This window comes from Poecile atricapillus, chromosome W (assembly GCF_030490865.1).
Source record: "Poecile atricapillus isolate bPoeAtr1 chromosome W, bPoeAtr1.hap1, whole genome shotgun sequence".
NCBI classification, from domain to species: domain Eukaryota; kingdom Metazoa; phylum Chordata; class Aves; order Passeriformes; family Paridae; genus Poecile; species Poecile atricapillus.
Window position 1 is genome coordinate 18,917,113 of NC_081288.1, and position 136,655 is coordinate 19,053,767.

The 136,655-nt window shown below is 39.7% G+C and overlaps 1 protein-coding gene across 1 annotated transcript; it reads left to right on the forward strand.

The window, feature by feature from the left end:
* The first annotated feature begins 4,850 nt into the window (after positions 1–4,850).
* Positions 4,851–115,289, forward strand: LOC131591767 (diacylglycerol kinase iota). Its single transcript, XM_058862807.1, has 30 exons — positions 4,851–4,883; positions 7,291–7,347; positions 8,027–8,092; positions 13,818–13,889; positions 14,208–14,324; positions 20,231–20,317; positions 21,541–21,636; positions 23,450–23,532; positions 24,844–24,904; positions 27,980–28,093; positions 28,623–28,760; positions 29,908–29,986; positions 33,841–33,896; positions 34,762–34,824; positions 35,054–35,127; positions 36,467–36,578; positions 39,485–39,684; positions 50,571–50,671; positions 60,810–60,889; positions 62,781–62,825; positions 65,669–65,738; positions 68,164–68,204; positions 69,799–69,926; positions 70,481–70,606; positions 88,799–88,824; positions 103,141–103,178; positions 104,715–104,835; positions 112,259–112,295; positions 114,174–114,273; positions 115,173–115,289. Exons 1-30 carry the CDS (start codon positions 4,866–4,868, stop codon positions 115,287–115,289), a joined length of 2,523 nt encoding a protein of 840 aa, XP_058718790.1. The 5' UTR covers positions 4,851–4,865.
* The last annotated feature ends 21,366 nt before the right edge of the window (positions 115,290–136,655 follow it).

Here is a 136,655-nt window from a genome sequence, read left to right on the forward strand (position 1 = left end):
GGACTTCCTTTGACTATATCATCTTGATTTTCATAAGTGGCAAGAGAATGTCTCATGATATAAATGACAGACCCCTGTCAAATTTAAATGATGAAGTTCAAATAATTCCTTTGATCTTATCGAGACAAATTAACTGGCAAGGAAGGATTTTTGAGGGAAGGCATTTCATCTTGGGCAGTCTCAGCTCTTTGCTCTGATTCAGGATGAAAGATTTTCCTGGAGTCAATTTTCTGGAATTGAAATTGTGAGTTTTCACACACAGTGTTGTGGAATTCTCTGTGGCAGTAGGTGCCTGAAGGTGTGCCACTCATACCGGATCAGTTTATTTACATTTTTATTATCTAGTTGTGTTAGGACTCTATAATAACATGAACTACAAGGTCATCCTTGTAGACTAATTTTATTTACACGGTGATGTAAAGTTAGATATGTATGTGTCTGATACAATCTGGAACAATAGAGAACAAACAGTCTAAACCAGGTTATGGAAATAGGTCACTTTATCTTTAGAAATCCTGATGACAAGTTATGTGGACCTGGACCAAATGAAGGGGTGGTTAATCTATTTTTTAATATAATTTTTATTCCTTGTTAAAAATTCTGTCCCAGGAGCCGTGTGCTTTCTTACTTAGCTTTCAGAGTTGGTCTTTCCCAAGAACCTTTTATATCCTATGAGATTTACCTCTGAGTTATGCTGTTGTTTGCACTATTTTATCAGCAGAGAACCTGCTCAGGTCAGGTAGTCTTTGGTGAGTTTGTATCCTGCTGCTGAAGGGAAAATAGCTGCAATAGAAGGACACACATGAGAGACACAGTTTACAATCTGAACAACGTACCCTCTAAAAAAGTCCTGAAGAATTTCTTCAGGTAGCGCAAGCTCTTCAAAATTATTTGGCAGTATAAAAGTGTTGAAAATCCTCACTTAAACTGTTGTGCTCTGCTGTGCTCTGTTGAGCATTTCTGATGAAGTAAAAGACCTGCAGACAGGTAGACCTCCCACCAGAAAAGAGCCTATCTGATCTTATCTTTTTGTTTTACTGGAAATGAGCACCATGGTTGTGGTAGGCACCATGAACAGCCTTGCATAGGTCCTGGCTATTGTGGATGTGCTCCAGGAAGCAAAGGATTTTCCTGTTTCTGCTTTTCTTCATTACCTAAGAAGTCAGCATGGCAAGAGAAGCTATCTCATTTCATCACTTTGAAACTGACAGTGGTATTTTAAATAAGTTATTTTATCCAAGGTGGCTATTTTGGAGCATCCTGCTGTCGGACGCCATCTGTTTGGTGAGCGTCATCGTTTGTGACTTCTGCAGTGTGGGAACCAAATGTCAGACTGTCAATGCATTTTCTATCATGCTCTAATTCTGGCTGAACAGAATTCCTATTTATTCACTTTGCTCAAGTAGTGTACAGTAGACTTCTAGGCTTTTTAGTCACAGAAGGATTACAGGCAAGTGAAACCCATAGTTTATCTACAATTGAGTTTCCCCAGAACAAGAATTTTCATAGAATTGAGGTGCAAATTTGGTCAAATGAGACAAAGTTAGATGTTAGCCTGTTGATCACTCCTAATTGTCAGTGTGCTAGGTAGATTTTTTTTGAGAGCATTCTCAGATGAATGTGTTGTTTTTTCATGTGTACAGTTAAAGTCTAAGTCTCTCCTGGCAATGTAATGTTTTGTTGAGTTATTCACAAACAGTGTTGACCCAGCTATTTCAAAGAAAGTATTTTCCCTTGTCTAGTTCATCCCATCATCCTAAAGCTATAGTCAGCATGTTGTTTTTCACTCCTGTGCCCGGTTCTCAAATTTTTGGTTTCTCCCATTGGAGGTTTATTAGTTCAGGTTTTGTTTCATCTCTCTGGATTTTCTGTTTCTTTAAACTTCTGAGTACATCTCATATTTATGAAATTTCAATTCCCTGTTAAACTATGCAGCATGTAGGAAGAACATCAGCAAAGTTTAACTGAAGTGTATTCAAAAATACTTTGGTTTTGACTGGTGACACATAATTGTATTTTCAACGTCTTTTAAGCTGGGGTGGTCAGCCAGGGTAATGGTGTTACATGCTATGGCTTTGTGTTGTAGAAAACCAAAGCAAGACTTGGTGGTAGTAGTTTTTTGTTTGTCTTTTTTTAGTTTATTTTAATTTTCTAAATTTATGTTGAAAATCAGATTTTTTTCCCCCCTATACTCACATGTCTGAATTTCACAAAACAGATTAACAACTATTTCTTTTTCCCAGGAAAATGCTGTGAATGGAGAGCATCTGTGGCTAGAGACAAATGTTTCTGGGGACCTCTGCTACCTGGGGGAGGAAAGCTGCCAAGTCAAATTCTCAGTGAGTTATTTTCGGATTTCTTTTTCTCTTTCTGAGGTAACAAGCCTGGCTTCAGACTGATGCAGTGCTCAGTCGCTTGAGAGCTTGAATTGTTTGCCTGTGTTCCAAAAGGAGAGCAAAAAGGGCAAAAGTCTGCTGGTAAAGACTTCATTGCTTCAGGAAAAAAGCCCAAACCAGTTTCGATTGACCCAGGTTATTTACACAGTCAGAATGTATGGAATGAACAGCTTTACTAACAAGGTAAGGGGAAAAAAAGGTAGACTACTGAGATGTTTCAGGAATATTAAAAAACACTAGTCTATTTTACATGAAAATATAAGCAAATATATCACCTGTTGCAGCCTCTGAAAGGAAGGTATGATCAAATTTCTGCAATTTTAATCACTGCAAGGGTTTGAACTGAATTTTCCAAACTCTTGAATGCACTCACCAGCAATGAGTGCAGTCATATTTGAGTGTTTTCCTTCTCCTGTTTAGGAATAGTCAAGGTTAGCTTTCTTCTATTGAAGCTTTTCTGCTGTCTATGGAAATGTTTCTTTGGACTGATTTCAGATACATGAGTATCAGTTCTTTGACTATTGCACTTCCAGTCTATTTCATTACCTCTTTTTGCCAAGTGTTTCAGATAAATTGCTTCATCAAAAGAGAAGAAAATACCCAAGCCCCTCTAACTTTGGTATTTTGGAAGACTGGGAAGAGAGTGGGGATCCTGTCTTCACATCCTTGATTTGAAAGAATGCTCTAATGGAGTCTCCTAGCCCTTGGACTGTAATGGTTAAAGGGAAATCCTCTTCTCTGGGCTGTTCGTGGTTACCATCTGACTCTTAGAGATACTGTCTTTCTGCTTTTATTACCACCCTCCTCAATGCACCCCCACCAATCACCTTCAGAGCATTTAATTGAAATCAAAGCATTTTGTTTCACCAATCAGTGAATCTGACATCAGTGAAACTGCCCCCAGTTTTCAGGGCAATGTGATCCAAAATACTAGTGCTTTCCATAGCACAAATTTAATATCCATCTCATGAAACTTTTCCAGTAAATTGGTTACATTATGGTATAGAGCATTAAGACCAAGCCTGAGAAACCCATGCCTCCTTCAGAGTGCTGAGGCTAAGCCCCAACAGCTGCTGATTGTGTGGTAACACTCGAAGGAAGGGTCACTGTCACTGGGTGTTTGCTGTGCACTTACATTGGTCCTGAGGCACTGAGGTCTGGCAAAGATTTTTTTGGCTGGTCTGACCCAGTGTGATGGTTCCTGTGTTCTCAGCAGAAGTTTGCCTTTCTAAAACTGAACAAATTCTTCCTTATGATTTAGTGCATTGAAAGTAGTATGTTGCATATTGTTTTCACAGAGATAAAAAGCATACTTGGTAAACACAGTGATAAAAAACCTATTTTAAGTTATCAAGTCACAAAACATGTGAAAACCTAGTCTGCTGTACAATGCCATGGTTCTTTAGGTGAAACAGAGCACCATGTATATGTCAACATGTACAGTTAGGCTGCATCTAGATAATTGCAAGAATTAATAAAATTATAATAATTATTCCATAATGTGAGCTGAAGCTGTGTTCCCTGTTTCTTTCATGAGTGTATTTAAAACATGCTGAAAATTATAAAGAAATAATTTATTAGAGATTTAAATAGACATGAATAAATTGAATGTAAAAAATCTGAAGCAAAGAAATCTCAATTTACTGTGTGTTTATAAATCTTCTGTCCCTCAAGCATTAGTCTGTAAGTTAAATTTCTATGAAAATTAATTCCATCTGGTTAATTAAATTGAGTTTATGGACGTAAAGTAAGTAAATACATTCTCTCTTCTGGATGTATTCTCTTGCTTTTGATATGCCTTGGCCCAGGGGATTCAATGAAAATTATTTCAAAAGCCCTACTGAAATTAATAAAACTAACCAGCATAATTAAGAATTTTGTCCCTGCTGTAGTGCTTCATGAGCATTTAACAGCATTCTCTGAGAATTTTATCATTCTCTGTAAAATGACCCAAGTATTTTTCTGCAAGGCAATGGTCAGGCCCATCAAATTAAATATTTTATGATAAGCATGAAACGACCTCTTGCAAACTGATCCAAGTTCTCCGATTTGCACATGCAGTTTTTCTCCCCTTTGCTCATCATCTTTGTAGGATGCTCAGTTTTAGAGTGATGCTCTGCTGTGTTAACCTGATCCCCTAGTTAAAGGGAGGCATTCACTTCTACTTCACAAGCTGGAGTGCTGTGGCTGTTTTTTTTTCGCTAAGTTCAGGTTTTAAACAGAAGAACTTCAGATCTTTTACATTTATTTATTAATTTATTTTGTACACAACTGAGAGCACCAAAGGAAGAGGACAAAAAAAAAAAAAAGTGTTGCATAGGGAGAGAAACATCTCCTGTTTTTCAGCTGACTTTGTTTTCCTCCTGGGAATAGCTCACCTCCACACACACGCGTGTCCCTCTCCTGTTGCAGAAGTCTGCCCTGCGGAGGAAGTGTGCTGCCTGCAAGATCGTGGTCCACAACGCCTGCATGGAGCAGTTAGAGAAGGTGAGACATTGCCATCTTCTGGAGCCTGACATGGCCAACACACTTTTAATTCTTCTAGTGAGGTTTCAGCCTATGCCAAATTACATTTTCACAGCTGTTTTAACAACGTACTTGTGAACAAAACTTGGCTTTAAATTCTACCTTTTTTTTTTAAAAATATATTTCTTCAAACCCTGTGAACCATAAATAAAATCTCAAACCAACAAAATCCAAAACCACGCAAAGAACAAAAACTACAGAATGCCTTCACACTTTTAAGGCTTAAAAAATAAATTGCCTCTGCTTCTAGATTAAAAATTGAAGGTAGAAAATGGACTATCCTGTCACATACAAAATTGGCCTTTTACAATTCCCCAACTAAAGCCAGCATAATTCATTGTATGACAGCTATACTTATGAGCAGTGCAGCATAAGATGCTAGTGTGAACTTCCCCCCTGTATTTACTAGACTATACTGTTTTCTCTTAAAAATTTCTGAATTTGAGTTTTTGTCTGTAAAATGGAAAACATCAATCCTTTCCTGTATACTACCATTCTGTGAGCTTCTGTGAGCATCTGTCCTGCTCCTCATTTTCTCAAGTATCCTTGATCACACCCAGGCACGTACAGAATATCTATCACTGACTTCAGTCTTCCCCTCAGAGACTTGTCTTCATTATGCCTAACTGGAAATGTGCTAGAGAAATCTCTTCCCCACACTTTTCATTCCTGGTGGGATATGTGCAAAGAAATATGTGTGGGAATTTCCCCATTTTTTTTTCATTAGCGCTTCATTTTCACTCCTTTATGTTTAGCAATGTTGTTCTTCATAAAAGAAGCTGATGAATAACAAATTTATAGCATCAACCCTATAAGGAAAGGGCTTTTTCCTTTCCAAGTACTTGGACTCATGTTGACAAATCCCACAGTGATTGCCATTATACCAAGTTGGAGAGGTACCATTTCCACCCCCGATGCTTTTATCCACAGTGAAATTAACAGTAGCACATGCTTTCAGCACAAAATGTTACCAGTGAATTTTTCATGACTTCCTTCATCACCAGCAGCGCCGACTTCCCATAGCCCAGTGAGTTGGTGGCATTGCCAGCCAGAGAAAATGAGCACTTAGATAAAACCCAGCTTCTCTGTGCTCTTTTGGAGACCAGGAAATCCACTTCTTGGCAGAGGGCTGTTATAAAGTCTATAAAGTTTAAAACTAGTACATAAGTCTTCTGCTTGGCCCTCTCTGAAAAGGTGCACATTTTAAGCAAAATAAATATAAACTGGGTCATTCTAGCCTGCCATGACTGAGCAGTGAAACAAATTTCAAATCCAGGTGAAGAGCAATGGAAGAAGAATAATATTACAATGCTTTTTATTTCTTTATACATACTAGGTATTTTGCTTACTTTTTTTTGTCTGTGCCTTTAAAAAAAAAATTATTTTCCTCCTTATTCTTATTTTTCTCTTAGCGCTATTACTTTGAAGGCAAAGTATTATATGAGGGAAGAACTAATTTATTTGGGGAGGGTTGTATTTAAATTTGGAGAAACTTGGTCATGCTACCTTTAACAAAAGCATAGCTGTGCCTTATTTAAAATGTTTAATTCTTTGAAGGGTAGTCAGCTCAAACCTGAATTTATTTCATTTGGTACATCCATGCTTCACATATAGTTTAGACTTTTTGCAGGCCTCTCACTTCTTCAGTGTCTTTTTTAGTGTCAACATCTGTCTATCCTTGTTTCTATTGTTTTCCTTTTCTCACAACTTTTATTTTTTTCTCATAGGACTGCCTTCTTGTTTATTAAATGCTTTTTTTTCTTTTCACCTTCTTTGAAATGTTTTCCATTCATGAGAGCTCCTGTTGTCCTCTGTGGAGTGGCAACACCACTGCTTGAGGCAATAAAATGCTCCCCAAATGATTTCTGGTTGAGGAGGTGGATGAAAACGTCTTTATCTAAGGAAAAGGCAGAAATCTATGAGAATTTGCATGGTTCTTTATGTAAATGTCAATTTCTCTCCAGATTTTGTTTGTGAAGACATAAAGATAATTGTGCAAAAAGAGTGAAATTTCCAGTACCTACTAACTTTGGAGACCTAAGCTGAAATGTGCACTTGTTTGCAAATGTTCTTCAGAAAAACAAAACAGATAAAGTGTTTTCCTTCTAGAAGAAGGAGGCAATATTGAACTCAGTAGGCAGCAATAGCATTATTGAAGATGGGGGCTCTGTAGAGGTCCAGCAAGGAGGATTAATATGGCATATGAAAAGAGATTTTTCTGACATATAGGGAAGTTACTTTTTTTCACCTAGTGAAGCTAGTATTTTAATAGATAATAAATACTTTGGAAGTCAGGCCTAGATAAAAATATCGGAATAAATTTTCTTTCAGCTCACTTGCAGTTCTAACAGTTTTATTTCAATGCCAGATTAATTTTCGCTGCAAACCGACTTTCCGAGAAGGAGGCTCCAGATCTCCAAGAGAAGTAAGTAATGGACAAATGACGATTACTTTTCATTCAACATGTGTGCTGATCCCCCTGGTGTGCAGCTGCAGTAGTGCTTTTAGATTGACAGGAGTCTTAGAGAGAGAATTGGTTCCCAGTGGAACATGTTCCCCTCTCCAGAATAAATGTAAAATGAATTCTAGCTGAAGCACTACTGCTTACATTGACAGAAACCATTTCACTTTCTGTTGTCTTTTTCCCATTCTTTCAGTTATTCTGTCTTTTTCCTTTTTTTACATTTTTTTGTAGCATTTTTTTTAGCTAGTATTTTTGGATTTTTTTTGGCTTTTAAAAAACCTATTTCGCCCTCCTTTCACTTGCTCTCTCTTCGTCTTTTTTTTTTTTTTCCCTCTAGATGTATGTTCAGTTCCCTCTGAAACATAAAATCAAACATTTAAAATTCTGAAGACTGAGGAAGTAGTTCTGGCCTCATTTCAACATGGATAAAGAAAACACCACCTTGTCCTTATTCCTCATACAGTTTTGGTGGTTTTTGAGGCTTCCTGCAGTGCCTCCTGCACATTTTGCTCCAGGAATTACTCTGTTGGCTGAAGGGACTTTTTCTTTGGTGTCTGTTAACAAATTTCACATAGATGGTACCACTGAGTGCAAGGTGCCAATACTTCCTATAATGCATCTTTTATGTCCTTGTTTGCAGAACTTTGTGCGGCATCACTGGGTGCACCGGCGGAGGCAGGAGGGCAAATGTAAGCAGTGTGGAAAGGTAAGATTTCCAGCACAGCACAAGCACGACACAGGACACTTAGGAATTCAGGGTAGCCAGTAGGTCCTTCTAGTCACTGCAATTTTTTCTCTCACAAACACTTGGCCTCTTTTAATAGCTAATGACAAGCCTGAGATGTTGAGCATTACAGTCCTGATTCCCATGTGGGAAGAGAAAGGCAGCTGCATCTGCAGGAATGAGCACACCATTTGTCCTGGGAGGTTGTGGTGTACTGGCTGCTGAAAATGAGGAGGAGGAAAGCTGTGACTCCTTGAGCCTTTTTAATTGCTAAGCTAACCCTGTACCAATATGATGGTCTTGCAGTACTGTCCTCTGTGCCAAAATTATGATGCCCTATTTTTTAGGCTCCTGGAAAAGAAAGGCTGTTGCTTTCTTTATGCCCCAGCAGACTCTAAGATTTGTGAGACTGCTTTGTGCTTCCTCTGCTTCATATATTGTAAAAGTTTATTTCTAAAAAGTTATAAAAAGAGGGAAGAAGTACTTTAGATACTGAAGGTCTCTCTTCTGAAATATGATGAGCCTCTGAAATATATTGGGAGATATTTAAAAATAAAATTTACAGGGATTTAATTTCATTTTTTTAGCACTATATTATACTTTTGCCTCCCTCTTTACAACTAGTAAGAAAGTCCATGTCTCGTCTCCATGGCACAGCACTTCAGTCAGAGGAAAATGAGATTTGTATCTGTATACTCATGCAGATTGTCAGCTACCAGCTGCAACAGGACATGCAATAAAAATATAATGCCCTTTTATAGCAAGTACCATGGGAATAGTGCAGCAAGACAGTTTACACACAGCATTCTTAGGGTATGACTTTGCCATCCTTCTCTGCCTTCTTGGCCTGGGTCTCTCCTACAGGCATTTGGAGTTGATTTTGCAGTGAGAGTACTTACTAGGTATCATATCAAAACTTGTGCTGGGTATGTTCCCATGGGCAGCCTTGGTTGATATAAGTCTTCAAATCCTACCATCAAGCAGAGAATATAGAACAGTTCAGAGAAAATATCAGTTTTCCCCTTTAATAAGAAATATTAGGTTAAGGACAACATGAGTATGTTCTAGTAGAGTTGTTCTTTGCCAGGAAACAAAGAATTAGAAAAAATATAACAAAAACAAATCAGTTATATTTATTGGCGAAGGAGACTCCTATTACAGCAAAATGCATGTGCTGTGGTATAACATTTAAAAAACCTCCAAGTAAGAACCACCTTTATTATTCTAAAACTCAAATTGATGAATTTCACTACATCTTATCTTGCAAGAAAAGGGAAACTATCATTGAAATAGAATGACAGTAAATTTAAAGCAATAAAAAAAAGTATTAATCATGGAATACTGAAGGATTCTGGTAGATCTTGTTGTATAATAGTCCTACCCCATGCCTGGAATGGGATGGTTAAGTATTTTAATGATCATTAATTACAGTTCACATAAAGAAAGTTTTCAGGAAATACCCATCTCATGCTTCAAATCATAAGCAAGTAGACAGGAATTAATGCACTCCATATCCTTAGCATAGCCTCGTGGCTTTATATTGTGCCATTATGTGCCATGGCTGACACCTCCTGAAAAACTGAGAACACAGGGGTCAGTTAATGTTCCACCTTAGGTCAGAAGTGCAGTTTGAGTTCTCCTTGTTGTCATCACTTACAATGGTTCACATGTGGGACATTCTTGTAACAAATGAACTGAATTCCCCTTAGATTAAACATAATTGAAAGTTCACTCTGCAGTTACTGGTGAGAATTCAGTCCGCAGGACCGGATTACAACTAATGCAAAGTAAAATTTCCTGAAAATACTTGTGTGTAATCTCTTGAGTACTAACAGAGCCTGTGCTACCCTGTTACACTTAACTTGCTAGTGCAAGTGCAGCTTATGTAAACTCATCTAGGCTTTAGCTTTTTACTCTTCTTCCCAAGGGTGATTTCACTGACTTACTGCTGAAGTATTATATAGAGAAATTGGTGCCAGGGAAAGGGGCCTGGAATGTGCAGTGTAACCAAGCAATCTAGTTCTGTCTTTGTCTCATGAATTTCCAGATATTGTGCCTTTATAATTAACAGTCTATGTTCATCTCTTTCCTGTGGTCTTGCCTTGTTGAACCTTGAGTTCATGTAAAGTTGTAGCATTTACAGCATCCTTTAGCAAGAAATTCCTGAACTTAACTACATGCTATGAGAAGAGCTACATTTGACTATTTCAAACCTCTCACACATTAGGTTTTTTCCTAATACTTCATAGCTATTGTGTTTGAAGGGATGGCAATTAAGCGTTCCCATGGCATCCCACACCATTCATGATGTTTAATAATTCTTTTCTTTCTCTTGAAGGCGTGGAAAAAAAAGACATTTTCATAGCTGTTAGCTGTTTGTTACCTGGGGTCATCAGAGCAATCAGGATAATTTTTTAATCTTTCTGCAATATGACATAAAGATTCTCAGACCATGTGGTCTAGCATCCATTTAATAACTATATGCAGTAATAGAAGCTTAAGGATGAATGAAAAGGAATCTTCTTCTTGTATGCTTCCAGTTAGGAGTGGCTGAGGGGTTTTCTGAGACTGAGAACACATTTTGGACTGTAATGCTAAACAAACACTATTTCTTTAATCTTCTGTGGTGTCCAGAGTGGGGTATCTTCCATACAGATGCAGTATGTCTACATAGTCTCTGCCACTGGTCCCTTTAAAGGCCTGTGGATTGGTACAGAGCTGAATGTAAAGTTAAAACTGAAATTTCTAGAGTTTGAAAGGCCATAGTTCTTTGTTGTTTTAACAGAGATCACCATCCAAGTGCTTCTGTTGCAGTCTGAATTTGAGTTGTAATAATACCTGACCCTCCTACAGTTGTGTTGCATTAGGGTATCTCTAAGAGCGCTAAAAAAAGAAAATCTTTCGTAGGAAAATTCTTGCAAAAAATATTATTAGTAGCCCTAACACTGGTGTGAAAATAGTCTTCAATAATGAATACTTCTGAGAATATAAAAAATCCAGAACTAGTAATCCCTATGTGCTGTTTTTGCTGCACAGGTGTCTATGTTAATTTGTACTTTAATCCAGGCTATTCAGACAGGTTGAGTTATCAACACAAGCTGGCTTTGCGGACATTCAGGTGCTCTTTTCCTAAAAGTACATTTTTTCTGGTGTGTGCAACTGCAAGAGCAGCTCACAACATGGGGTTTCATGTGTTGTGGAGGGATTTGCTACTGGACAATCAGTGCTAATCATATACTGTTAGGCTGATGTTCTCAAAAAGGTGAAATTCATTTTCTATCTCAAAATTTCTAATTTGGTGCAGAAGACCTCTTTGCATGATTGAAGACATCTGAAATTCAGTGTTCTTTCTCTCTCAGAGAAGGCAGAAAATATAATTTCTAGTGAAATATGGAGGGTTCCTATGTTTCAGTCCAGTAGTCCCTGTAAAATCTCACTGTGTCTTACAGTGCATGGTTTATTTTATCAATTTTATAAATTGTTTTATTTGTAAAGCTAGCTTTCAAATAAATGCTATCTTACCTGAAACTTGTATCCTTAGGAAGAATCAGCTCACATTTGTAAAGCAATTTGAGGAAGGAAAGTGGTGGTTTATTGCTACTTATCATTAATATGTTTTTATTGCTGTATCATTTTCTCTAATGACTCCCTAAAAGCCAAATGACTTAGTAAATAAATGAAAAACAATCCATCCAGAACCAGACAAGCTGCTCAGTCCATATGTTTAAAATGCACAGCTGATGGGTTGTGGAATTAATGTAGTGAATTTAGGCTTTTATTAGTGGAGATTTGGGAGAGAAGAGTTTTCCCCCGGATGTTACAGAACAGAAAAAACCAAAACACTTTGTGCCCACGAGGGACTGAAATAATTATTTTTTATTTTAATGCACTTTGGAACAAGGAGGAGTGAGATTTGTGAGAAACGTTGTGAAGCACTAGAGTAAGCAGATGAAAGAGTGTTTTGTCCCATGTCAGACCTCTGTTCCAGCACTTGTATCACAGTTGCTGTCACTCTTGTTCTTATGCTCTCACTGAATGACAGACAAGGTGTGCCTAGCCAGAAGTGTCTGGCCAGCTGGTATTTGTTAATCCACTTCACTACTCTCCATTTCTAAACCTGAATATGCCAAATCACCATTGTTATGAAGAATCTACTATTTGAATTTCTCTGAATATAAACCTTGAGGCATTAGGGGAAGTATTGAAACAAAACCCAAAAAAATCTAGCCAGAGGTGACACAATCCTTTTCAAGAGTTGGTCTTGGTGATGAGGCTCATGTGGCAAACTGGTTTGAGTGCATGCTTGGGACACCTGTCTGTGGAGCTGCAAGATGTGCTTCTGCATTCTGGGCAGGCAGGTGGACTCCTCCTCTTCTGAGTATCAGTGTAATTGTCCTCAGCCACCCTGTTTAGACAGATTGTAGCTCGATCCATTGCTTAAGAAGACCAAGTCATCTCTGCATGGTTTTTTTTTGTTGTTGTTTATTTAATTCTCCTTCTTGGTGTGCTCGACCTTGTCATTTCACTGAGCAGTAATAGGGCTCATTTGTCCTGCAGGATAAGAAGGACTTTAATCAGAAGCAGTGAGGCAATGACCTGTTAGATGTTACTAAATCAGTTTAGAACTTTTTTTGCATTGGATCTTTGGCATTGTCCAGCATGTAGGAGATTTAGGTATTACTCAGCTTGTTGAAAACAAAACTGGCTTGCAAATTCATCACTTGGTAGAGAGATTGAATTAGAAAATTCTGGATGGTAATGGGCTACTTACAGAGGTAGAGCGGATTGATGAGTAAAGGATCCAACCAGCTGAAAATCTGAAAATCTAAGTAGTAAAGACAATTGTGACAAACTGTTCACTGAAATTGTGGACTTTCCATCTCTCCAGCCATCAACCCAAATAAATTTTTTTCTGTGACTAAAATAAGATTTAATTCAGCTCAAAATTACAGACTATATCTTATTGTTTTTTGCCTGTGTTAGATGCCGAAGGATATATATGACCCAATTGTCTTTTCCAGCCTTAGAATTTACAGCACAGTCATATTGCATTCTACAGAAAGAAGCTCCTCTTTAGGAGAATAAATTTTCTAGTTGGGGTGGGCTTTTCTATCTTTAAAAATGCAAAGAAATATTTTATTTTAATTGTGTGATCTGAATCAGACCATACTGGGTTTTTTTTGGAATTTACTGGAAAGATTTTAACCTGAGTCAGTTCAATAAAACTATAAACTTAATGACTTCATTTCCCTGTCAGAATATTCCCAGAGAGACATTGTAGTTAATTTTGTTCTGTCGTAAAAAATGGTAATTCTACTCTATAGTAAAAAAAAAGGGAAATTCAAATTCTTGTTTATATTTGGAACAAAAAAGGCTGCAATGACAGAATACTTTGTTCAACAGAAAATCTTAAACTTTCATGTCTGTAGAAATCCATTAAAAACTAAAATAGTAATTTCTTCTCTATTTCTCCCATTGTTTTTAACTAAAAAAAAATTAAGGGAAAGCATAAAATTTTGCATAAATCCTTTTAAAAGGATTGTGTGAATATATCACAGTGGAAGAACCTTCTCTGTTTACCTCCTGTAATTGTTTTATCCCCCAAAAATCTGCTTGCCTAGCACACTCACCGGGCTAGAGTTAGAGGTATATATTTTCTTATAGTCAAGAGGAATTTAATCCTATTTTTTCCTCCTGGTTATTCTAGGGCTTTCAGCAGAAATTTTCCTTCCATAGTAAAGAGATTGTGGCCATCAGTTGCTCCTGGTGCAAGCTAGCGGTAAGTGGAAAATACTTCAGGAGACTGTGATCTGGGTTTAACTAGGTGTGATTTGGGTTTTTTTTTTGGTTTGGTGCTTTTGTTTGTCTTGATTTGTTTTTGTTTGTGGATTTTGGCTTTTTTTTTCCTGAGAAGGCATGGCTTAGGAAGATAATCTTTAGTTACATGTCCTGAATCTCCATGCTTTGAAGGACTTGAAGATGGTGGAGTTGGGAATATTGTTCCAGTTTTTGTACCATCACCTTCTTCTTCTTCTCCAGGCTTCCCCTTTGTCTTTTTTGTCCTCTTTCTTGACTCTACTCTTTCCCTCTCTTCCAGTTTCATAACAAAGTCACCTGTTTCATGCTACATCACATTGAGGAGCCATGTTCCCTGGGGGCCCATGCTGCTGTCATTGTGCCTCCTACCTGGATCATTAAGGTGAAGAAACCTCAGGTAACTGCATGCTGATGTCTGTTTCTGAAGCTGTCTGGCTGTCCAGGGCCTGTCTGGCTGTGCAGGGCCAGCCTGGCTTCTCTGCTTGGTCCTCCTTCACCAAGGCATGCTTGTTCTACCCTGTCTCTATCCCTGAAATCCAGCATACATCCATGGTGGTTATGAACCTATATCCTCTTTCCCCTCCATCAAGTCCTTCAGTAAATTTCCCTCTTTGGGATGATTAGCAACAAACATGACTTGTTCTGAGCTAATTCAGCTCAGAGTTGTTCCCGTGAGTTCAGCAAGCATACTGCAAGTCATCCCCTGTGTGGTAGGCAGTCAAGAATGTTCCATTAAATAGAGCTGAGCAAATACGGGGAAAAACTGCACAAACATTCACTTCAGTAAGAATTGGCTGTGTCTGGACTGGCATCCCTCTCAATTTGCCTTTAATGGACGTGTAAAGAATCAGATCTTACACCAGTGCTTGTGCAGTCAGCAGTAAACCCACATGCTCATTGAGTTGTATGTAACAAGAATTGGACTTCAAAGCTTTTGTGATGGATGTGGTAGGTCTTGGAGAGGGTAATTCACTGCTGAGCACAACAGGGAAAAAAGACATCCAAAAGCTGGCCAAAAATTAAAAGGAGGTTCACATTGTGCGAGAATAATTTTTAATTTGAAAGTTTGTTTTTACTCCAAGTTGAGCTGAAAGAAACAAACACTGAACACTGAACATATCAGAGAGTCAGAAATGATGGTTAAATTTTTATTTCAGAATAATATTCTTTATTTCAGTCCATTCTTGGGAAGTGACCTGGGCTTTTTGACTCTGCTTCCTGGCTGTCAGGAGGAAGCTAAGAAGTTCAGGCTGTAGCCAAGGCACTAAGACAAAAGCCCATGAAACCAGGAAAAGACCTGAGGCCTAAATAGTGACTTTAGTTCTAATTTAGGGATGTGACAGATTTGGGCATGAGTAGGATGTTGGTTGTTAAAGACAAGGGGCAGAGGGAAGGGGAAATATATAGATAGAGTAACCAAAAAGTCAGCCAAAGAGGACTCTATTTCTCCTTTAGCTCAAGAGACCCAAGATTCCTAGCCACTTCCATTCTGAGAAAAAAGACTTTTTGCCATTTGAAGATTTCCCCCACACTCTTCTTTCTCTGTTTTACTCAGTCTCCTCCAGAAAAATACTTCTTTTTCTTCTACTGAGGAAAATGTTTGAGTCCTTGGCAGAGACTTAATATCCTTGGCTAATTTTCAGCAGCTGTGTAGTATTTGACCAATGTATTCATATTTAACCCTACTAAAAGAAGCTTTTCATCAATCATTTTAATTTTTATTTTAATTTTTAGTAAAAAAGAAAAAAGCCACAAAAAATCCCATCAAAAACCAAAAAAAAAAAACCAAATCAAACAAACCCTGATGTGTCATTTTCTTTTGATTTGAGCAGGGTACCTCTCTTACAACATTTGTAGAGGATTTTCTTTCTTGACTTTTTTTTTTTTTTTTTGGGAAATCTTCAAATTAAAGAAGAGACCTAATCTAGGTAATTATAATTTATGGGAAAAAATCTTCTAAATAACAACTTAAAATATTAAACTAAAATAAAGTATCTGTTAGCTTTGTGCACCTGATTCATGAGCACAGAGAAAGTACTTCATTATTAACTTGCCATCACATCTCTAGTCCTTAAAATTCATGGTCAGTAGCATGCAAAACCTTATCTTGAGTAGCTGAAGCATTAAATAGATCAAAATTGTATTTAACACAGACAATGGATGCATTTTCATGAAGCTTCCCAATAGTAGCTATTTGAGTTATGGGAAATGCATCCTTATTACTTCAGAAAATAGTGTTGTATCTTTTGGATGTGTCTTCTGGCAGGATTTTTGGCAGAAGTTTTGTTTCCTTATTTACTGTTTTCTCAGGAAATATTTTTCCTCTCCTGCTGTTTCTGGCCAGCTCTATTTCTATGTATTATGACCCTCTTCAGCGTATAGAAATGTTTGGTAAACACTATGAAATATTCACATCACTTGATCCAGAAAGTACAAACACAATATTTACAAGTCTTTGTAATTTCACATTAAAAAAATGAATGTGTAACCAACAATCTGTTTTTCCCATATTCCACAGTCAGAATAAATATGGCTAGAAGCTTTTTGGGTATAAAATATTTCCTCAGCTCTAATTAACTACTTACATTGGTCACAGACAACTCCTGAACTGAATTCCCTGCTCATATAAAATTGATTTTAGTGGTGCCTGCATCCTGTTTGTTTGTGGTTTCTTTTAAGTAAATAAGATGGCATTTTGTAGCAAAACCTTGCCCTGTTTTATAATTTATTTTTTGATTGCCACAAATATGGTTTTCCATGCTTATTTTGTACAACGTGGGTCACCACCTTTCAAATATTAGTCTTGCACAAAGACCGCACTCTGTGTCTTGTAACCAACAATGTTCTGCTAGTAAAGAATCATAGAGTAATTGGTTAAGAAAAAATTTAAGTGACAACTTATGGTCTAAAATGGGGAGCTTTTGCTTCTTGTAAGCAATTGATTGCAAGATGAAGAATATTCAGAATGGTTCAGTTTTGGAATTGGTGGTAGCCCTGTGTGTAATGACCCTGTTACATGAATGGAAAACTCCCAATACCTCTTCCATGTTATCTGTAATGTGAGCCACTTCTGTAGCTTTTCTACTGATTTCCAGTATTTCTGTATTGTTACCAGTGCTTTGATACCAGCTCTGTTTTTTCTGGGGTTCAAAACAATTCCATTTCCCAGTTTGTGAAGCAGGTCACCCTTGTTGACTGGTGAAATTTTGTTATAGGTGAGGTTTGGTAGCCAAAGTGGTGTTAGCTCTGGCAGTGGAGTTGCCATATGCTTGTGTTGTGGGAAAAAAGTAGATGATAAAGAGGATCTGACTGATGGATTTACTGATTTAATCTGTCTTCTGTTTGGGAAGACAAAGGCAGTAATTGTAAAATTCCTGTTTTTCTGTTCAAGGTGAGTAAACTTGGTGTTTTCTTCTCCTCTGAGGACTGTGAACTAGCTCTAGTGAATACTTACATTTCTGGGCTTATTTCTTTATTTCCTCAATTGCTGAGTGGAGCTGGCTTGTCTGATAGTGAACAACCAGAAGATGGTCAATATTGACCTTCCCAGATGCTGTTCATTGTTTAAGTAATTTGAAAATCAGTGCACTAAAAGCCTTTGAAAACTGAGGATGAAATGTTGTAAAGGTTAGAAGGTTTGATTGGATTTGTCTGAGATAGTCCATAGCTTTTACACCATCTACCACCACAGAAGAAGGACTCCATCCGTCTAAGCTTTCTGAGAGCTATACTGACCATTCAATAATACGAAAAATCTCTTTTTGAAGATGGACAAACTGACATCCACAAAACAGAGTTTTCCTCTCTAGAGGGAAGTTAGGATTTACTTATGGTGCCCCTTTAAAGGTATGCTTTGCTATTAGGTACCTTGTTGAATAACATATATTTACAAAATACTCTTTACTTGTTCTGTGAACAAGATATTATGTATGCATTTCTTCACTTCAGTGTGCAAAGACTGCTGATACTCTTTGGCTGTTACTCTTCTGCATGTTTGCAAAGAAACCCTGTGTATGTCTAAGCGGCTTTTTGCGGTTCATCTGCTAGGGACACATGGATGCATTTACTGTAGCAAAGCTTTAGGTACTGTTAACACCATGGGTGTAGGCATGTTTAAAAAAATTAAAAAAAAAAAAGAGGAGATGAAATAACATTGTTGAGATGCAGCATTTAGTGCCTTTTTGAGTATGGAAATTAAAATGGTTATAATCATGAATGGAGGCTTAGCCTTAAACTGTTTCTTTATTATACCTGTATGCATTTTCCCACCCCACTGTTAGGTACATTATAGTGAGATTTAATGACAACTATTTTTAAGCATTCTTTAAACTATTCTGTTATAATAAGGTTTTATTAAATAATTATTTAATAATTTATTTAATTTATATAATTATGAATTGTCTTTACCCTTGATATGCGTGTGAGCTTTCAGCACACTGCTAACAAGAGCATGGATACGCTAGATCTCCTCTCTCTGACCTGTGTTTTGCCCCAGTCCAGGGAGAATCCTTCAGAGAATGCCTGAGGAACTGGGCTAAGGCCACCATGGGAGGCAGCTTTGAATGTAATGCCCCCATGACTTTCTGTTGACATTAAGACTTTTGCCTGCAGTCAATATAACTACTGAGGCAAGGCAACGCAAGACCTTGCAGATGGGATTGCTGATGCACTTGGTAGTCAGGTTTATCATGCTTTCAGGTTCACTTTGTATCAGAGTAGGGAAGATTACGAACCTGTGAACACTTCTTTAGGTGGTTTCTCAAAATATGGTCTAAAAGGGCAAATTCATGAAATTGCTCTACAGAGTTATCTTGTCTTCAATATTTTCAGTAAGCAATAAGGCATGACTATTTCCTTCTCCAGGAATGCTGAGAGCTTAAGACCCTGTACTCTATGGCAGGCTTTTCTTGTCTACATGATAGAGGACAATGCCTTTAGGTATTTCAGTTAGATAGCTGTTAGTTTTTCTTCTCAGGGATGTGGAAGCATTAACTCGTGTTATGGTGAGTCATTCTCAAGGCCTGAAATTCTGAAAGTGGTTGATGTGTATTAAACAAAACTTAGTAGCTATTCCTGTTGCTGTTGGACAGCAAGCAGGATTAAGAATAAGCATCATTTTTTATAGATTTGATGATCTCTGCTTGTTGGCTTTTATTAGTGGTACACTTCTGATCAAGGTCAGGACAGAAATGAGCTTTCAGATGAGCTGAGTGAATCTTGCTTTCTCTCTTATGTCCAGGAAAAAAAAAAAATAAATTAATGAACTTTCTTCTAACGCCTCATGCTACTTTGTTTCCTTGTGATGGTTAGACTAGAAGTTGAAATACTGCAAAAATATTTGGAGTACTTCCCATAAGACAAAATTTAAATTATGGAAATGGTTAGGGTTTCCTGCAGGTATAACTTCAATTAGTGAATTAAAAGAAATAAAAAAATATAATAAAATTCCCCCTTTTTGGACTGGTCTTATCACACCAGAAGACCTTTTTACTCAGTGTCACTGAGGAGATTGTCATCTCTCTGGAGAACAGCCTTGACATAGGTTCTATTTTAATAGGTTTTGCAAAAATACCAGCACCGGTACATTTTTTTTTCTATGTAGCTAAGAGATGCTGTTATTTTAAAACACAACAAAAATCACCCCACAAACACCTTCTTTACTTAAATCCTTAAAAATTAACAATTCAGTTTGTTCCTTAGCAGATGATTACACAAGTTTCTTGCTAGGCTGGAACTGACTCTACAGTGCCAGCATCATATGCCATGGTGGCCTACGTTATGTTGAGTCATAATGGTTGCCAGAGCTAAAACTTGTTGTTTTCTTTCCTTAAAAAAAAAAAAAAAAGCAAACAAAAAAACATGAAAAATATCTTATTTATCATGTTTTTTTATTACATCTTTATGCAGGTGGTCTCCATACCAGGAGACGAGCCTGATTGGGCAGGAGACTGGAGCCCCGAAGGGGAAACGGGCGTCTCCTACCCCTATTGGGAGGGTTGGCAGGTACAACATGTGGTGTTATGTGAGTCTATGGGAGCATCTGATCTTTTTTCCCCCCTCACAGCGTGGGAAAGTTTCCAGTTCCAAAGCACCAGTCTGGTCTCCGTGTGTGGCTTTCTCCATAAACGGTGGTGTGGAAGTGTAAAGCATGCAGCGCATGTAATTTAAATCTCGAGCATGTGCCAGATACTCTTATCATTCTCCAAGTGGACATGCATGGAAGAGCTTCGTAAGGGGCTCTGTCTGGGCCTGTCTTCTAAATTTTGTTTTGCTTTTCATGTATTCTTTTTTCTTTTGATGTAGAACTCCTTAAAGACTTCAACAAGACGAAAGAAGAGAACGTCCTTTAAAAGAAAAACCAGCAAAAGAGGAAACGAAGTAGGTATTCAAGTGCTTTGGAAATCACGCTCCTTTTGTTTAAATGTCTAAACACAGAATTAAAAGTTTTTTTTCCTTTTTTTCACTGAAGTGTTTAATGTATTTTTCCCCCTGGGAAATTCCATGATATTGAATTTGTTGTTAGAAGAGACAAAACTTGTATGAAAAGTTTTATTTTCTGGGTTGATTTTTTTCAAGAAACAATGTACCAGACTCCAGAAGGACCAGCACCCTAATGAAAGAGTATTCCCTTGGTATGTAAGAAACTCAGCTCACACCCTTTTTTCCACTAAGCAGAACAGTGTGTGAAACTGAGGTTGTGAAACCCATGGTGAGTGCATTGATGCAAGGCTGTGGTCTAGATGTGACCCATTGTAGAATATCTTCTTCAGGGGATCTTGTATTAAAATTGGACCACAGAGAGAGAAAGCAGTTTATTGATCTATTGGTTTATTTACCATGTGTCTTATAGAAGACCTTGTTTCCAGATCCTTTCTAGTGGATTAATTATATAGACAAACATCCTCATGGGAGAGGTGGAGGTGGACTCACCTGCATAGCCAGGGCTCTCAGACTCAAGTCCTTTATTGCATGGTGGGAGAACTGCAGACCTGAAAGATGGGAAGACCTGAAAGACCTCTGGAGATCCCAAAAAATGGAATCTCTGTCTGTTAGAGTCCAGGAGAGTGCCCTCATTACTGGGCTCTCGGGTGTCTTGCAGGGGCTAGGGAGTAGGGAGGCAAAAAGTTTTCTTAGTGATGTGTCATGTTGGATCTGTGGCATTTGTTCAAAGGTGGAAAGGCAGCAAGGCCAAGAATTTGAAAGCAGATTATTTGCAAATAAGTGCTTATGCAACTTCTCTGTTAGATGAAATTAATGGAATAAGTAACATCCCATTCTGTTTTCCTTTGGAAAAAACATCTGTATTAGTAATAACACTGCATCTGACACAGTATTTGTGTTGTGTGAATAATTGCAGGGAATAGGTCAGAAATAATCTCGAAAGAATTTTGAAATAGTTGTGTGCTACCCTGAAATGATATTTTCCCCCTCCTATTTTATTTTGTTATCTCAGCTGGATAAATTACTCTTGGCTGGGCACCACATTGACATGGCTATACTATTTCCAGTACCTGAGGTAGTTTTGTCAGAACTAGGTTGGGTCTTCTCTGTGTGCTATGCCAAAGAAACATACCTCACTTGTATTAAAGCTGTTTCTTGCCTCTGTTTCTCAGGATAACAAAGGCCGGCCTTTTGTGATAAAGCCTATCTCCTCTCCACTCATGAAGCCACTGCTGGTTTTCGTCAATCCAAAAAGTGGAGGGAATCAGGTAAGGGTATCAGCTGAGTCTGGATTGCAACATTTAAGTTTAATATCAGGGTTTCTGCAAATGAGACTATTTCTTGGCCAGTCAGATAGAATGGGCTCCGTGCCTGAAGAAGCCTGAAGACCTTCCTCAAGAAGAGGTACTTGCTGTGGAATGGCCTTTCTACTTCAGTAGTGTTGGATGGAATGGATGTTTGAGTATTTGAGTGGTTGTACTCCTATCTTCAGATTCTTGAAAGGAATCTGAAATGATTGTTTGGAGGTTTTCAGAAGATTTCATCTTGCCACAGAAAATTTAGGTTTCCAGTGAGGCTTTAGACTTAGTGCAAAAACTAAGCTTTGCTAGGAAAGACTGTTGAAATGACTGAATTTGAAATGGCATATTCCTATGGCACCTAAAAAAATCATTAGTGGTCTTGTACTGTACCACAGAGACCAAGTTTCAGTGACTAAAATGCAGCAGACTTCTTCCTTAGGATTCTTGGAATGAATACTTACCCAAGTGAATATTTTCCTGGTTCTGTCACTTTCTGAATACTGAAGAATCTCGATATTGAGTGCCTTTCGATAAACTTTTTCTATTCCTTGAAATAGAAAAGATTGGTGTAAGATACAACAGAGGCCTATAGAGCATGGAGAGTAGTATAGGCACTGCTCATTTTCTCCTCTGTAAGAATTAGGGAGGATATAAAATTGAACTGTGTAGACTGATTGAAAACAAAAGGAAAAAGCTGATTCTTCTCGCAGTCTGTAGTTCAGTGAAAAACTCCTTGCAATAGGATGTTGTAGATGCTAAATATTTACACAGATTGGAGGAGATATTTGGAAGTGAAAACTGTGAAGTCCTGTATCTCCCTCTGGTTCAAGAGTTCTATGAACTGCACACAGCTGAGACTGGAAGAATATTTACGGCAAATATCACATTTATTTTCTCTCTTCTTATAACTTTTCCTAGGTACTATGACTGCAATTCTTGGTTCTTCAGGGAAGCTGTCAGGCAGAAGAGCCATCCCTAGGAAGGGAGAGCTGTGGAAAACTTCTGATGTGTACCCTCAGGCCATGTCTGAAAGGCATTCTTTAAATTAGAGTGCAAGCTCAGCCCATAGAGTTCTTAGCTCTCTGCTGCTAGTAAGAGATCCTGTCACTTTGTGTCTGGGCAGAACGTGAAGGAAGGAATTTGAGTGGGAATATGAACCCCAGAGTTCGAGAAAACAGAAATTATACCTTTAGGTGATGGGCTGGCCACACTGCACCAAGTGAGGGACCATTAGGGCAGCTGTACAAAGTCCTTGACTCCTGCTTCATTAGATGGTAGAGGATACAATTATGAATGATCATCGTGGTGATGACAGAGGCCAGAACACTGTCATTGCTTGGACATTGGGCAGCACAGTGCTCAGTGTGATGGAGACTTTGGCTACAATCTTGTTCAACTTCTTTCTGTCATGGATAGCTGAGGGTGAGGTGGGATAACAGAGGTTTCTTCTTGTTGCAGGTGGTGAGAAGCAGGAGAACAGGTTGCTGTGGGAGATGAACCTTTGGTCTGACCCCAAATGCCTGTTCCCATGGACCATTAGTGATCTGTGTTGTTGAAATTGGTCTATATGCCTGCATGTGCACCTTGTCCTGGATTGCTATTTTACAGAGCAGTCATTTGCTATGCCACTTTCTAGTTCATCTTCTTGTTTTATGTTTGCTTTATGAAGCACAGAAAAAAAGAACAGCAGTTGAAATATAGAGAATAATGCACACTATTATTTCCAATAATCATTAAACTGCTCATAACTCCCCTGCCTTTGATTTTTCTCCCTTGCCAGGGCACCAAGGTTCTCCAAATGTTTATGTGGTATTTGAATCCACGCCAGGTCTTTGATCTCTCTCAGGAAGGGCCAAGAGATGCGTAAGTACTGGAGCCTTCATTGCTGTGCACCCTATTTCTGGTCTGGTCAGGAAAACAGGAAAAGATCTAGCTTGGCTGAATTAGTGACTGTGTGAGGTTAACATATCCAGGTTTTGGTAGCAAGGGGAATGGCTGCAGTGAGGGCTTTTGTGAGGTCAGGAGCTTCCCCTGTGTCCAGACAGAGCCAGGTCCAGATGGCTCCAAGGCTTGCTTGGCATCCCAATGCCTGACCAGTCCCTAATGAATGAGCATTCCAGTGGGGTGAGGCTGCCTCCAGACTGACACGACAGCACTGTGCAACTGTCCCTGCTCTCTGAGTAACTAACTCAGCTTAGCCAGGTGTTGAAGTGCAAGCCAAGGGAGAGAGTACCTCTCTTTAAATGGCTAATTCTTGCTGCCAAGGGCTGAGAACCATCCTTCTGTGGTATTGGTCATGGAGATATTGGCTTTACTTAACCATCTTCCCAGAACTACTTTCACGTTTTGTAAATATGCTTTGTATGTTTTTGTAAATATTTTACTGTAATAATGTAAAATCAAATACTTGCCTGTAGAAGAACAGTCAAAGTGTTTCCTATTCAAGGCACCCAAGCTTTTTACTTTCCTGCAGAAATACCTGTGCTGCTGTTCTCTCATGATGTTTAGAACCTTTAAGTTAGACATACATTTTTCAGAGCTGTGTAATAGGGAAAAGGAGGGTTAGGTCCACTGGTCACTCAGCCTTCTACATGTCAATGTCCCCCCCGTCATTAGAAAATATTTCATTATGGCTTTCTGAAGGGTGTAACTGAAGGAGCAGGACTTCAGTGGGTGCTTTTTTTGGTCTCTCCTGTTGATATTTAGATCACATATCCAGAGAAGGAACTCTATTACATATTCTTGCCTTCTGTGGTGTTAAAATACAGTCACTAGTTGAAGAAGCTGTCACATTATACAAGACTGAGATGGTAGCTCAACAAATCACGATGAAGAACATTAAATATTGTTTTCAAACCTCAGTGTTTAAATTTTTTTGCTTTAGGGTAAGAGAAAAAAGAAAGATTTTGACCTCCCTAGAGGGAATATGAAAATCTGGGAAGATGCTAAACTGATCAAACACTTGTCAGGAGGTGCTGCCTAACATGGAAGAAGGCCCCATTTCACATCCTATTGGTTTTACATTTCCAACTCCACTCATATTCTTAGTAATGAATATTTGAAAATGCAGTATGTGGTGGTTACACTGTCACTCAGAAAAATGCATTAAAAATGTCTGCATTACTCTTCTTACATTTTTCCCCTTTTTTCCCCCCCTTTTCCCTCCCTGTGCAGGCTGGAGCTGTACAGAAAGGTGCCAAACCTGAGGATCCTGGCATGCGGTGGGGATGGGACGGTAGGTGGCAGGGACCTGGCAGTCCAATGGTCTTTGGCCAAGTAATTAAACTCCTCGTGGTGGGGGGTTTCCCACCTTACACTGCCTGCAGAGGCACGGAAAGATAACACACCTTGTACTTGTGAAATCTAATATCTGTTTTTCAATTTTCTGTGTAGCTTGGCCTGTGTAGATATGGGGCAGATTCTCATGTCCAAAGCTGTCTTCCCTTTATGCATAAAGATTTTGTACAGCTTAAAAGAGAGAAAGACTAATTTTGCTGGTCTCCTCTCACTTATTTACATTATATCTGAGGCTCTAGAAGGTTAAGTTAGTGTCTGGCAGCCATTACATCTTAATTTCTGCTTCCTCCTGCTAGATCCTGGCAGATCCAGGTTCAGTACTTTTCTTTATGGCAGAGTTTCTGTGTTCTTGGGTAAGTGAATGGGGTCAAACCTTTAAAGGATTTGGACACCTTCATTTGGAGAAAAACTCTGCAGCTCAGGGTCTAAAGGTCATGAGGAGTAATGGAGTTATTACAACTGCATTCTCTTTACAGTACTTGAAAATATTTTAAATCTCAGTCTATGCCACTGAGTGCTAAATGCAGTTGAAAAACTTACCTTTAATTTCTAGGGGGCTCAGTTCCCCAGCATGGATGTGATGGCAATTTTAACAGTAAGTATGGTAAGGAAAATGCTTTACTATTAACAAATAGCAGTGATTGAACAGAGCATATCTATGTAGATATTTAGGGCATGGAAAGGCAGTTGGTTTATTTTGTAGACAGCTGAATCCCCTCTCAATTCGTCTCTGCTTGAATTTCTGGGGGAATTTTTTCAGCTTCTGTGGGTTCTTTTAAAACCCCAGCAGCAGGGTTATTAATATCAATGCTTCCCCTGCAAGGCTGCAAAAATGAATCAGTGATAAGACTACTGCATTACTAGTACATGGGAAAGTAAGACGTGACTGCTAGTGAATGATGAGCTTTTCTTAAGAAACATGAAAGACAGTCCTTTAGCAGGAGGAGGCATCAGCTGAAAAAAGTGTTTCCATCTGTTTTCTTTCCCATCTGAGGAAGAAGGAAAAAAATTAATCATGACGATACTAAAAGAGAAAAGAATATAACTACATTGAGTCGGACCATCCTGTTTCCCTTTGCTGAACTGTGCGAGCGAGAGGTGGCAGCACCTTCTCATTAGTATGAGCAGCACTCCACTATTACCTTTGCTGCTGCTCAGTTTGAAACAAATTAATATCCAGTTATTCCCAAAGCCATTACATCCAGAAATGAAAAATCTGGCTGAAATGGACTTAATGAATATGCAATGAGACCAGATGTTACCTCTCATTATTGAGGTGAATCAGAACTTCTTATAACTTTTCCATTGTCACTGCTTGCTGTTACTTCCTGGGGCAGAAGTGGAAAGCTTTGCTTTCAAAGCAGTCAGAAGCATTCTGGAAATGGTAGCCTGTGCCATTCTGGATTGTGCAACTAATGTACAAGGTTTAGGAGTGACCTCAAGTTAAATAGCAATGTTGTGCTTATAAATTAGTAATTTGAAGTTTCTGTTCATCAGCTAAAAGTATTTACAAAGTGGTGGATATTGTGATACCTGTAGCAGTGGATGCTGAAGTACAGATGTGTGGATTAAGTCAGTGGCAATGGCAATGACCAACTTCTTTAAGAAATCCTGGCCCTACTGATGTTATCTTGACTTTTTATTCTGTCTCCTGTTATCAGTGAAGAAGTATAGATATTTTGAAAGAGAGAGGATTACTTACCTCTGAAAATCCCTTTAAAAGACCTCAATAATTTTGGTGACATCCAAGGTCATGAGAGCTGTAAGTACTTGAGATGGCTGTTGTCAGAGAATGAAATTTAATAGGGGATCACATCCCAGATGAATGCTTTAATAATTGGACAATTGGTTATGATAAATAGCTGTCTGATAAATGCCATTTGTGAAAAATTAAATTTATTTTTGAAGATACTTGGAGAAAGAAAAACCACAGAATAGTAAATAGTGTGGTGGTTTCCATATTTATCAGGCCATGCCTCTGCAGTCCTTCAAACTCCAGCTATTTTTCCTGATGGCCATGTTATGCTGGGTGCCTTTTGTGAAGCTCCAGTGCTATCCTGGTTTGGATTGAGAGAATATTTGAAACCACAGTAATATTAGTTGGGGCAAGACAAATTTAGTCCAGCTGTAGTCAGGATTTTGGTCTTCTGTCCTGTTTAAAAGCTCACATTTGCAGTAGAAACTGCATCTTTGAAAACTGGAAACAGGAAAAAAACTTCTGTTAATTTTTATTAATTCTTTATCTAAAAATTCAGCACAGGTTCTTCACCTTTTTTTTTTTTTTTTTTTTTTTTTTTTTTTAAAGTGAGAAGTTGTTTAAGAAAGAATCCTTTGTTTCTGCACAAGAATTTCAGTCACCAAAAATTTGATAACATCTTTAGCAACAATTCTTTCTCCCCTTTGAAAATTACCATTTAATGAAAACAAAATAATTTACAGTAATTTGTTCCTTCTGGCTAGATTTCTATTTGTAAGCTTTATATAGTCCAGAAGAAAGATAGAAGAGATACTCTCTGAAATAACTAATAGCTTAGGATACAAAACAGACAAATTCATTGTTCTAATCCAAAGCCTCCAACCCTGAGCCTTAGTCTGTTTTTTAGTCTAGTATTTTATTATTTTATTGGATATGTATGTGTAGATGTGTATGTGTATCTGTATACTGTATATCTATAGATATAATGCCTTGTACTGAGTGAAATAATTCAGCACTCAGGTCTCTGGGAAAGGGAGACTTGTGAGAAAGTTCATGCTTGGCAGGATAAGTTCTGAGACACCATGCTGTCTTAACGTGTCTCTCATTTTCTTTCATAGCTGTTTGTCAAAGGTTGAGTTTCTTTCAACATAATGGTAATTTAAAAAATAAAATTACCCTGAATTGTCCATATTATTCTTCATTCATTTTTAAATTTCTTTTACTTGATCTTCTCTGTGAAAAAGAATATGATATGATCAAAATATGTCTTTTTCCCTTTAATACTCCTGACAGTTCTCTTAATTTCCCTTTTTATAGGTGGGCTGGATCCTGTCCATCCTCGATGAGCTGCAACTCAGCCCCCCACCTCCTGTGGCTGTCCTTCCACTTGGCACGGGGAATGACCTTGCCCGCACCCTCAACTGGGGGGGGGTAAGGACTGGCTGGGGTACCCTTACATGGGGGTTCTCAGCTTGCTGCTCATGTTTAGTTGTGTGGGGTGGAGCTTCCTTTTGGCTAAAAGAGCAGGCAGGGCTGTGTCTAAAGTCTGCTTCACTCTGGCAGAACAGTTTGCTTCAATTTGCAGTCTGAGATTTTGAATTACTAATGATGTTGCAATAAAAGTATGCATAGATGTATATGATATTTCAGGCCAAGTAACAAGAACAGTAAACAGGCTTCTAATTTAGGCATAATTTAAAGTTTCTCTTTGTTTATCCCTTACTACAGCACTGGATTTATTCCAGGAAAGGCAAATATACTTAGAATTCCTCTCCTTATGGCCTTACCTTGCCTGCCCTAGACTTGTGCACCTCAATAGTAGCTTGTTAAAATGCTTGATCAAATGTTTATCGAGGGTCTCAGGCATGTTGGGAAAGGAGGAAAGTCTGTCAGGTGATTGGTGAGTAACTTGATTTGTTTTCACCATCCATGGCTGATACTCTGGTCACTCTGCTGTCAGGGTTACACAGATGAGCCGGTGTCGAAGATCCTGTGCCATGTAGAAGATGGGACCATTGTCCAGCTGGACCGCTGGAATCTTCAGGTTGAGCGCAACCCTGATTTGCCTCAGGACGAGCTGGAGGATGGGGCACGTAAGGTTAGAGCCTGCTTTTTGCCATGGAAACTATAGAATGCTTATGAACCACTTTGGGTTACAGTTTAAGCAGTGTGGGTGGGGAGTTCTGCAACTTTTTAATTTTCTATTTGCATCTCTCCCTTTGATTCTTTTCATGTTTCAGTGATTCTAGAGTTGTGTGAAAGGCATTTATTTGTTTGAAACATCCCTGGCATTGAACATTTATGTCAAAGATTCAATCCTGGAAAAAAATCTCTAGCATTTTATCAGAAAGGTCATGGTTGTTTTTCTCTAGTTGCAGGAAGAGAAACCCTGCCTCTGTTATCCATTCCCCAATTAGACAAATCTAAAAACAGAATGTAAAATTTTATTCTTTAGGATTTTTCTAATGGGTACCTGCTGTTTCCTGCTTTACAGGAAGGTATAGTGTACTTTTGTATTTAACTTCTTCATATGTGGATCTCCATGTAATCTCTACTAGTGTATCTTGGTGGTTGAAGAATGGGAAAATTTTTGTGAGGGAATCACATAGTAATGTATCATTTGGTATGGAGATGTCGAAAATACTACAAAATTTAAAACCCTCCCTGTTCTGTGAACCATTTTTCTCTTCTCAGTTATAATTTCCAGTTTATCTACTGGATGTTACAGTTGCCTCTCTACAGCCCTGCTGGATGTGTGAAACAATGAAGAGGCCAGATGAATGCTTGCCTGCCTCATGCATCCTCAATAGGATTAGGGCTTCTTCTCTGGGACTTGGATTGCTCCTGGTTATATATGAAGCGAGAAGAACACAGCTGGAGTTTCATTTGCCATGCTGAGCTCGAAGAGCCAGCAAAATCTTTGAAAACCTGATACGTTAAGTGGCTCAGCCTTATGGGAAATCTAAATGACAACATAAGGAACCCTCTGATGTGTTAACAAAGACACATATACGATCATAAAGTGCTATAGGTCTATTTGTGTTCTTCAGGCTCTTGGATCTGATCATTTTCCACAAGCCATTACTAACCTTCAGGGCAACCTTTCGCTTACATTTCCCTGATATGTTCCATTTTGTTCTTAGTAGGCTTTCATGATGAGCCAAGTTTAAATAGTTAAACCCTGGCGTGTGGAGAAATGTTCAATTCATGTTGTTTTTATGTCTCTTTTTATTATCTAATTACAGCTTCCCCTCAATGTCTTCAATAATTACTTCAGTCTTGGATTTGATGCACATGTTACGCTGGAGTTCCATGAATCCAGAGGTAATAGGAACTTTTTATTTCCATAGCCTTGTGGATGGGCGGTTACTTTCTTAATTAGAAATAGAGTTGGATTTAACGTCTTGCTCTTATCATTCAGAAGTAAAGCTGGAACATAAAACCTTAAGATACATACAAAAAGAAAAAGTGATTGTATCATGAGTTTCCAAAGGACTTCATGATTAAGAAGTGAAAAAAATTACTAAGAAGACTGTAATGTACTTTAGAGGTTCCAAAGTATTAGATCTTGCAAAGGAGATGATAGGTGACTTGCAAAGGAGTCAGGTGTGAGTGTGGAAATGGAGGAAAGAGAGGAGCCATGAGACTGGAAGTGGCAGGAATATAACTGTGCTTTCAAGCTGAACAGCTGTTACCTATGGATCAGTATTCCATAATGTCCCTGGACTTGGTACAGACCCAGACTGTCTCTCTGCAAGTTAAGAGGTTTAATGTCAGGAATTTGAGCAGTTGTGGCACCTTGTCTTTCCCCTTGCCAGTGGCAGTTATGACACCCTGTACAGACTGACCTGTGACTTAAGGGCTGATATGGACAGCTTTGCACTGATATGAATGGCTCTATTTATATGGTTTAGGGAGGTGTGCTTGTAGAAACAAACCTTGTCCAAGTGTCTGCCTTTGGCTTTTGGGCATTCCATTGCACAGGTATTTTTTCTGAAGCACAGCCTTCCTTATATTCACTGTCATACTATTAAGGTGTCATTTCAAGATGAAAAGATAGCACTTTAATGCCAAGCTAAATAAAGAGCAGGATACATGATGGAATGAGCTAATGCATATTTTATGATGTTTAAGACTGCTTCAAGCTTTAGGAATAATAATGAGGGGCCACAAAAGGGCACAGGAATGAAATTATGACAGCTGTATGCATTTTTTTTATGAGTGCATATCACTCTGCATTGCTAATGTGACTGTGAATATACTGTATAGATTAAATGCATGGCTACTTTCTCATTTAATGGAGGCATTACTTAATAATGAAGTTATGGAGCCCTATAAAGAATGAATGTTATTCCAGACATGCCAGTGTTTTAAAAATTTACATGGGTGAAAAAGCACTTGGCAGAGCAAGCTGTGTGTCTGAGTATGCATGGCCAGGAGAGCTTCTTGCAGCACAAGTCTGCACTGCTGGTGTCATCCTTGTCTTCTCAAATGCTAAAATAGATGAAGTGGATTCTATGTATTTTACAGGAGGAAAGTTTATAGCCTTGGAGGTGTTGCTGATGTGGGGGTTGTATTCTTTTTCATGTGGAATTTTCCTGGGGAAGAAAAGGTTCCTGGGAGCACTTATTATAGTCTTTCAATACTTGAAGGGGATTTATAAGAAAAATAGGTCCTGTTTCAATAGGACAATGGACATTGGTTTTAAGCAAAATGAGTGTAAATTTGGACTAGATATGAGGAAGAAATCTTTAACTATGAGGATGGTAAAACACTGTCACAGGTTTCCCAGACAGGTGGTAGATGCCCCATCCCTGGAAATGTTCAAAATTGGGTTGAATGAGGCTCTGAGAAATCTGATCTAGGTGAAGATGTCCCTGCCTATTGCAAGGGGTTGGACTAGATGGACTTTAAGGGCTCCTTCCAACCCAAGGTATCCCTGGCTCACTGAGTTAAGCAAAGCAGAGCAGACTATGATCTTATTTAGCACTTAATGACAATCCAGAGAAATTCTTAGCAGCAGTAGCAAAATGTAAAGTACTTTCATAGCTATAGCATTTGTGCTCTTGAAGTAAGTGGCTGTATGCATTTGCTTATGTGGAACAATTTAATCACATGTAGTATTAAAACAAATGAATAACATGCCTGCAAACCAAAATAAGATAAATTGATATGTACTCTCAGCCTAGCAGGACACTTTCTGCAGTAGAGATTGGTCAGCTGTTATATTTAGAATAAGCAGTGATTGCAGTGTCTCAGAGGAACCTACATATTAATGTGGCCTTTTCCATGGCAACCTCTACACTTTTCTTGTGACTAATCAGATTGAGACTTGAGGGTTGGATTCAAGGCTAATGCATTTAGCTCTGCTTCTTTAGGAAGTGTTTTGGGTAGTGGCTCTTTCCAGCTTCCTCCATTGGTATCCTTATGCTTTGGTAGAGCATGGAAGATGCAATTTACTTTATCCCTGCTGACGTGCTGTTTGGTCCCTCAGCTGTGCAGGACTGCTCATTTGCACAAAACCTGCCACTGCACACAGAGAGTTGAATACATTCTATTTTCTACTTTCTTGATGGTTTAGGAATGGTGAGGATGGAGTGAGCCTTGGATATGCACTCAATAATTTACTTCACAATCAAAGTTACACTCTAATCAACTTAAGGCTCTGTATTAAATCACAGAGTCCTTCCTCCCTACCCGTGCTCATCTGTGTTGGCAGAAGTAGGACCAGTAGGTTGAGGGAGTATTTGTCATTAGATCCATGTAAGGCCCAGTGCTGTGGTGTCTGCTGTCTGAAACCATTGGGGATATTCACATGAGAGAATGCGCAGCACAGGCACCAAGCCTTCAGAAGCCTTCTGCTGCTTGGCATGGGGTGTTGAGACTCTTTGAAAAGAGCTGTGAGCTCAATATGTGAGATGAGATTGACTTATGAAATTAAATTAATTGTTTGAAGTAGAAGTGGCCCTGACTGAGCTTGAATCACCTGTGACACAGCAGCAGATACATTAACTGAGCCAACAAGCAGATCAGAAACCTTAAGCAGCTCATTCTTACAAAATGGAGCCTTATTGTGTGAGATGCAGTGACTTTCAAGAGAACTAGAAGTATTGTTTTAAGTGGTCATTTGAGAGGTAATTTGGATGTGTCCACACTAATGTGATGCTTTAGCCAGAAGGACTGCCTTGGTAGTTTGATGTTTTCACTAGAGCATCAATGAACCAGCGTGAGTAGCTGGCACTGAGTGGAGGGTCAGAAGGGCTGCTTCCTGAATCTCTAGATGCCACAAAAGGAAAGCAGTTTCCAAGAAGGCTCAAGAATGAGCTGTATTCTGGGAAATGTGCCTTATATTGGGAGATAAAGGGAACTCCATTTAGCTTATTGGAAAGAAGGTTCAGAGGCTATTTAATCACTGCCTATATGTATTTACTCAAGGAGAAGATATCTGATAGTTGAAGGCTCTTTAATCTGACAGAGAAGCATAACAAGATTTAGCAGCTGGCTGTTGAAGACTGAAAATTTCAAGATTGGAAATGGCCACATTTACATTAACCGTGAGAATAATTAACCGTTTGATGTACATTAGTACTAGACTTAAAATTCTCCATTGCTTGGAGTCTAATCAAAATTAAATGACTTTCTAAATAGGTTTTAGAGTAACTAATTTTTTTTTCCTGCAGAGATCTTTGGGTAGAAATGTCTATTCCTTAGTAACTCTTTAACACATCAGAATTTAGGGGCTGTTTAGTCTTATAATTTGTTAATGCTTTACTCCTGGTTCAAAGCATGGGTTATTGTTTCATAAATTTCTAGTAATTCTTACAGATTTGTTCTCCATTGTTAGAAACAGAAGTCTTACGAATTCTATTGAGGGATCATAAGATGAATAATCTGAGAAGTGTTAAATTAACTGATTGAATTCTTGTTACCTCTTTGCTCCTGTTGCCCTCTATTTCCACTCTCTATGAGAAAAGGGAAGGATTCAATATGAATGTTTGAAATCTGATAGCAGAGAAAGGCACAGATGGGGGACTCACACATGGAAAACATATTTATGTTAATATTTTCGATGAGTGATACACTGAAAGCACTGTAGTGCTGGCAGGGAATGTGAAGGTATAATGAAGTCTACTTGTTTAATTAGAGTGTTCATACTTTTATTTTTCATCCTTTCACAGAAGCAAATCCAGAGAAATTCAACAGCCGATTTAGAAATAAAATGTTTTATGCAGGGGTAAGTACAGATTCGTCTTACAGAATGATGTTAACTTAGTTGCTTGAATGTCTTCTTAATTACCTTCCTCCTCACTTTCTCACATCAGGAGCTTATGCCAGTTCATTTTGCCTGTTCCAACTTCAAGTGCACACATGCTGTTTCTGGCAGTGCCACACACAGGTGTCTGTAGAAAAGAGCCTGTGGTACTGTTATTATACAGAGCTGGCAGGTGAGAAAAGTACACACCTTTGACACAGTCCTGGTCATATCTTGGTCCCTCTGCTTCTGGCTCATAAGCTTCTCAAGGCACTGCTCCGCTTCTCTCAGGGTTTAGGATCTGCATTGACACTGACTTTCCTAGAAGAATTCCCAAAGTTTTGGCCTGTATCTTTGTAGCTTTGAGGAACAGTCTCGGATGTAGGATCATAGAGAGTGCAGGAGTGATATTTGGAGTGATTAATGATGGGTGAATATACACATATAAATATCCACTTGTGCATTCAGGAGGCAAATGAACAACACTTTATTCTAAAGCCATTAAGAGCAAACATCAGTTTGATAATAAATGACATATAATGTATTTCTGGATGGTGACACCCACTGTACCCATGTGCCTTGAAAATGGAAACAAATACGTGAGCAAGACTTTGTGCTTCATGGTCCAGGATACCATTGCACTTGGGTGTCCAAGGATTTTTTTTTCAGTTAAGCTCCAAAAAGAAGAAATATCACAATTTAAAACAATGAAATCAAGTCACATTTTCTGGGAGAGTAAGTTTAACCAAAGGATGTCATTTTGGTAATTAGCCCTGTGGAGGGATAAGAACTTGGGAGAAAAAAAGAGAGGAAGTGTTGCTAATTCCTGCACTTATTTCTGTTGCAGGCAGCCTTTACAGACTTTCTGCAAAGAAGCTCAAGAGATTTATCCAAGCATGTTAAAGTTGTGGTAAGTATAAGAAATTGTGTCGTAGTATTGTGGGAAGGGGGTGGAGGTGGAGGTTTGGAGAGAGAGTGAGGTGAGAGTTTAATGGCTCTGTTACTTTTCAGTTTTGAGCATGACATTGGCAACACATTCCAAGGAAAGTCTTGGGAAAGTTGCTACAAAGCAGCAACACTTCTCTTGTCTGTGGCTCCATTCAGCAATTTCTCTGTGCTCTGTCACTTTGGCTTTGTAGTGTGATGGTACAGACCTGACTCCAAAGATCCAGGAGCTGAAGTTCCAGTGTATAGTGTTTTTAAACATACCCAGGTAAGCTCAAGACAGACTTTTGACGTTATACAAGAAAAATAACAATAGATTTCAAAAGGCACCCACTAGTTGTCCTAGGCTGGGTGAATGTGCAGGAAGCATTTTGGTTCTGGGCTACCTTGTTGAGAGCTGGCTGCTTATAATGCTGTTAATGATTTATGCAGAATGGCATCAGAGTTTAGGGTGCAGCAAAACTGGTCTTTAAAAAGTTGAATATCCTAAGACAGTAGAAATGCTTAACAAACAAACTTTGAAAAGCTGTACATCTAACCTGCAAACAAGTTAGTAAGAGACAGCTACATGGTCTTTTGCTTAATTAGAATCAAAGTGTGAAAAAGAGGAAAGGGGCAGGAGGGGACAGAAATGGAGAGAGGGGAAGGATAAATATTTTACCAGTAAAGGAATATGAGACTGCTGAAAGAAGTCATAGTTTTTAACATGTTACAAGGTGTCCTTAATAAAAATATAAAAACATATAATAAAAATACAACTGAATTATCAAAAGATGTTAATCTCTGGCTCTCTAGGACAGTAGTCTCCAAACTTAATTTGATTGTACATTTCTGTCAGTAAAAAGCTTTTAAACACCACCCCAATATATTTATAAATCATATACATGTACCTCTATACTATTACAAGCAATACAAACCATACACAAATATGAATTAAGAACGAATGTCATAAAGATGAGACAAGCACTTATTTTAATGTTTGCTTTCTTATTGAAGGTAAAAATAATTTTTTTCTTCATGCACTCTAATTGTCTTCTCAGTTGTGGATTTTTCTTGCATGCCCCACTTTGGAGACTATTGCTTTAGACAACCTCCTACTTTGCTCCACAGGCAGTCCCAAATACTTCATCTTTTGAGTTAAGCTTCTACTTGGTGTCACCTCTCCAAAGTTCCCACCTCTATCACTTTTAGATCACTTTCACTTCTATTCTTTGATGGTGGAAAAGAGAGATGCCACAGCTGTATCTGCTCTTGCTTCTTATGTCTTCCAGCCTCCTCAAACTATGCTGCATTTTGCATTCCTTGTGCTGTTAGAAATGCTGAGCTAGCAGGGAGAGAGGAAAGAGGGCCAAAACAGCTTTATGGCACAACAGCTCACCAGCAGGAATCAAAGCAAATAGGGAGGAAAGAGCACTGCTGCTCTATGACCTATTTCCTAGTGTTTCCCCATTTTCCTCTCAGAGAGGAACCTGATAAAGTTTATGGTGAATGTATCTGAGAGTGTTGTATCAGCTTGGGAACAAAAAGAGCAGGCAAAAAGGCTACTAGTCAGGACCCATCAGGGCAAGCTGCTTTCTCCAGCTTGCTCTCCAAACCTCTCTCTGTAGGTACTGTGCTGGCACAATGCCCTGGGGGAACCCTGGTGATCATAGAGACTTTGAGCCCCAGCGTCATGACGATGGCTACATTGAAGTCATTGGGTTCACCATGGCCTCGCTGGTGAGTACATGGGGGTGCTGCCAGGCCGGGTGAACTCCATGGGCAGCACTGCAGACTGCAAAATATTCCCTGTTACTGAAAAGCAAATGCGCTTCCCCATAGTCAGATAAGGCCAAAGCATGCTCTGCTGTTAAATGGCAGGGTCCAATTGTTATTTTAAGAGAAATGCTATTTAATGTTATTTAATAATAAAAAGTATTGCTTGCAAAATATGGCTGATTTGCATGTGCAGTGTTCTCAAGTCAAATGGAAAGATTATGACAGTATGAACAGTATGATAAGAGCATGAATTCATGATTTTGCTGTGGGCATGCTCTATGATCAAATAAACACACGCTTTTCTTTTTAACTCTTGTATATTTCAATCTATGGCATTAAAGTCTATTTTTAGGTATAGCTGGTATATAAATATGAAATATTATATGAAGTTTTATGCACATACAGGTTCCATATGCTCACCAAAAATCTTGAGGAACTTTAGAAATGGCCGTAGAAAACTTTATTAGTATTCTTTTCCTGAATTATATCTCTCCTCTTTATTCTGCTAGGAAAAGGAAATTCAGCCAATGATTTTAATTTGTCAGTGCACTTTCTTTCAATGCTGTTCTTAAAGTGAACTAAAACTGAGCTACTATAAAAGCAATTTCTCTGTAAATACCTGTTTGTGTCCTGCTGTGACAGTGGTCAAACACTGTGACAGCGTCTTCAGGGGGTGGTTAAATGAAGCCAGAGCTGACAATTATCCCCATGCTACCTAAGGCACTGCGGCTTGGACTTAGTGTGGCCAGAAAAAAGCCCATAACTGGACTTCCTGGCAAGTTTTTATAGCTCACACATAGTTCCATACCCACAGGCCTTTGTCATTGCTGTCTCATGTAAGCTAGTTTAAAACATAGATAAGCCTGTTTTAGCTAAACTCTCTTGTTGTGTGACCTGCCCTCAGTCCGTATCACTTTCAGTAAATGCCCACGATAATGGGTATTTGTTTCCTCAAAGAGAAACTCAAGCAAGTCTAATCTTCAAAGAAAGCAAAAGGCAGTCTTGGTCAATCTCTCCTTTAAAAGTTTGTCTGTGTTAAGGATACTTTCCTGGCATTTTTTCTTTTTAATTTATTTTATTTTTTTTCTGATGGGCCTAGTCCATTTCACAGAATGATTGGGTTGGAAGAAACATTCAGATCATCAAGACCAACCTAGCCCTAACACCTCAACTAAACCATGGCACTGAGTGCCATATCCAGTCTTTTTTTAAACACATCCAGTGATGGTGACTCCATCACCTCCCCAGGCAGACCATTCCTAGACTTTATCACCCTTTCTGTAAAAAAAATAATTCCTAATATCCAAACTATATTTCCCTTGGTGCACCTTGAGACTGTGTCCTCTTGTTCTATCAGTTGCTGCCTGGAGAAAGAGACTGACCCCACCTGACTACAGCCACCTCTCAGGAGGTTGTAGAGAGTGATAAGGTCACCTCTGAGTCTCCTTTTCTCCAGGCTGAACAACCTCAGCTCCCTCAGCCGTTCCTCACAGGGCTCGTGTCCCGAGCCTCTCACCAGCCTCGTTGCCTCCTCTGGACGCGCTCAAGCGTTTCAGCGTCCTTCCCAAACTGAGGGGCCAGAACTGGACACAGTATTAGCCTAGTAGATGTGGTGGAATTGGAATAAATGTGAAGAGTTTAGGGCATGTTTTTGAAAATGCTGTCAAAATTCTCTTTAACATGTAGAAACTGACAGTTTCCAGTCAGAAGAGGTTTTTTTTTTTTGTGTTTGCCACAAACACAGTTCTAGTCAATAGAAGTGTCTAGACAGATCTCAAAAGCTGCCAACAATTTCACTTGGGGTTGAATTTAAGTAGGGCCTTTGAGCTGCAGTTTCTCCTTAAAGAAAGTCTAGTTGACAACTGAGGGTCTACAGGTGTACTTTGGTTGTGATGCTGAAGAATGATTGTAACCCTAGACTGTATTGATAAAATCCTAACTTGCCTTGTATGTCTCTCAGATGTGCTTGTTGTACCTAAGTGGGTCTGCGAAACCAAGGAAAAGAACTTTATAAAAAGCATTACAATATTACTGATCGTATTGTCAATTGATCTATAATTTTAAGTGCACAGGCCTTGACTTGTGTTTAGGCTATTCTCTGTAAGCATTGCAGTAATATGAGAATTTTTTTCTGCATCTGAGAGATGAGAGTTAATTGTCACATAATAGTAATAGTCATTAAAAAAACTACATTTCTGCCCAAACGTGTCTGTCTAGAAACTGAAGGATCTGCTCATTGTCTTCCTTGCTTAATTTCTTTGAAATGAATTCTTAAACATGCTTTTTAATTGTTTTAACAAGGTTCTTCTGCTTGCTCTTTTCAGCCTGTCTAATGTTGAGGTTGACTTGATGTGTAAGCTTTCATAATAAAAAATTTAAATTTATCTAATTTACATTAAGGACTATTCTGTTCAGGAAGGGGAAATAATTTTTCTGCCTCGCAGATGTATCTAATTAAGGATGTTGTTTTAAAGAGCAAATAATTATTAGCATTCCTGTTATTGTAAAAACAAACCAACCAAAACAAATTGAAAACTTTAAGAATGAACACAGTTATTAATCTGTGTATGCACATGTGTGTATATATAGATGATGAATCCTCTAATGCATGTGGCTAGATATCTGCTTGTTGCTCACCACTCCTCTTTAGGAAATTTTAAGTATTGCTTTGCAGTTTTGAGGTGAAAACACTTTCATTGTGCTCTTTTAGAATAGCTTAGGTGTGGATCACTGTGTAATGGATGCTGTCAGCAAAGCGGCATTTTGGATTTGTTAATTGCCTCAGCTATCTCTGTTCTGAGGTATCTTTTCTTTTCCCTGCTTGGTGTGGTGTTTGTTTGTGGTTTTGGTTTGTTTGTTTTTTGCAGGCTGCTCTCCAGGTGGGTGGTCACGGAGAGAGGTTGCACCAGTGCCGGGAGGTGACGCTTTTGACGTACAAGTCTATCCCCATGCAAGTGGATGGCGAACCCTGTCGGTTGGCTCCCTCCCTCATCCGGATCTCCTTAAGGAACCAAGCCAACATGGTGCAGAAAAGCAAGAGGAGAACGTCTATGCCTTTGCTGAATGAGTGAGTTGCATATGTGCATGTCCTAACTGCGGGAGGCCCGTGTGGGGCAGCATATTCCGTCATGGATTTTGCATGTACTGGACTTGCAGTGCGTTTGAAAAATAAATTTTAAAAAAATCACATATTCTGAAGTCCCTTTTCACTCTTTTGTAAATACTTATCTGACTTTCTTTTACTCTTTATCATCTGAGTTACTCCTGTCTTGCTTTTAGACTGGTGTTGTATCTTTCTGTTATGTATTTCTTTATTTAGAGAGGTTTCTGCAGGCTTGGCAGTGTGCCCCTGGCTTCTGATGGTTCTGCATATGTATGCCATTTGCCCTTGAAGTTTTTTTGATTTAGTTTCTCAGCTTTATTGATCTGCTTTTTAAGCTGCATTGAAGACCCCGTAAGAAATTGCCACAATCAAGATCTAATCAGGACATATTTCAGTCTCTGTTGTGAGCACATGCTGCCTGGCAGAGTTTATGGAGAAAGATTTAAATGTCCTGAAAGAACTGCTTGTACTTTGTAGGAAATCCTTCTCCAGTATAGAAACTCAAATGAGAAATTACTATTGTAAATATGACTAGAGAAAAGCTAAGAAGACTAGAAACTAGTAGATTGTGAAGAGGAATACACAGGACTAACATTCCTTTTCATGATTAAACTTTCTTTATAAGCTGTAATATATAATGTAATATAATACTGTAGATATATGTTAATGAAAAGAAACCTAAATAGTCAAATTTTGACCTATGGAAATGACCATCCAATAGAATAATGTAGATTATTTTTTAGAGGGTATTTTTGTAATCCTTGTATAGGTCTTTATTGCTGCTAAAATGAGTGATACAAGGGACTTGGCTGGTTTTCATCAAGTATTCTAAACGTGAAGCAAAACAGTCTGTCCCTTATCCATACATACTGAACTAATGGCCTAAATATATTAAGGATCCACATTTAATTCAAACACTCATGCACCGAGGCTTTGATATTTCACAGGAAATGGGTGGGGAATTTTGCTGTTGCAATTGTAATGGTGAGGCAGGTTCTGTAAAGAGATGTAATACCTTTCAATAGACTAAATCATGTAATGGGAAAAAAAGGACAAGGTGTTAGGCACACCTTTTCTCTCCAGCTGTCTTAAAAGTTGTGTTCCTTACAGCTGTATATCTAGAGAAAAATACTCCTTTGCTTTAAACTTTGACTCCAGCCCTTAAGAGTTTTTTGTCATCCCCTGGCTGTCAATCTGTTAGTGTAATCAAAGCCACCCTGGTTACTTTCAACATGTTCCTGTTCAATTTAGCTCTCTGTTCTCTTACTGTGACTAATGCCTTAAGTTGCAGTAGAAGCCTGTTTCTCTAATGTGCAATTTCTATTTGCCTGGAGAATACATAAGGTGTACTCATCTTTCTTGAGCAGAGAATAGTAGATTCTTACCTATGGACAGCAAAGCCCAATTTCACCCAACCACAACTCGTCATTCCTCAATCATTAGTGAAAGCTAGAATAAAACAAAGAGCAATACTGGGACATCTTTTTCTACTCTGAAGGAGGCTAATGCAAATTTTAAAAGAGGATTCATGGTATTTCAAACCAATAATTAGCATGGTTAGGTTTGGATTTTTAGATTTGAATTTAAACTGTGGTAGGGAAATACAGATAGTATATGCCAGTTGTCAAGGGGATATTCTTCATGGTTTAGCTTGATTTAAATGTGCCATGGTACACTAAATTGCTGTCAGAGTCCTTTGATTTGGCTGAGGTATTTTTCTGCAGATCTGTGTCTTGGGAAAATGCAAATGATCTGTCAGGAACTGTAGTCACAGCTTCACATATCAGAAACTGTGTGTGTATATATTTACATCTACTTCTATATATATATCTGTGTATGTACTTCACTCTGAGGTGTTGAAAAGGAAGGAGAGAGGGCTTGAATCTTCTAATGTGATAAGTAAATGACTTGTTAAAGGTTAAAATCTAGGAAGCATATTAGTGTTGTAAGAAGTTCGTTCAATATGATGCTGATTGGTAGTATTGCACAAGTGAAGGAATTTGTAATTAAATATGCTTATTTATTTTTCTTAACCTGATCTCTAGGATATAACTCCTTGCTCTGTTGGAATCTCCCAGAAAGCCTTGTATTAGATTGAACATGATAGATTAAGAGGTTTTTTTATGATTATCATTTGAATGTTAGATGTGTGAAATAAGTTAGTGGGTCTGGAGCTATCCTTAATTACTAGACAGCCCTTCTTGAGCTCCTTGCCAGGAAAGCAATTAGAAAATTATCTTGGTCACCGAAATGCAGAGTTGTTATATTGTCAGCTTTGATATTATTGCCAGATAAGAAGTGGGACTGAGTAGAAAAAGACTTAATTGAAGAAGCTTTACACTGTTTCTGTATTTTTTTTTTGTCCCAATCCTCTGTGGGTGTTTTTTTTTGTTCTCCTTTAAACACTTGTTGGCTAAGTTCTCATTCCTGTTCTCCACTATTGATCACCATAGCATGTGAAAGAGACAACACATAGCTTGGTTTTCTGTGACCAAGCCAAGAATGTGGCTGTGAGCTATACCAAACATTATGGGGAATAAGAAGACAAACTGTGGTTTAGCTTTTCCAGGAATAATTTTCTGATTAGAAACTCCTGCATAGTATACTCCCCAGTAAGTTTTAGTTATGAACACTTTCTGAATTGCAAAACATATTTTGCTCTCACTGACTTTTAGTTTGGGTTGAGGAAGAGCATCCTGTGTAATGGAAGAGAAAGAAGAGGGAAGAGCTTTTAGATAAAACGTATTTGATACATTCAAGAAATAGAAAGGGGGAATTTGAATATAAACACTTAATATAAAGCAGGCAAATTAATATTGTGAGTCACTACATATAAAATACAAGTTTTCCTAAGGTATGAGAAAGAGGAATGGAAACAGCAGCTTGTCATTGTGGATACAAAATCTTCAGTAAGGGTATTTTTTTCTTAAACAGTAATTAGAGATGGTCAGCCCTTGGAGACAATTCCATCCGTCTGGATCTCAGCTTCAATGTTTGCATTTCTGGACCTGCTTCCAAGTCTGTTGCTTTGAAATTTTTCAATGCCAGTGGAAGAAATTCTGGGGTCCCTTGTCTTCCTTGTACACTTATGTGCCAGCTTGTCACTGGTCCTCACTTGTGTCGTTAGAAAGCTCCTGTGTGGCACATAGCAGTGATTTTCTCCATTTGCATGTCTTCAGTTGCTCTTGGCTTCCTGGTGTGAACTCAGAGCTCTGCATGTCCCTTCATTCGACTTTTATGTGACACATTCCTTTTGTTTCTGTTTAAATGTTGTGTGTCTTTCTCTTTCTTTCTTCTCTTCCACTCTTTCTCTCTCTCTCTCACCTTTTTTCCTTGTCTGTCCTCACCATGTGCCGTTTTTCTCCCGGCCACTCATTTCCTGCTGCCTTATAGTATCCATAAAGTGCAGTCTGCTGACCTGAGGAGAGTCTCGGCTCCCCCTGATTCCTTCACTGTGTGAGTATCTGGCTTTTTTCTATTCTATAAATTCCACAGCCTATTGTTATTACCCTGTATCATTCAGCCGAGAGATGGGGCAGTAAAATCCAGTGACAAATGGGAAGATCAGATGACAGCATGACTGATGGGCACAGGATCTTGCCAGGAAGGGCACACTTCCACAGTAACCAAGTAAGGTGAGCAGGTGTGGTGATGGTGACCAGGTTCAGCCATGAGCCAGCTCCCCAGACATCCATAGCAACAGGCACATCTGAAGTTTAATGCCAGGCACCATTCCTCAAAAGTATTGAGATCTTTTCAATACAACAAAGGAGGTTTCCTTTGAACATGAGGAAAAACGCATTTTATCATAAAATTGACAGAGCATTGGCACAGATTGCCAAAAGGCAAGGCTGTGGAATCTTCATCTTTAGTCATGATCAGACCCTGCGTGGACATGGTCCTGGACAGTCTGCTCTAGCCTGCTTGAGCAGGGGTTTGCAGCAGATGACCTCTAGAGGTTTCTTCCAGCTTCAACCATTCTGTCATTCTCTGAGATTTCAGAAGGCTGCAAGTACTTCATTGTTATTTTGCAAACAAGGAAAGACTCCCAGTTTGGTGTGTCTTTTCTCTGGGTCCAGTTTGCTGCATAATGAAAAGCAATTTGTCTCACCAAGTCAGCATCTAAATCAACCTCTAGAAAAAAGTTGAGGTAACCTTTATTTCTTAAACAGAGCATTGAGCTGTGTGTCTAGGAGAATGAATACTATTTCCAGGCTCAGGGATACCCCTTGGAAAATGACCTCCAAGTTTTGATGTAGTTCATTTTAATGTCCCATTTTATATCAGCTGTCAGAATAAAGCAGGGAGAGAAAGATTTGCAAGCCCCAAACTAATTTGAAAGTCAAAGATGTTCTGTATCTTAAAATCTGTAAAAATAGATTAAACATGCTGCTGCACTGGGGCTGCCAATTAATCTGTCTGGAAAATTAAAGTAAGAACCCATGAGGTAACAGGGAAATTTGATTTGGATTATGATGGCTTTGAGATTCAAATATTCCTTTGTTTTTTTTGTTGAACAACATGGAATGAGTTCCAGTTACTACTGAACAGCAGGGCAGATCCTACTGAGACCTGGTGATGTATACAGCCTGTCTTAGATAAATGTCAGGATTTCTGTTTCAGGAGATGCATGGGAATTTGGGGCAGCCAATTTATTAGGCTCATATGGTGTATTTTTGCAGAGACAGTAGAACTGTAGTGTGATGCATTGCAAATGCTCATACAAGGTATGCAGGTAAACACAAGTGCTGTATTTTTGAGGGTCTTTTAGAAGGAAGGTAAAAACTTGCATTTTCCTGCTGGATGTTCGGAGCTGAGAAGATGAACATTGCCTTGTTTGGTTGATGCAAAGGAATGCTGAAAAAATTACTATTAAAAATTAAATATCTACTTGTGTAGTTCTTACAGTCCTTCTGCAAGTGGAATAAACACTATAGGTAGGCTGTAATTGTTTTTTAAACTACAAAATCTGCATAAATAAAAATAGTAATAATAAAATCTGCATAAATGAAAATACAAATATCACAAATATCTAGTAATATTGTAAATACTATTCATTTATGGAGTTTATGTGGTAATGATTGCAGCAGAGTATGTGTATAAAACCTGTGTGAATAACAAAAGGGTAATAGAAAATAATGGTTTTGCTTTTAGAGATCCAAATTCCAAACAGAATCAACTTTCTTAGGCTGAATATGGTTACTGTCTATAAGAAGAGAGTTTAATAAGGAACAGTAGGAGGCAAGGTGTAACGGAGAAAGTGGTAGAAAGTGAGCTATTCTTCAAACGCATCTTCTCCTTTTTTTCTGAAGATTTATAGGGCATTGAGTCTCACAGTTTCTTCATCAGTTTTTCCTGTGTAACATGTGGGTTTCTGAACATGGGTTTCGTCCCATGTTCTCTGGCAGCCCAGAGGGCCAGCCATATCTTGGGCTGCATCCAAAGCAGCGTGGCCAGCATGTCAACGGAGGTGATTCTGCCCCTCTGTTCTGCTCTTGGGAGACCTCACCTGCAGTGCTGCACCCAGATTCAGAGTCCCCACCACGGGAAGGATGCTGACCTTTGGAGTGAGCTCAGTGGAAGGACCCCAAGGCGATTACAAGGATTGTACACCTCTCCTATGAGGAAAGGCTGAAAGAGTTGGGATTGCTCAACCTGGAGAAGAGAAGGCATTGGGGTAACTTAATTGTGGCCTTCCAGTACCTGAAGGGAGCCTACAAGAAATATGGAGAGGGGGACCATTTACAAGCACATGTAATGACAAGTGGAATCATTTCAACCTGAAAAAATGTAGGTTTGGATTAGATATTATGAAGATATTCTTTATGGTGAGGTACTGGAACAGGTTGCCCAGAGAGGTTGTGGTGCCCCATCCCTGGAGGTGTTCAAGACCAAGTTGGATGGGGTTTTGAACAACCTGGTCTTGTGAAAGGTATCTCTGCCCATGGCAGGGGAGTTGGAAATAAGTGATCTTTGAGGTCTCTTCCAACCCAAAAAATTCTATAATTCTGTTTAAAGGGATTATTACTTATGGAGAACCCACTGTACTTAGAAGGGTAAAGTGTGAGAGATCCACAGCTAGCATTCAGGAGAAGAAAAGCAAGTACCAGGATTCTACTGGGAACTTCAGTATGTGTCTGTACTTTAAGTACCTGTGTGAGTCTAGCCTCTACAAAGCAAAGTGTATTTGCTGAAGCAATTGTGAGATAATGAAGTGCCAAAGAATTTAGTTGGGTTCACTTGGCATATCTGGGATAACACATATGTCCTGAGTTTGGCTGCGACATGGCTAATTTTCTCCCTGGTAGCTGTACAGAACTGTTTTTTTGGATTTATGGCAAGAATAATGTTTTGGCTGTTGCTAAGTAGTGTTTATCCCAAGTAAAGGACTTTTCAGTGTCTCACACTCTGCTGCTGAGGAGCTGCACTCAAAGCTGGGAGGGAGCGAGGCCAGGTAAGCTGGCACAAACACACCAGAGAGGGTCATGCCCGGGATGTAAACTGGAGGAGTTACCTGGGAGGGGTCTGACTGCTGTTTGAGTATATGCTGCATGGTGAGAAGTTGTAGCATGCAACACTTTTTTCTCTCATGTTTGAAACTGTCTCTACCCCCCACTTATAGCTACAATTATTATTGTTACCGTATTTTTTACTATTATACTATTTTGTTCTATCATGAAATTTTCATCCCATCTCTGAGGTTTATCTTTTCTTTCCAATGCTTCTCCTAACCAAGGGGACTGTACTTTGGCCCAGCATTTTATGACATGGCTGCTCATCTAGCTCAGATTCCCAAATGAAAGAAAAAAATTTGTCCTAGAGCTTATAATTTCAAGGGTATTTTTTTCTTTTAGGTAAAGAGCATAGCTAGAGCTTTACCTTAAAATAGTGAACTTTTGTGAAACACTAAAATTTGTCCATAGAATAGACTGAATGAATCTGCTCTGTTGTGGCAGTTCTTATGTTTTAAGTAGATAGATGCTGTCAGAAACTTATTTTTAATGTATCATTTCCAAGATCTGTCAGTATGATCTCGAAAGTAAGGTGAATTCATTTTTCTCTTTTGCCTAAGCTTTCCTCTTTCCAATTGTTCTAAACACTGTAAGACTTAATTAATTTTTCATGTTTATTTCTTCTCTAGGAGACAGGTAATTCATTAATCCTTCATTGTCACTGCAAACACCCCCTAAAGAACTGATCTTTTTTTTTTTCACTCAAGTATTTTGTATGGGGGGAAGTAGATTTCCTTTTCTGTTTACTGAATCATGTTAAAATCTGTGTGTAGGATGAAGTGAGCTGTATTCTAGAAGATCTATCTGAAATTTGTCATGGGATTATGTAGACTTGTTGGACTGTTTTTTCTTATTATTCCTTTCTCTGCAGAGACATGAAGCATAAGAAATGGTTCACTGGGTTCATAAATAATTGATATAGGGACTGGGGTATTTATAATTTACAAGTCTGTCTTCCCAGCTGAATCAAGCTGGTGGCATGGCAGAAGCGTAACCAGTTGCTCTGCAGGAGTGCCAGGCTTGGGCAGGACCCAAGCCAGCTCTGCCTGTGTTCTTCCCTGGGTGACTGGAGGCAGGAGCACCTTTCCTAGGAAAACCAGCTGTGCTCCAAGTGAGCTGTCTGGCATCCTCTCACTTGTTGCTGGATGATTAATAGGGGTGAGAGGAGGAAGTCATGACTTCATCAAGAGCCGAGTGTGTTTTCTAGGTGAAGGATCTTGGAGAAGATTCATATTTAAGTTTGTGTTTAGATGAAACAATTATAAATAATAAACATGAACAAAAATAATGTTTTGGTTGACCCCAATCTTTATTTACATCCTCATGAGGCAAATAACATTTAGGATTTAATTCTGTGGATTGATGTGTTTGTGGAAGGCATTCTTAATTAGATTCCTTAGGAGGTAATGGACTTCATTCATCTGAACATTCAATTCTTTTTGTTGACTATGTAATACACCATTTAAAAAAATAATTGGCAAAAGGTAAGTAATTTAAATATTTTAGGTTGAATTAAAGTACAGCAGTCTCCCCAAATTTATTTATAAATTGCTGCTTTATGTGGAAAGCTTTTCTTCCTCTCCTCGTGGTTGAGCAAATTGTTTTACACAGCATTCAGAGACATCTATTTCTATTAATACTGCAGTAATGTTTGTGTTCAGTGACATTCATCACCCTGTTATTTGCTTTTACGTGGACATGCTTATGTATTTAATCTTTCTGGTTCCTGGGTATACTGAGTATGTCTGAACAAAGACAAATTGATCTATTTGTATAATAATATGGATTATGATGCAGTGTCTGTGAGGACTGCAGTACTGTTGATAGTGGAAATATTTTGCTCAGCTGTGTTAAATGGAGTTCTGTGAATGAATGAGTTAATTAGTTTGATGGATGAGGACAATATACCCTGGTGTCAATTGCTAGTCTGATAGCACTAGAAGTGAATATTCAAATAGTGAGTTTTAGAATCAAATTTATTTTGAATAGGTAATAAAATTTAGTGACAAAATGTGTCAGCCAATAATTATTCTAAGAGAACAAAGGGTGTTTGCAAAGAACTGATGACAAAACCATGCAGCTTCAGTTATTGAATAAATGTCTCTTTTGTGTATATGTCAATACACACACATTTTTAGGAACGTGTATATATGTTTATACATATATTATACATATATTATTATGAATATGCTACTTGTGACTGGATCTCACTGAGTGTATAAATCTCTACCCCATAGAAAGGAACTCCTGGCATTGTTATTTCTGATAATAGTTCATTTTCTGTGGAAAGCTACTGTTTCCAAGGTTACACTTTTTTCACTAAGATAACTAAACTTTTTAAATGGACAAGAGGCCAAGTTCTGTTCCTCCCCAGTTGTATGTTTTAGCACACAACCTGTTTACATAGTGGTTTTAGCCTATCTTTATAAAAATGGTGTGAGAGGAGGGTGGAACAGAATATCAAATTCTGGTACTTGGCCTCCTACACTAGACCTGCTCCTATTTCTCCTCAGAAAATACGTCACATTTTAGCTGGTGTGCTTGTTGCTCCTGCAGAAGCAAAGTCAGAGATATATAATGTGCCTATAATCAAAAATTTTAGTTTTTTCAAAAGCATGGGAAGTGTCCTCTTAAACATTTTCTAATTAAAAGAGAAGTTTGGAGAGTGTGTGTGGTTCCTGGAAGAAAAAAATATATTCTAGATTTGCACTTCATTTTAGATATTCTTCTTCCTTCAGCTCCGAGCAAAGAAAAAGATCTTGTTCACTTCTTTTCAGGTGAAAGGATTAATTTGACTCAGAAGGTGATACTACGCATGCAATAGGTTGCCATCCGCTTCAAGCTAAGAAATAACATTTGTTTTTCTTCCTTACATGGCATTAGGTAGTGAGTCAGCATATCTACAGAAGTCAGTGTTGTCTTTCTCTCCCCTTGGTGTCCAAACACCATCCTGTTCTCACAGGTAGGTTGGAAGAGAGACAATTAGCCAAGGTGTGGCAGATGTTGGTGTGAGGTCATCCTGTTTCCCTGTCTTTCCTCTCCTGCTTTCATGAAATATCCAGATTATTCATTGTGATAATGAGTTTGAAATGAGGCCCATTGTGATAGGACATGTCTACCACTGATTAACTGATGACATTAGTGAAGAAAATTCACATTTGAACCAATGTTTAAAGATAGGTAATGCAGGTAACATTTGTGAGATGTGCCTTGTCTTTCATGAGCAGTGCAAAAGTCAAATAGCTTGAAACTGAGACAAAGAAGCAAACCTATTATGTAGGTAAATAATATAGTATATTTATGATAGTATGCAGCATTATGATTTTCAAAAGGCAGTATGTATTACTCAGTATTACTGTAGACAGAGTCCTGTTACTAACAAGATTAAAACACAAAATATAGACAGTCTTTTGGTAAAAGCACAGAATTAGTAATCTACTTCTAACTGACCTGGGGCTAAGTTCCTATTGGACAGACATTTGCTATGTGTGTTATATAACACAGATTGTCTGTCTTTCTTTAAAAGTGGAAGATGCAAGTGTGGCTAAATTAATTTGCATAGCATCCAGCTAAACTTAACAAATCAAATAATAGGCTACATTAAGGTAAAAGCTAGTGTGACATGAAAAAGAAGACTTTCCTGGACAAATTTCTATCAATACAGGGCCACTTAAATTTCTAGATACTGACCTACTGAGTCTTTCAAAATTATCAATAGTTGAGGTATCTAAATCAGACTGAAATCTGTAAAAGATAGCTTGCCATACTGCTACTTGCTTTTAAAAGTCCTTCTGGGTTCTGAGTATTAGACTCACCACTTCAGAAATCCAGTTCTTAGCCACATTTTTGTTGACTGTTTCTCAGGCCTGAGATGCTGGATCAAGATCCTTCAGTAATGTGGTGTGGATGCTCTCATGGGCAGAGGTTGTCCTGAGATACTTCCCAAGAGGCATCTTTCTGTGTCTTGAAATTCAAGTTGGCACATCTGTCTACTGGCTATGGTAGGGCTCTAAGAATGTACACAAAGTTGAACTGGAGGAGGGCAGGGTAGCTACATCGGGGTGTAAGAACTCAGAAAAAATCTTTACATTTTCAGGTCACACAATCAACAAATTGGATTCTTGATCTTGCTTATTATTTAAGGTGTAATGTCTATGCTGTTGTGCAGTAGAAAGTCATAATTTTAAATGCAGGAATAAGCCTGTGAGGATTTGTCCCACTTTTGAAAAGGCTGGTTCGTTTTCTTCTTTCAGAGAAGATCGAAATCCCTTCATATCCTGTTTTCCTTTGCTCTTCCAGGGAATGCTTTATCTAAGAAGCTTTCTTCTTTTCTTACAGTCCTCATTCCATCCCAGATCGCCTGCGGATCAGAGTGAACAGGATTAATTTACAAGAATACGAGGGGCTACATTACGACAAGGAAAAACTGCGGGAAGCTTGTAAGTTGGAAGAAGCCAGATAGTAGTTGCTTTTGGTAAAACATTTCATACAAATCTTACATTGACCAAAACAAACCCTTACCCCCAAAATAACAAAAGAACCCCAAACACAGAGTCAAGCACACATTTTTGGATGACTAGTGTAGAGAGTATGCTCATCTATATGTGCGTATGTACAAATGTGCTCTCTCTATATAACTAGCCTCTATAAAGATCATGTATAGAGATTGCACCTGCCTTCTTATTTAACTATGTTTCTGTCCTATGATTATATTTACTGTAAAATAAGTGGTTTTCACACAGGGTATTTTTATTCATGTCTTTCTGTTGGTTCTGCTGGTATCTAGCATATGGAACTGTACCAGATTTTATGATTAGCACCAGATTTCAAACTGAGTGGGAGACCATGATATATTTGATATTGAGAATGTGCACTGACCTGGAACACGGTTCTTACACAGGTACATTTATCTTGGGGAGCAAATCTGGGTTCCCCACACCCTTATTCTTTACCAGCCTTCAGTTTTCCGTTTCAGAGAATAATCACTGTTTTGTTTCCTCCTGTAATGGTTTAATTGCCGTGTTTAGGGGTAAGTCAAAAGCAGACAGTTGTTGCTTTGGCAACACTGATGATGACAATCTGCACTTAAAAATGGAATTCCTTTCCTTGGTGACACACAGAGTCATTAATCAATGAGGGACAGGGCTGCTTGTGATAACAATTTAATAGCCTTGTTATGCATCTGGCTCATTATTCATATTAAATTACAAGCATGACTGTTGCGCAACAGAGCTTCAGTTCCCTCTGCAATACAGAGTGCTCTGGTAATTACAGGATGACAATCCTTTCAATTGGTTTGCTTATCTTATTGTTGGAAGATAGTGAAACTGTTTCCATTTCACTCTTCCAGACCCACCCCTCCTCAATCTACTGTCTCTCCTTACAACAAAAGAATTGAAATGGCTCAAATTTAATATAGGTCTTGACAGCCTTAAGTGAAGTTAGTGGACTTTGGTCATATTTAAAGCAATCAAAGCCTTCTTCATTGGGCTGAGAAGAATTTTAACAGGATCAGGGTTATACCCCATTGGAGGAGAACTTGCTTCAAGTTTAAATTGAGTTTGACATTGAGTAGATTTCAGGCCACATTGAACATAGCTCCCCAATACTGTCAAAAACAACTTGATTCAGCTGAGGGTTTCCCATCTGAGAACTATCCTCATCCATCCTTACTATGCATATAAATTTTATGTGTCTGTAGTCAGCATGTATTTTGTACTTAGGAACCATTACATGTTCTGACACAAAATACACAACTTCTTACACTATTGTTACTGCAGTGGTAACCGTGTATTTATGTCATTTGTCACCTGCCAAAATTCATAATGTTAACATCATAAGAAAATGCCAGCAGCTGATCTAACATCTTCATTTTGGATTTCATATGGATTTGATCACTCACTAGGAATGTGCTTAAGAGTTTATCATTCAAAAAACAGATGTTTATTCATCAAGAGTTAAAATGATTGCTTTTGGACAGTGGTGGGTCATTTGTAATAAAACCCTTTTGTCTTTTTGAAGTTAATGCATGTCCACCTTGATAATATAACATAGTTGGACTGGACTGTTCTCCCTAGATATTTTTCATTGAGTTGTTTTTCCTACCAGCTGTCCTTTAATTGTCCCAGAAATGCTTGTGCATTACTGTTGTTACTTACTGTAAGAACACAAGAAATACAAGAAAAATACAATAAAAATATCCCTACTATCCTAAAAGAAACCAGGAAAGACACTTCACCTTAGCCTTTGCAGTAACAATGTCCTGTGAGATGGCATGTAACTTGCACTATACACTGGTGGTCATAAGCCTGCTTCTCTGTTTGTATAACTTCAAATGCCTCTTTTACTGGGAAGCTGTTACTGAAGAGGTGCTGGTGTCCTGCAGGACTGTAGCTTTTGTGTGTATGGGTGTCTCATTAGATGCTTGCAGGAGACCATGTTTATGTCCTTGTTCAGGCTTTGGCAGAATACCTACAACTGAATATAGAACACTACACTTAATATCCATCCACAAGGATTAAAAACATTTCGACCTCCCTAAATAACTTGAGAACAAAGCAGAATCTCATAGCAATCTGGACAGGAAAAGGAAGCCCATTAATAAGGAGTTATCCCTGAAGGAAAAATAGCAAAGAACCTATTATGGTTTTTGCCTGTTACATGTCTCCATAATAGTTTTGAAAGCTCTGACCTCAGTGTAATAATCTGGATCATTTTAACTCACAGTAAATACATTAATCCCCTTGTTTGCTTGAAATACTCATTTGAATCTATCAAACCTATTTTGCCTAAGATTGCACTTCCCAACATAGAGGAGCTCATGATACAAACTGTTCCATGAAGATTAATCTTCACTCTGCTGGAGGTAGACACCTCATTTTGAAAGCCTCCAGAACAATTAAAGCATGTCATTTTGTCCTTTGAAGGGCATGACTGTCCTTAGCTCATACTCCTTCTGTTGTTTTCTACTTTTCTTGTCAATGCAGCTGGCATTTTACCAAGATGCTGTTTCTGAATTGTCCTTTTCTTCCCTCCCCTTGCTCCTTCTTTTCTTCTGTCAGCATCTCAGCATTGTGTGGGGGATGATTAATGATGGTACAGAGGATGCTTATTGATCCTTCAATGAAGAGGATGAATGCTTTCATGCAGCATTTTAAGAAAGGGATGTATGTTGGCATTTTAGTTATGTTGTAATGTTCTTCACTACAAATGTAGTTGTCTCTTCTAACACCTCCTTATTCATGTCCTAAGCACTTGTAACTTTAGTCACAAACATCACCATCCCTGGCCAGTATGAAAGCTGTACATTGCGATGACCATAACTAAGATTATCTTACTCAAGAAATGAGCTGGACTGTTGTTTCTAGGTGGACAGAATTTAATTTACCCGATTGTAGTGATGACAGTATCAGAAATAACTCTCGGCCCTGTATCAGCTCTGGGTTTCCCACATGTTGTGGTTTTAAACCAGTAACTAAAAAATTACTTATTTTTTGCTGTGAGATATGGATTAGAATAAGAGCAAAACAGGCTTAAAACTTAAAAGGAATAAAGACAGTTTATTAACAAACTACAAGAATAAGAACACCAGAATAAACTTTCAGAAAACCCTTTTATCTTTCACTACTTGACCATTTTTTTTGTACACATAACATAGAGACAAAAACTTTAGAACTTTGGTGGTCAAAAATAGTCTCAATTTCTTGCTAGAGTCTTTTCATCAGTCTTTGTAGAGAATCAGAAGTCTCTTTCTGCTAATCTATGGAGTTTTTAGAGTTCACTCCTCCCATTTCACATCACTCCGAGGTGTGCATGGGTCAATGAGTCTAGGGATGCCATTTTAAGGATAAGTATTCAAAGGTAGAAGTCCTCTTCATGTGTTTCTGTGAGCCTTCTTGGAAAACAGCTTTTCCCTTGCCCCCTCAAGGCTTCAAAATTTTCACTTTACCCATTTCCAGCAACCCACAGTATCACAACCACTCTCTCCTTTTCTCTAAAGTCCACACTTTGAACGCTCTATTCCTCCCATACTCTAGTCATGAATTAAAGGAGTCTTTTAAACTACTATTGTCCATCTCCAGAGCTGTAACAGAAAGATATTTCAGCTGTATGCATCTCCTTATTCCCTCTTTCTTATTTAAACTTAACTCTTTTCTTCACTGTTTTCGGTGGTTCTATGATGTCTTCTGCATGTTGATTGTCTCTCTCGTTCTCTGTCTTTTCTGAGAAAAAGGAGTAATCTGTTTGTTTATCCAGGTAGTAAAAGAATTAAAAGCTTTAGAAAAGCTGCAAGAGTTCATGGTGTCAGGTTTCAGTCCAGCAGCAGAAACTGAAAACTAAACCAAGCTGCCAGGCTCTGCTTCCCTCTCCTCCCCCCCACTTCCCTCTAGCCCTCTGCGGCCTTCTTCGGCCGAGGGGGGGCGAGTGGAGGAGGCTACTACAGAGCCTGGTTACCTTCTCAGAAGCCGGAAACCAAAAAGAACAAGGCACCTCTGACTGTACATCTTAAGGAGGTGTTTACAAGTTGAATTCACTTTTTAATAGTCAGATCTGCTGTCAATTCTTGGAAATGACTGATAATTGGTCAAGAGGAAAAACTCCCATCAGCCACCAGCAGCTTCAACTTCCTCTCTTTCCAAGCTGTCTTAAAAGTAAGGCTACCCCATGACACCACACTTTCTTTTACACAGCAGCAGCTGCTCCTTATGTCCTCTAGAGTAAAATAGCACACTAGGCTCAGAAGAAATTTTAAGAGAAAATTTAGTTCCATATGTATAATGATTGGACATTAGGTCTGTTACCTAACAATCCTTTTCTGTGCAGCCTCCTTGCTCTGTGTGTGTGTGTGATGCTGTAACAATGATGGGATCTTAACTTTGAATTCTTGTCTCTGATTATCTGTAGCTAAATGTCTATAATGTGTGTGCCTCTAATATCTGTGGGTTATCTTAGGGTTTTGGGGTTGTCCTAGGAGTTCTTATCAGATAATGGGGGTACAGAGAGTGACAAGCTAGTGAATCATTGTGATGTGTACATGTACAGTGGTACTGTAGCTTCCTCATACCAGAAATGCATTTAGAATCCTTGCTCTGTCAAAGGCATTCTGACTCTTTAAAACTTAGGGATATCACAGGTGAAGCTAATTTGGAGATTAGCTCATGTAATTTTGAGCAACTAGCTAAGTAAGAAAGAGTCAGCACTTAGGACTTTGTATTTATATCCTGAATATGTAATATAAAAGTCAGCAGGAAGCAGAAGACTTCCTGATGAGCCATGAAGGAAGTGTGCTTATATTGGGAAGCAACTCTGAGCTGGATGGATTTAGACAAGGCAGGTTGTGCAGCTACAAACTTTCTCTTTCATCCTATAAAGGATGCACCAATGGGCATCTATTCGTCAGGAGTTCTCTTTGGGCACATGGTAGAAATTCCATAAAAGACAACATTAACTTCACTCTGCTTAGAAGTCAATACCTTGCTCTAACAACTTTGCTTTGTCAGTATGTGTTGTGTACACATTAGCTAATTTAGGCATTACTTCATCTCAGTGATTTCATAAGACCTGAAACTGAGAGGGGTTGAATGAATTGTTTAAAGCCTCCCAGCAAAGTGAAAGCAAGAGGATTAAAAGTCAGTAGTGTGTGAAATATTGGAAATAGTTATTGCCTGAGGTTGGGGAAAGGAGTAAACCCAAGCCATTGAAATTTCATCTCATGTAGTTATAGAATCATAGAATGATTTGAGTGGGAAGGGATCTTTAAAAACTATCTAGTCCCAACCCACTGTCATGGGCAGGGACCACTTTCACTAGAGTAGGCTGCTCAAAGTCCCTGGCCTTGAACTCTCCTAGGGATGGAACATCTACCACTTCTCTGGGCAACCCATTCCAGTGTCTTGCCACTCTCATTGTAGATAATTTCCTCCTAATATCTAATCTAAATCTACATTGTCTTGACATCTCATAGGGCATACTCAGTACAGTCCTCTGCCTTTTGAGCTAATGGAAAATTGTCATGCGTTAAGTTTGTCATCTTTAAACTAGAAGAGATGTGCAGTATTTCAAATAGGTACAAATTGATATTGACCTTAGAGAAGGAGGGAGAAGCAAGAATATTAAGATCCTTTTCATACTTTCCAGGAAATCACGCTGTAGTTTGTCTTTCCCATGCTTTTCTGTGATGTTCTTCTGTTCATATCCTACTTGTGTGCTTTGTTAGTGCTTTTCTGATTTGATTTCCTCTTACTTTTTCAGTCCTGTTGTCCCCTTTGGATAACTCATCCCACACACATCCTTCCTGCCTTAGTCTGTCTCTGCAGACCTCACAGCTCAGGTTCCTGTTCTTTTTCTTTTCCCTAAATACTTGTCTGTTGTTTATCCAGATCTCTGCTCTCAGCTCTTAGTCCCAATATCCCAGCCAGTTTCAATTCCCAGCTCTTCAAATTTTTTTTCCATAATCCATTTCTTTTTGTGTTGTGTTTGGCACAGGGTCTCTCTTCCTTTGACTTGGGCAGCTTCTCTTTTGGCAGGGTATTGGAGAAATCACTGAAAGACTGGAGGGGATGACTGCCTTTTCAAACATGATCTGGTTTAATCTGATAACTTCTACTGTATTTTGCCTCCTTATATATGAGGATTTTGAAAGTGGGCTAAAAAACTAGTAACCAATGAACCTAAGAAGAATTGGGTTTTCTCAGTTTAATAAGCAGAAGGGATCTGAAGAGACACATGACTTCGATTTGTGTGGCAAAAAAATCCTTTTGTACAAACTCAGTACAAACTGGTTTTATCAAAACCATACTAGTGAAAGCCAAATCTCTTAATATAAATGTCTGAATATCTTATAATTCTCTACCATGAATTTACTTGGTCCTTCATATTCTTAATATCAGTGGAAGCCCCTCAGGAAAATGGCATTCTTATGACATTCAGTAGTGAGGATCCTTTATTTGTTACATTAAACATTTACAGTCCAATGTCTAATCTCCCCAGTCCCCTGAGGTATGTCAGAATCAGAATGAGTTTTCCTGGCATTCACATCTACTGTAATGTTCTGTCTCAAGGCTGTTGGGATTTAAATGGGTTAATCATGGTATTAAGATCACAAATTGAATCCTTTCTTTAACAGTAAACAGGAAAGTTAATTGAATTTTATAATATATATAAGTGTATTTTGGCTTCCTTCATTTGTGTCCTCAATACTATTAAAGAGTTCCCTAGCTCTAGGTATTCAGCATAATGGGCACTTAATAGGTGGAAGATTTGTTTGTTGTTTATAAATTCCATAGCTAATTTCATGAGGACTTAGGAAATCACTCCTAATCTTGCAGTTAATTAGAACACCAGGCTGGCCATACTGCTGTATCTGCCCAACCCTCCTCCTGCTGGTCCTTGATTTTGGTTAGTGTTGCTAGGAACAAAAACCTTTCTGCGGTACTGGTTCAGATTATGAAGCAACTGTTTGCCTGTCTCATTTCCTGGGGATTTTGCACTGCTGCTCATCACAGCTGCCTGGACAAAATCCTTTTTCATCATTTGGGGAGCACAAAGGAACTGGGAGATGGATGCAAGTGGCCAGAAGAGCAGGCGCCTCAGGAGAAAAATATCTGGCACTTGAGTGCTGTGGCTTGGCTCATGATCTGAGACTATCCTTTATTTTTGGCAGATTCACATGTGTGGGTTTATCCGTGTATTCACAGGAGTGGACAGTGTGTGGGTACATGGAAAGTTGTTTTGTAGTGCCCATGCTCTTAATGTGTTTGCACTCCCACCTCTCTTCTGGCATATCCTGTAATCCCTGTGCCCAGTTCTGTACTGTCCACATCCTCATCCACACAGCAAATGCAGAGGCTCCTGTAGTCCTGGATCTAAGTGCCCACAATGTTATTGTCTGCTTTGCACGTTGACTTGGCCTTCAACTGATTTATCCTAAATTAACTCATTTTGCCTCTATTGCATGGTATTGCACTATTTGTAGAACGAGAAGGAACCCCAGAGTTTCTATCCCATTATCAGTCACTAAGCATTTGCTTTTGTTTTAGAACAGCAACTATTGTGAAGCACTTTGCAAGTCTTGACTGTGTGGTGCATTTTGATTGCTTATTGTGGTTTATGATAAAAATGAGGGCTCTGAACATTTTCCTTGCTGAAAGCCAAATGGCTCTTGCAAAAGGAATCTACCAAGCAACAAACAAACAACAAAAATTGGAAAGCAACATATTAGCATACCCTGTGGTGTTATCCAGTAATGACTTCAAGGGTTTTTCAAAGGCCATAAACCACATGGAATGGAACCACTTGAGACCCACCTCAGACATTACCTCTTAGCTAGTCATTGATCCCAAAAGCCATACATCATGCTAATTCACGATTTCCAAACAGTTAAGGGAGCACCTTTCTTTTTAAGGACAAAGTCACACAGCCCAGATTTTCAGAACTGTTCTTTGACCACTAAGAACCAGTATGACATTAATTAAAGCTGTGAATCACTACTTCTTCAATCATTAGATGAGACTCACAAAGTATCACCACTAAGATATCTATTGTTTGCTAGTTTTTTTTTTCTTGGGCATTTTGGTGAATTTTTTTAGAATTACAAATGTTTTAAGGTTCTTCTCTTTTGGTCTTTCAGGAATGATGATAGTTAAGGATTCCAATTCTGTTATCTGTGTTTTGTCAGTTCAAAGCTTTAGTCCCCATTAAGCGCATAGAAGAGAGACAAAATCTGTGGTGACAATCTGTGAGCCAGTGCTGTAACTCCCTAGTGCTCTGTAGCTGTTGGAGTTGTAGCTGTGTCTGCTGAAATTCAGTTTTTAGTGCTATAAATGAATTTAACAAACACTTCTTTCAGTAAAGGCTGCAAAGGGATCTGCTCAATTGAAACTAGATAGCCATTAAGAACTCTCTGCAAAGAGCTTAAGGGGCTCCTGCCAAAGCAGGTTGAACAATAATAAACACTAAGCAAAGAGAATCAGTCAGTAACCCAGAGCACTGGAGTGCGTGAAGCAAGCCCTGTTTCTGACCCTCCTTCCACACTCTTGTCTCTCAGTCTCTGTTCAGTAGTGAAAGAATCTGGGAGGTCTCCATGAGCTCTGTTTCCACCTGGCCCTCCTGTGTGCAGGAGGATTGTCATCACTATTGGATGTCTGTGTTGTTTCAGGAGATGTGTGACCTCTTCCTTCCCACCTATTCCTTCTTTATGTTCCTGTTCACACTCCAGCATTTTTCTCCCTGACTCCTGTTTTCCTGGGTCCACAGCTCTTCTGCTGTTCAATTTGCTTCCCAAACACAATTCTGGCAGCATTGTTTAGCCCTGTGCTGGCCTCTGAAGTCCACAGTGGCCTCAACTACAAAAGGTGCTCCCCAGCTCTTTTCCCTGGAAACCACTGAGCTCCTTTTGTGCTTCAAGCCTCAGTGGACCGGAAAAATAAGAGGTCTCTTTCCCAATATCTTTTATCACTGTCTTGTTCTCTTATCAGAATGAAATCTTGTCAGTATTTAAGTATCTTTCCTGCTTAATCAAATTCTTTTCAACAGCGGGAAGGGTTGCAGCACAGTTGTGTTTTCTGTTTATCTCAGAAACCTTGGTGATTTTATGTTGCTGCTCATTATTCAGTTATCAAAATTGTTTATGAGTTGATAGTCTGTTCTGTTTCTGGAATATTTCATGTGAAGATTTAAATATCTTTCCTGCTGCTTCCAAAATTTTTTGGCCATTATTTGATTAAAGAACCTTCAGGGAGAAAAAAAATAACTTAATTCAGTGATTTGCTTTCACAAATACAGGTACTCAAGAGTTTTCACTTGTTTTCTTTTTATTTAACATGATCTTAGTAGGTAGCTCTCTTGGTAGCTTTCTTGTGGACTTACTTTTTTCTCTTTTATTGTATTCTTTATTATTTATTTTTCTTTTTGTTATTTTGCTTTGAACTCTTTTTGGTGTTAATAACAGAATGAATGCGGAAACCTCAATTTCCTGTTATTAAAACTTTTGTCCTAACCTGAAAGGTTTTGCTGTATTTTCACAAGTTATCTTCTGTTTGTTTTTTTTCTGACTAAATATGGAAATGTGTCAATTCTGTGTGTAAGTGGAATAATGTCTGTTTTGATTTAGAAGCACCTTTACATTAAAATAACCTGGTGTTGGATAGTTTTCCCTGAAATCAGGCTGTGGCTTCCATTGCTTTAAATCTGTAGACTATGAGTTCTGAGAATTAAATATCACTCTTATTGCAAGGTATAAGGGTCTCTCCCATAACACTTGTTCTGGGGTATGTCCCTTTGTTTTGCAGACAATATTTGATATTCAGATCTGAAAATGAAGTACACAGTTTAACTGAATATGTTTTAGCTTCTTTCATGAAACAATGAAAGATGGTTGAAAATGAGATATTTGATAATTATAAATGAGTGAAAATAATGATGAATAATATGCTCTTGTTTTTACATAACTGTTAAGGTTTAAATAGTAAAAAAGAATCATGAGGATATTAAAAAAACAGTTGGAAACCATTGCAAGTCTGTTACAGTTAAAGAGACTTCAGTGAAAGAGGTTTTTCTTTGTTTTTTGATTTTTTTCAGCCATTCCCCTAGGAATCATAGTTGTACGAGGAGATTGTGACTTGGAGACTTGTCGTATGTACATTGACCGTCTACAAGAGGTGAGGCTTTTGTGAATTCAGGTATCATTTACAGGCCTATTTTATGCTTCTTTCAGTTCAGCAGGGGTCTAATAATTGCAACAATCATGTATCAAGAGTATTGCAATTTGCCTACTGTTGAAATCAAAATTCTAGAATTCAGATATGATAATAAAAGTACTGAAAATATTCACTAGACAGGCAATTAAAAATCATACTGATTCCTTTTAAATGATAATAGAATTGAAGTGGATGGGTGTGTTTACTTCTCCTTGATTTATAATGGAATACTAGAACTTCCCATATACCTTGTTGAAATTACATAAATTATAGATTAGAAAGTGTGTTATGCAAAGATAAACACTGTGGTATTTGAGTGGGTCTAATTATGCAAATATAGTTCTCTAATGCTGTCATTGAGTAATCTGAGACACCACTAAACACAGCAAATATCAACTAGATCTTTCCAAAGACACAGAAATGGGTGTTCATGCAGCTAACAATAGTTTTGCTCTTATTCTCGAGCACCTTGTCTCATGAGAGTTCATTCTACAATACAGAGGAAATGCAGACTCTAAATTCTTCATTACCTAAATAATTTTAAGTGTGAACTCTTTTAATGATAAAACTAATGGATTTTCATTAATGTATTGTCTCTGGTTTTTTTTCAGTCTCTTAGTGACAGCTTTCAATAATATTTACAAGTCTGTGGACGCTACATTTATAAAGAATTTATGCATTTACATTTATAACAATTTATAATTGTTATAAATTGCCTAAATTATGTTGTTGTCTAATTTATGAAGGAACTATGAACCTCATCCCATCCACTAAACTCTTTGGGAGCTACTGACTTCCCATAAGTTTTGGATCCCTGCACATGCAGTCTGAATGTGAGCCTTAGTTTCTCACTTCAGGTTTTCACTTCTATGCATTTCAGCCAGGATTACCTTCATCAAATGCACTTTTGGACATTCAGACCTGGGGTGTAACTCTTGTTATCAAATATAAAACCATAGGTGGTGCATATTTGAAGTATCCAGTACAGAAAATTGTAGTAAATAATAATAGTAATAATAATAATAATAATGATGACAGAAATAATAATGTCAATGATCTCATCAGATTAGAAATGTGATCTCACACTGAGTTCAGGCAGTTTTAGGTACAACCCTTGAAGAAATCAGAGCTAGGTATTTTGGTTGAATTACCCATACTGGTTGTGGAGAAGCTGTGTTTCTCCAACCTATTGCAGGGTTTGTACTAATTTTTGTGTGTGTGCTTGATTTGGCTCTGTCCCACTTGCTGGGAGCAGAGATGCCAAGGTTTACTGGGCTCTGCCAACTTGCATGCTGCTGGAGGGCAGTGGTGTGCAGGCCAGGCTCTTTAGTAGACTGTGTCATGTGCTATAACTATCTGACAGAATCTCTATTAAAATAAATTAGAAGCCTGAACCCTGTTAAATGTCAGGATCATTCTGATATGACCTCCTTGGAGTGAGGTTGTCTTAAAATAGAGAGAACTGTCAGTGGTTTTCTTTAGTGCATTAATCACTCAGAAATATTTGCAAAAGTGTCTTACTATATTTTCATTAATTTTGTTACTGATATTGTTAATTTAGATAGTTCTCTTAGAACAAATAGATTTTTTTACCACAATAAAGATACAGTGTAAGGTTTTGTTTGGTTTTTTTTCTGAAACTATTTTTTGGACCAAATGTATACAAATCTAAACTTTGGGTTAAGTTTCCCTGACTTTTCTGTGGAGTTTGTTTCATATGCTTAAAACCAGTGAAAAATATTTGCAAAATTATTTGTGTTTGCCCAGCCACTTCAGATAATAGAACTGCAAACAGCTCTTCTTGTTGCTTTAATCTTTTTCATCACTGCCATGTCTTTCATTCTCCTGCTAGGACCTACAGTCAGTAACCTCTACTACACAGAGAGTTCATTACCAGGTAAGATAAGCTTTCCTTTTAGTATCAGAACAGAAAGAGGCTTAAAAATGGGAATGACACTCTTTGCATTTGAACCCATATATTCTTGGGTGAAAGACCCATATATTAGATGAATTTCTAATTTTCTGATTATTTTGTTTACCCTTAAATATTGGAAGCTAGTTCTGCCTTCTCTTGGACAAGTTTTATGGAATCACCTTTAAAATTAGCAGAGCTTGATGATGTGAGTGATGTTGTAATAACAGTATTTTCCATATTCAAGTGAATGAACAAATGCGTCCTGTGGGACAAATGACAAAAGTAAAATTGTTCCTCTGTCTGAGAAACTGAACAATGACATTGTATTGCATAGCTGTTGTAATGAAGTCTATCACTGAGAAAACAAAAAGTGTTTTAGCAGGCCCATCCTCTTAATAATTCTGTACAGGACAGTCATCTACCTTTACATAATCTTCAAGGTAATGTTTTAGTACATCCTAAGCACATGTGTGTTTTCTGTATGAGACAAATAACTCTACTGACTCTTGAAATTATCTAATATTAGCATGGAGACTTGGTACAAACCATGCTCAGTTGACATAGTGCTTAGGATCACAGGAAAATTTGCATGGTCTTGATAGTATTTTCCTAGAAATAACAATGCAAGTCGTGTTGGATCAGCTGGCATGAGTTCACTGAGAGGGCATACAGAGACCCAGCCCACAGGAACCAGTTGTGGTGAAATTGCAGATAATTTCTTTGGGGTTCATCATTACTTGGGTGATACATAATTCCAGTTTCACAAGAATGCCTGTAGATGCACTGGCTGCAGACACTATAAGAAAATACAATTTGGCATGTTTTCCTGGAGTTGCCTTCTTTATATCAGTTCATGGTTTGTTTCTTTGTTTCCCTATCCAATGCTAACTTCATATTCTTGACATTTCCATCAATCATTGCCCTGGAACGGAGTTTTAGAACAGTGTTAGTGTCTAGAAAATTGACTAATAAACCAGCATGTATGATTCTGTTCTCATTATAAATTAACCTAAGTGGCTGCTGACTGCTCCATGTGTAGGAAACTGCCTGAGGTAAAATGAAGGACTAAATCTGTGTATATGGGGAGATGTACAAGAGAGTGTGAAATGTCAGAAATCAGCTCCATACTTGGTTCTAACCTCTGCAGTTACAGCAGTATATAAATTAGTTGCCTACTCATCTTCTCTAGTGCACAGCAGTGTGAAATCCCTAACATACCATTCATTTTTTATGATGCTACATTTTAAATTTCCCCCTCTCTGTGTTTTCTCTTCATCACTTGTTTGTCTAGGATTCTTTTTTTTTTTTCCCCTCAGTGGGTCATTTCTGCAAATTGTCTCATTAGATTAATTTGAGGTTTGTTCCATATTTCTTGGTATCCCTCTATATATTACAGAAATGGGGAAAAGAGGGGGATAAAGGGCATGAATAGGGTGCTTGAGCTGATGAAACCATCTTCATACCTCACTAATAAGGTGTCATGGGTACTTTTAAGTCTCCTAAATGCAATTAACTTGTGTGATTCCTCTGCAGTTCAAAGCAGGCAGTCAGCAGAAATACTAGCAAACCCAGGTGCAAATGAGAAAAAATATATTGGAGTGTTTTCTCATTCTGTTTTGTTTCTGTAATGAGTTTAATGCTCACAAAATATCATTCTCATGGGCCTGAGACTTTGCAAGCTAGGTCCGTAGTTGGACTGTAATGAAGTCTTGGAGGGAGTATGTCACAAAGTGCAATTTGTGACTTGAGTTGAAATTCACCAGCAGTATTCCTATCTTCATTTTCTCAGCATTTTGTACTCTATGAATTTTACTAATTTCTCGTCTTTTTATAAGCTGCATTTTAGTACACACCATTGGACGTTTTCTTTCTTTTGTCCTTTGCGTTGCAGTCCCCTCCATTTCACACAGAGTGGACTAAATATTAAGATACATAAAGCTTTGTGCATGTAGATACAACAATGTCAGCAAGCCTAGTGGATTTTCCTTGATTTTCCAACAAACATTCCAGTGGCCATACAATCAAACCTAAAAATCCCACAAATCTGTTTGCCTGTATTAGACAAAGTTGTATTTTAAATCTGATTCTGTGAAATCCCTGAAATGTGTTATTTGCTCCTCATGTATAGTTATAGTTCACTTTATGGAATGTTACGCTGTCATTGTCTCCATCTCTGTGAAGCACAGAGGCTGGATACCATAACCTGCATATGAGAATAAGGTTTATGGGATCAAGTAAAATCCTCCCTGTAGCTTTTCCTTTTCCTGCCACGTCATTTGGTGTACTACTCTGTGGTCTGTTGTCTGAAAGAGAAGTAAATAATCTTGAGCCAACACGTACCTGAATTTACAACATTTGCAGATGTGCTGGTTGTACTGCTTAAGATGTGAATAAGTATAGAACCTGTGTCTATATACATTGTGCGTGCCAAAGATCCATGCTACTCTGTTTTGCCCTGTGCAAATATATTTGTGTTTAAATATTGTATGCAGTAGATTTAGGAAGTTGGCTGACCATGGAACAGAGCCATCCATGATCACCCTCTGCTCTCTTAGATCCCTTTTGATCTCTTTTGCTTTTCCAGTAAGAGCTAAAAACACATGAGGTAGCCCATTTGAGCCTTTGATAAGTACAGGTCAGGAAGAAGATCTAAATTCCTCCCCAGTAATTTCATTTGGCTCCTGGGTTATATAGATTTTGCACATTGTGCAATGTCAGTAAAGCAAAATAAAAAAGTCAAAGTCTAGAAAATCTTAGAAGTGCTTTCTAGAGAAGAAACAGTTTGTTGGGGTTTTTTAATAATGTAATTTTCATGCCCTATCCAGGACCAGGAAAGCTCTTTCCCCAGAGTACTTTCTGTTCAGAGGCTCTCTCCTAGATGGTGCTTCCTAGATGGTAAGTGCATCTCCCCTCTCCTGTGCATAGCATGCTGCCTGCTTCTGGTGGGCTTATAGATAACAGCTCTGAATGTATTACTAGAAGGGGGTAACTATTACTTCTTACACTGAGCAGGTAAAAATGGAGCTGAGTGCCCCCCTTTCTCCTCTAAAAGATGAAACAGGTCCTTCATATAATAATCGAAATATCTTCTGTAGCTTTTTCATCCCTCAGAGGGGCATTTCCCAGAGGCAGGTTATCTGTGGTTTATCAGTGTCTCTGCTGTGATGAGCAGACTTTATGGCATGCACTGCCTGAGCTCAGAGTGCAGCCAGTTGTGGCAATTCACTGCTGCTGGCAAGGCTGAGTTCTTTACCCTGGTTTCTCTGCAGGTACTTTAAGCACTACAATGTTTAGGTAACAGAAAGGTACCTCCCTTTCCTTGTAACTCTGCAGTGGAGAGCTGCACTTGTATTTGGCCCAGACTTTGTCAAAGCAGATGATTTATCTGGGCTTTACATCAGGCTCCAGAGCACAGGAATTAGCAGCTGAAATGGATGGCATCTGCTTTTACAAAAGCTTCAGCATGAGGAGATTTAAATTTTTAATGCTCAAAACAAAAACAAATTATCCTTGGCAATTTCTAATCACCCTTCCTTGTCTCTCATGAGGGACATTGATAAAAGCCATGGTGAGAATCTGTTTGGCTTTTGGAGAAAGCTGGATGGGTAGATGTGTTCAGATTTTGTCTTTAGTATTTGATATTCCTGTGAACTGCCAAAACCTACAATGCTACATCACTGTGCTCTTGTGTCAAAACTGCAGAGTGAATGAACCTGATTTCACTCACCCAAATAAATGCAAAGCAGATACAAAAAAATGGCATCTGATGAAGCACATTGTAGGTGATAACTACTTTTGGGTTTAGTAATATAAATGATTTGACAATGACAAGATTCATAATACATGCTTTATTTGGTGAATCCCCCAATTTTCATGTATTTTTCATGAATAGAATAAATTGTCCTTGAACATATTGCTAATTCAGAGTCAATATCTGTGGCCGTGATTTTGATTTATAAGGAGCTCCTAAGCGTATTATTGATCTTTAGATTCAGAATTTGAATTAATCCCATTAGACCCATCAAATTCAGTATATGCTTGCTATAGTCTCATCGGAACAAAGCAGCTTTTTCTGTCACATATTTTAATGTAATCAATTCTTCTTATAAGACTGAAATCCATTTTACACATTTTAAAAATATTTATTTCAACTTAATATTTTCAGTGACTACTGTTTCATTAAGCCTTATCTTCAAATTCAGCATTTGATGGGATAGGAATATCACAGAATTGTAGAATGTTAGTGGTTGGAAGGGACCTTAAAGATCATCTAGACCCAGCCCCGCTGCCACAGTCAGGGACAGTCTCACTAGACCAGGCTGCTCGAGGCCTTATGCAGCCTGACCTTGAACACTGCCTGGGTTGGGGCTTTCACAAATTCCCTGGGAAACCATCTCACCACTCTGACAATAATTTCTTCCTAATATCCAGCCTAAATTTCCCCTTTTTTCAGTTTGTACCCCTTACTCCTTGTCCTGTCACCACAGTTCATGATGAAGAGTCCGGCTTCAGCCTCCCTGTAGGCCTCTTCAGGTGCTGGAAGGTTGCTTTGAGGCCTCCATGCAACCTTCTCTTCTCCAGGCTGAACAGCCCTAATTTTCTCAGTCTGTCTTTGTAAGGGATGTTCTCCAGTCCCTTTATCAACTTCATGGCCCTTCTCTGGACTTTCTCTGATAGTTCCAGGTCTTTCTTGTGTTGGGGACAACAGAACTGTACACAGCACTCCAGGTGGGGTCTCACAAGAGTAGAGTAGAGGTGGAGAATCCCATCTCTTGACCTGCTGGCCACTTTCCTTTTTACTGAAGCCCAGGAGATGCTTGGCTTTCTGGGCTAAAAGCGCACTTAGCTGGCTCATGCTGAGTTTTTCACCAGCCATCAAGTCCTCTGTAGGGCTGCTCTCAGTCACTTCTCCACCCAGCCTCTGGCAGTGCCTGGGGTTGCCATGGCTCCTGTGTAGGACCTTGCATTTTGTTGAGCTCCATGAGGCTTGCACTGGTCCACCTCTCACGTGTGTCAAGGTGCCCTTGGCTGGTGTCCCTCACCTCCAGTGTGTTCACTGCTCCACCAAGGCTGGTGTGAGCAGGGACCTCACTGAGGGCATGCTCGACCCCACTGTCTGTGCTGCTGACAAAGATGCTGGTCACAGTACTGACCCAGGACACACCACTCATATGGACATTAGGAATTAGCTTATGTCCTTGTGGAGCCACTGTGACTTCCCTGACACAGGGGTTGTTTTATGAGCCAGTAATGGTAGTGCAGCCCATCTTCTCCAGGCAGTCCTGCTCAGACTGTTTTCTGTTGTTTCTCTCTCTTGCAGCAACTTCTGCTGATCGTTTTTACCGCATTGACAGATCTCAGGTAAATCCTTATTTGTTTTCATTTCATATAGATTATTTTTTTTTTTAATCTATGTCAAATGCAGCTTAAAATGAATTATTTGACATTCTTCCTGTGTATTGCAGTGTTACTCATGAGAAGTAGAGAAAAAAATTCTGGACTGTTTTTCAGTTGATCTAATTCATGTTGTTTCACTGAAGTCTTGTATCTGCTGACCATCTGCCATTCTGTTTACTACCAATCTGATGCAGAAGAGAATTTTTTGCAATTGTTTTCCTTATCAAGTCTTACTAGGGGCATCTGTGTGGCACCAATGTATTTGTATTTATCTTTTCACTAATGTTTTTAGGCACCAGAAGTCTTGATCCTGTGGGAGTGTGCATGTGTGCGCACCATGAAATAGCTATGGAAGTTAAGATGTTGTTACAATTTGAGAATTATGAACAGAGATGTATAAAATACCACAAGGAACCCCAAAACAATGTATATCTCTGCTGGATTCAAGCCTGTGGCATAGATCTGACAATCTGAATGTATTTTCTAAGAAATTGAAAATTTTACAGGGCTTTTGTTGTTTCTGATTTGTAGTCAGAACAGGCCAATTAGTGGCTCAGCATTAGGTTCAAACTGTTGATTTCACACTGTGGCTGTTTGTATCTGGTCCCCCTGAGAGCACTGTAAGCTGTTTCTGAATCACATGAACGTGTTACTGTTTCTTAGCAAAAGCAGCTGGTGCTTTAGCTCAAGCAGAAGGAGTTGGGACGTTAGTTCAGAGCTTCCATGTTCAGTGTCTGCATGTAGACACCATGGGACTTCTTTTCACACTGTCAAATAAATGGTTTGATGTTGCAATCTTGGGACCTTGGGAAGGCAGGGGTGAAGAAGATGCTGCTACAGATTAAACTGGGCAATTTTACTCTGGCTTATTCTGCATTTCTGTAATACTTGACACTGTACTAATGGTCATTTTTAATGCCTACTTCATCCTGTGATTCTGTGGGGGAAAAATTAATACTGTGTGCTGGCTGGTCTCAGCACTCAAACAATGGCAAATTTCCTGCCCATTTGCCTACATAGACAGGCATACTCACACTCAGTGGTTTTTTTTGAAAGACAATTAACCTTCAGTGTCAATCACACAAATAAAGGATTGAGAAAGAGAGCTTTGGTAATAGAGATGTGAAAACAGAATGTACAAGTGGTGGAGATCTGGAAGAGTACTCCCAAACAAGAAAAGTTTTGTCAACCATCATCAAAGAAGAGACTTCAGATGTTGGTCCTCATTTCAAAACGCAAACCTCAGCTATTTGGGTAGACCTCCAGGATTCATCAGAATGGCATAGTTATTGAATAACAGCCTTTAAAGTGGTGCTGTGAGTGTGCAGCTTGCTCATTGGGAATCTTGTTTGGTTTGAAATTGATGACCTATGAATTGGTGACTTCTGTGCCATTGATTTTAGTGTGTGTGTGTATGAGTACACACTTAAATACACAGAGTCCCTCTAATATTCTTCAGAGAACCTGACATGCAGTCAACTCATTCTAGGGCACTGGGTACTCTGAGAGACCACTGATACTGCAGGTTCATTATCTGTTGCTTGTGTCACTCCAACAGGAACATTTGCACTTTGTGACAGAAATTTCGCAGGACGAGATTTTTATTCTGGACCCAGAGATGGTAATGTCTCAGCAGGTGGGGACGCCTCCAGGAATGCCTGATCTGGTAGTGGAGCAGGCAACTGGGTGAGTGTTGCTGGGATCTGATTTTCAGCAGCTGTATTAGTGATGGGCATCTCTTTCTGGTCCCCTTTTCTGAAGGATTAGGAGATATCGGAGGGCGGGTATTAGGCAGGAACAAATCGAGACGTGGTAATTACAGGAGGACAGCAGTGTATTCCACTAATCTATTCCATTAGATTTTCTGGAGCACACAGCAGGACTAGTGGACTTCAGCACCTTTTAGCCACCTCACACCACCTGGCCCTAAATCCTGCCATGAATCTCTAATGATTGAATTACAAACTTCTCTGCATGGTCAGAGTTTTGATTCCACTGTGTAAGACCCTAAAGCCCTTTGTCTCTAAGACCGATCATGAAGTGTCTCTGTTTCTCATCATCCTCTTGACAGATCAGAAATACTTCTACTCATCCTTAGGAACAGCATTGTACTGATAATGAATTAATCTATTTTAACTTGCTGTGGGCTGAAAAATGCTGGGAACCAATGATCATAAGACCACTTCCAAGTGGAGCACACAAGGGGTGTGAATGCCTTTCTCTTCCTCCTTCTCCCTTAGAATATCGGATCGGTGGAACCCTGCAGTTCGGAAGAGGATGCTGAGTGACAGCGGCCTTGGGAAGATTTCTCCCCACTATGAGGTACCTGACAAACAAAAGGACGCCAGCCAGACACATATGCTGCAGTAAGAGTCCTCTGCATTTCTCTGCTTGATGATGCATCCCTGTCATCACAGACAATCCCTAATGTCTCTTTTAAGCTTAATGAATTGTGCCAACATGCTGAAATTACAAATACTTTTTGCTACTTCTCTTTTGCTTCTCTCTTCTGTTCTTCCTCATTGTTTATTATTTTTTGTTCTTGCCTTTGTTTCATTCTCTGTGGCACGCTGCCCTGTTAGTTAATCTAAATCCAAGTTTTTGAAAAAATACCTTATTTTGGATGACTGAAGTTCCAGCTAAGAAAATCTTGGCAACTGGTTAGGTGAAAGGTCAAAGCATTCACCCTCAAGGCAGCTCTGATGCAATGTGACAAAGCAGAAGCCTCCAGAATTGCTGCTTATTGTCAAAGATGTAGCTAATGGTTTTTATATAATCTTGAATCACGTAGGATGGCTGTACAGTAGTTTTCTTTCTCATAGTTCCCCCATAAAAGAATTTTTTACCACCTTAGCACTATCTACTATGCTCAGACCTATTAAAAATATCTTTTATTCTGCTTATTTATCACTTTTTGTCTATTAAAAGTGGTTCTCAACTTTTTGGTCATTTCATTTTAGATATTCAAAACCATCAGTGGATCACTACCAAAGATTAGATGGGAAATGTTTGTCAGAACTCTGTTGCTGGCTTTGAAAGTTATTTGTTATTGGAGTGAAATAAATTCTCGCTCGCGGTGAGAGACTTCTCCAGGGTCAAGCTGTTTAAGTATAAGCAATTTATTATAAGGGTAAAAGGAGGGGAGACCCGTGTCCGCCACCAGCCTTGGCGTCCACGTGGTCTGGGGGAGGGGGGAACAAACAGGTAGAACAGGGGAGGTGAGGTTGGATGAGGGAGGGAGGGAGTAAGAGAGCAGAGGGAAAGAGGGAAAAAGCAGAGGGAGAGAGCAGGGAAGACGAGAGGGGTAGGAGCAGGGAGAGGGGGCTGAGAGTTAGGAGTGGGGGAGAGGGGGAGAGGGGTAAGAGTTAAGAGAAAAGAGCGAAGAGGTCAGAGTAAAGGGTAAAGAGTAAAGAGAGTAAAAAGAGCGAAGTTCTTGTTACAATTCAATATATCTTTTTCTATCGTGAATATTCTAATTCTTAGTAACCAATCACCATGAGACACACCCACTAAAGAATTTACATTCAGCCTATGCGCTTCCCTCTATTAACATACAGTGTTGCATTTTAGATTCTACAAAACCTTACAAGTTCTTTCCTTGCTTCTTGACCTTTGCATTCTTTATCAGCAGAAGGACATTGTTTTATCAACAGGGATTCTCCTCTAGCTGGCTAAGCTATTGTTCTTTGGTTAACCAGTACTCAGTATCCTATGACTCAAAGCAGGCTTTCATTTCTACTTTGATTCTAGCCTTCATATTTCCAGAATCTTTTGTTAAACCATCACATTCATAAGGTTTCCCTGTTTCACCTTCCCCAACAATTTGTGTTTTGCGGTTGTATTCCCCTCACCCCCCAAGTACATAATGTATTTATGCATTATGTGTTTCTAGTTCTACAGTATCAGCAACCCTATGGGCAGGTTTTAAAACTTAGTTTAGAAAAATTAGGAATAGTGACCATGTGGCCTTTTTTTCAGTTTTTTTTTCTGTCAGGTTGTGTGGGAGGGGGCTGCAAGGTACAGGGCAAGCAGAGCCTACAGCTCCAGGACAGGTGTAGTGTGGATGGCAGGCTGTCTTGCCATGAGGCTACCAACTAGAAACTTTCCAGCTAACCGGAAATTGCTGTCAGGAGGAGGTGTCATGGCAAGAAATGGTGATCAAGGTAGCACTGCCAGGATTAAATTGCCTGGTTTTCTCCCTGAGGGATTCTGGATCGGTTCTTGATATTCTTCGCAAAGAGAAGAATGGTGAATTCAGGTTCATTTTTCCATCGACTGGAATGGCAGGGCCCAAAATCTGAAGCTGGAAAAGCTGTGAGAAAAATGATGCTTAGAGAGTTTTAGGCAGTGTGGAGAAATGGTGAGAACATGTGGACTAGTTTCTTATTGATAAGAAGAATGATTTTGTTTACATCAGCATGACTGGAAATGTTTGCTTAGCTGTAGCAATTACATTTGGTAGATTTATTAAGTACAAAGTAAGCTGGTAGCATTGCTCAGAGTAAAGTGTCCCTGTCACTGCCTACTATGAGGAATTGTTTTCTTTACAGTTTCTCAAAACTTTAATTGTTTTGGCTGAAAATTTTCATGCTAAGATTCAGTCTATGACTGATTCTTTTTCTTTTAGTAAAAACTTTAACAAAAAAGACAGTTTTTTTCTGAGGACAAGATTTGTGGGAAATGTGCTCCTTTAAATGACCTTCTTTCAAATAAATAAATCCAGTGGTTATTTCCTGACATGTGTTGGTGCTGGTAGTGGAATGAACCTCATTGGAACGAAATTTTGGAAGCTTGACATTTAGTAAAATGTCATCATAATACCAGTGAGATGCCTTTTTGCTGTCTTGAAAATTACCTCTGAGTTTGCCCTGCTGATGGGTTGTTTGTGCACTTTGGAGACACCTAAGGTTCAAAAGCGTTGCTTTCAAAAAATTTCTGTCTGTACATGCTCACAGAGGAGTTATGCTCCTGTGTGCTTAATTCAGGTTGCTGACCTGCCCACAGGGCTGAGAGAAGTGGGACTGTGCTGCTCATTAGCTGATCTCCAGCAGCAAGGAGAAAATGGATGCAGTAGGCATGGTCAAATAGAGATGGTCAGGAGAAGGTGTATGAGGGACCAAGGAAAAGAGGTTGCAAGAGCCAAAGGAGTAGAAGGAAAAAGGGAGCATGTGCCAGAAGTCGGGGAATAGGGTTAAAGGAGGGGAGCTGTTCAGGACACAGAGGATATAACCAGGTGTGTCTGGCAAGTCAGAATGGGAATAATGAAAAAGGAGGAGGGCATGGGGTACAGATAGGTAAGTGATGAGTGAGACAGGCTAGGGGCATGGGGGAAGGGTCTGTGGCTGTTTCTCTCCAGAATAGAGAATTCTGTGTTTTTGCAGGTTATTACACTGGTGGGCAAGCTCTGAAATATGTTTAGACACCGCCTCACTTGCTACCAAGGTGGAAGGTGTATGGTAAATGAGTCAGGGGACTGCAGTGGAGGCAGCAAGGTATTATTAAATTTAAGACAAGACAAGAATGATGCTCTGTGGGACTGGCTTCTCTTTTCAGCATCCGTGACAGAAATTCTGAATGGTGAGGATTTACAACAAACTTTTCACGAGTGGCCGATTAACCATGGTCTCTTCATTCTGTGCATGTCCACTGTGAAGTAGGTTTGGTTACTGGGAGGCCACTACAAGGAGGTTTTGAAAGGGTGTGGAGGGCTGGAAACTGAGAAATAGGATTTCTGTTGCCTCAGGTTCTATTACTAAAATGAATGGAAACTTGGTACCTGCTTCTCCAGCTGCAGAATACAGATAATATTGCAACCTCACCTTAAAGGAGCACAGTGAGGGTGAATTTCATGGTCATGAGAGACCTGGATGCTATGGGGAGACTGTCAGAGATGCTTAGCAGGGCATTAATCATTTTGCATTCTGTGCGCAGTTTTGGCAGTGTGGAAGAAATAAATCTTGAGGCTGTGCAGTGCATATATGGGAGGCAAAAGTCCAGTAGAAGAAATAAGAAAGTGGCAATGTGACTAAAAGTTGTCTTAACATTTGAGTGCAACTGGGTTGCAGAATGATCCCAAAATTTCGAGATCCCAGATTTCTAAGTTTCTGGATGTTTGACTTAGAAATCTAAAAAAATCTCTCTAACATGGCACATTAAAGGAAAAAATAAGTACTTTAGAAAGCACTGTTACATTTTGGCAGCTGAAGTTGCTTACAGGTTCTCTGCAGATATTTGCCCCTTCAGAAATTATTTTTCAATTAAAATTTGAGAAAAGGATTTCAGCAAAATTCCTAAACAGGAATATGTCAGAGAACAGAGGAATCAATTCCTCCTGTACACAGAGCTGACATGGATCGTCTAAGAGTCATCAGCATCCAGTGTTTTTTATCTAGTCAGAAATATTGTACAGCTCAAAATGCATTATCCTATAGCCAAGGGCAAGTGACAGGGGACTTGGTGTGAGAGAAAGTGCCATTGTTGACTCACTGGGAGTGATTTCTCAGTGGTCATTTTTCTCCTAAACACGATATAACCACAGTTGGTTATTATATAGTTTCAGGATGTATAGATTGTATTGACATCACTATATACACACATGTAGGTGTGTGCATATGCACATATACACACACACACACACACACACACATACATAAAACTTCTTTAAGATAATTATTTCTGACAAGTGAGGAATGTAGCTAAAAATTCAAAGTTGAATGATCCCTTACATTATTTCAGTAAATGAAAGCAGGGAACAGAATATGTGATCTAAAAATAATTATAATGTTAGGTGTTGCTTTTGATGACAAGCTTGTTTGGTTAAAGCATAGTGTGAATAAAATGGTTTTGAGACAGGTGTCTTTCTGAGAGAAAAATTATGCTTTTGTTTCCAATTAACTGAACTTCATATTATTTTCAGGTAGCTGTTGATTAATAGTATTTCATGGTTTGTTCCTTATTTGTTCCTCTTTGATCTGTGGTGGATTGGACAGGACATGGAACAGTGTCTTGATGCAGTAACCAGGAGCTGGGGCAGATTGTAGTTTAGTAGGAACATCAATTAGTATGAACACTGCATTTTAAAAAACCCACATTGGGATGACAACTTCCTAGGACTAGAGGTGCTTGATCTTGAAAAAAGGTAAATATTCTGGTCTGACTGCACTGATACAGGTAATTTGACCCTTCCTTTGTACATGAATGAGTTCATCCTTTGATTAAATGGTGCTGTGAGATGCAGAAGACCTCACAGCCTGGTGTGTTTGTTGTTGGCCATGTATTTCTCTTCTTAGCTGTTTGTCACCCTGTTATATGATGAGAGCTGGAAAATTTAATAAAATAAAAACCCCAATAGCATACAGAGATGAAAAGGTGACTATATCTTGGTAGAGGTTTAATCTGCATATTTTAATTGAAGTCATTAATTTTCCCACTATTCGGGGCAGTAACCAGCACTTTTTTAGCATCTGTCCAGCTGTGATGGTAATGTGTTTCCCAAGCTGCTGGCTGCATTTTCTGAATCAAGTGCATGGCTTGTGAAGGATGGGTGAAGGTTGGCCAGGATGCCATCTGGTCTTGTCAGGGAAAGGAAGAAAAAAGGCCCGTAGGTGCTGGAAGATGGCTGCAGCCCTTTCCACTAAATAGACATTAATTAGCTAGTAATACCATCCAGGCACTACTTTATGAAGCAATAATAACCTAGTTTCTTAGAGGGAAGAAGAAAAAGAATAAATGCCAAGTGTTTAACTCAGCCACAAATATGTGATCGTTGCCCAGGAACACAGTGTGACAATGCAGATGTTACAAGGTGGTTTAGGGTATTTTTTTAATGTGAAATCTTCATGTAATACTGTTACCACTGAAGATGAATAGATCACACGGACACAGGTCGAGGTGTGGTGAAAAGAAAAGAGAGTTTATTTCTTCTCCCAGGATTTATAGGCTTCTTACCACGGCCAGGGATTGGATGGTCAGGATAACACTTTCCCACTGCACTGGCCATGAGAGGTGCCCATCACAGGATGTGTAACAGAAAGAATGTACACATATCTATGTTTATAGTTACTGTCCTGGGAAAGTCTTTAGAAAACCATGTTAGCAAGCTCAGAAGCTGAGTTTTCAGGGCGACATAATACAAGATGAGAAGAGCATCAGGGATACAAATTTGCATGTAGAAAGGAGAAAGAATGCTCATTTAGTGGAATTTTAGAAAATATAAAGAGATGATTCAGAACATGCTAGGTAGGAACTGCCTAGTGAGGGTGAATCTTTAAAATTTCAAATATTGGTAAGGACTTGAGAAATCCAAGGGTTTGCCTGAAAAATTTTGCATTTGAAAACTCAGCATCATCTCCTAAATAGGCAGAGTAGTCTGCCCTGGTGTTTTTGATAGCAAAATCTGAATTAATTTTCAGGTTCAGATTTAGTTCAAGATGCATTTACAAAATTACACAGCAAGAGTGAAGTGTGTATGTCTTAATCAGGTTTTTGTACACCTGTAAGAATTATTTTCCATTTTGCAGATGAGGCTCCATGAGTACTGATTACTTTTAAACAAATCTTATTTTAGTGAAGGTGTAAATCACCATTACCTTTATGTACACTCCTGTGTAGTCCTTATAATAGAACTTGAATATAACAGAGTGCAATGTCTGCTTTTTCCTCAACTCTTCCTTTTCTTTCTCCTCTGTTGTCTTGGATGCATTTACAAACAGCTTGTAAGGCATTTTCTCACTACCTAAAGTGGAGCATGAGGGATTTGCGTAAAGCAACTCTGCCTCTCTTTAGGAAGGTGATGTCAAAAAGGTGGGGCTGTCACTGGAAAGTAAGATGTAGACTCAAAGAAGAGGGAAAATGTTGTAAAGAGGACTTAGAATTACTCAGAAGAAGGTAAACATGGGTTAAATAGGAAAAGAACTTTGAAGAAAGCAAAGAAAAATAAATTATAAGAATATGGCAAATTAATTATAAGAAATTGGATGGAAAGCAAGTTTCCTACATGAGACTGAGTGTGAAGAAAGTGATGCATTTTGGTGTGGGGTCTGGTCCTGTATTTTTAAAGCTTTTACTATTTGTCAGCATGATGCAGTCACAATACTTAACATTTTATGCACATCCCAGATAGAAACTACAATTTATCCACTATTAGCCAAACCTTTCTTCAGTTCCTCTATAAATCTTCCCTTACCCCCACTCTTGAAGAATTTCTTGACAAGGATGCAACTGCTAATTTTATAAGTCTAGTGCACAGGTGTGGTAAACAATGTTGTGTATTTAAGCTTCTATTGTTAATATGATTTCTCTGTATACATCAAGTTATTTGCATCTTCATTGTTTTGAGAGATTTTCAGTGGTGAAAAATGCAAGAATTTTTCAGGGACTTCTGGTCATGTCTGATTAGGAGACACACCTTGACTCAGCTGTAGAAGAAAGAGTTAGGAGAGGAAAACAATGCTAAACTGAGAGAGAATGGAGAGGAATTTTGATACTAAAATACCTTTGCAAAGACTGGCCTGCATGAGATATGTTTTTGGTTTATCCTGAGTGGGTAAAACATGAGAACAGATGCTCTTGACTCAGGATTCAAGAGGCTTTGTACTACTTCACCTGGAATTGTACCATCTCAGGGGTGGTTCTGGGCATGGAAAGATGCTGGCATTTAGTTCCGATTTCTGAAGGCCCAAAGTCAGGACAAAGGAAAGTGTTGCCACATACAAGCCCTGCTAGGTCAGGGGATGAGGCAAGGCTTTGTGGTGATTGCATGCACTGGACCTGAGGGACCTTTGCACATAGTGGGAATCAGATGTTCTGGAAACTATTCAACACAAACTTTCAGCAGCTTCTGGTGTTACCTTTAAATGATTGCATACAGGCAAAATCTCATTTAATCATCTCTTCCTCTGTTTTGATTAGTAGAATTTTTATGTCACCACTGTCAAGTCTGGCCTTATCTACAGAGAACTGGGCTATAGAAAATTCGTGGGTTTTACTCCTTAAAATTTTCTGTAACAGTTATTAGTAATTGGTACTTACATATCATCCTGACAACCCCAACTCAATAACACTGAGCTTTAAGGCACAGCTTTTTGCTTCTGCTCTTGTTAACCATAATTGGGAAAAGAAGAAAGCAGAATTTGGTTTAGATTTGCATGTCTAGGACCTTATTTGTGTATGTGACTGCAATGCAAAGAGTGTGTGTTTTTTTTCAAGAGTGAAGTCTCCAGCCTTTGCTGTTGAGGCAAAGGGGTTTCAATTACAGTAGGCACATGTGATGTGGGTCTGTGCATCCGCCCCTTCGATAGATGGCAGAAATAGAGCACATCCTGTACTACAGTACATCCTGTACGGTGGTTTTTTTTCCCTCATCTCTACTTATTGCCAATATATTTTATCTTTCAGCATTTAGCTCCCCAGAGTGGATTAGGTGGGATTTAACTTCCTCTTTTCTCACCAGCCTGCCCCCTCTTAATGACTTTTGTGGCATCTCAGCACCTGATGCACAGCTGAGGAAATTCACTCTGATGACAAATTATTTTGACAGACAGGGACATGCAAAACACTCCCACACATGATGAGACTACAAATTGACTTCTTTAGAGAGATCTTGCTTCTTGACTGGCATCCCACTTTCCAAAAGGGAAATGCAAGCAGTCCAGCTCTCCTCCTCTCCTTGGGGCAACTTCAAGCAACAGAATGCACATGTATGCGACAAAGGAACCATCTTACCTGAATGTTAAAAAGTCAACTACCATCTGGCTTGAAAATGCCTTCTGAATATTTCCAGTACAGAAAGGGGCAAAGCCAGGTTTTCCACATGGAATGAAAGTTTTTATTTCTGAGTGCATGTAAAGGATAAAAAAATGATGTTGTCAGAGTAAAGATAGCTGGGTACCTTGGTTTCCTTTAAATGGTTTACCACAACAGCTATTAATCTGCTTTCCACTCTCAAGCTGATAGCCAAGACTGAATCAGTGAAGTCTCTTTTATTTTAACAACTGTGTTGTTCTTCTCCTTTGCTTTCATCTTTGCTTGCCTACTTTGGTCCTTGGTTTGCAAAACAGAATCTTCTCTGAGAAGTAAAACAGCTTTACAGCAAAGAAGACAGGAATATATCAAGACAATAACTTCTCATAATCTTGTTTTCTTTTTGTCCGCATAAAAGAAAATGACATTTGATAATTTAATTTTTAGGGCCTACTGCTTTCCCTGCAAGCATTGGACATGTGGTAACTGTACCTGACAGGAGCAGGGTAGCAAGAGTGGATCTGACAATGCCACTGTAGAATGTGAATATCCCTCTCTCCAGCTTTATGGGCTGGAAACAACAGACCTACAGTCCCCAGTGACATTAAAGGTGCTGGAAAAGGGGATAGATGGGTTTACTGGGGTGATAAAGGATGAGTGACAGAAAGATATATTCTTCTGGGTATACTTTAAGCACTGTTATAAATATAGGTCAACTATTCTCCAGCATGGCAGACTTACAAGCCAATCAAGCTTAGAAAAGCTGTGTACCTTGTAGTTTTAGACATGTATGTCAGTATTTACATGTACTTCTTACTCATTTGTAGGAGTTGAAGTAAGAAAAAAACAACCAAAACAACAAAAAACCAAACCCCAAAGCTCCCAGTCCTAGTTTTCTGAGTGTTGCACAGGAATAGCAAGCCTTGTGTCCATGTGCTCTGTCCCTGCCATAAGGAGCTGCCATCTGCTTGGAGAGGAGACTGGTTCTTAATGTGTTCTCACTCAGTACCAAGCTGTCTTATCAAAGCCAAAGCTAGCTTCAGAGCCTGGGTAAGAAACACAGTCCTGTACATGTGTTACACACACATTGGGCTGCATACTGTGTTCAAGCTTTCACACCTGGACATCTCATTATATGCATTCAGACTGTATTTCTGTTCCTGTTCATATCCCTAAGTTCTGGTTTAACAGGCTTTCAAAGAGAATAGAAATGTAGTTTGGTAAAATAGCTGCTCTAAACTATCTCACAGGAGTACTACTTTGCCTGAGTTGACTGTGTTAAAAAAAAGGCCAAACCTTTTCATAATTCTTCAGATATCTTCATGTTTGTATTTCTGCTGTGGCTGAAAACTGGGAAATGTCAAAAATGCAACAAAAAAGCTAAAGACAAAGGATAGTTGTGTGAAAATAGGTCATCTTTTGAGGTTTGCAATGGAGTATTTTAGACCTGCAAAAATTAGTGTTTGGGTGAGGCTGGGAACGATATTTTGCCATGAGCCTTCACTTGACTCATGGAACAAAAAGTGAGATTTTTCACTGAGGCTTCTTGGAAAGTTCATTGTTTCCCAGGTTGTGTGTCTTGGCACAGCTGCTCTGCAGGGAGCTGCACTTTCTCTTCCATGTCTGGTGTATCTGAGTCCCCTGGCTCTGGGCTTATATGTCAGGGTGTAGGAGGTACAGCACCTCTTTAACATGCCTGCCAAACAACCTGGGTGAGCAGAGAAACTTCAGAAAGCTTCAAAACATTCAATTTGTTCCTGCTTGCCTGCTGCTCCTCAGCTCTAGGAAAGGACCACTAAACCCCACAGCTTTGTCTTGGTAGCCGAGACAGAGAGTGTTTAGCAGTGCTGGCACAGAGGTGTGTGCAAAGGAGGGAAATACATGGGGAGCAGGGCCATAACAAAAAGCCTTGCTGAGGTTCTGGCAGTGCTGATGCCCATGGGCAAGCAGGGACAGATGGACCTGGCTAAATTATGCCAAGAGCTGAAATCAGAGAGCCAGAGGTGGCTTGGAGCCAGTGTAACCTTGACTCCTAGATTCCTATTTCTGTGCCAGACACCTAAAAGTGCAGCACAAAAGCCATATCTGAAACTCCCAATAGAAGTTTTATTTTCTATCAATTAGTCTATAGCAGGAGTGTAAACGCCTCAGCAGTTCTTTTCTGCCTAGGATCTGTGTGTTATGCATATTAACTAAGGTGGTTTTTAATTTTTAGAGTATTTTTTTAAAAGATGGCAGGAAAGTGAGGGTTTCCTAGTGCTTAGCACTTGTGGAAATCAGGCCTCTTATTTTTTAACATAATTGCGAGAGTCCATTTCTGAGGGGTTCAGTGTTTCAGGAACAAAATGATGTTTCTCAAAGTGACTGGTTTGCATTGTTGTAACAAACACACCATTTAGGATAGCTTCTGGATTGTTTAGAAACCCAAAGTGGCCAAAAATTATTTGAGTAGTATCTCAAGACACCGAGCAGCTGATGTGCTTCACCTCCATCTAGCCTGAGGACCAAATAGAGATGGTGTCTTATGAACCAGGTTGTACCTGAGGTGCTCAAAATGGGGCTATTGTTCCACTGTGCCTAGCAAAATAATTTATTTCTCTGGGTTAAATAACAGTTGAAGTCCTAACAAAGTGACCTCTGCTTTCATCTTTTTGTGGAGAAAGTAAAGTGCACTGATTTGTTGTTGAGAAAAAGCCAGATGATTTGTTACCTAATGGATATGCTTTTATTCTCATGTAGAATTGTAAAGAACTACACAGATGGGGCCACTTTAGCTCCTGTTTCAGGTCGTAATAATGACATGTGTCAAACAACATCCAATCTCCTGGTATCCAGGTTGTTGTTTCACTAAAGCATTACATGGTGTGCCTAGATCTTACTTTCTATAGGTCAGTGAGGATTTTGAAGATTTAATTCAAGTCTGGAAATGGAAGAATAGCATTTCAAAGAGGGATAAGACCTTCAAAATAATTTTTTTGCATTCCACTGAGATATTTTGGTGCCATGTGATGATAAGAGAAAGAAAGGCCAAGTATTTAAAAAAAGACAAAACCAAAAAACCAAATCCAAACAAGCCATGATCCTGCCAAACAGTGATCCTGCTGCTCATTTGGAAATACCTTCTTTTTCAAGTCAATACTGAGCCAGATTTCTCAGGTCATATTTTGGGGTAAAACTATCTTAACCAATATTATTTTCATAGAATATTTCTGTATCCTTCTTCTCCTTTTTTAAAATAAACTCTAGGCACGTTTGGGTTTATATTGGATTTTGCAATAGAATCTTCTATTCCCTTTTTAAGCAGCAATTCCCAGACAACTCCTCTGGGTGTCAGTACAGCTTCAGGTACAGCAGCATTGTGGCGTTACAAGTCTCCTTTAAAACATTCCACAGTGGACAGAGTGGTAAGAGGTAAAAAGTTAATGGAAAAAGATATGTGACAATATAGGGGACACTGACATGCCTGAGACCCAGCATGGAATACATCTGAGCTGCCCTGGTTTCCCTAAGGAACACCAATTACTCTCCTGTACGTTGGATGTTGCATGTGAAGAGCCTGAGGCAGTGATTGCTGTGCAGGTAGAGATGGAGACTGCTGGAGGAAGCTACAGAGGTGCTAGAAGGAATACTGATCTTTTCCCTTAGCAGGATTAAGAAAGAATAATCTCTCTAGTGTTTGTCTCTAGATTGTTGTTGCAGGTTATAGGACATGTCCAATCAGATTTCTGAAAACTAACAAGTAACTTGAATGGAATGTCTGAGATTCCAAAGGGGGCTTTGCTGGTCATCATTTTTCCATGTGTGTGAGACAGTATGACCATTGTCTATGACAAATATTTGAGAGGAAAGAATGACAGGAAAAATGGGGTAGTATAACCAGAAAGGTTTGTAGAGAGACTTAAAGAATGGAAGAAAAACTTGGGTTGAGAAGGACTCTGAATCTCTAATACAAATCTTCAGAACAGATCCACCTAGATGAAGAGCTTTTTCCAGATGAACTTCGAATATCTGCAAAACTGGAGATTCAAAAATCTCTTTATGCAGCCTGCTCTTCTCTTTGATCACCCACATGGTAAAATTTTTTTTCCCTAATATCCCATCTGAATTTCCCGTGTGCCAACTTGTGGCTGTTGTTTCTTTCTTCATGCTGACTCTGTCTTCTCTTTACTTTCCTGTTAGGTAGTTGAAGAGCAGCAATTAGATTTTGCCCATACCTTCTCTTCTTACTGAATGAACCCAGCTTCCATAGCCTGTCCTCCTATGCCTACACCATCTCTGCAGCCCTTTCTGGAGCTCAGTCTGATTTGTCAATATCTGTCTTGTTCTCAAGTCTCACAACACTGAGTAGAGGGTCAAAAATCACTTCCATCTACTTTTTGGCTCTGCTCTAGCAAATACAGCTCTGTGTCATTGGCCCTTTCTATCTCAGGGAACTCTGCTGACAGATTGCCAACTTGTACTCTGCTAACATCAGGCACTCTTTCTGAAAAGCTGTTCTCAGGTGTTAGACCCTCAGCCTGTCTTGTTACATGGGTTTACTCCTCCTGAAGTGCAGGACTTTGCATTTGCTTTTGCTGAACTTGCTGTTCTTTTTCAGCCTCTGATGGTCACTGATCTGGGAATGTATAGGGCCAAAGTGGAAGTGTGGGAAAGCTCTCAGGAATTCTTAGGCTTTTATTTTTCATCAAGTACCATGACAGAAAATGGTGATGCCCAGACTGAGTATTATCTGGTCAGGGACCAGGCAAGCAAACAGTTCTGCCTTTCTGCCGGTGAAATGATGTACTGTTTGCAGCTGGAACTGTGGGGAACTCACAGTTACAGAGGTATTGATGTAAATTACTGAATGAGAGGGTTTCCTCACCTATATTTAAAAAATACTTGATGTGCTAAAAATTTTCTTCATTTGCAATCAGGGGATATATGAAGAAATCCCAACAGGGATTCCACTTTTGATTCTGAAGAGATGTACTTGCAAAATGAGAAGGAATGGGTTTAATTTGACAGCTCTTCCTTCCCCCTCATCACAGGCAGCTGTTGTCAGACTGAATTAGAAAGTTTGCAGAAATACATTCCTTAAGCAGGAAAAAGGTGGAATGGTCATAAACCCCAGTAGAATTGCTGCATAGAGATTGTTATTTGGCCTTTAAATATTAAATGGCTGGTTTTAAATAGGCCTGGTGCAGATGGTTTCTGCTACAGGTTTATTGATTAAAAGAGCTGCTTTACATCAGCTCCAAGTTTGTTTCTCCAGAGGCTTTTGTCTTCATGAATAATGTACTCATTTGCTGAAATTTTGTTAGAATTAGTCTCCTGGAGTCTGGCTGTATATCTCTAGGTTCCTAAGTCTCAGTTGACTAGGCTCAAAATTGTGACATTCCCTGCACTTCCCTCCTTAGAAATGAATGTTCCTTCTTCCACCCATCTAGTGCTGAACAAACCTAGGGCTTGCACATTGGAGAGTACACTTGGAAACAGCTCTGACTGTTTGGCTCTTTGAGAGAGGCTTGTATGATACTAAAGTCTGCCTTGGCTATACTGAGGATTAGATTTCTGCAGCAATACATCCAAACCCTGCAAGAGCGAGTGGAAAAATTCCAGTGAGCTTTGGATCAAACTGTGTACTTGGAGGCCTGTCGTGGTTTTAGGTGGCCAGTTTCATGCCTTCAATACTGTAAGTATTCCAATTTGCTGGATGCATCTAGTGTATGTATGATTAGGCTTTTTTTACACAATTTTTATGACTTTTAAAATCCATTTCTAAATTTGTGTACCTTGATTTCTGGAAGATACTTGAAGATTTTATGTTAAGCCCAAAGTGTATTGATTTGTTTGCGTAAGGGGCAGTGCAACAGACCTTGCACAGCTTCCCCTTTCAGGCTGAGGCTTGCAAATTCTGTTATCCCTCAGAGTTGAGTTTGCCACTCTGCAACAGGAGAACACTGCTGCAGGACCTGTAAGAAAGGAGGGCTATTAACAGCATGGAAAGCAAACAACGTGCTTTTCCTCCTTCTCCCTTCTTATTCTCTTCCGTGTCATGGAAAGATGTTGCTCAAACTATCTGCTATGATAATAGCTGTTTGTAAAACCAGAGCAGGAGGAAAGTCAGATTAAAGCCTTTGGTGAAAATATTGAAATCAGGCTCCCGAGTTTCATTTATGCATGGGAAAATAAATATCACTGTTGGTAGAAGAGATAATTGAATCTCATGACTCTGGAAATGTATCCAGTCACAGACAATCTGGCCTGCCTTTACTCTCTTGGGGAGATGGTGACCCTTTCTTTCTACAAGTTTATTTTACACCAAGATAACCAGATGAAAAACCCAGTTGATGTGTGTGTGTGTGTGTGTGTGTGTGTGTGTGTGTGTGTATATATAAAGAAAAAAGTTAATTCCATTCTGAAATGGCCAAGAACAGGATATTGAAGTGCCTGAGTGCCTCAACTTTTTCCTGAAGATTTTCCTGTTTTGTTTAACCAAATGAAAATCTCTTCAAGATGTCATTTGGCGAAGTGTTTTGACCCAGGTGAGACCACAGATCTTGACAGTATATTAGTTTTCCTCAAGTGTCTCTGACTTTTCTCTAATTTTTTTTAAGGCATGGAGACTGCGAAGATGATAACTTGCTTCTTTGTGACAGTGAAACACGTATCCAGGATCATATTGGGAGGGTAGTTGACAGGCACTAGACAGATGGTTCCTGTGTGGATGTTAGCAGACAAGAATCCTCCCTTCTTGGAACACCTGTCTGGTGACCAGTGCTGCCACAGTATATCTCTCACACTTCTTACAGACCTGAGAGAAAGATGTGTGACCGGAAATATGAGCATCTACTGGATTTTTTTTTCCTGTCAGGAAAGCCCCCTGTGGCTGTGGAGTGAGTGGATGTGGTTTAGAGCAGGTCATTAGGATTTCTCCCTTTCCTCCCTTAGAGCCTATCATATGGGGAGGACAAGTCAGTGCATGAAATGCCCGATTCTATTTAGTGTTCAGGTTTCTGCAGTCTCACTTCTATCATAGCTATGAACAAGACTCCCCTTGGTGTAGTTAGGACAGGACTTGAGCAGTTAGGAAAGCCTCCCCCTTGCTAAATTGTATGGCCTGGAATTGTAGGAGGATGCTGAAAGTCCTCCCCACTCTTTGCCAAAATACTTCATGTCAGTTGGGGAGCAAAGAAGCCCAGTTTATTTTGGTTGAGCCTTTGGTATCTCCAGCAGTGGAAGTTCTGATTGAGCTTTTTCCTGTGGCTGGGATATTCAAAACCTTTCTTTGTGGTTTTGTTGCATTAGAAAAGTTGAGCTTATGCTATTTTGTTTCCTGCTGTGTGAAAGCAAAAATTGACTCTCTGTCAATTAACAAGGGATGAAATGAGCCAACAAGCTCACAGTTTATCAGGGTGAGACAGAGAGGTACATGTACACATCAGGATGCTGATATGAACCTGATTAAACTGATATAAATAAGGTTACATAAACCGTATTTTCTCAGGATACCAGGCTACACAGTTACTTGATTGATTCTTTCAAATAAAAGCACTGATAGTAACATCAGTAGTTATGTTAAATTTCTTACAAACACTGTATTTGAGGCATACAACAAAGCCAAAAGGCAGTAATATTTTGAAAAATATATAGTAATTTTAGCACACAAAATATGCATAAACATATTTTTCATCCTTCCCTTCAATCAATGTTTTAATTGAGAAGACATTGGTATTGTAATAGCATCTCTTCTGTTGTTGATGCTTTAAGGAACTAATGACATCTGTTTTACCAAGCATGAAGAAGAGCCAAATTATAGGATAATCTGTATTGTTTAATTTATTGTTTCAAATAAAGAACTGAAAGGTGATGAAACTGGGCAATTAAAAAATAAAACAAAGGAATAAATTCCACTGATGCAGTGGAATACTGCATTAGCAATGGGTGAAGAGTCATGATACGTGAGCCAAGGAACCTTGCATGACTCTTGCATGCAAAAATATTTTCAAGTATCTAAAAATTTTTGCCTCTCGATATGACCCATTCTGCGTTGTTTAACTTTACAGAAAATGCAGTGAGTTTTGATCTTCAGAAAGGGTTCTGCTAGGAGTTAAAGACAAAAGTCTGTAGCTATCTAGTCAAAGCAGAACAGTTCTAGCAGTGCCTGCTAAGTCCTTTGGGTTACTTGCATTCCTGCTGTATTTCCACACACATGGCTGAAGGGTGAGGGCAGAGCTGGCCTAGCTGGCAGCAGAGCAGGATACATGCTTAGGATGTTCAGCAGCAATCAGAGCTTTTAATGGGAGCAGAGGATTAATGAATTCTGATCCATACAGACACATTGGCTTCTTGTGCAGCCAGAATCCTAATTGGGCAATCAGATTTTTTCCTTTCACAGTGACCATTGCTCCAGCTGTGCTCTAACTCTTTCCTCTCTTTATTTGCAAATCTCTCTATTTTACAGAAAAAAATTTACATACTTTGGCAGGAAAGCTTCCTTCTTTTCTTTCAAGTTTTCCTGTTTGCATCTACATATTTGCATATCTGCTTCTGATGTTCTATAATCCCTCAAACCCTTGTTATGAAATGTGATCATGGCTCCTTCCTCAGCTCCTTTATTCCTCTAACCCAGGGTTCCTTCACTTCTTTCCCCCTCTCCAGCCCTCAGCCCCTGCTGACTCAGTTAAATATACATGTGCTCTTTTCCCCTTTGTTCCTTCTTTTCCCTTCACCCCTCTGTGGCTTCTTTTCTTATGTTGGCTTTGATCTGTTTGCTGGCAACACTAACATTTTTAAGTCTTTTCTAATTTGTTATTTTTGTACATTGTTGTGAAATTAAATATCTTGGAAAGGAAGCATGGGTTGGCCCACTCACTGCAGGAGCAAATTCATTGTTACTTGGGTGGGAAGGCTGTGTATATCTGTGCTGGGTAAGTGCTGAGGAATATTCCAGTCCACTGGACTGTGTGCTGTCAGCCTGGTCTAAAAAATGAGGGTAAATCCCAGATTCAGCTCCATGGTTAACCTCAGTTTTGCTAAGCCACGCTACTGCAGCAAAGGGAAAAATGGAAATCCAGTGCTTCTGTGTTCCTTTGTTCTGGGTGGTGACCAAAACCATGAGGAGTGTGATCCTTAGTGATGGGAACTGTGACACAAATCCCTGGAATTCACTGGGGTTCTTCTCTTTATCAGCAGGGACACTGAGAGGTCACCCATGTTTTATAGCTCTTCCTTCTCTTGGGGTAATATCAGAGTCCTAATCCACTGGTTAGGGTATCCTATAACTCTTGTGTTGCTGCTGGCATGTTGCTTTTTTCTGTAATTACATCTGTCCAGACATTATTCTTTTTTTTTTTTTTTTTTTTATATCTGTTGTGTTACTTTTTTGAAGATGGCATTAATTGTTATGAATTATGACTAATGTTTTATGCTAACCACTACACTGATTTATGGCAAAAAAAAAATGGCCACTGTAATGACTGTGAGCTCCTGCCAAGATGTAATTTCTTTGACCACCCTTAGTTGTGAGGTTTTCTCCTGGCAGTGGCAGTAGCAGATGAGTTTCTGCCAAGTATCTACAGACAGTCTTGGCATCAGTCCTCATGAAGATGGCTCCATATGGTCACTCTGGCCTGCAGAATCTGCTGCTAGATGGCCTCTTCAGCTCCATTTCTTTATTTTTTTTTTTTTCCCAAATGCCTTTCAGTCCTCTCTTCTAAGAAATAAAGAAGAAAAACTTCAAATTACTCCATATCCCATTCCCCATACTGAGACTGAACTTTATTTTTGACCTTTTTTTTACCAAAGATTGAGTGGATTTTTTTGTTTTATTCCAGGTCACCGGTTTCTTCAGAAGATCAAGGTAAGATCTGTTTTATAGATACTAACAGCACATTAAAAATGAGACCAAAGGGAGTAAGCTCTGTTTTAACACAGTTGTGGAGGAGAAAAATGTTTTTTGTAAAAATGAAACTTTGATGTTGATGAAACTTTGTTCACCCCTAGACATTAAGTGCTTCATCATTTAGTTAGTTTAATTGGGACTGACAGAAGTTGTTGAGTTATTTATAAAATGAATCTTGCTTAATCAAATGGAACTATTGCAAGAGTTTACGGTTTATTCATCCAACTGTGTAGAGCTTCACCTGTGGAAAATGATGTGTGGCTTAAAGGGTGATACATGTTTTCTGTAAAGATAAACACATCCTTTATAACTCTCATAGGACAGCATCTTTGTCCCTGAGAGGAGAGTGCATTGTGTTTTAAAAACTTGAACACACATTATCTTGGGTTACCAGTAAAATCAGTTTAGTAGGACAGAATGGAATTTAGTGCAGCTAGGCCCTACTACATGGAAAAATCTCACAGCTTGAGTAGCAGGAGTTGCAGGTTTATGGCAATATGCTTGCTATGAGGGAGACTTGAAGGATCTGATCTTCCCCTATGGACTAAAGAGGGAGTTTGTGGTAACCAGCTGCTTAATAATGTGGCAAACTTAAGTCCAACTGCAGTACATCAATATATGGCTACATTGGTACTGAAATCCAGAGACATATTGTGAAGGAGTGGTAATTGCACTGCCAGAGTTGCGTAAGGAATGAGGACCAAAAAAAGGAAGACTGACTGAGAGGAGAAAGTTCATATTTGGTTCTGAACTGGGAATAATATTTTGGTCCAAAAAAGAAATATATGGTTTCTTCTGGCATCCAATTTGTATGCAGTCACACAATCAGAATATTTTCTGGCCAATACCATAAGCATTACTCAAGAAAGGTCCAGGTGGGAATAGTAAGGACTGTTGCAAATGGAGGTGTAAGGAGGTCTGAGCCTGGAAGTGTGTCACTGAACTATGTTCACTTGGAGTGTGGAGTGACAAGTTAGGTATCAACCTACACTGTCCTTGGCTCCAGCCGAGGTTTTCAGTTCAGTATAATGGATGTCAAACATATTGTCATTAATAAACTCTCTTCCATCTCCTTGGTGAGTCCTTTTTCAGTTGCAAAAGTTGTAAAGAAAGACATAAAAATAAACATGCAAGACCAAAGATATATCTGGCCCATCTCATCCATTCCCAGTGTCTGCCAGCAGCAGATGTAGTGACAAATAAAAGTATGAGACTGGCAGAAGTATACAGGTTTAATTTCCTGGTGTGCCCTATTATATTTTTATGATTTATAGCTCATTGATTTTGTGAACCAGATGGAGTTTTCCTGTTTAATAGTTCATCTGCTTTTTACCATGACCACAGCTTCTAATATGCAGTGCAGGACACTTGTGAGAAGTTAATAGTATACCTCATGCCTCCAACTCTCAAAAGAGATTTGAAGTCATTATGGTCTAATATGCTATTTCAGGACCTGGATTCAAAGCTGCATCTCAGTGCATAAACTTGTTAGGGATGGGCTGCTCTCGCTATTTAATTTCCCTTGCATTTACTCTATTGTTTCATCTTTATCTATTAATGGAGCAACAGACGGTATATATGCATTTCCCTGTGTATCTTTAAAGGTTAGTATTTTATGCTGTCAGAATGCTTTCCTCTTTTCCACTATTTTTATACTACTCTAGTTTTTCACAAAACCTTCCTGTTTGCCATCTACCATCTGCTGCCATGGTTTGGCTTTTCAGATTTGATCAACATCTCTGAATAGCCTCTTCTTCCTTGCCTTTCTTCCCTTTCTCTCACAAGCAACCTCTTCTGAAATGCAGAGTGAAAGGCCTTGACCAATTAGTGACATGATAGTGCCAGTTATTAGAAATTTCGTGACCATGGAGTATCTAACTAGGTTTGTCATCCATATAAATATAAATATGTAGGAGCTTCTATCAAGCACAAAAGATTTCCCATTCTCCAGTGACTTTTCAGAAAGAAGGGTCCAGTGCCTGGATTTCCTCCATCCCACTATGCCAGCTACAGACCGTGGTAAATGGGTACATTTCAAAAAGGAAAATGTGATAAAAGTGCTGCAGCATAAGCTCTTTAGAGTCTAGAAGGTTCTCAGTCCACTGAGACACATGTGTGGAGGCATCTCAAATTAGCCCTAGATCTCAAATCTCTTATCTAAACAAAAAAAGAAGGTCCAGGAGAGAGCTGAAAACTTATCTCTGAATTGCCTGTCTTTTACAGTGTTTATGCAGATGTCTTCTGGCATATTGTTCTTGGTGTATGTATCTTGGAATCAGTTTTGGGACTTACAGGTTTAGTAATAATCAGTACTCAACTGTGTACCTATTCAATATGTTAAACACTGTTTTTGGTTTTTTTTTAATAAGGCAACAATGCTTTGGGCTACACAGTAAGGAAAGATCCAAACAGTGGAAGAATGTACCTTCACTGTACCTACATTCTGTCTGTATTACAGCTGCTCTTCCCTATTACAGACACCATTCTAGTGCTGATTTTCTAATGATATGATATGTTGTTGATCATTACTGAGAAAAGGCTCTTTCTCTGTTTTGGATCTTTCATTTTAACCTCCCTCTTGGTTCCTGATCTTTGTTTTGTCTGCTTTAATATTCAGTTGTCACTTTTTCTTCAGCTGTTTCTCTGTGGTTTTTTTTTTTTATCATCCTCTTCTTGCTTTTTAAATGACTCTTTCCCATTGATCACAAGGTTGCGTTCTGTGTAGATTTTTGCACTGTGCTCCTCACCTTGGTTTCTGAATGTCCTTCTGCTCCAGTGTGGACTGACTGCAACAAGCACTAGAGATAAACAGTAGCTGTAGCATCTGTAGAGTTCTAACAGACTTGTACCAGAATTAGCATATAATGTGAGTGGCACTTCCATTAATCCCTGACCGGAAAATGCATTATGCTGTCTTGACAAGTGGGTGAAGATAAAGCACCATCTGTCTGGGACTGGGCATCTATTGAACAATTGTAACTGCACACAATGCTCCTTGTTGTGGACACGTGTTGGACACCTTTATCAGTTACAAAGCAGAGCCATTTTAATTGGCACTGAAAGGGAATGAGCACTGCTAGAAAATCCCAAACTTCAAAAGAAAAAAATACCCAAAGCCTCTTAAGGTTTGTGTCTTTGTTCTTGGTACAAGTAGCTAGGAAATCGATAACTAAAGAGTGAAATCCATCCTCTTCTTCTTTTTTTTTTTTTTTAATTAACAAATTGACAAAACCCCTAACCCCCTAAAATGCTCTAACTGATAGGAAAAATGATACAAGCCAGGTAAATCCTAAAGAATACTAGTTTAGACAGGGGATTGACAACTCTGAAGAATGACCTGTTTGGTCAGGTAGGCCCTGGTGCAGCTACCTGCCCTGCAGCCTTGGAAGTCAGTGATTGTCTTTGAGTGTTGGTATTAGATGAGACTCAAAAATGAGCAAGTCTCAGGCCCACAGAAGACCTGGTAGATGTCATCATGAAGGGCCAAGAAAGTTATCTTTTAGTGAAGGGTATCACCTGCCATATTTTTGCTATATAAAAAGTTCTGGTGATATGCTCAGGAGGTCTGACACTGTTAGAGGTTATTGCATCCATTTCTTCTGGAACAGGCATGGTAGTGTGATGGGAATGCAGACTTCTAATACAACGTGTTACCACTACACACTCATTGTCTGGTTATCCAGTCCACATTTGTTTTCTGGTTATTGTTTGGTGACTGGTTGAGGTTTACCAAACTCTTCAGTCACCCAGCACCTTTCAGAGCTGCACTGTATTTTGTGGGCACTCTGGATCATGCCTGCCCTGCCCACCCCTATTTATAACCACCCTGCAGAAATTTGCATTAAATATACATATCTGTAGTTACATCTGGCCAAAGTTAGGTTCTCTCTTGGTTTATCTTGCATGTTTGAGTTGATTTTTCATTATCATGTGAGCAATTGAAGGAAATGGCCTTAAAAAGAGTACACTGAGTTCTGCTTCCATCTTAAGTATTCTGAAAAACACCCAACAAACTCTTGAGTGTTGCTATTAATGGTGTAGGGACATTGGTATGTTACTCACGTTGTGGCAACTTGGAGCTGATGCTGCTCAATATTTGTGGGTCTAACTTCAAACAGGGGAACCTTGCCTTTGATGGAATTACTCAGTTTTAAGTAGCTATACTAATGCACCTCAAGTAGCAGTCAACCAGAGCTTAATCCTTATACATCTGAGTTGCATTCTGACTGGGAGACGAGAGGTTTCAAATATTTATGTTACTGCTCCCCTACTCATTTCTCTATAAACCAATGAAACTGGGCTTTTTGCCTTGTTTGCTTCCAGCAGTCATGTGCTTTTGCTGCATCAGCATAATTTCTGTGGTTTTGGTACATTTTATGTGTAATAGATTCAAAATTCATGAGGGAATAGCGGACAACTGAGAAATTAAGACAAGAGGGAAATACATTCAAATGAGCAATTTTGAAGGCTATTATTACAAAGGGATAATATCATATAAGAGATTAAGAGAAGGGATGGTGTTCTGCTTGAAAAGACAAATAGCAGCACTCAAAGGTCTTTCAGATTCTGCCAGATGCTGGCTCCATGCCATGGAGTCACTCTATGATTTGGAGTCATCCAGCCTGGATATCCTACACCTAGGAGGGATTTGTGTAGGGCCAGGAGTACATTAGAAGTGAAGTGAGTATGTAATGGTGACTTCTAAATTAGTCTCTGTTAGAAAAAAAAAATCCACAGGGATTGCTTTGTATGGGTTTAAACTGGAAGTTTTAGTGGGAGGTGTAATTCTGTCTCTGGATATCCCTCTGAATAGAGAGAGCTGCTCTCTGAATTACAAGGAAGGGACTGATCAAGTGTGTGCATGGAAGGCAGTGATTGCTCCATCCCACACAGGAAAATGCTTTGCTATGCTGTGTCTGCTCCTGCCATGGAGGCAGAACGTACTGTACACTCTGGGATTTGCCCCAGTGCCATCTGCTCTGTTAAAGAGAGGAAATCTAAACACATGAAAGGAGGAAGATGGTTGCAGGAATCCCAGAAAATAGCACAAGCAATAGCACTTCCTGGAACCTCCAATAGATGGGATTTCCTGTTGCCCATGGTGGTCTGTGGGAATGTAGACTTCACTCTCTCAGCCTCCTTTCTTCTTTCCAGAGCCAATCTCCACTAATCTCGATAGTCACAGTCTGCAAGGGGATGCTCTCTACAGTTTTGAAGCAGTCTGCCATACTGATTAGAAGGATAAGCAGGATGCTGCAGATGAATCCAAACATCTTAGTGCTGGTAGAATTAAATAAATAAATAAATAAAAAAAGTCTATTTTTCACACCAGATGCCTTCAAAAGAGATAGAGGAGACTATGGTGATACTGCAGCTGTTTACCCAGCAGCAAAGTGAGATGTCTTGGATTGCTTTCTCTGTACAAATTAAAATGAGTATGGGAGGGGTTGGAGGGAGGCTCCTGACTGCAGGTATTTATTTTAATTAATTAGCCACTTTGGGAAGAAAGCCCGCCTGGACAGTGTTTTGAATGTGTCTGTGGACAACTTAGCCAAGGATGCCTTGGGGATCTGCTCTGGGTTCGTTATTTGCTTCTCAGCTCAGCAGAGCCTGGTATTGATGCAGACTCAGGGTCCTCCTGGCAAGAGAAAGCATTATGTGAAAGCACGTGTCAAGGGCTGAGGGAGGTTCTTTCTGGATAAAACCTTTAAAAAAACACCTACACCCCTCCTCTTGTCATATCCAAGCAGCCTGAGGGATCAGCAGGCAGCTGAGAGGGAGATGTCTGGCAGATGTAGGCATCTGAATAAGTACTAGATGAAAACAGAAAAACATTTATTTCACAGTGGCCACTGCCATTATCCTTTTCCCCTCTGGAGGAAGTAAGGAATATGCTGTCTGAATTGGCGTGCTTGTCTTCAGGCAGAAGCTCTGGGTAGCCTTGCAACCTACTTTGCTTCTGTTTTTTAATTTTTTTGTACTGGAGGTAGCTCATGGTCAGATAAGAGTGGCAACTTCACCTACTGAAGAACTTGGCTAGAAAAAATACTTTTGAACTGAAATTCAGATGATTTAGTTCTCCTGTGAAGCCCTAGCTTTTTGAGGAAGAGTTCCTTAGATATTGCCAGGCAAAGGCACTGCAGCCAGTGTTGAAGTGGTGAAAACCTGAAGGGAGTATGCTAAGAGTGCCTGTGATGGGAATGGCCTACAAAGCCAGAGAAGAGGAACAGTGTGGCCCACTATGTTTCTTTTTTGCTGTCCTATTTCTTTTTAAATTAAAAATAAACCATTGCTTAATTATTTTACCTAGAATTCTCTTTCTTCCAAGGTAGTGCTACTCTATTGATAAAATTACTGAATTAGCCAAAGTCTTCCCTGCCTTGCATTCTTGCTTCATCACAGACATTTTCTTCCACTCCATCACTCCTGAGAATGACATTAATTGTTGTCTTGGCTTAAAAATAAAAATGGTGGAAGCAAAAAGGAAGGCAAAAAAGTGATGATGTGAGCCAGATGGTGCTTAGTTTATCTATGACTGCTCTTTGGGGTTCTGAACTATTTACAAAGGAAGTCCTTTCCTTTTTTTTAATTTTTTTACACCATCCTTTCCCTTTGTAAATCTGAGCTAAATGGTTTTGCAGCAAAAGTTCAACATTAGGATCTGAATACTTCCACTCCTAACTATCAACTGCACTCTCAGCTCTGCACAAGTGCCACATAAACAATTCAGGTTGGAGTCTAATTGGCATCAAAGTAGCTTTAAACTAGTCTCAGTGAAAATAGGGCTTTAAAGGCAGCTTGAGTGTAATTTACATCTGCTTGAAAGCCTCTTTATCCTTTTAGAGTTGTATGAAGGGACTTCTGTGTAAGTGAGAATTTAGCCTTTCTTTCCCTTCAGCAAGTATGTGTGGCTATTTTTGTCTTTTTTGCCCCTGCTTCTTCTCTCTTACCAGTGTTTTGGTGCAGTTGATTGAATTCAAAATTCTTAAAAGGTAAATGTTCATAACGCATATTTATAGCCACCTGAGTAATGACTGATTTTTTTTTTTACATGTTACATTTTATTCTTTCTCACAAGTTAGGCAAACAGGTGCAATCAAAACTATGTCTGCTCTCTAAATCTCTATGGGATGCTTTTGTAACTAAAGGACAGCCCTCAAATATTTAGAAGGGTTTTCTACCTCTTTGTGCAATCCTAGAAATAGATGTTATTGAGGCATGACTTACTCAGAGGGCCAGCAGACTTCAAAAGTGTCTCTCTCAAACCACCAGAGGATGTGTACTTATGGACATTTTCCTGTCCAGATGAAATAGCTCAAGATACCACGTGAAGGCCCTTCTAATATTTCTCTTGCTGAACAGTCATCAGACGTGTGTGCCTGGCTGCTGCTCAGCTGATGTGCTTCTGAGCTCTTGGTTGCAGCAGCTTGCTGCACTGTCAGTTTGCTTGGTCTCTTGGGAGTATTTTGAGCTCTCAGGCTCTTTATTTGGTTGTCCTTCATGGAAATAGTGCCACTCAGCAGAGCTGTTGTGACTTGCTTAGACTGGTGGCATTGACTTCAGGTTCCATAAGAAGCCCAAGACTTTTGTGAATCTGGAAACCTGTGGACAACCCTCATTTAACACCTGTTTCTTTAGGGCAGTGGCAGCAAACAGACACATTTTGGAAAAAAAAGTTAAAAATCAATGAGTCTTTGCTTTATTCAGCATAAGGGATATTATGATTTAGGCAGGAAACCACTAAACTGCATGTAATTTTTGCTGTTGTCATGTTTCTTATGCAGTCTTTGGGCTGAGATAGAACTCTAGCAAGTTCAGAAACCTTTTTCCATTCCCTGTTTGATGTACTTTTTCAGTGACTACAGAATAAGTGATTTAAACATTTATTTCTGGATTTTTTGATTTTTTGATTTTTTTGCTGGCATCTAGAAGACCCCTTAACCTGCAAGGTTTAACTTCTGTTTACTTTTTTCATGGTCTTCAGTTTTCACTTCCACTACTTGCAGGTGCATAAAATACATGAAGAAAAATGTAATTGCTCTTTTCACTCAGCTTATCTTCAAAGGAAATACTTAAGCATCATCAGCTTTGGTGAGCCTTGAGATTGTCTGTAGATCAAAGACCTGTGAGCTCACAGTCATTCCAACAAAGTGTTATTAATTTTGTAATTTAATTACTCAGTTATGTAGACAGTTTGGCACATGGTTTGTTATAGGTGGTTTGTGTTTCTTTCTGTAACTCTAAAAGCAGATAAAATGTTGGAAAGAGGTAAAGTTTTTGTAAAAGCTGAAGTGCAGAGATTTGCTACTTCTCTTCATGGATCCCTAAAATTGTTCTGTGGGACTGGCAAGCCCTTCAGAAATACCAAGTGAATTCGCTGCTCTTAATCTTAGGTGCCTGTTTCTCACAGTCCTCTCAGAAGGGAAGTAATCCACACACCAATTCCCTATGCTACCCCCCACCACTTTCATCTGCAGGTCAAGGCTGAAGATTGTGGCTAGAGTAGAGAAAAATCAGTTCTGTACATTTCTGGGTAAGTTATATTACTGTCAGTTTGTCATAAAGCTTTTATGAGCAAGTTATTGTTTAGAGAGAAAAGAGTGTATTTCTGAATGATAATCTATATATACTCCAGTCTTTTGAGAGCACAGCTTTTGGAGTGATTGAAATAGAAATCATTATTGATTTCTCTGAAACTGGTAAAAAATAAGCCCCGAGGGCTTCTTTTGTTATCTTTTCTGTAATGCTGATCTTTAGTAGCTCAGAAGACCCCAACTGTGTAAAAGTACTCTTCTAATCAGGGTCAGCTTTTAACTTCTCAATGTGTGAAGCAGTAATTACTTTAAATTTCTGACTCTGTGAATTACACAAAGACTAAAACATCAATAAAGGGTTGGAAATGTTCTGGAAGCTAATGATAGTCCAAGTTTAATAACTCTCAAACATCTGATGATGTCATTTTCTTCCTTCTTCATTATCAGCTCTACAAGGTTTGAGTGAGGCAGTATTTTATGAGGTACTCTTTAGGAGTTCCCCTGAGCATGCTGATTGGAGATGGTGGTGAACACTGACACTCATATTCTGGGCAACACACACCAAAGCTCTTCTATTTTTTATTAGCTGCCTCCAACCAATAAGAACCATTCAGCACTGAAATGCTGATGGCATATCAATTCCAAATGCTGAATCAGTGCATTAGATGTGTCTTAGAAAGGGCTGGACAGGTGCTGGAATTTTCTGTTAAATGAGGTTTCTGCAAGGAGGTGATCACTTCAGATTATCAGCAGTTTTACTGTGTCTTTCGAAAGAGCTAAAGGTTTTATGAACCCTAATTCTGCTTGAGATCAGAGAATAATAGAATTCTATTCTATTTGGATTGGAAAGGACCTTAAAGAGCACCTAGTTCTAGCTCCCCTGCCATGGGCAAGGATGTCACCCACCAAATCAATTTGGTCAAAGCAGCCTCTTCCGACCAGGTCTTGAGTTATGGTAGCTCAATTTTGCCAAAAATTACCATCTGCTTAAATATTGTCATACTCTGATTAGATGCATTGATACCCTGGTATTTTTTAACTGATAGTAGGTAGGATGCATTATTGCAAATAATACTCTGTTGTCACAATGCATTTCATTCACATGTCTATAATTGCCTGCATTTTAATCATGAATCTGACAACTCCTTGGTGTGGTATTTACACTTTATAACATAGTATTAAATGATTATGCTCCTTTCAGTCACAATTTTTAGATCTTCACTAAAGAATTGCTTGTAAATGTTGAAAACTTCAAAGGTGTTGTACATTTTTATCAGCATTCCCTGTGGCTTAAATGGCACAGAAGTAGTGGGTTCAAATATGGCATTGAAGGAGCCAGATCAGGTGAGCAGTCTGACTAATAAAATCTGGAGGATATTTATGGTTTATGAATAACTCTTACTCAAGTGAAAAGACACATTACCCCTGTACTGCTGACAGGGGCAGACTGTAGAACTATCCTGTTCTTTGAGATTCTTTCCAGTGCAGACCACCTCCTCTTACTAATGATTATTCAACTAACTTACTTAATAACTTCTATGTCAAGCTTCTTCAAGCTAAGAACCTTGTGATCCTGAGATGTTACTTACAAGGTTTTATAAGAATTTTTTTCTTCATGTTCTTTCTGAAAGTGTTTTAGCAGCAAAGTTTCTGGTGTGATAGTAACCTGGCGATGAGCCCTGTGTCTGTCCTTGGTGTTAAGCTGATCAGCAGCTTTGGGATTAGGAGAAAATAAATTTTTCTGCAGTGCATACAGGAAGGGGTTTGAGGTTTTTCCTTGCTTGTGATGCTTCTGAGAATTTTCATGGCATTTGAAGTGAGTGAGGTGATGGTGATGACTACTTCCCCTCTCCTGCTGCATTCTTCTGATGCGCTGCAGTCGTGGGTCTGTCTTTGTTAGTCCTTATATTTATGAGACATTCCCATTCTGTGCCTGTAGGTATATGAAGAACTAAAAATTCCAAGACCACATGCATTGCCTGGTGTTAGGAATATCACACCTTGGAAAATCTTAAAAGAAGACCTCCCATTTTACCCTTGTTTGGCTGTCATTTCTGGAGGTGATCAGACATGTCTCCTGAAATCATTCTATTCTGAAGGAACCCCTCTCTGTCTTAGCTGGACTCTTAATTTAGGTGCTGCAAGTTGGAGGTCATTTTCTAGAGCTTCTTTAGTCTGTGGAGCACAGCATGAACTGTTGCAGGGCAAAGCAGGTTATTTTCTATGGAGAGTTATTTTCCCTTCTGACCATCCAAGCAACCCTGTGAGACCTCTCAGGCATCTGCAGCCTCTGAAGTTATGGATTATGAATACTTCACTCCTCCTTTCTCTGATGCCCAGTGTTTAATGACTGACTTTGCAGCACTGTTTTCATGGTGCTGGCTTCACATGCAGAGCCAGAGAGCAATTGTTATTTCAGAAGGTAATTTTGTCTTAAAACAAAAATGTTTGTTGATACTCAGTGACATTAGCATAGATTTTTAGAATATGAAATAAAAATAGCTGTTTCCAATGGAAGCAATGAACGCTAACATAGAAATTAGGTGAGTGGTATAAGCCCTAGGAAAAGTATTCTTTTCAGCATGAGTGTGTACTATAGTTGTTTATCCGGTATCTCAAGCTCTATTAGCTTGCAGCATTACCACAATTCAATTAGCAACCGTTTCAACATGGCTTTTTTTCTGTTGGTGCATTATCCACTTGTATCTGCTCAATAATAATTTATAAGTCAGGTGTGTATGTGCGTGTGAGGGTGTTTATTTTGGAGTGGGTGTTTTTTTTGGTATTTGTTCTGCTAGCCATTTTTCTGTGTTTGCTGGCAGGTCTTGGTAGGGTTTTTTTTTGTTTTTGTTTTTTTGTGTTTTATTTTTTGTGAAGATTCTTTTCTAAGTTGGGTAGTTAGAGCTTTGTTAAGGAGGCAGCCTGGGGACCGAGTGCATCCTCAATACATTAACAGAGCACTCCAGTTGCCAGTTTTGCCAAGCTGTCACCTTACATCAGCAATAAAGCTACCTGCTAAATAAATAAAAAAGGTAATTAAACACTTTTATTTGCAATGAGACATGCTTTTCTTAGGATAAATTGAGAAAATAATGACTTGATTAAAATATTAATTAAATCAAGTAATTTTTGAGACATCTTTAAGTCCTGAAGGTATATTATATATGATAAAACAGTGGCATAGCTCCTTTTACATATTACACCAGCGGTGCGGTGTTGCTTGGAAGAAATAAAATAATTCTCACTTTAATGTTTCTAATTTTGAGCTAGCCTGGCTTTGCATGTTAACAGCATTTTTCTCCACTTCTCAGTCTGCTCTCTCTTGTCAATGCCATCTGCTTGCTTGCTTCACCACCTCTTTAACAACCAGGTGATTTTTGCCATCTTCACCCTCCTCCTCAATATGCCCAGCAGTCCCATTTGGGTCTATGGGGTTATTGTGCTAAGCAGTATCCATATATTTATGTAAACATGTTCCCGATTCCAAAGAATCTTTCTCCATTTCTAACTCAATAGCTTCTAGATCTTTGTGTCTTTGGGTGTATAGCTCTGAATTATTTTACTGTAGTCTAATCTCTTGTTATGCCAGCTGCTTTTGTTGATCTGTAATGTATTCATTTATGCAATAAGTTCTACTCTAGCAAAGCACTTAATTTTAAGAGTGCAGGTAGACTTGGTGTGAAAAGAATGTAATTAGCTCAAAGCTAAGCACTTGCCTAAATGCTTTGCTGGATTTGAGGCTTAGGAAAGAGATGAAAAGATTGGTCTAATTATGTTGAATTTGTTTTAGAGCCGCTTTATCCTAATAGCCTTATCACCAGACCAGTTCCGATTATGGATATTCGGCGTAGAAGATTTTTCACATCTTGTCAGGCTTTTCAAAAAATCATAGCTCTGTCTTCTGGTTTTTTGAACTGCAATCTTCAGCGTGGCTTGCATAAGAAAGTATATCACTGCCTCTCAGAAAAGTGACTTCAGGGAAGCCATGTCTTAAGAAATTGGATGTAGAAAGCAAGGAAAAACTCATGTCACCAGTTCATTTGATTTTCACATGCTTGGAGTGCAAGATAGTTATACAAGTGCAGACTGCAGTAGCCTGAAGAATAAAGGTGTCAGTGAGACCAGATTGACCAAAAAAAAAAAAAAAATAGGGAAATAGATAAAGGATATTACATGAGTTCTGTTCTGCTATTAATTTGAGCTAAGCAATTGTTAGAACTATTGGGAAAAAATGATTATGTAAACCACTGAAAATAAAAATGGAGGAATTTTCTAGCTCTTACCTGCTGATGTTTGCCTTCGTCTATTCCTAAAATCTGTGTGTCCTCTCTCTCACAGTTGCCAGGGGGATTTTTAGGATTTAGTTTAACTCATGGCCACTGAAAAACTGTCCTAAATCTGAAGTTGCAAGAATTGCTGATGCTGCTTTCTCAAGACAGAACTTAGCTGGACTGGAGTTTTGCTTTTCCCACTGCTGCATGGCTGGGGTATGAGGCGTTACAGAGACCAGAAAAACCACATAGCCCCAGGTGTTTTCAAAGAAAGGGGCATTTGTTGAGTTGCCTTTGAACATCCTTCCTCTTCTGCAGTGTTTAGCTTGGATGCCTTGTCATTTCTGAAAGCGTAGCATGCTCATCATGGAATTCCCACTGTGCAGTTTCCTGTGTGTTATTTTTCAGCGGCAGGGCGATACTGTGCTTCTCTTTCCTGCCTTGTTCCTGCTCACGTGAACTTTTGGCATCTTTATCAAGGATGGTGCTTGAGCAAATGCTTAATTTGATTGCACTGCCTAGATGCAAAGATAGAAATGGGCTTAGACACAGGCAGATGTTTAGTGCTTTCTAAGACGCAAACCATTTAATCTCAGAAAGATTATTCATCATTTCTTTTTACAATATATACCATGATAGGGAAAAGGATGAGAAAAGAAGGAGATAGTCATATAGTGATAGGTTTGTAACAGCTTCTCTGGGCAATGGAGTCCCAGGCTTTTGCCTTCCTTTTGTCTTTTAACAGACTCAGGGCAGACAGTAGTGAGTAGTGAGAAGCTCCCAGCTGTTTGCAGCTCTATCCTGCCTTGTTGTGAGCCCTTGTCCACTTGGTGTATTTTTCCTTCAATGTCTGTTTAAAATACAAAGGCTGACAAGGTGAGAACTGGCTCTTGCTCTGTCTTTGACTCTGCCTGCCAAACCCAGGGGATTTGCTCCCCTCTAGCATCTCAAAATGCTTTTGTAATACAAGTAATTGTTAAGAAATTTCTCTCTTGTAAATCATATACAATTTGGGATTCTCAGTGTATTGGGGACTGACAGACTACTCCACTATCAGTATGACAAAGTCTGACAGGTCTGTAGAGAGTTTCAGGTTCTCCGTGCAGGTAACACTGGTATTTTCAGTGATGGTTCTAGTGCTGGAGACTTGACCTTGTCCACCTTGTGGACACTACTGAAAGGTCTCAGAAGTGTCTCAAGTGAAAAATTCAGACAAGAGCCTGCAGTTCCAGGACAACATTGGAAACGATGGCTTGATGCCCATATAGCTTTCATCACCATGGGTTCTCTTCTGCTTTTCCAATATGTGTCCGTGCAGGGTTTGCACTGGTTCTGGTAGTACATGAGAATGCAAGTGGACTGAGGGATGTCAGTCTTAACTTGCACATGATGTGAGCTATGTCCTCAGCTGTGAATCTGTATGCATAACGCTTTCAGCCTGACATCAGTTTTCTTTTTGCCTTTTGCAGCACTTTTACAGGCAGTCATATCTGGTGATCTACTGAAGGTAGGTACAGAGTACCAAGTGTCCACTTATTCACAGTTTCTTGCCAGTGAGATATACTGTAAATTTTATTACACATCTGCTCAAAACATAAATAGGCTGCTGTAGGAACTTCTGGCAAGTGACATTTTACAGCCTTTCCAGGAAACCCTGAATACTAGGGGAACACCTCATTCAGGTGAGGTGTGAAATTTGCATGAATAAGATCTGGTGTTAGACAGCGCCTTTTTGCACAGGATTCAGAGCCCACTGCATGGAGCAATGTGCCAGTTACTAACAGGGAAATTACTATATTGGCAGTGTTGAACAGCAGGGTAGTTCTGACACAGTCTTACACAGGAAAGGATATTTTACACCAGTGAGGTTGGTGACCAAGCCCCCAAGTGCTAGCTCACTCTTAAGTCTACCTAGGCAGCCACCAGACCAGGTAGAACAAATCTCAGCTGGTTGTTTTATCACCTGATGGATGTCTCAAAATGTGTAGTGGTATACTGAGTTTGGTAGGTAAACTACTCATGCAAAAATTTTTGTGCCAGTGGCTGAAGTCCCACGTCAGACAGCTACTCAGGCTGCATATCTCAGTAGCCAAGTCAGGATCTGAAAACATGCCCTCGAATTTGGATGAGGACTGTGATTAATGATTGCAATTTTATCTGTGAGAAGCCAGCTTGGAGCCATTTGTAAAAATGACAGTGCTGTAGGCCAACTTTCTGCCTGCAGGTGCCCCATCTATACCACTGCCTCAGCACCTGTGGCCGCAGCATCTGCGGAGCAGTCCTTCAAGCAGTCATAAAAGTATTGTCTCCTTTACGCTTCTTGAAAACCTCTTGCCTGAGCTGGCTTTGATAGGGAAACTCCTTGCCTTTTTTCAGATGTACTGCATCATAAATGAGCACCCACTGTAGCACCCACTCTCCTTTTTCTGCAGTGATCTGCACTGCAAATTCCACCCCCCTCCCCCAACGTTTGCAGCATTTCTAAGACCTGCCTGGTTGCTGTTCCCCTCTCATTCTTACCCCACATAGTGCTTCCTCCTTGGTCAGCCCTGAACAGGGGGCACTGTGAGAAGGGAGGTCCCTGACAGACACCTCACATCCTTGTGGGATTTTGAGTTGGAGTTTTCTGATTTAGTCAGAAAATCTTTGACCCTTGTGCTGAGGAAAAATCTGAGTCTTCAGCAAAGAAGCCAGGATTTTCTATGAAGTACATATATTTTAATATATCCCAACAGTGTTGCCAGATGTGGTTTGCAAGCATTCCTAGCAAGCAATAAATCATCACCAGTAGAACAGCAATGTCTCATTGTTTAGGAAATACAGACTGTTCTCCTTAACCCATATAATTGTCAATACTTCTGGTTCAGATATTTTATATCAGGGTCTAAAAGCTGGCTTTAAATTAATGTTTTATATTATTTTATTCTCTTTTGGTACTGACTTACAATGAGAACAAGTAAAGAATTTACTGACATTTGTTTTTCTACTCCTCCCATCTTATCCTTCTGTATGATTTTTTTCTCTCTTTTTTTTTTTTTTCCAGTTCATAGAATGTTGTAAAAAAGGAGCCAATTTGTTAATCCAAGGTCCTGATCACTGCTCCTTGTTGCATCATGCTGCCAAGACTGGGAACGGCGAGATTGTGAAATACATCCTGGAGCATGGTGAGTCCCAGTGGGCAAATCCACGGAGAGCTGTACTCCAGCCAAGTGTCAGCCAGGCAAAACCACCCCAGGCTGCTGGAAGTGGCCTCACCCATCTGTGGTGTCCCTCAGTGAAATGTCCACCTGCAGCATGTGTGAGCAGGAGCCTGGGAATGGGGTAGCAATGAGAGTGGTGGCTCCAGATAAAGCGTGAAGAAAGAATTAGAATGGCTTTTGAGGAGGATGGTGTTTTCACGTTTGCATCAGCTGGGGGGATTGTGAAGAAGCAGTGAGAAGCTCTAATTAAAACCTCTGGCACATGAATCCTCTGAACTGTTTTTCACCTAGAGCATATGTTGTAGAAAGCACCTAATCTCTATTAAAACATTTACAAGGAGTCATACAACTGCAGCTATTATTTCAGCATTTAGTAACACACTGGTCAGGACTCTGCTTACTTTTTTCTAGCTGAATTCACCTAGCATCCATTCCGACCTTTGAAGGTTATGTCTGTTAGATTCAAGACCACCCAACAGCAAAAATTTATGATCTCCATTTTGTACTTGTAGACTGTGATCATGCCAGTGCCCTTTTTTTCCTTTTCATTCTTCTTATCTTTGTCAGTAGCCGAGATTGCAGGCTATGGAGAAATTTTTTTTGAGTCTGAGGCATCACATTTAGGAGCTTCTGTCTGTCAAACCACTGTAACCTTGTTCCCTCACTGCTGGACAGTGGCACAGTAATATAGTCACTGCTCTGCATATAGAGCTGAAGTCACAGTTATCAGCCTCCTTCACTGTTGGAAAAGTTTTCTAGTTGCAACTCTTCTCCAACCCCACTGCAAAATATCAATGGCTATTTTGGCTTCTGAATATCAAAATAAACTACAGTATTTCATCAGCAGTGTTAGCATGAACACAGAGACTACCCCTGGCAATTAGAATAAGTGTTAGCTGATGCTCCAAGGTATTGCTCAAATTGTACAGAGAGAATAAAAAAAGCACAACTCATAAGAAAGGAAGAAGCAACAATGCATCTCTTCAGGCGTGACGCCTAAGTTAGGTATAGGTGTCAGGTATTCTATAGGTCCCAGTTCCTGTACTGTCAACAGCAATCTGTGACTTGGTTCATTTGCTCTGGTATGAGAGAGGCACTTTTGGTGGCAGATGGAAGGGAAGAGGGCATCCTTAATAGCAGCAGGCTTCTAGCAAGACTAACTCAAAGGACATCTTAGTCAAGGTAGTCACTGGAGCCCAGAAAATGATTCAGGCAACAGTTACCTTCCATATTATTAATTTAGATAGACATGAGTGTCTAATGTCGTTTGTCCTTGGATAGCCAGGACATTTGCTAGGGCCTACAAGATAACATACAAGGCCAAGAGGAGGCCCAAACTGCACTGACAGCCAAAGCCCAAGCAAGCATCTCTGTCATTCCAAATGCATCCCAAGGTTTGCCCATAGGTATATCAAACAGCACAAAATATCTGTGTGGGCAACTGAACAGTGCCCCAGAAGCTGACTGAGAGGGGCTGAATTCTTCTTTTACTTCTCTATGTATAGATACCTACACATGGATAGGTCAGTGCAGTTGGCCTTATATCCAAATAATGGCTGGTTTTCTCACCAGTTCTAGCAAGCCTTACCTATTTAACTGCTATTTAACTGCTCTGGATTATCACATTAGTCACAGTGCACATATGTGCCACTGAATTCTGTAGACAGGCATAATTTTGCTTTATTTTCTTACTGCCCCTGGTCTCTTTTCACACTGCACATGACCTGTGCCAATTCACTGTCATAGATGCTTCTCTAGGATTTTTATTAGACACATATACTGTAACTTAGTCACAGTCTGACCCAGTTACTGTTCTTTTGGTGAAGGTTTAAAGTGAGATAATTTAAGCTGATAAGAATGTAAGCAGGGAATCCATGGGAATTTTTGAAGTAAATAGAGAAATGTGAGGGATTACGGACTGTTAGACAAAGACAAATCAGAAGGTTGAGCAAATGTCAGCTCAGTTCCTCTCTCCCTTCTTTATCCCCAAGGATGGCAGGAAGCTTTTGAAGCTTTCCAGATATATGTCCTCTGGGCTTCTCCAAATGATTGTTTGTTTAACATTCTTTGGGGATCAGGGAGTGCATGGGACAATGCACAATTTAATAGAGGCCTCTTCTCCCACCAAGCAATTAATGAAACTCATTTCTACTCTGGGCACTTCTCAGCCACAAATGAGCTCTCTTGCTGAATCATCATCATCATAATGTCCTTGTTTTTCTTTGCATTCTCTGGCATTTGGCATCTTCTCAGCATTAATTACTGTATACTACCTCATCAATGCTACTAATATCTAAGGGTTTCCCTGTATCTTCTTGTTTCTGCCAATATCCACCCATAAAAATTTCATAAAAATGAGTCTTACTTCTGTTCTGGCAATCACCTCTGCCCAGTCACACTTCCTCTGGAGTTTGCCTGCTTCCCATGCATGGCTGAGGATAGTGAATTATAATAGGAGTTCTACTGTAAAATACCCTAAGCACACAGCACAGAAAATCTATTATTAACCACACAGCGAAAAACCTGAATATCTCTGAAAAACAGCAGCAACAGAAGAAGACAAAACCTACTCTCCACAATCTTTAACTATCTAGTATGAAAAACAGTGGGGTGAATCCAATGCAATACAGGAGTTGCACCCATAGAACTAGAATAACACTAGTTTTCCTAGGAAGGAAAATGGTGTGGTGCTAAAGCTGTCCTTTGTGAAGATGGCTTTCTGCAAACATGCAGGGCACATTTATATGGAAGGTTATTCTGTGATCATGATCAGAATGATTTCAGATGCTAAGGGGAGGAAAATAACCTATCCTAAATTAGAAATAGCAGAGATGAGTCACACAGGGGGATTGCTGTGCAGTACTGCCAGACAATTTGCAGTGGCCCAGCACAAGCCTGGAATAGCAGCTGAAGCACCAATGTAGTAGGTGCAGGCCAACAGCTGCTTGCTGCTACAGGAAGAGTTGTTCTGGCTGCTGCTCCAGCAAAACAGTTTGTCTCTATCCCCTGTGCAGGAAGGGCAGATACACAGAGACGCTTGTTCAAGATTGCCCACCTGAATCAGGAATCATTTGCTTGTAGTAGGAGGGTCAGCTTCAAAATCTTGTCTGTAGCTGAGGTAAGAAATGCTTAGCTAGAAGCTGAGGGCCAAACTCAGTAGGTATCAGAACCACAGCCTTTTAATGCTGCAGTCAGCAACTGCATCACATCCTAATGCATGTACATTAGAGAAGGTTTAACTGTCTACTTGCTTAACACAAGCAGAATTAAGCAAGGCTTAAGAACCTCTGTTAGAAAAAGGGCCTTCTAAATCATCTGCATTTGGTATCGAACTTGGATTGGAGTCTTTATCTGGCAGCTGTGAAAAATTTATAATTTATAAACATTATACAAATAGTTCCATTTGCCTTGTCTTCTCTAGACATTCAAGAAACAAGTAGAAATTTTTTAGTTCATCTATAGTATTTTGATTTTAAAAGAAGAGAGAAAAGATGTTTACAGTTGCTTTAGGAGGTTGTGGTGGGAACTTCTGATGCAACAGGCAGTATATATAGGGCATCCCATCCTAAACCTTTCTGAGTCCTCAAAACTCAATGTCCTTGCTTCACTAGAAAACATCTCCTGATAAAAAAAAAAAAAAAAAAAGAAAAAGATGATGCTTTCGTTAATCTTAATGAAAGATTACATTACAAAGTCCAGAGTTAAGAGCCACCAGTGAATCTGAATTTTCATGCTGGCCAGATTCAGAAGTTCCTTTGAAGGCTTTGGGAAAGCAAATTCTGTGGTGACAGAGATGTGTGTCGGGGACAGAGTTTGAATAGTCATCAGAAAGCAACACTGAATGAGAGTGAGTTTGTATGGCACTTGTTAGTATGTCTATATTTGCAGAATGTTTTAGAGTAGGGGTCATTTGTGGGGCGCCTGAGCAGAAAACAGTTTAGTTTTCTAGAAGGCACAAGGTATAACATAGTCTATTTTAGTTTCAAGTTTATCAAATTTTTGGGCAACATGGCTGGTGGACATGTAGGAAGGGATTCTCCCATAACCTGACTAGCCTCTGTATTACAGTGGAAATTCTAAGTTGAAAGACACTAGCAGAAAGAAACACTGTTAATTTTCACATCAGGTGAAAAACAAAAATGTGGAATTGGGGAAAGGCTAGAAATAGTTCTGAATTTCCAGTTTAGTGTTATTTTAAAAATACTCCTACTTTGAAGGTAAGGATCCACACCCATTGTCCCCCAGATAATAATCTCAATCAGGATATTAAACAAAGAGGGTTTTGACAGATAAACATCCAGAAATGCTGATAATGTCTGACATTACTTCTTAGAGTAAATACCCTTCTTCCCTGGTTCTATGAAGGGCTGACAGGACACGGGACTGGCAGGGGTTAATATCTCTGGGTCTCCTGTGGGTAGCTGTATCCACATCCATTGGAGAAGGCTATGCTGTGGGCTCAGAGGCCTTTCAAGAATGTGTGGTGCTGTATATTTTGGAAATGCTTCTGAAATATGGTCAAAGTATTTTTTTTCCCTTTTTTAAAATTTGTTGTAGTGAGCTCAGCGAAGGAGCAGCTGCTTTTGAGTGTCTCCTTGCTTTCCCTCCTCCCATACCCATACTCGGGCTGCTTTGCCTTCTGAGAAACTGGAGAGGGGCTTTGGTGGAGCAAAAGAGGGCAAAAGGAGAGAAGGAAAAAAGTTAATAATTCTGCACAGACAGTCTATGGGCGATGTTGAGGAAAGAGAATGATCTCAGCTGGGCTTCCCCTCAGTGCGTCATGCTTTTCAGCTCTTTTCATGCAAACTTCTCTCCCCACCCCGTCCCCCGTCCCCATCCTGCCATTCTTCAGCCCCCTAGTCTCTTTTCCCTTTCTCTCTCTTTTTTTTTCTCCCTCCACCTCTCCACACATTTTCATCTTTTGTTTTTATTTCCCCCCCTGCTGTTTTCCTTGATAGAAATCTCACTCATGCATTTCCCTTCCGGATTTCTATTGGGTTATTTTGTCCTTTTTCTCTCTGTGCCTTGGTCCCCTTTTCTTTCTCTGCCTCTTGTCCCAGAGTAAAACAGCCGCCTCCCCGCTGGGTCAGGATGACAGTGCCGTTAGCTTTCCCAGTGCCAGCCCTTCCCACATCTGTGCAGCTTTTGTCCCCGGGCAGAGGGGGATTTGGAATGGTCGGTTGGCAGCGCCAGGGAGACTGATATAAAAATGAGGTCCAAAAAAGAGAGGAAAGGGAATTAGGAGGAGGGCGTGAGATGGTTTAAGAGAAGCACAAGTGAAAATAAAGAAGTAAAGGGCACAGCTCAGGCTGTGAGTTGGGACGTTCCAGCTTCGGAGATAGGCCAGAGAGAATGAAATTAAAGAATCCTGGTACCACGTTGTGCAGCTAATTATTAACCCCAGTATCTGGCCCTTATGTATGACTCGGATGGAGTCAGGGCTCTCCCATGAAATGCTTAATTTGGGACAGTATCCAGGAGAGCACCCTTTGCACTTAGGCGGGGTGTACTTGTCATCTCCTCAGGTCTGTACTCACAGACTGCCCTCACAGTCCTGAGCACCACGCTCCTCTGCCCTAGCCCTGCTATTTCTTTCTGCTTCACCCCAGCTTTCCTTTACCCTTGGTTTCTCTCCAGACCCACTCTGACCCAGCTTTCTTCTCCCTCTCAGGTCATATTTTTCTAACTACTCTCTGTTTTACCATCTTTACTTACCTTTTAACAGCTTCTTCCACTTGGGCAAGTACCTCTATGTCCCAAAAAGCCAGACTTGTCACCCTCTTCCACCTTGGCAATACAACCTTCCTTGCTCCAGCCATGAGCAGAAATAAGAAGTGGCAGTGTCTTCTCTAACACACTGCAAGCCATTCCTGCTTACCTATCACTGGGATGTGGCATTGCAGGAAGCTATGGGAAATTACCTTTATTTATTGAGAGGACACAATTTTCTCCTAGGAAATGTAAAGGACTCATTTTCTTTATATGTGTTTCTTGAATTATCTTTTTAGCTTCTCAGGCATTATCTTTTTTCTACTCAACAAGAGGCTCTGCTTATTCCCCTTTTTACTTCTTTGTGATCCTGGGAGCTCAGGGGTAGAGACTGATTCTTCTTTTTGATAGGCAGGAGTGAACACACAACTGCCAAGTGTGGAGATGAGGATGTGTGGTGGTAGAGTCAGCGTGCATTCAATAATTGGCAGTGGCTACTGAGTTTGGAGAACTGTCATGACAAGTATGCAGTGGTACACAAAGCCCTGTGCACTGAGGACTAAGCACCACCCTTTCTCATGATGACAGGAGATGAAGCGAAGCTCCAGGAGCCCCAGTGATACTCCAAGTGTACATTGTAAAAGCAGTGAGGTAAAGACCAGCTGCTGTGATCCGTTTTGACACACACTCAGACTGAAAGGAGTGTACAGAGGTTGTGTGTAGGCCTTTGTAAGCAAGTAGTGTGAAATTCCTCAGTTTCAGGTGAGATTTGCTGTAAACTCTTGAGGACTTGAATTTCAAAGTCACAGTGTGCTGGGGAGAAATATTCATGTGCAGGAAGGAAATGTCTTGTAAAGTCTCCCTATTCCCCTTGCTAACTGCCCTATACCATCTAACATTACACTCCAGAGGAGTGGAGAGAAGAATACGACAGACTGCAAAGGAAAAGTTGTTTTTTTCAAGTGACATCCAGATCCTAGCCTTTCCATATCACTGTAATTCAGCGATGGAATTTGCTGCTATACACATCTGCCTGTAGTGAATATCAAGGACAAAAGGACATTAACATAAATGTATTATTTTTTTCTTCACTTAACAAAAATCTTTTCTGCTTTCTTAATCTTACTTTCCTGATCATTGCTAACCAGTAGAGTACAGGATTTGCATATCAATATCAAGACCGCTGGGAATATTCCACCGTGATCTACATTTTGTGTAACGCTATTAAATGGAGTAGCACAGGGATGTCATTCAGGATGGAATTTGGCTAATTTCAACTTCCTAATGACATTTTCCCTCTAATACCAACAATAGATTTTAACTTGCAATATATCAGGGTTTCCAGTATATCAGCATTTTCAATGTACTGTACTTATGTGAACCACTTAATTGAACAAGGTGAAGAGTGAGAAAATAAACTCCATGAATATTCATTCCCAGTATAATTTAGAGGCTGCTACTCCCTGTTACTGACACTCCAGCAGTGACTGTGCATTCAGAATTTTTTTAGTGCAAGGGCTCACACAAGCAAATATTACACTGTAGTTTGATATATTTGTGCCGGTTGAGCTTTCACTTGGCTTCTTTTATATATTTTTACAGTGACTCTTCTCCTGGTAGACATATTTTTTTGGCATGCAGACAAATGCTATATGACATACCTGACTATCTTTTGCAGGTCCAGCTGAATTACTGGACATGACAGACAGTGAAACGTAAGTACAACCTACTCTGTCCTTCATGTTATATGTGCTAAAGTAGCAGATTCCTCTTGGTTTTCAAATGCAAACTGTTAAATAGGAAAAAGCTTGTAAAATAGCACAGCTCTTCAAAAACAAACAAACAGAATGCCCCCTAAACACCACACATCAACCACCTCATATGTGGCTTTCTTGCTTAAAACAAACCTTTCTAAACAACTTGGACTTGCAGAGGACTTTCTCCCTATTGCTTCCCATGCCTCCTTAATGTTTCTAGAGGAATAGAAGCTCTGCCTTGTGTTTTGATGTTTCTGGTCTCCAGCTACTAAGAGACCAACCTGAAGAATAAATTCCAAAAGTCAGGAAATTACTTTTCTTGCTCTACATCTTTTTTTCCAGTCCCTTCTTGATTCATCCAGGGTGCTCTGCCATAGCTCTCCCAAGTGGCCAGGATTTGTGCAGTTGAAGGTTTCCATCAAGTAGTTAAAACATCAATCAGCTCTGTTCTTATATAAAAAACCCCAACCCAACCAAATTACTTTCCTTTCCAATTCCCAATTTTTTTGCAACTTGTATAATCAAAGTTTTACAAAGGTATGTAAGGGAAGCATAATAATCCTGGAAAATATGTGTAATACATGCAAAACAAAAGCAGTCTTTCTCCCAGGGATCAAGCCTAACATTTCTCATCCCACAGTGCTCTCCTCTGCGAACAGAGAACACCTTTTGCACAAGGTGCAAGTCCAGAGGTGACAGGGACTGGATGGACTGCCAGGTTCTTTTCATCCAGAGAGCAGCACAACCACATAAAGTGTCAGCATAGCTGTGAGGGCTTCCCTTTAGAAGGATTCCTCTGCCTCTACCTCTTGGAAAGGGAAGGTTCAAGCTGTAACTGGCAGTATGAATTTGTCCTTTGGTCCTAAGGGGGAAATAGGATAGTATCCTAGTCTGATACTAGTTGTCATGCAGCAAGGGCATATTTATTACAAGGTTGCCTCTTAATATGTCAACTTCCCCTGCCATGGATGGGGGCTGAGATTCCTTTATGCATGCTGTGTAGATAGGTGCAAGATTTGAGCTGCTACATGTATTTCTTGTCGTTTGTTATTTCACAGGTTATGTAATGGCTTGTTGGGTGCTGGTACTAAGGACTCCTTTTCAACCCACTCAAAGCATACTTTCCTCTTCTTCCTAGGCAAATCTAGATAGATTTCTTTACTCTCAGTAAAGAGTTAGTCAGTTTCAGTCAGTTTCAGAATCCTGTTAGACTTAGCTCCAGTGCGAGTGAGAAGCTTTGCAACAAACGTGTTCCCACTACAGTCTTCTCTCTCTGAAAAGCATGTATTTAATCTTCCCCAGTAGCTCAGCGGTCCAGTGGTAGAAAACACATGAGAGTTCTTGCTCTCATACATCCAAGAGAGCAGGGTATCAGAACCAGGGCAGCAAGTGCACCAGTCATAGCTTTGATGGGTAGGATTTTTTCTAGGATGGCTCCAAGAATGAGCTTGAAGAAGGAAATTGCAGGAAGAAACAAATCCTGTTGCTGTTTCACCTGCTGTGAAATAGATAGGTGGCTAGCTTGCCTTTGCAGCAGTTAACAGAGCTGGTGGTTGGATAGCAATGTGACATTCAGTCCTCTGAATACATAAAATCTGTGCATGTTTCTTTCCCATCCCTCAGAAGTTCTTCGTCTGCTATTTGTGCGTTGCAGGCTTTCCTACTGAGTCAAAGGATGTAGATGCTAAGGGAGAGAGTGCACAAGTCTACCCCTGCCAGCAAGAGGGAACCTCGCAGAAATGCAGCATCCTTCTGTGTCTATCCTCTGCACCTCATGCTTCGTAAATGTACATTGGTGTGATGTGTCTCACTGCTGGTTTCTGTACTTTGGTCTAGGGGTGAGACAGCATTACATAAGGCAGCCTGCCAGCGCCACCGCACCGTCTGCCAGCTCCTGGTGGATGCGGGAGCCTCTCTGAGAAAGACAGACTCCAAGGTAATGCAGCTCCATCAACCACTTACGAACTCCTGCAGCCGAGCGAGACTGACCAGCATCCATCCCTGCTGTTTGCATGACTGAGACTTCCTTCTGTGTGCCAAGAGCAGCTCCTCTTAAGCAAGCTATTTTTGTAGAGAAAACTGTATTGATTAAACAAGTACAAGAGACTTCAGTCCCCAACATGGGTTATTGTAGCCATAGTGAGAGCCTGGCTTTGAACTATTTGGTGCATTGGGTGCAAATGAGACATATCCATGGCACACTGTATCCTCCTCCTGTGTGGTCAAAAGAGAGGCCTGTGGGCAAGGACCACCTGCAGGAGCCTTGGTTTCTGATTGCACAGCATCTGTGAGGCTTGATTATTGTGCCTGACTTGCTTTGTGAGGATGGCTAACTACTTTCTTTTGCCCTGGCTTGGCCCTATGCCCACTGATGTGACACTAACCCCATCTCTTGGTGTAAGCTTGACTGAGAAAGAAATTTGGGAAAAATTAAATCCAAGGAATATTCTATCATTGCAACAATCTGATTGCTTAGGAGCATGGTCCAGAAGCTGCCTCTCTGGAGTTTCTGAGCACAAGCACCCTGCAGGCAGCAGCTGAGAGTGAGTTGGTTCTCTGGACTCCAGAGTCAGAAACACCTTTGCTGCAGCCAAGCAATCAAAACCAGTTCCTACCTTTTTGGGCTTTATGGGGTAGCCTATAATGGGAAGGGAGATCATCCATGATTCTATGATCTCTTGTTCAGATGCCAGAATTATATGTTGCAAAAAGCTTTCTGAAACAGATGAAATCCAGACAAGTGGCTTCTGACTTGTTAATTGTCTTCTGCCTAGAAATCATCTGTTGTTCTAGACGTGTTAGCACAAAACTTTCTCTTCATGTTTCTTGCTACAGGGTAAGACCCCTCGTGACAGGGCTCAGCAAGCTGGTGATCCAGATCTGGCCTCCTACCTGGAGAGTCGACAAAACTATCAAATGGTTTCCCATGAGGATCTAGAGACAGCAGTCTGATGTCTGAAAATGTCCAAGAGGATCCCTGGAAATCTCGAGACTGCACCTGAGGCGCTCAGGCATCATGTGAGGAAGAAACTGATGGAATCCATGTGTCTCTCACTCTCGAGGAAAATACCTGAGGACATGCCACCGGTTTCTAAGGGCTACTGAGTCTTGCCGCAGAACGGTTATGTTCCATAAGTTAGCCCATGATGGAAGAGGTGGGACACTCAAAGGTCTGTGGAATCCATAGGCCACAAAAATTTACCTTTATTGCTTCCAGCAAGTAGCATGAACTTCTCCCATGTTCATCTGTACAATTTATTAAAGAAAGGAAAAAAAAAAGGAAAGAGTAAAGAGAGTGTGGGGGAATAAAATCCAAACTAACTGGTACATTAAGCCACCCAACCAGGCTCTCCTCCATCCTTACAGTTTCCTGCATTGCTTTTATTCTCCTGTTCCCCTCACTTCTCATCAGTTAAATATTACCTGTTATCTCTGTGTTGTCTTCACAAATGGTCAGGCAGTAGCAAAATATTTGAGGAGCTCTGGATGCCCTTAAGAAATATCCAGTGTTTTTACCAGCTACATTCCCTCCCTTGCCATCCTCTCGGAAGCTGTGCTGTCAGTACTCAGCCAGCATGGAGTTTCCTTGCTTTCGGAGAGGACTTATTCCTTGTTTCCCAGAGCGTGGGGCAGGGTTAGATTTATGGCAGTGACAAAACCCAGCCTCATCGTTGGGCATACAGTTATGGTATCCTCATGAGACAGGAATTTGTATGGAAAGGCGTTCTTTGGGATTTACCATGCTGAATGGCAGAGCAGAAAGTCACCAGGAAGGTTTCTCATATCACTTTTGTGCGTGCAATGGCTGACCCAGTTCTTCTCAGGTTTCAGGCCTGCCAAGAAGTTGATAGCTGTTCTTTCCTTCTGAAAAGATGGGCTTTACACTGGGGAGAGATTTGTGCAAAACTGAGGGAATTCTGATGGACTGACTGACAGACCTAGTCCCTTTGGCAGCAAAGCCAGAGGGAGGAAGGAGGCCTGGAACATCAGCAGCCAGCTGGGCTTGCTGCTGCCAACAAACAAATGGGCACTGGCCTGGTCGCATTGGGAATGGGGAAACATTCCTTGAATGAACCTGAAAACAATCGGATTGTTCAAGGGAACAAAGTTTTGGGAAGTCTGTCCCTGGAGAAGGACAGGCAGCAGCTCTCTGCCTTGTTACCCACCACAGGTTTGAAATGTAAAGCTTAGCTGCTGTGAAGGCCAGCTGTGTCTTCTGTACTCATCTACTCTCTGTCTTATAACCATAGAAGAAGAGAACGCAAACAAATACACAGGCATAAACAAAATGTTTCATCTTTGGGTTTCCAATTGCTACAGATATCTCAGCTGACAAAACAGCAGAACTTCTACTTTGTCAGCCCAGTGCCCATGAAGATGCTCATGGCTGACTTTTGGCATAACTCTTGCAATACGTTTTTGAATTTTGCTTTGTCGTTTGATTCAAAAGATCCACCAGTGTTTGTTCTTGCATCCCTTGCTAGGGGTTGCTCTCTGATAGATGGTGATCATCAGGGTTGCATACAGTTGGAAACCATGAAAATAACTCAGGTCATTATCCAGATAAGTTTTTTTTCTTTGGTAGATGTGCAGAAAATCAAATGAATGCAATTTTTTTTTTTTTTTTTAACCACGAGTGATTGTTGTGGTGGGGAGAGGGGAGCTGAACAATATATTTTAATTTCTTTTTCTTCTTTTCAAAAGTTTATTTGATATGGGCAAAATATTTCTTTAGTATTTCTTCCTCTGGAAGGAAACTATATATATTTGTAATCTATAGATAAATGGCGACATGAAATGTATTTTGTCTTATTTTCTGTCTTTACCTTTCTCATTTAAAAAATAAAATATGAAAGCCAAATTACTTCCCTTGATAATTATCCAGGGACTTGTGGAGAACATTTGTGTATATATTAGAACAGAATTTGGCAACCATTAAAATAAAAAATCAGAATATAGTTTTGGTGTATGTGATATTTCCACAAGGAAAGATCCCCACACTGTGGTTTCATGATAGGCCTTGCATCATTTCCCAGCTGTGAGAAAAGACACTACTGTAATATTGCTATATATTTGATGAAAATAAGAATTACGTTACCATCACTTTAATCTTTTGGTTTGCTTTACTGATCTGAGAAATGGAGGAAGTTTCAATGATACAGGAGCTTGCCTCTGTCTTGTGCTGAGGCCAAGCTGAGTATGGTCACTGAGCTTGTGACAGCTCCCTGATCCTTTAGTCCCATGAAGCAGGGGGAGCAGTAAAGGCTTGCTTTAATCACAGGTAGCCTCTGGAGGCCAGACGTGGTTTATGATAAGGGAGCTGCTTCTGGTCCCTCTGTCCCCAGCTGTCCTGCCCTTGTCAGCTCATCCCTGGTACCCAGGAGGTGCCTGCAGCTGTGGCTGGCTCTGGAGCAGCTTGTCAGGATGGGCAAATTTCCCGAGCAATTTTGTGCCATTTGGACTGCTCAGAGGAACTCGGAGCGCACGAGAGAGCATGGCTTGCCTTTTTCACCGAAGGCTGGAGTATGATGATGTGATCAGTGAGCCTGTTGTGTCTCTGGAAAGCTGCCTGTGCTGTGTGCTCAGTAGGAGACAGCCACTGTATGATAAAAATAGCCGCCAGCACTGGAGGTAGGACAGGAACTGGCTGGATGTAGTGCCTTTAACGTTCAAGGTGTCCCAAAGCACTGCACATGTGATGCACTAGATACTGGTGATGTTTTGCATCTGTAGGTAACAGAGCACATCTGTTGTTTCCTACAATGGCTCATGTGTGGCAAGAACATCAGAAGCTGGTTCACAGAGGGCAGTTTGGGACCAGGATGCCACAGGACTGTTCCTTACCCTTTTCAAGTGTGATGGGATTGAGAGAGCAGGCAGACTCTGCAGCAGTTAAAGGTGACACATATCTATTGAATCTCCGCAGAACTGATTAGTGCAGTACAGCTGTGTCTGCACTGGGCAGGGACCAAATTCCAGTGTTCAGCTGGGAGTCCACTTACATTACATGTAAAGCATTTTGATTTACTAAAAGCATCTGTTCAGTGGCTGTGTCTGTTAATGTGTGTATATTACTATATATATGTATATTTATACGTATCAGTATGCATGTATATAGGTGTACACATACACATGCAAACACACTTGAAAACTGTGCCATTTGACAGAGTCCCTAGGGATGCTCAGCTACTGAGATTGCTGGACTGATAAAATGTCATTTTCCATTTTAATTTCTTATTAAGGGGAGCCTTTTTCAGTAGAACTGAGGAGCTTCTGAATTGTTCCATTGTACTGGTTTTACGATCTCATTTTGGAGTTAAATGGAGGGAAAAAAGTATTTATAATGTTGATAAAATAAACTTAATTTTGTAATTTAATAGCATCAGTTACTCTTATTATTTCATGTTTCAATGCTAGAGGTATCTTTTATGTGTTATTCAAGGCATGATGATGTCATACATTTTTCACTTATTATAGCATAGAATGGCAATAGACAGGGACACCTGCACTAGACCAGGCTGCTCAGAGCTCCATCTAAGCTGACCTTGAACACTTCCAGGGATGGTCACCCCCAACTTCTCAGGGCATCCTTCAATACCATGAGATGTGAAGCTGAGTTTTTGCTTATGTAAAAAAGGGATTCAAGGCAAATTTTGCGTGTTACAAAACAGACTCCAGTGGCTCTTTCATAATTTCATGTGGTGGCTTGCTTACCTGTGTTTTAGCACTTTAGGATGTCTGTCAGTGTTTTTACTGTCACTCTTGCTTTTCCCCAGCAGCAGTAGAATTGCTCAGTCTCAACTCATGGTGCTGTAGCCTGGATTCAGTCTACATGAGATGTCCCCTGCTACATGAGGACTGTCATACAGAAGAACCATAGACAAAGAAAATAGTACAAAATTGATGTTTTGTTGCCACTGATCTTCCCAGGTGTATTTGCTGAGCTGGGACTGTTGTGTAAGAACAGGTGGGGCACATAGCTTTTCTGGTGATGTGGCTGTGGGAGGTTTGTTTCAGTAATATTTGATGGCCTCTTTGTTTCGTCTTTGTCTTTGCTGTGACAGTGAAATGCATGTTAGTGTAAGTTTCTAACACAAATTCATCTAGAAGGTGGCTATTTTCCTTTCAGCCATCCCAGATACCTTCTGTGGGACATACTTATGTGTACTTTGACCCTTCCAGGATGACAAAAGCATGCTGACATGATCTGTCTCTGGGGTATGAAACAGACAAGATACATTGATAGCCTCAATTTTTCTGGGAGCATAATGGTACTCAAGAAACATATGGGCATGCTGGAAATTTGAATGCCTTGAAAAAACCCCAAGGAAATTCTGTCCTTGCACTCTATGTACTACAAGAAAAAAACCAGTTCTTGTGCTGATCCATTTGAGGTGTGTCATTTTCCTTCTCCCACTTTTTGCTTCTTTTGCACCAAACAAACATCTCTATAGAAAAGTATTTTATAAACTTGTTTTTAAGCTTGCTAAAAGTAACATTTCGACCTCCATTTTACCTATTCTTTTCCATTCATAAGATATTGTTTCCTCTCTTTATTTTCCTCAGTGAATCTGAGCCAAAGTGACACTGTGTTATTAGCTTCCTAATTAGTCTAAAGCACTAGATGTATCTTTGGACATTTCAGCAGCCCTGGAAACAGCTTATATTCCTGTGCCTTTCTGGATGCACAGGACACAGTATTTGAGTGCTCACTGTGGTACTCATCTTCTCACTTTGCTTTCTTAACAACTACTTTTTTTAGCAATGGATTGCTACAGCCTTAAATTCCATGATCTGCCTGCCAAAATCTGTTGATTGCAATAGCAACTCAGTAATGTGCTGCAAGTGACTCCAGGTGACCGTAGCAAGTGACCATGGCTGCTTTTGCTCCATGGCACTGGGATTCCCTGGAGTCCCTGTCTGAGCTCCCCTGCAGGTTCCAGAGCTCAGGGGCTTCCCCTCCCCGGTGTGTTCCCAGCGCTGCTGCCCGTGGTGGTGCCCACAGAGGGTGATGTTCTCTCATTGCCTGTACATGTGCACTGGAGCAACACCCCCCACCTTGGCCAAGGAATTTCCTGGCCCACGTATGGTACCATTTGTGCAAAAGGGGAAAATTCCCTCCCTCGGGCCTTGATCACACCAGTAAATTCATTATATTTGACTTCAGTGATTAGGCAGGCTTAGAGCTGAATAACCTTACTGTATTCAGCCATCAGAGTGCATCTTGTCTCCTGCCTTATTTATAAGGTGCCACATTCCAGTCTCAGCTGCAGTTTCTTGTTTCCCTGACTGATTAAAAAAAAAACAAAACCAAAAAACACACAACAAAAAAAACCAAACCAAAAGACAAAAACCCAATCCCTCCTATGCAGTACACATGTATCTAGTTACCATGAGGGTAGGGAAGACAGACAGATCATCATAAAATCTCCTCATTCTGATGTAGCACATCATGACTTCTAAAGTCTGAGCAGGGGGATGCCTTGCAACAAAAACATTTGTTTCAATATTAACACATCTATGTTTCAGGGAATAATTGGATGTTAAGCCCTGTTAGAACAGTGAGGATATGCTCTTCAATCTCCTATGTGTCAGAAATTTGTGGAATCTAAGGAGGCAGTGATTCTCTTGACAGGCACATAAAGGTAGGTGAATGCCCAAAAGAAGCAAAAAAACCCACTTTCTTCAAAAATTTGTTTCTATTTTGCTGACCTCATCCACTAGAACCAGAACCCTGATTTGGGAATGCTATTTCAGAGTTCACCAATATTTTAACAGCCTCAGAATTCATATGCAAAGTGTATAGAAGCTGTAGCATTTTGAAATGCAAGAAATAAAGCACTATTTCTTTGAGCAGTATCATACTGCATATGTAATTGCTTCATCTCTTGCCAACCTCCTTTTACTGGTGAAGTGCCACACCTGGCTCTTCAATTAGTCCCTGTCTGGGAGGCTGCTTGATGTGTAACCCAGCACTCAGTGAAGTGTGCACTGTGGCAATCCAATGTCAAAGTGCTGCTGCAATTAGCTAACTACTAGTGCATGAACCACATGCAATTCATTTCTTAGTGTTGCACTTCATTTGAATGAGAAAAATGGCCTTCTGATTCCAGCTACCTTAGTGTTCTTCAGTTTCCACTCTTTTCCTCAACCTGTGGCCAAGAAGAGGTAGAAGGTAATCTCTGTTCCTACAGAATCCAAATGCTGTCTAGGAACTGTACAAATCAGTTAGGTTTGTCAGTATGAAGAAGAAGCTCAAGAAGCTCTTGAGTCTGATTCAGCAGACATGAGTGATTTCTACTTGGCTAATTAGGCTTTAATAAGTGGCCCCACTTTTCTAGGGCTGCTTTTCCTGTGTGACATTCACATAAAAAAATGAAAGATGCCAAAATTAGAAAAGCAAAGTTGAGCTGGCCCCTGGGAATGGGGAATTCTACGGAATGGCTTCCACATGTATTGCTCTTTTCTAGAGAGGGAGTTGCAATGCTACTTCTTGCTACTTACTTACTGTAATGAGTAATGATATATCATAATTGGATATCTCTAATTGTAATAGTGAGGTGGGTGCTCACTGTGTCCAATATTTATGTCACCCAGATGCAGAGGTACTCCTGTCCCTACAGAGATCACCACACAGTCTGGAGGGGGACACCCTTCTGTTTGCAAAGCTTTGTGAGGAAAGACACGAGCCCTAAGGTGTGCAAGGACACCCCTCCCCGCTCCTTAGCCACGCTGGAGGTTTTCCTTCCAAATGAATGGAGGCAATGCCACATCAGAATAGACGTTTGCTGTAGGTCACAAAGTGAATAGCTGTCTTTCTTCTCCTATCCCCTGCTTCAGCCCTTTTCCAGGACCATTTTTTCCCTTCATCAGAATGGGAAGTCTGTTGATGTGCCTGTTTTAATAGAAGATGGGTGCAGTTGCGGCTGCTGTCTGTGATCTTGCTGCTGTTGTAATACCTTATCTGCATGGCATAGGGGAGGAGTACATTCATGTCAAAGCTAAGGGAAAAAGTGATCTTGCTGGCAGCTAATGACAGGAAGGAAATAGAACATAATATTATTTAAATTTCATTTTAAATATTCTTCAGTGGTCTTTGCTTTTCCTTCCTTTCCCCTCCCTTTTAGAGTTTCTGTATTGAAGTCTTTAATCTTTCATCACCTCTTCTCTCCTTAGTTCATTCTACCTTCATTTTTTTCACTGGAAAGGTCAATATCCTACTCGTGTGCTTACCCCTGGGACACTTCTGCTTGACCAGTCACAGATGGTTGGATCTCTCTGACCATGTACAGATATGGGCAGGCAATGCTGAAATTCTCTGTACTAGGAATGAGTTGGATGTGCAATACTAAAGGCTCCTCTGAGGGCAGTTGTAATGCCTGAGTTGTAATCTCAGGATTAAACAGATGGGAAGTATGATGGACTTGGGTTTTTCATGCCTGAGGACTTGATTTCAGCCTTTCCACACTTAGTTTTAATATCAATAAAAATTCTTATGTATATATTTTTTGTCTACTCTCATGTTTCTTCCCTTTGTGATTTTCCTGTTAAATAATCTTTGCCTGGGCAAATGTAATTGTAATGCTTGGTGCTTATGCTTGCAAGAAGAGGCAGCTGCTTCCAACTGGCAAGCGAGTGTGCTGGTCTCTCATGCAAAATGGCTGGCTCTGCTACTGTACAGTTTTCTGCTCAGCATGTACCTCACAGAAATCACAGGGAGATGGCAGGGGCTTATCAGGATTTTTTGTTCCGTTTACATGTCACTGCAGAGTGATTCTCTTCCATCTGCCTCCTTTGATCACACAACAGCTTTGGGAGAAAAGAAAAGAAGCGGCTGAGCCTTCAAAGCACTAAGAAGCTCTTGGGAGCTTTGTTTCTCCTAGCTTGCTGTTGTACCTCACAGAGCTGGGAAAGGGAAAGCAGGGAATGCCTTATGCACAGAAAGGACAGTCTCTCACCTTTCTGGCAAAAGTAATTCTTTGAAGGTACCTATTCCTGACACCCCACCAGTGCCAGGTGGAGCGTGAAATACATACGGACATCAGCAAGCCTGTAGGAGCTGACTTCCCCTCTAAAGGGCTCTTCCAAGCTCTTTTTGATTCTCCTCCTGGTGCCTCTGGACAGGGATTCCTGCCTGTGTCTTCTCAGAGCAGTCATCCTGAGAAAGCCCTTTGTAATGGGTGCCATCTAGCTGCCCTCACACCATGTGTTACACAGTGCTCTGGGTCCTGTAACTACTGGAAAACAAAATAATCAGGAGTTAAAATCCCTTTCAAAATGGACTTAGGAGCTGTCAGCCTTGGCCATCGACCCACCAGGGTGCAGAGCACTGGGGAGGGGAATATGGAATATGACTGCCAACACTTCTCTGTAGAAATCTCCTCAAGGTGAAATGTGCTTTCACAGTGGGAAATGAGGGTTATTTTTCTCCTGCCCATATTATTTTGTATTGCAAACCCTGTGCCAGTCATTTTGGATGCAGACAGCTTTTTGGAAGCAGGAGGCTTTTGAAAGATTTTTTAAAAGTCTAGCCAATGATAAAGCTGAGGACTTGTGTTCTGCAGCTCCCACACAAACCTTCTGGCAGTCCATGGAGGTTTCAGTGTCCTCTCTGAGTCAGTGAGCAGAATATTTTGCTACAAGCTACAGGCCTGCCTTTGTGCCACTGCTATTGCTACTTTGCTTCTGCACAGCTTTTAGAAGAGCTGTGGCTTTGCAGCCTTGCACTGGGAAAAATCATGGTGGTATGGGGGAAATTATGCTTTTCCTAGGGACACAAAGGTGCAGTTTTGTGCTAATGAAAATGCAACATATGTAAAGACTGAGTTTGGTTTCTGAGACTTTCACAGCTAGCTCGGTGAGGATTTATTTCCAGCAAGACCTGACTTGTTTTGCTGCAAAACAAAGAAGATTATGCAAAAAATAATCACTTGGTTTAATGGTATGCTTGTGTCTTATGATAGTTAACAAGTCTAAGTGTGTGCCACATGGTTGTGTCACAGAATAGGGAAAGCATTTGCTTTCAGAATTTATCAGAATTCCCTCAGGAGGTTGAAGAGATAGGGCCAAAGGTAGCAAATCAAACATCTCCCCATACAGAGACAGGTAAGGTGCTTTGTGTTACAAGCCCAAAATAGGCTTTATATTAACTGTTTTTTAATTGTTTGGGTTTTGATTTTGTTTTTTGGGGGGGGGGGTTTGTTTGGGTTTTTGTTATTGTTGTTTTGGTTTTTTTTAGTTTGTGGGGTTTTTTGGGTTTTGGTTTTTTTTGTTTTGTTTTGTTTTGGTTTTTTTTGAGCATGCCTTGTAATGTTACTCCTCTATAGCATTCTGTTTTTTCTGGAGCCATTTTTTGAGAGGCAGTGAGAGTAGCCCTGTCCCATGCTTTTCCATTTAGCTGGTTTGGGATTGTAAAGAGGGATGGAGAATGACGATTTTCTAATGAGCTATTTTGCACTTCTCATGCTTGATTTCCATGTTTGAGCTATCTTGTGTTAAAGGTTGTAACTCAGGTAATATTTCAAATCTCTGAAAGCATTCAGGTGGGTTATGTCTCTTCAGAGAAGAGTATTTTGCTGAATTTTAGAGCTGCTTTATTCCTTTGTATTGAGTTCATTGAGTACAGAATGTTTCCTTTGGGAGTGCCCATCTCAGAAATAACTCTTTCTGTCACCTCTCTACTATTGTGCTGGTATGACAGAATATCGCCTAAGAGTCCAGAAGTCACAGCTTTGGTTTGTTGATGTGAAACGTTTCTGGGGAACGGAGAGAAAACATTTGAGGAAACAGATTCTCTGGCCTTCATATTAACATGTCCTCTGGCCACCTGGCAAATGGGAGATGGAAACTGGTGAAGAACAAGGACAAGGGTTGGCAAAGATTTAGGGAACTGGAAGTTTCTCATGCAAAAGGGAAGAAGACTAGGAAGGAGTCATCAAGGCTAGGAAGGAGTGGGATGGTGATGAACAGACTCTTGATGGAAAGGCTGAGTCTGAGTTCCATCAGGCTATATATATATTATATAAATATTATATAAATATTATATATTTATATATATATAGTGATGCTTCCTGGAGAGGGTGGAGAAAGGACAAAGGACAGATTCTGATCTCCTCTGCACTAGCTTCACTGCTGGTGAACCAAGATATGACCGAGGTCAGAACCTGGACCGCTCCATAATGTGTTTGGCCCCCTGAACAGAGCAGTAAATTCAAATAACAAACGTGCATTTTTAACCAACGTTTTGTGGGCATCCAGAGTTCCAGTATTTGTACATATCCTATTATCTGAACCCACATCTGTTCCAGGAGTTGTAATAACACCTCAAAGGGCTCTTTTATGCTATCTGACCCCATGCATAATGTGCTGGAACATCTTGAGGCTGCCAGCTGGCAAAAGGAATCCAAGGCATGCAGCAGTACCCATGAATGGAGGATATATATTTAACAGAGAATCAAGGCACAGGTAATCATCAGTGAGGGGAATACGAGAAGGAGGAGGGGCTTTTTCTAACAAAGTAAGAAAGTATTTTCTTCCATGATTTTCTTTCCTATTTATACAAAGTATCTTGATCACTGTGTTGCTAACAAAGGAGATTTTACACGGGGGGAAGGAAGAAATATGTATACAATGAAAGAGCTGGTTACTGCTCCTTTTGGACACTTTTTCTGTATTGTGACTTGTGTGGAAATGTACAGAATAAAAAGTGAAGAAGCGCACGCCTTGGCTGGGCTGAGTTTCTTTGTGTTTTTTGCCAGCAGAGCTGGGTTGCTGCTTCTGGCAGAGTGGAAAGACTGGTGTGACTTGGAAGTTGTGAAGAGTTAGGGGGAGAGGAGGAAAGGGATCCAGGGGTCAAAATTCTGCATATGTGTAGAGAGTGGAGTGTTAAGCCTCTGGATAAATCAAGCTCATGAAGAAAGAGGTTAATGATACCTTTAATATTTCCAGGAACACCTTCTCAGTCCCTTAGTAAACTCAGATTGTCAGCACAGCATTCAGTGTGTGCAGGAGAGAGCCAGCAGAGATTAGCAGGACTGTAATGTAAGCATGCAGGTCACCCAGGATCTTAGCTATGCATCTCAGGAGAGCTTCTCCAGTGCATCCTCTGGTTCACCCCCATATTATCTCAGGACTAACCCATGAGCATATAATGAAACTCTGCTTCTTTCTGCCCAGCTGTGTCTGATTGAAGAATTTTTGAGAATTGCATGGCCATTGCTCGTTTCTTGTCTTCAGCTGCTCCCCTCCCTGTCTCACTCAGGAGTTTCTGGGCCATTTCTGACACAAAAGCTTCATGACCTCTCTTCTGTGCAAGTCGATATTTCCTAACAGCTCCCCTGCCTCCCTGTCCCACCCTAAAATTGTATTTCTGAATAATTTTGTGATGTTTCCTTTGTCCTGTCTCTCTGGGACAGTGCCTGCCCCCAAAACACCTCCCTCACACATGGTTCTGTCTCTCTCCTCCACTCCAAGCCCTTTGATGCTCGCTGAAGTTGCCAGCAGCCAGCTGTGCGCTTGTCTCTTTTGAAGGATGTCTAAAGCTCCCTTTTCCTGCTGTCTCAGACAGCCTAGGAATATTATTATTATTAATAAGAATAGTGCTAAAAAGACTGACTGTTCTGCCTGTGCAGGACTGGCTGGGGCTGGACGAGGACGTAGCCTGGTCATGAGTTACACTGCACAGCAAGGAACAACCAGCAAGCACTGCTCTGACATCCACCAGCCCTGTGCTACAAAGCACTGACGCCTCTGGGGACCTTCACAGCCACCAGCTGCACCAAATGGCTGCCAGCTGCTCTCTGGAAATGTCTGTGGAGAAGAGGTGCTTTTTGATGTGCTCGGGGCTGCCCCCACAGCAACCTCTGGAGGTGTTCCACCACCTGCAGGCAGAGCTGCTCTGTGATGCATCTAAAAAAATGAGAAAACAGCTTTGTGTCCTACTGGGTTTGCACCCCAAATTCTTGAATGTGTGTGGCCTTGCACGTGTGTGTAGTTCTGAAGAGAGTCCAACTGCTCTTTTCTCATCCACCGCAATTTGCCCTTGTTGCTCAGCCTTTCAGCTCTTTTACTGTTTCTAGCACAGGGCTGTTTCTTGCCATCTTTCCCTACAAAATTCTTTAACAGAGCCTGTGAAATTCAAAACTATATATGTGCACACACATATACATTAAAATTTGTATCTCACAGGTTAATATACTTAAGTGAAGAATTCCCTTTTTCATGCAACTTTTCCTTACATATGAATTATAATGATATTTCTTAAAAAAGCTAAAGTTTTCATAGTAGGAATGTAACTACAATGAAAACAATAAAACCTCATTCTTGGGAGGAAAAAACCCACTCCTGACAGGAATAATTTGCTTTGAAACCTTTCCCCCGCCAAACCCCTGCAGCTTCACCGCAGCCAAGTGATTTCAGTATTTCCCTGCAGTTAAAATGTGGTTCTCTCTAACAAGGGACCTTTTAAACTAGGTAGTGATGCTTGTAAGACATGTTGCCAAGGTTGTTAAGTCTAAAAATAGGTAAATATTGGAAGCAGTCCCATAATTTCAAGGTGTTTGATCTCCTACTTTCGCATTCAAGGCTTGATATTTCTACATGAGTATTGTATTTGCAGCTATATTAGTTCACAGCAGCACAAGAAAACCTTCAGAGGATCGGCCTCTCTGCTTCTGCCCAATCTATCCACAATCCTAATTGGCACTGACATGTGTGAGTGTGTGTTTGTCAGGAACTGCTGCTGTGTGAGTGTGCAGTTAAAAGTATCAGTGGGTCAAGTGCATGGATTCTGCTGCTCTCCTTCAGTAAGGCAAGCAGCTCCGAGGTATTAAATGTGAGCTGCCATTTCCAAGACCCAGAAAAATAAAAGGTTTGTTTCCCATGGATAAGAAACAGGATGCTGGCTGTTAATTCACATGGACAATCCGTAGATGATAGGAAGCCAGGAGAATGAGGCACTGCCTGGTTAATGCCTACAAACAGTTTGCTATCAGGGAACTAACAAAAATCAGTCAGCAAAAAGGACTGACTGTCAGAAGAACCTCCCACTGCAGCGTCCATTGTTCTACATTCTCCTGCAAAGCATGTAATGCCTTGACAGGAAGCCACAGAGGCTTCAGCTTTTGGATGAAGCCTTCTGCTAAAATCAGAGGGAAGAGGAGGCTTCTCACTAAAGGATAGGTGTAGACCTGCTCAGGAGGAAGTTCTGTTACTCTCCACAAAATAGGGAGGGCACAGGATAGTTGATATCTATTTTGTTGTTGTTGGCTTTTTAAGGGTGATAGGAGAAGGAAGAAGTGACTTAAAAAGGAAAGAATAAGATTAGAAATGTAGTTCTGAGTATTTTGGATCCTGGAGCTCATCCAACCTGAGTGACCCAGAGTCAAAAATAGTGTTAGGTGATTCAGATTAGTGTTTGGTGTCTAGATTTTGGGGCCTTTGCTCCTGATATAATCAGTCAACAGGCTGAAGACTGTGTTTTCTTTAAACAGGGTATGATTACCTGCCTCTTTTTGTTAATGCATGTATGTACCTCATACATTTCTTTGCTGACACAGCTGATGATATTCTAATAACAGCTAAAAAGCTCTGGTCTTTCTCAGTCCATTCATGAATACACACTTAGCTCCAGAAGTATCTGTGTTTTGCTGCTGTGTCTCGCTATCGTCCCTGAGGTACATCCTAGTGGGATGCAAGGCTCCATATAAATACAAGGGGTTATTATTCTGGCTGTTCACTCTTTTTATTTCTTCCTCCCCTCTGCCTTTTTTGAAATGTGTGATGAAGGGGCAGATATGAACAGTGGTGCCCAGTTGAATGAGATGATTTTACAGTAAGGGGTCACTGGATAATCAGCAGTTTCTCCATATAACACTGCCATTAAAAGTTCTTGTAAGTCTTCCCAGTCACTTAAAGGTTTTTTTTCGTAGCTTGAAGTTTTCCCAAATACAAAACCAAGAGAGCAGTATGTCTGACTCCATAAGTCACCCTGAAATTCTTATACTGGATTTGTAGTCAAGCTGATTTTTACTTACAGAGCCCATCTCTAAGACATGACCTCCTAATGGGAGAGTTAGGTCAGTATTGCAGTGCTCTGGAGATCATCTATGGCTTTTTTGCACCCTTTAATAATGAAGGAGTTCCAGTCTATAACCAGAAATGAAGCACCTTTGTGCTTATGTGGGGGAAAGAGAATGAGGGCTAATTAGGATTGAGGTGCTGTTTGATATAGAATGCCAATACTTTCTGACCTTCTTGTTAAGATTGCTTTCTTTTTTTAAGTTTCTGTAATTTCCTGTATTCTAATTTTGAAAATGCAGTAATACCTGATCTGTTTCTCTTCTTTTTTTATTTTCTTATTAATAACAAATACTGAAATTAGTATTTCCAGAATATCAATTCACAGCTCCTTCTAAATGGCAGCCCTTTTTCAATGTCTCAGCTCATTCATCCAATTAAAAAGATATCTGTAAAAAACAGCCGTATGCATGCGTAAGGTGAAGGGTCTGGAGCAAGTGCCTTAAGAGGAGCAGCTGTGGGGGTTAAGGTTGTTCAGCCTGGAGAAAAGGAGGCTCATAGGACACCTTATTGTTCTCTAGTTACCTGAAAGCAAGTGATGGTACAGAGGGAATGGCCTTAAGTTGTGCCAGGTGAGGTTTAGATTGGATATTAGGAAAAGTCTCTTCATCAAAAGGGTTGACAAGCATTGGAACAGGCTGTCCTGGGAAGTGGTTGAGTTGGTGCCACTGGAGGCATTTAAAAACTGTGCAGATGTGGTGTTCAGTGATGTGGTTTAGGGGTAGACTTGATCTTGAAGGTCTTTTCCAGCCTAAATGATTCTGTGATTCTATGAAGGTCTCGGATCCAAGGACATGGGAATGGGTGGATAATTCAGGAACTTCCTTGTCATTGGTCAAAGTTAGTTTCTCTGCTTTAGATTCGTTCTTACTACAGGTGTCTTGAGGAAACAAAACTTTCTGGTTTCAGAAATTAACCTTCTGTTTCCAGACTGTGATGCCCAGCTCTAGCTGTCTCTGATCTGAACTTTGGTCCTACCCAGGCATATTGAACCTCCTGTTGCTGCTGCCCTTTCTTCCTAACCAATGTGAGATTTTTTTGCAGCTCTTTGTTAGGTTTCCTCACTAGATTATAGAAACAATTTGTGTATATTGTATAACCTATACATGTATATAAATTGTAGAATACAAATGTAGACTAATTTATATTGGTTGGGACATCTGATCCAGCCTTGCACTTGAACCAGGGTCAACTTGGAGGTTAGGGCAGGATTATCAGGGTTGGATCCTTGTGTTTAGGACCATTATTTAGGTCTCACCAAGGTCTTCCTTGCATTTTTTTTAAAAGCAGAAAGAAAAAAAGCACTTCCTATAAGGAAGAGGGAAGATGAATTGGCACATGGAAACACAAAATGTGTATGATTTTCAGAATCAGGTGCTGAACACACCACAGACAGTTAAAGAGAGGCTCCTTTACTCAAAGTCACCCAGGAAATTACTGCTGGGTATAAAGAATAGACCTGCAAGTCCTGACTCCCACTATGTTAACCTCACATCTGGATAATTCTATTGTACTGTGTGTCTTCTATTGAATTTTCTAGTTTCTGCAGTCTCTTGTGCTGAAGGTACTTTCATGAACTTATGCACTTTGCTTTCAGTTCTTAGGGTTTGTTGTGGGTTGTTTGTTTTGTTCCCTGAAGCTAAAACTTGCAACCCTATTGTGTAGAAAATAGGAAACAGATTTGTTCTTCTCAAATGTGTTGGGTCTTTAAATGGAAACTGGGAGGAGAAGGAGGGGACAGCCTGCAGCCCTGTCACATTCTTTCCATCGATACACATGGACACCAGCAAAAAGTCTGATTTTGTTCCCCTAAAACAATAGATATGGAAATGCTTTCTCTTTTGCTTAGTTTTTCTTCTGTCCATCTTAATGTGAACATAGAAGCAAAAAGCACTGGAGGGCCTGGTCTAAGACTTGTATTCTCTGTTAGCCAGTACAAAAAGAGAGAGCTGCTTACCCCACAGGTTCAAATACCACTGTACTGGCCAACAGCAACAACAAAATGGTTTTATCTCAGTGTGAGCTGAACATAACAGTTAAAAAATGATCTGTTTCAGGGTACAGCTGTGCTCATGCTTACCCAAACACACCCAGGGAGGAGCAGTGCATTTGGCTGGAAGAAGCACACAGAATTTCTAGATAAGCAGGTAAGTAATTCCTCATCTTCCTGCCACAGGGGTGTGAGGTGGAGGCTCCCACAGACGTGTCGAGATGTAGATACAGTCCAGGCCTCAGTGACCACTGTCTTTCTCCCAGCAGAGGTACAACTGACACCAAAGAAAGTTCCAAGCATTGGCCCCTTGCTATCTAAAAACTCTCATATCTTTTCTTTTTAACCTTCCCATGGGAAGCTCCATGCAGCACTGGCTCTTTCTTTCCTTCTTCTCTCTTCCTTCTAGTTAGGAGTCTTCCTTCTAGTTAAGGGTTTCTCTCTTCCTAGTTAGGACCAGCTAACTCCTTCCTGTCCCTATCACAACCTCCTAACCCTACCTGTCCCTTACACAGCCTCCTGACCCTTCCTCCTCACATCACAGCCAGCAGACTCTCAAGCCCATAACCCTCTCTTTTATAACTCCCATCCTTACTGGATAACTGTGAGGGCAAGGCTGTTCCCACTCTTTGGTGATTAACACATCTGAGATTTATCAGGGGTGAGATTGCCTTCAGCACTATCTCTATCCATCCTCCCACATCTTTCAGTCCTCTTGTCCTCACTTTCTCCAATAACCAGGAAGAAGGGGAATCTGGTGAGATCTGGTGCAGCCACAAGACAAAGAGCAGCCAGTGGTTTGTACTGGGATGGGAGAAGGCAAAATGTGAGGGCTGAAGCTCCAGTGGCAGAGGGGCCAGCTCCTGTCTCACATACACACACAGAGACCAGCCTGCATCCAGAGGCTTGAACTTAGCATCTCTTTTGCTCACTAATATAAAAAAAATATATATATATGCAAATACTGGCTTTATCTTAAACATTGGGATAAGCACCACTACAGAGCATGCAGTAATACTGATGAAGCTTTCAGTTCTCAGATGAAATGTGCTACAGTTTTTAATAAGAAATGAAGAAAGCTAATTATCCTTAAGGTAGAACTAGTGTTCCAAGACTTCTTTTTTCATTTGCCTCAGTCTTTCAAACTTACCTTTTTGAAACAATTATGCCCATTCTTAGCTGTTGCTCTGAAATATTAAGCAAAAAATAAAAAAGCAACACAAAAAACTACACCCAGAAAAAAAACCCAGACCTTGACCAAAAGTGAATAATTTGATCTCCTTCATATGTTAATTACACAAAGGCTTTTAAGAGTCCATAGTGAAAAATTTGGCACAAGAATGAGGGTCAAAACCAGCAGTTCAGTCTTGCCTTATGTCTCAAGTTTTGATGAGATGTGTGAAACAAGATCTCACCAGGCTGGAGGACAATTGGTTAATGACGTTTACAGCTATGAATGCCAGAATTTTAACAGTGTTGGTCAAGTAATTCTGCACAAGGGTAACAGGAAATCACTTTCCATTTTCCTTAATTCATCTTCATTTTTCAGACACCCTGAGCTTAAAAATGGTCTTTATTCTGAAGAGTTCAACACTCTTCCTCTTCTCAACCATCCTACATAAAAAAGCACCTGAATGTTAAAACAATATTGTTGGCCTCTCTCAAATTCTGTTCAGTAATCTTAGTAGGTGGGATTTGAATTTTGGATGGTTGTAATCAGAGGAAAGTTTGAATCAGTAATGGTTTTGAGACATCTTGGGTGATACCTTGATGTCCTGGGAATTGCGATCCTGAAGTTTTATAAACATCTTATTATTGCAAACTCAAATGCATTTACCTGATCTGTTTTGTTTTGTTGTTTTGGGTTTTTTTTTTTTTTTTGGGGGGGGGATTTTTTTTGTCTTTTTTTTTTTCTTTTTTCCTTTAATAACAGTGAGTCCAGCAAAATTTGCCCCGAATCCCCTTCCTAGAACAATTCTTGTAGCAAAATCCCAGGTAATATTTCAGCCTCAGTCAGGCTTGTTTTGTTAGTGGGGAGAAGCACAGGTGAGAACTGGCTCCACAGTGAGGAGAGCCTAGATGCAGTGTGCCTGCAGTGGGATCTGGGCATTCCTTACAGGAGGAATCTGCATCCTAGCCAGGCTGGGGTGATGGGGGGATCCAGCTGTGGGGGTTCATCTAGGATTTAATAAAAACCTTATCCCTGTCAAAAAAAACAGGATTCCATGGAGGATGACTTTTTCCTGTCCAGATATCGGTTTGCATGGATTACACCCATCTTCACTTTTCAATTTCATGAATAAACAAACCCACAAAAGACACACTTGATAAACAAGTTCACGGATTCCCAGCACTTCTTTCATCATCAGAACAACCAGGGGAAAAACACTATATAAAGAGCATTGAATTACAATTGTGACCTGGTTCTATGCCTATGCTTCAAAATTAGGTGTTTTTCTTTTTTTTTTTTTTTGACCAACACTGTAGGAATAATTTGAAACATAAAGGGAGTATCATTTTACAACATTCCAAAACAATATTTCATCTGGAAAATGAATGGTACCCATAGATGCTAGAGTAAAGACAGGCAATGCAGCTAGGAAAGTGCTCCTCATTTCCTATCCCAGACAGCTGAAACAAAACAGATGTCACACACACACACACAAAAAAAGGGAAAAAAATTAATCAAAATCTAAAACATGTCACTAAGGGAAGAATTCAGGCAACAGTGATACAGGGTCACAGACTCATATGAACTCCTTATTAAAGACTCATTTTTTCTACCTCCTGAAAAGATATTATGTATAAATATATATTTAATATAAATTCCTATGTTTTTAACAGCAGACCTTTATGTAGGTTTCTCATTATCTCTGTATGCGATATCACCCAAATTTACCATCCTACCACAGTTGTTTCCAAAAAAGTGGTAGCAGGGAAAGATAAAATGTAGATGGGAAAATTGCACCAGAAGCATGGGAATTTTGTTAAATTTTGGGAACATTCCATGAAATATGACATTGCCTTTAGGCAGCTAACTGTGGTTCTTAAGACAAATGTGGTGGTGTTGCTGCTTTCAACTCCTTGCAATTTCTAGATGCGCATTATTTATGCTGTCCTAATCAGAACTTATATTAGCAACATTTAGACAAAGAGAAGGATGCAGGTTATTTAAAGGGAGAGGGGTGAATGCTGAAGAGAGAGACAGAACTCAACTGTTTGGAAAAGTCTACTTCACAATATCTTAGCATTTAGGCAGAATAATAAGAAAAAGAATAGCCTGGGGAGGTAAAAACAGTTCTGAAGAACCTCATGTAGTGTTGAAAAGCAAATTGAAAAAGCAAAAATACTGCTACTGAAGTACAAGCAGATATATCCTCTTTGGTTCTGAATATAACTTCATTGATAATGTCATATATTAATTAATTAGCATAATACTAAAATTAGGACAAAAGGAACCTTAGCTAAGATTGCATTCCTCTGTTTTAAACATGGCATAAGTACTACTAAAAAAGTGGTATCATCAAAAAGGCCTAAAGTACCTGAGGAATCTTAGAAAATCTTAGATGAGACCCCGTTCCTATCCACTTCTTGGCAGAAATGATAAGACTAATGACCAAAAGAGCTGTGGAAGGTACAGGGTTATCCTGATTGTTCCCTCTCCTCAAAGCAGAATCAAGTATCTTTGCTCAGACCTAACTCCTTTTAAAACCTCCATAATTTCACTGTAGAAATGAACGGTAAAGGCAAAATTATTACAAGCAATAGCTGTAATGGTTTTGTCGAATGAGCCTAAAAGTAGGATTTTTTAAGTGATGTCAGAAATTATTCTGCATGGAAAGATATCTTCCCCTGTGTTCTACTCCCTTCAAATTCACAATATGCAAAGTAAACTACTGAAGTGAAGGATGTACCAGAGGAAATAACCAAAAGAACAACATGTGTGGCTATTTTTTTGAGTCTTTCTCGCTATGTTGACGGTTCCAAGAATTAAAAATGTGAAAAAACTCCCACCAACTCTTGTGAGAAAGGCTCCAAATGTTAAACATTTGTATGTATTATGTATTACAATATAGAAGTTTATGATATACAGTTTGACACATATCCTGAGAATTTTTATTAACTGGATTTTTTTAAGAACATTTATTATATTCTGAGATTTTCCCATAAAGCATAAGTGGAAGAATCAGGACTTTCTCCCCTATGTTTGCACTTTTTACTGCTGTAAACTGCATGTCTAATGCAATCACATAATGCTGGGAATTAGGTCTTTGGGGAAAAAAACCTCACATGGATTAGCAAAAAGTGTTAGCATTGCCCACCGTAATCCCCATAAATTGGTATCAGAGTGAAATTTTTAACGTGGGTGCTAAAAGGTTTTAATCTGCACATTTCTTTTAATAACAGCCAGTCCAGGTCTAGGCCTGTGAATGATGATGCCACATTTTGTTAAACTCCTGAGCATGAAAACCTAGATCAAGCTGACGTTGAAGCCAACAGCATCCCACAGGAGTTTCCATCAAAGATGTATTGTGCTTTATGAGGGCCATGCAACTGGCTCAAATCTCAAGCAAGAAATTGCCAGCAAGTTAAGAACAGATGTACCTAATTTTATTCTTATGGGCAAAAAAATCCTGGCCATTACATTAACTAATGAGGTATTGCACATGTGCAGGTTATAGCTGTTCGTCCTCCAGTTCCCATGTTTTTAACAGCAGACCTTTATGTAGGTTTCTCATTATCTCTGTATGTGATATCACCCAAATTTACCATCATACCACAGTTGTTTCCAAAAAAATGGTAGCAGGGAAAGAGTACTACATAACCTTAATAGAATTTCACTTTTTATTTTATTTTATTGTCTCGTGAAAATACCTATCTATTTAGCTAGCTCCTAAAGTGCTTTGCAACCCTGTTGTCCTCAGAAGCAACCGTTTTAGGGACTGAATTTTATTATGTCCTACTTAATGGATGAGTTGCTGTCACTTCCACAACTGTCAGACTCAGTCCATGCTTGCTTTCACTACATTGACTGCTACTAACTAAAGTGAAGAAAACCCCTTCTGTTAGTATGTGCAAGCTTGTTCTGTAACCATTGAAAGCTGATGAGCTCAACTGTGAACTAAGCCACCAGAGTCTTGGGAAAAACAGCTATAATGAACTCTCAGTAATGGTATTTCGGAAGATGTTTGATAATTATTTGTCAATATTATTTTCTCAGTGCTCCTTCTGTTGCTGTGATTTCACTCAGT

What these genes read in the sequence shown, in the direction of transcription:
- LOC131591767 (XM_058862807.1), top strand. An exon ending in TGGAGGATGGGGCACGTAAG is followed by an intron (nt 28,761 to 29,907) that starts GTTAGAGCCTGC and finishes ATCTAATTACAG; the next exon opens with CTTCCCCTCAATGTCTTCAA. An exon ending in GGTTCACCATGGCCTCGCTG is followed by an intron (nt 36,579 to 39,484) that starts GTGAGTACATGG and finishes TGTTTTTTGCAG; the next exon opens with GCTGCTCTCCAGGTGGGTGG.